Source organism: Cornus florida, unplaced genomic scaffold (genome assembly GCF_030987335.1).
Source record: "Cornus florida cultivar Cherokee Brave unplaced genomic scaffold, ASM3098733v1 CherokeeBrave_3.0.0_Hap2_Chr04, whole genome shotgun sequence".
In the NCBI taxonomy this organism is placed as follows: Eukaryota; Viridiplantae; Streptophyta; class Magnoliopsida; order Cornales; family Cornaceae; genus Cornus; species Cornus florida.
The window spans coordinates 106,850,838-106,995,016 of NW_026775574.1; the positions used below are offsets into that span (position 1 = coordinate 106,850,838).

At 36.5% G+C, this 144,179-nt stretch overlaps 5 protein-coding genes across 9 annotated transcripts; 1 reads left to right on the top strand and 4 right to left on the bottom strand.

The window, feature by feature from the left end:
• Positions 1 to 8,512: 8,512 nt before the first annotated feature.
• On the top strand, positions 8,513 to 53,693 carry LOC132304555 (dynamin-related protein 3A-like). 5 transcript variants are annotated; one of them, XM_059802298.1, is made up of 20 exons: positions 8,514 to 9,151; positions 9,982 to 10,264; positions 10,722 to 10,750; positions 10,880 to 10,981; positions 13,546 to 13,614; positions 13,717 to 13,776; positions 16,635 to 16,748; positions 22,551 to 22,599; positions 32,384 to 32,493; positions 32,783 to 32,875; positions 34,377 to 34,469; positions 34,577 to 34,714; positions 46,649 to 46,735; positions 46,874 to 46,957; positions 49,214 to 49,256; positions 50,894 to 51,039; positions 51,136 to 51,282; positions 51,447 to 51,499; positions 52,866 to 52,965; positions 53,107 to 53,693. In XM_059802298.1, exons 1-20 carry the CDS (start codon positions 8,720 to 8,722, stop codon positions 53,263 to 53,265), a joined length of 2,391 nt encoding a protein of 796 aa, XP_059658281.1. In that variant the 5' UTR covers positions 8,514 to 8,719; the 3' UTR covers positions 53,266 to 53,693. The 5 variants fall into 5 exon arrangements, with proteins under 5 accessions (XP_059658287.1, XP_059658281.1, XP_059658284.1 ...); XM_059802301.1 differs by having other exon boundaries at positions 50,897 to 51,039; XM_059802304.1 differs by lacking the exon at positions 53,107 to 53,693 and having other exon boundaries at positions 8,513 to 9,151; positions 52,866 to 52,974.
• A 3,632-nt stretch (positions 53,694 to 57,325) lies between these two features.
• LOC132304556 (protein TIC 55, chloroplastic) lies at positions 57,326 to 63,129 on the bottom strand. The gene is made up of 3 exons (XM_059802305.1): positions 62,494 to 63,129; positions 58,769 to 58,871; positions 57,326 to 58,652 (listed from the first exon to the last, which is right to left on the bottom strand). The coding sequence occupies exons 1-3, from the start codon at positions 63,003 to 63,005 to the stop codon at positions 57,534 to 57,536; spliced, it is 1,734 nt and encodes a 577-aa protein (XP_059658288.1). The 5' UTR covers positions 63,006 to 63,129; the 3' UTR covers positions 57,326 to 57,533.
• Positions 63,130 to 81,666: 18,537 nt separating this feature from the next.
• LOC132304558 (B3 domain-containing protein REM10-like) lies at positions 81,667 to 83,430 on the bottom strand. Its single transcript, XM_059802307.1, has 5 exons — positions 83,200 to 83,430; positions 82,823 to 83,060; positions 82,620 to 82,717; positions 82,231 to 82,467; positions 81,667 to 81,978 (listed from the first exon to the last, which is right to left on the bottom strand). The coding sequence occupies exons 1-5, from the start codon at positions 83,296 to 83,298 to the stop codon at positions 81,892 to 81,894; spliced, it is 759 nt and encodes a 252-aa protein (XP_059658290.1). The 5' UTR covers positions 83,299 to 83,430; the 3' UTR covers positions 81,667 to 81,891.
• A 24,905-nt stretch (positions 83,431 to 108,335) lies between these two features.
• On the bottom strand, positions 108,336 to 109,590 carry LOC132305530 (B3 domain-containing protein REM10-like). The gene is made up of 4 exons (XM_059803162.1): positions 109,513 to 109,590; positions 109,048 to 109,396; positions 108,785 to 108,912; positions 108,336 to 108,590 (listed from the first exon to the last, which is right to left on the bottom strand). Exons 1-4 carry the CDS (start codon positions 109,588 to 109,590, stop codon positions 108,336 to 108,338), a joined length of 810 nt encoding a protein of 269 aa, XP_059659145.1.
• Positions 109,591 to 110,628: 1,038 nt separating this feature from the next.
• LOC132304557 (ubiquitin carboxyl-terminal hydrolase 18) lies at positions 110,629 to 124,601 on the bottom strand. The gene is made up of 11 exons (XM_059802306.1): positions 123,801 to 124,601; positions 120,363 to 120,546; positions 120,185 to 120,273; positions 119,948 to 120,033; positions 119,686 to 119,848; positions 119,407 to 119,530; positions 118,868 to 119,025; positions 114,516 to 114,600; positions 113,982 to 114,197; positions 113,342 to 113,403; positions 110,629 to 112,304 (listed from the first exon to the last, which is right to left on the bottom strand). Exons 1-11 carry the CDS (start codon positions 124,061 to 124,063, stop codon positions 111,170 to 111,172), a joined length of 2,565 nt encoding a protein of 854 aa, XP_059658289.1. The 5' UTR covers positions 124,064 to 124,601; the 3' UTR covers positions 110,629 to 111,169.
• Positions 124,602 to 144,179: the final 19,578 nt, after the last annotated feature.

A 144,179-nucleotide genomic window follows, 5' to 3' on the forward strand; every position in this document is an offset into this window, starting at 1 on the left:
TGAGTGTCTTTTTATTTGACATTCATATTTTACCTATTAACTTAATCATGCAAAACAACTTCTTTTCTTAGTTTTTTACTCGGTTTCAAAGAGGTAATTTCTATGCAAAATAACAATTTCTTGTTTTTTTCATAATTTCATATATAATTGGCAACAACAATATACAATCAAATCTCTCTTTAAAAAAAAGGGTAAATTACACCGACCTCCCTTATGATTTGCCATAATTACAGGTACCCCCCATGGTTTGGAAAATTACTCGGACCTCCCATAAAAATGAAACTAATATACACGAACCTCCCTTCTGTATGATGGAAAGTCAAATCCACTAATGGGTCTGTCTAATTTACTGAAATGCCATCACGTTGTGAAAGCAAGAGTTATGTTATAAAATAGTAAGGATAAAGGGTATTATGGACATTTTAATTAATTAAATGCATGACATCAGCAAAATCCGTCATTGATTGGACTTTCATCGAAGGGAGGTCCGTGTAAGTTAGTTTCATTTTTAGGGGAGGTCCGCGTAATTGACCCCTAAAAAATTAGTATTGCCATCAGTTTTCATCTCCGTTCCCACAAACGGCGCCAATTGTTGAGGCGAAATTCTGTATGACCCAATCCACATTGGTTCCCGCAAAAGAAAAGGGATGGTGACCGAGACCGGGCATCGGTGGGTGCCGACCGAGTACCCTCTGACGATCAAGTTAGTTTTTGGATATGTATATTAAAGGACATAAATTATGCATTTAATTTCCCCTCCCCTTTTTGATTGGTCAACCTGTTATTTATAACTCGTCCTCTGAGTTGTTAGAATATTTCCAATCGTTGTGTATATATATATATATATATTTTTATAAATCTGACAAAAAATTTGGACTATTTATTTTTAGCTCAAGTGGCTGTTTTATACCTTTTGTGTAAAAATATATCTCTCAATAACAACCAATCAGTGTCACGCCTGAACCCTACATAATTTCTACCTACTTAATATAGGGTTGATTCGTTAAAATAATTTTACACATTGGTAACATGGCTGTGTATTTTAACAGACTGTTGAAAATAAAAATAAAAACTACACATCATAAGTGAAATTGTATATTTTCCACAAAAGAATATTTTAACAGATGACTGGAGATACTGATCCTAGAGAAATTTTCTTGGGAGTCAAAACTTGGTCATCTTCCTTTGAATTTTAATTAACTGATATAATTGCAATCTCGTTATCTTCACCAACTGCTTTATCAATATCCTTATTTGAGTTTCAGTTTATGTGTGAAACATGGAAAGAGAGATTAGGATGGTTGGAAATGTCTATATCTATACTATTATTAAATGTGCAAAGTGTTTCAGTATTTTAGTATTTATTTATTTATATAAAAAAATATTTATTAATTGATGTAAAAATAGTTTCTATAAAACTCTAAAAATTACCTAATAAAATCAATTACATTCTATATAAAACTCTTATTTTTAGTTCAATATAAAAAGAATAGTTATTTTTTATGGATAATTATCCCAATATAACTGGCCCGGCCCAGTTATGATTATGTAATTATCAGAAAATGATACATGTCATCATTCTATTAATCCAAGAAGCCTATAAATAGAGGCATGGAGAAAGGAGGAAGGGGTACAGAAATTGAGAAATCTATAAATTCAGAATTCCAGAGTAAAATAAGAAACTCCGCCAAAGAGTTTCAGTATTTAATTATTTATTTATTTATTTATATAAAAATATATATATTAATTGATATAAAAAGAGTTTTCAAATTAACCTATTTATCTATTTATTATTATGAATTTTTTAATAAAATAAAATCTAATTAGACAAGAATTATTAATATAAAAAATATTTATTAATTGATATATAAAAGAAAATAATTTTTCTAAAGCTCTACTACAAATTAGCTTTTATTATGAGTTTCTTAATAAAATTAAATCTAATTAGACAATGATATATTTAAAGAAAATAAAATAATTTCTATAAAACTACTCTATCACTCTAGACAAAGATATATTTAAAGGTTTCTATAAAACTCCAACACAAATTAACTATTTATCTATTTATTATGAGTTTTTTGATAAAAGAAAATCTAATTAGACAAGTATTATTAATATAAAAAATTATTTATTAATTGATATAAAAAGAGGTTTTAAATGAGTTTCTACAAAACTCTAACACAAATTACCTATTTATCTAAAAAAAATATTTAAAACACTAAAATCTACATAATAAAATTTAAATTAACCTATTTCTTTTTTTATTATTATTAATTTTTTAATAAAATAAAATCTAATTAGACAATAATTATTAATATAAAACATATTTATTAATTGATCTACAAAACAAAATAATTTTTCTAAAATTCTACCATAAATTAGCTTTAAATATGAGTTTCTTAATAAAATTAAATCTAATTAGACAAGGATAGATTTAAAGAAAATAAAATAATTTCTATAAAACTCTATCACAAATTATCTATTTTATTTTCAATAAAACTCTATCACACTAGATAAAGATATATTTAAAGAGTTTTTATAAAACTCTAACACAAATTACCTATTTATCTATTTGTTATGAGTTTTTTTAATAAAAGCAAATCTAATTAGACATGTATTATTAATATAAAAAATTATTTATTAATTTATATAAAAAGAGGTTTTAAAGGAGTTTCTATAAAACTCTAACGCAAATTACCTATTTATCTTTTTTTTTTTTATGAGTTTTTTAATAAAAGTAAATCTAATAAGACAATAATTATGAAAATAAAAAAATATTTATTAATTGAAAGATTACCTAATAAAATCAATCATATTCTATATAAAACTCTTATTTTTAGTTCAATATAAAAAGAATAGTTATTTTTTATGGATAATTATTATAATATAACAGGCCCGGCCCAGTTATGATTATGTCATTATCAGAAAAAAAAAAAAAAAAAAAAACACATGTCATTATCTTATTAATCCAAAAAGCCTATAAATAGAGACAAAAAGGAAGAAGGAAGGGATACAAGAATTGAGAATTCTAAAAATATAAAATTTCAGAGTAAAATACAGAAACTCTACCAAAGAATCGACATAAAATGCGTGTTGAATGTGTAGACCCACGAATCCAACTACCAGTCCCCTGCACTGGTAGACACTAGAAGTTTACCTTTCCTTGTGAAGCCAGCTACACTATTGAATCCTCTAATAGTATCAACATTGAACTGTTTAGTCTAAGACTCGGTGATGCCATACTATTTCATCAACCATATGCAACAAGGAGTGCCTTTAGGATCAGTAAGGTGAATGAGAGCCAGTGATTCCTGACATTCAGCCAAACCCAGCTTGAAAACAAACATGGAGCTCTCTTGAGACAGTTCACTGAATGTTTTCTCCTTTTCCAGTTTTAATAAAGTATTTAAGTATTTATTTATTTATATAAAAAAAATATTTATTAATTAATATGAAAAGAGTATTTATATATAAAAAAAAAAACTTTATAAAACACTAAAATCTACATAATAAAATTTAAATTAACCTATTCATCTATTTATTATTATGAATTTTTAATAAAAGAAAATCAAATTAGACCAGAATTATTAATATATAAAATATTTATTAATTGATACATAAAATAAAATAATTTTTTTAAAATTCTACCACAAATTAGCTTTTATTATGAGTTTCTTATAAAAAAATATTTATCAATTGATATACAAAGAGTTTTATCTGTACTATTATTAGATATGCAAAGAGTTTCAATATTTAAGTATTTATTTATTTATATAAAAAAATATTTAAAACACTAAAATCTACATAATAAAATTTAAATTGACCTATTTATCTATTTATTATTATAAATTTTTTAATAAAATAAAATCTAATTAGACAAGAATTATTAATATAAAAAATATTTATTAATTGATATATAAAACAAAATAATTTTTCTAAAAATCTATCACAAATTAGCTTTTATTATGAGTTTCTTAATAAAATTAAATCTAATTAGACAAATATATATTTAGAGAAAATAAAATAATTTCTATAAAACTCTATCACAAATTACCTATTTTATTTTCAATAAAACTCTATCACACTAGACAACGATATATTAAAAGAGTTTCTAAAAAACTCCAACACAAATTACTTATTTATCTATTTATTATGAGTATTTTAATAAAAAAAATCTAATTAGACAACTATTATTAATATAAAAAATTATTTATTAATTAATAAAAAAAAAGTTTTTAAAATAATTTCTATAAAACTCTAACACAAATTACCTATTTATTTATTTATTATGAGTTTTTTTAATAAAAGTAAATCTAATTGCACAAGAATTATTAAAATAAAAAATATTTATTAATTAAAAATTACATAATAATATCATCACATTCCGTATAAAACTCTTATTTTTAGTTTAATATAAAAAGAATAGGTATTTTTATGAATAATTATCACAATATAACCGGCCCGGCCACGTTATGATTATGTCATTATCCGAACACGACACATGTCATAATCCTATTAATCCAAGAAGCCTATAAATAGAGGCATGAAGGAAGGAGGAAGAGGTACAGAAATTAAGAATTCTAGAAATCCATAATTCCAGAGTAAATTACAGAAGCTCTGAAAGAGTTTCAGTATTTATTTATTTATAAAAAATAAATATTTATTAATTGATATAAAAAGGGTTTTTATCTATACAAATTAAACACTAAATTCTACATAATAAAATTTAAATTAAACTATTTATCTATTTATTATTATGAATTTTTTAATAAAAGAAAATCTAATTGGGTGAAAATTATTAATATAAAAAATATTTATTAATTGATATATAAAATAAAATAATATTTCTAAAATTCTATCATAAATTAGCTTTTATTATGAGTTTCTTAATAAAATTAAATCTAATTATATAAGGATATATTTAAAGAAAATAAAATAATTTCTATAAAAATTTATCACAAATTACCTAATTTATTTCCAATAAAACCCTATCATACTAGACAAAGATATATTCAAAGAGTTTCTATAAAACTCCAACACAAATTACCTATTTATATATTTAATTTGAGTTTTTTAATAAAATGAATTCTAATTAGACAAGTATTATTAATTTTAAAAAATATTTATTAATTGATATTAAAAGAGGTTCAACAAAGTTTATATAAACTCTAACACAAATTACCTATTTATCTATTTATTATGAGTTTTTTTTTTAATAAAAGTAAATCTAATAACACAAGAATTATTATAAAAAAAAATATTTATTAATTGATATAAAAAATTTTTTAAAAGAGTTTATATTAAACTCTAAAAAAAATTACCTATTTATTTATTTATTATAATTTTTTTAATTAAATAAAATCTAATTAGACAAGACTTATTAATATAAAAATATTTTTTAATTGATATAAAAAATAAAATAATTTTTCTAAAACTCTTTCACAAATTACCTTTTATTATGAGTTTTTTAATAAAAGCTAATCTAATTTGACAATAAATATTAAAATAAAAAGAAATTTATTAATTCATATAAAAAGAGTTTTAAAAATATTTTCTATAAAACTCTAACACGTATTACCTATTTATTATGAGTTTTTTTAGTAAAAAAAAATATAATTAAACAATAATATATTTAAAAATAATAATTTTTTTTTAAAAAATCTATCACAAATTAGCTGACTCTAAAATCTACCTATTAAAATTCAAATCAACCTATTTATCTATTTATTATTATGATTTTTTTAATAAAAAAATCTAATAGACAGGAATTATTTATATAAAAAATATTTATTCGTTGATATATAAAATAAATTAATTTTTCTAAAACTCTATCACAAATTAGCTTCTATTACGAGTTTCTTAATAAAATAAAATTAAATTAGACAAGAATATATTTAAAGAAAATAAAACAATTTCTATAATATCTACCACAAATTAGCTTTTATTATGAGTTTTTCATAAAAAAAAATCTAATTAGATAAATATTATAAATATACAAAATTATTTATTAATTAATATAAAAAGAGGTTTTGAAAGAGCTTTTATAAAACTATAACACAAATTACTTATTTATTTTGAGTTTTTTATTAAAAAGAAATCTAATTAGGCTATAATTATTAATAGAAAAAATATTTATTAATTGATATAAAATGAGTTTTTAAAATACTTTATATTCAACTATAACACAAATTACCTATTTATTTATTTATTTTAAAATATTTATAAATTGATATAAAGAGCGAATATAAAATACAAAATATAGAAACTCTGCCAAAGAGTTTCAGAATTTATTTATTTATATAAAAATATTTATTAAATGTGCAAGTAGTCTTAGTATTTCAGTATTTATTTATTTATATAAAAAATATTTATTAATTGATATTAAAAGACTTTTTATAATAAAAAAAATTCTGTAAAACTCTAAAATCTGCCCAATAAAATTAAAATTAACCTATTTATCTATTTATTATTTTGAATTTTTTAATAAAAGAAAATCTAAAGTTTTAATATTTATTTATTTATATAAAAAATATTTATTAAATGTGCAAAGAGTTTCAGTATTTCAGTATTTATTTATTTATTTAAAAAAATATTTATTAATTGATATGAAAAGAGTTTTCATAAAAAAAAAATAATAAAAAAAAACTCTATGAAACTCTAAAATATACCTAATAAAATTCAAATTAACATATTTATCTATTTATTATTATGAATTTTTTAAGAAAAGAAAATCTAATTTTTCAGAGTAAAATACAGAAGTTCTGCCAAAGTATTTTAGTATTTATTTATTTATATTAAAAAATATTTCTTAATTGATATAAATTCTTTTTTTATCTATACTATTATTAAATGTGCAAAGAGTTTCAGTATTTATGTATCTATTTATGTTAAAAAAATATTTATTAATTGATATGAAAAAAGTTTTTATAAAAAATAAATAAATAAACTCTATCAAACTCTAAAAGCTATCTAATAAAATTTAAATTAACCTATTTATCTATTTATTATTATGAATTTTTTAATAAAAGAAAATCTAATTAGACAATAATTATTAATTGATATATAAAATAAAATAATTTTTCTAAAACTCTATCACAAATTAACTTTTATTATGAGTTTCTTAATAAAATTAAATCTAATTGGACAATGATATATTTAATGAAAATAAAATAATTTCTTTAAAACTCTATCACAAATTACATATTTTATTTTTAAGAAAATTGTATTACACTAGACAAAGATATAATATTTAAAGAGTTTCTATAAAATTGTAACACAAATTACCTATTTATATATTTATTAAGAGTTTTTAATAAAAGGAAATCTAATTTGACAAGTATTGTTAATATAAAAAAATTATTTATTAATTGATCTAAAAAGAGGTTTTAAAAGAGTTTCTAGAAAACTGTAACACAAATTACCTATTTATCTACTATTATTATGAGTTTTTTAATAATAAGAAATCTAATTAGACAAGAATTATTAATATAAAAAATATTTATTAAATGATATAAAAAGAGTTTTTAAAAGAGTTTCTATTAAACTCTAACACAAATTATCTATTTATTTATTTATTATAAGTTTTTTAATAAAAAAAATCTAATTAGACTAGAAAAATTTTACCACAAATTACCTATTTTATTTTTAATAAAATTATAATACATTAGAGAAAGATATATTTTAAGATTTTACATAAAAACTCTAACACAAATTACTTATTTATCTATTTATTTTGAGTTTTTTTAATAAAAGGAAATCTAATTAGACAAGTATTGTTAATATAAAAAATTATTTATTAATTTATATAAAAAGAGGTTTTAAAAAAGTTTCTATAAAACTCTAACACAAATTATTTATTTATGAAAATCTAATTTGATAAGAATTATTAATATAAAAAAATATTTATTAATTGATATAAAAAGAGTTTTTATAGTAGTTTCTATAAAATTCTAACACATATTATCTATTTATTATGAGTTTTTTTTAATAAAAAATATAATTAAATAGGAATATATTTAAAGAAAATAAAATAATTTTTATAAAATATTCCACAAATTGGTTGTTTTATTTTCTATAAAACTCTATCGCATTATTTACATAACATTCAACACGTGCATCGCACATGCCTTTTCCTAGTATATATATATATATATAGAGAGAGAGAGAGAGAGAAAAGAAAAGAATTGGAAAAGAAAAGAAAAAAGGAAAGGAAAATAACTTTTCATATAAGGGTTTTATTTTTTCTTTTTCTTTCTAAATCATTCACGAATATGAATTTACAGAGTAAAAGGAAAAAAAGGAAAAAGAAAAACAATTATAAAGAAAAAAATAAAGATTATATATATGTTTGTGACTGTGTGTATATATATATATATATATATATACGCACCTGAGAAAAGAAAGATAAAATAATTTGGTCTTCAAATTTTATGTTTTAAAGTTCTAAAAAAGACACATTAATTATGACTTTCATAATTCATATTTAAACGAATCACACACTGCTGTTCCCTCACTCTATACGCTTCCATGGTACGCATGTCAGAGAAAACGAATAATCATACACGATAGAAACTTCTTCGCTGCCTGTCTTGTCGCCTAATTAATAAAGTTCCTCATCCTCCTCCTATATATATATATCCAATTCCATTCCAGGGTTTTATAACGGTTTTACTCTCTGTGGTTGAAAGAGTGAAAGGTGAAAATCGAAATCAGTTGAAGAATGGGAAAACAGGTGATCTCAATCGATGATGAGGACGCTCGCTTCTCTCCCTCCCTCTCTCTAAATGAAAACCACAACAGTAGTACTGGTACTACTTCAATCGGCTCCTCAGTGATTCCGATCGTCAACAAACTCCAAGACATCTTTGCTCCGTTGGGAGTCGAACTCTATTCAAAGATTAAGAAGCTACCTCAGGTGGCCGTTGTGGGCAGCCAAAGCAGTGGGAAGTCTAGTGTGTTGGAATCCCTCGTCGGCCGCGACTTCCTTCCTCGCGGCTGCGATATATGTACACGTAGGCCCTTGGTTTTGCAGTTGGAGAATAGGCCGTCCTCTTCCTCTTCCTCTTCCGATGATGGCAGTGAATGGGGTGAGTTTCGCCACTTGCCCGGGAAGCGATTCTATGACTTCTCCAAGATTCGACAAGAGATTCAGGTACTTTACTTACTTCTCCAACCTCCAACCGATTCTATAACTTTTTTGGTTTGAGTTTGTTGTACCCTTCACTATCTATTCACACTTCACCTACCTCACACCCTATGAATTAGTCAATCTCGTGAATCTAGGAAAAACAAATTTCTCAAATAAGCCTTCAAAATGTGATTAGCTGCCCCTGCAAAAGCCTCCAGTTCTTAGATCACCAGGGTCAGGGTGCCATTTATTGATTCGTTTGCAGTACATTCTACGTACCCTTCTGAATGAGGGAAGCTTCTTATTTGAAGAGTAACCTCTCTTTTCGTGAGCATAGAATAAATAATAAATTAGATTCCTCAAGGGAATGGCTGTTTGGCAGCATAGAAATTCTATGGTAGGCAGTAGCATTCAGTTATAACAATGAAGATGGTTAATGAATGGACAATTTCATTATTTTCCTTGCTCATAGCCAAACAACTAAATGTGTAACCCTTCCGCTTTCTTGTTGATACTTGCAATACATTTCAATGTCTTGGAGAGTCCTTGTTGAATATTTGGTTTCTAGAATTCCTTTTCATAATTCCAGGAGGAATGAATTGATCACCTTGTTTAGACCCTGAATCCCTGATATATTTCTGTTAACTTTTTCTTTGCGTGTTATGACTTTTCTATTACAAAAGCTAACAAGGTCTAAGCAGTACTGAATGTTTCCTTTGCTACGTCTTCTTGAATTAATCAGTTAATGGAACAGATATTGAGTGACTAAAGTAATAAACCATTTCTTAAATATGAACATTATTTTCCATAAAGGAAAATATTCCTCAACTTGTTTTTATATATTGTTGGTACAGGCTGAAACTGAAAGAGAAGCAGGGTTTAACAAAGGAGTTTCAGATAAACAAATTCGCTTAAAGATTTCTTCTCCAAATGTCCTTGATATAACTCTTGTTGATCTACCTGGCATCACTAAGGTTCCTGTGGGAGATCAACCTAGCGATATAGAAGCAAGGACTAGGAAAATGATTATGGACTACATCAAGCAAGAATCATGTATCATATTGGCAGTTAGTCCTGCAAATTCTGATCTGGCAACCTCTGATGCACTACAGATGGCTAGAGAGGCTGATCCAGCTGGTAGGTCTCTTAATTCATTTCACTTGTTTTAATAACATCACTTGCAATGGGCTCATCTATCTTTCTTAATTTACATCTTGTCAATCTGGCCACTGGATGATATATCTTTATCTTGTTTATAATGCATGCCAAATATCAAGCCAGTTGGATATATCCAATCCATGAATTATTTCTTTGACATAAAGTATTAGCACAGATCTCTAATCTAAAGAGTGACGCTTGTGAGGCAGATTTCAACCTCAGATAAAATTGATTTTTGGCATGCATGACAAAGATGAGAAGGATATTCAATCCAAAAATTGTGTTGTCAAAAGCCAAATTGCAAAAAGAACAGTTACTAGTGGGTGCGATTAAACGTATAAACTTAAGCTGATCTCGCCAACACACACTAACATTATAGTGTGCTAATGATCTTCATATGCCGCACTGATGCATTGTCTTAAAACTTGTTTTACAGGTTCACGGACAATTGGCATAATTACAAAGGTTTGTGTTGCATATTTGAATCAAGAAGCTTTATTTTTCTCCATCTTTCGACTCTTTTTTGTGGTCATAGGTTGTCATCCTGATTATATGCGTAACTGTATTATTGTGGTAATTGTACTCTGGATGTAGCTAGATATAATGGATAGGGGTACAAATGCCCGTAAATTTCTGCTTGGAAAAGTCATTCCTCTTCGCCTGGGTTATGTTGGCGTCGTGAATCGCAGTCAGGAGGTAACTTGTTTAAATGTTTATTTGCATTATTCATCTGTAGTATTTACAAGCTCTCCCGTATATCTGTTTACTTTTGACGCTATAAGAATGTAACTGAAAGACATGAGAGGATGTGATTTGCTATTTTATGGATTTTTTTTTTTTCTGAAGTTTTCTGCTATTTTGTTTAGTTTAGTGGAGATATATTTATAAGTAGCATTGAACAATCTTGATGTAACTGCCTTCTGGCTTATCTTATTCAATTAACCGCGGTTCACTATTTTTAACTTTCTCCAATTGATAATGTAGATACATACTTTCAACTTTCAAGTATCGAAAATGTCTTTTCTTTAAGATAATACTTTGTTAAATAGATCGATTTTTTTTTTTTTTTTTCCATTTGTTTATTATAGAAAGAAATCTCAAATATTTTGTGTCTCTCAAATGTTTTTCGACTTTTTAAAGGAACCTGGATCAATCACATACATTTCAACGGCTTGATGAGTGGCGCAAAAGTATGTTAATACCACAATATAAAAATAAAGGGGACATACAAAGTTGTACTAATTATTGTTGCATTAAATTGATGAGTCATACTTGAAAACTTTGGGGGAAAGTGATTAACAACGACTAAGAAGTAAGAACAAAAATTGAATTTTAGAAAATTTATTTGGTTTCATGCTAGTGAGATATACTACTGGGGCTATTTACTTATTGAGGAGACTAGTAGAAAGATATATAGAGAAGAAGAAAGATCTTCTTATAGTTTTTATTGATTTAAAGAAATCCTATGATGCCATGATGGAGTACCTAGAGATCTAATATGGAGGGTTTTAGAAAAGAAAAAGATTATTAAAGGATCTAATATGAAGCCTATGATGGGATTTAGGCTAAAGGACATGTATGACGGATATTTGACTATATTTAGAATAATTGTGGTAGAAAGAAGTGAATTTTCAACAACTGTAGGCTTACATCAAGGGTCACCATTATGCCCATATCTTTTTGCCCTAGTTATGGATGAACTGACCAGACACATCCAGGATTGTTTTGAACATTGCTCGATTGATGAAACTAGAGAAGGAATAAGTGCTGAATTGAAGTTTTGGATGGAAAAACTAGGATTAAAAAGGTTTAAAATATATAGAGTGTAACTTTAGTAAATCTAGAAGTAGAAATAGGGAGGTAGTGAAGATTGAGGATCAAGAGGTACAAAAAAGTGATCATTTCTGTGACTTAGGCTCAATAATATATAATGAAGGAAAATTTGGAGATGATGTTACAAAATAAAGGCAAGATGGATTAAATGGAAGAGTGCATCTAGTGTATTGTGTGATCGGTGTATCCCATTGAGATTGAAAGGGAAGTTCCATAAAATTGCTATTAGACCAGCTTTTCTTTATGGGATAGAATGTTGTTGGGCAGCTAAGAAACAACATATGCATAAAGTGAGACGGAATATGAATATTGAGATTGATGTGTGGGAAATGAAGAAAGGATTGTATTGGAAATGAGTACATCTGTGTAATGGAAGGGATTGTGTTAGAACTGAATACGCTTGTGCAATGGTTGAAGGAGCACTAATTGGAGATAACATGAGAGGCAATTGATTAAGTTGGTTTAGGCATATACAAAGAAGCCTACTAAATGCACCCGTTGAGAAAAATGACGTGGTCCAAATTGAGGGTAATTCTAGTGAAAGAGGAAGATCAAGGGGCAGAGATAGTAAGGAGGAAATATTGTAAAATGTGAAGTTGTGGCCATTTGGGGATGAAAAATGACAAATGCAGGGAACAAGCCATTATGTACAAGGGTTTGATCCAGTCCACAACTTTGCCTTTGCTCATTATATGTCATCTTTACTGGAAATTGTCTAAGAGCCAGTGGATCTTTGGCATGCTCTATTAACCTCACTTTAGGATTGGGACACACAAATTGGCAGGTTAATTACAGGATGAAGTTTTCACAAAAATAGATTCAATTGAAAAAGATTTTGATACCCGATTGCAGACTTTTCTTCAAAAGGGTTTTCCACCATCTGAAGTGATTGATTTAAATCGTAAGGCTGAATTCATCAATTTGAGTTTTTTTTTTAGGAATTAATCTTCTAAATGGAACCAGTCATGTGGTGGATTATTCTTGAAGTATTGCTGATGTGGAAATCTGTTTCCAATTGGATTGTAGTGGATGGAAATATCACCGAGAGCAGCCAATTTCCCTTTTAGCCTCATGTGTGAAGAGATTTTTCATTGTTCAAAGAAAGGACTTCATAATCGTCATTACTTCTCTTCATATTTTTATAAATATTTTTATTTATCATAGAATATATTTTCTCTATGTTTTTTTTAATTATTATTTTTATATAAGTTTCCCCATATAATACCTCGTTTTAAGCCTGTAAAGTTTTTTTTATCATGGTTTTCAATAAATATTCCTAGATGTGTGTCTGTAATTAGAAAATGTATAAGTTGGAAATTAAATGTTTGTTCTATAGAATTTTTATCGTAACCATAATCATGAATAATCTTTGATGTATCGTCTTTGTAGTGGATATTAGTTGAAATAGTTTTTTCAATCTGTAACAGGACATTAATAAGAACCGTAAGATTGCCGAAGCACTTGCGTATGAGGAACAGTTCTTCCGTGACCGTCATGTACTTTTCACTTTTTCAGATTATTATTCTGGCTGGAATCCTTACACAGTCTTGCATTGGTTATGAAACATCTGACATTATTAAATTTCATGCATGCTGAAGATATATAACGGTCTCTCTGATCAGTGCGGCATCCCCCAGTTAGCAAAGAAATTGAATCAGGTTGGTTTACTACGTTTTAACCCCCTCTATGCATTGAGCATGTAAGTGTCATTATTACTTGTCATGAATGCTTTATTAAATACCTTTTTTTTTGTTTAATTAGTCTTTGTTGTGTCTGAAACCAACAATTTTTTATTTTTATTTCTTTAAATTGAAATATAAAAAAGAACAAAGTTACTATTATTTTGGCTAGTGAAATTCATATATGCAACTCTTTTTGTCTGTGAGGAATTATGTAACAAGTTTTTGCTTCCAATGCAACTATTTATATGCAAAAGAGTGTTGCAATTTTAAGAAAAGTGAAATCATGATTGCTTTCCCAACTAATAACTAAAAATCACCATTTCAGTCACAATGTCTTTAAATATAATATGTTTTTTCTTTTGAAAAACGAAAACGAATTCAATGTTAAGCAATGACTTGCTCCCCATGCTTGTTGAGAACTGAAAACCACTTAAACATAGAATTATTCGGATGGTATCTATCTGCCTTTAACATGGTGCTAGTTTATCCTTAGAAAATATTCAACTTTTAATTTCCAATGTCCAGACTTGTCTACATTCTTGTTCCGTTCGACATTTCTCAATTGAATTTGCTACCTTAGTAGAAATTTTTTGAGACTTCATTGTTCTCCATTTGTTATGAAATTATCGCAAAGGAAGTATAGACCTTTTTCCTTTTTCATAAGTACAAAGGAAGTATGGATCTTTTTTCTATTTCACTATTCAGTGTATTTTATTTTGTTTTCGATGTGGAATGCCTACCTGCTGACATCGTGGTCATATTATGGCTACAGCAAAGGGTCTATGCTGATCTCTGCGTTATTTGATTCTGTGGCCTATGTTTTAATTGACAAAACTAGGTACAGGATATGCCTGAAGTTGGAAGAACTAATAAATGAGTTGAAATGAAAAAGCCTTTTAAGTAGGATTAGGGATATTTTCAATGTAATTTTAGCATTCTGGAGTATAAAATGAAATATTATTGTAGATAATGGTTACGGGAGGATGTCCGGGTTTGACCATTTTAGTAGCATGGGCACTTCTTAAAATGAGCTATGTGTGTTTTACCCACCTTGTTGGCTGTCTGGAAAGTTGTTGCCCACAATGTAAACTTGTTTAAAATTTTCTCTATGGAAAATTAATATCACACTCATGGTTTACAGTTTAAGCAAGCCGAGCATGCAGCAACTCCTTTCAATGTTACAGCAAAAAGAGAATCCTACACGAGAATAGTAATATATAAAATTTGTTCACGTATTTGATGTATATTTCAGCTTTGTCTTCCATTTTATGTGCAATTAATATGGGAAAAAAAAGCTAATTGAAAGTTGTAGGACTGGAACTTGAGGCTCTGATAGAGAATAACGCAAGGCCCGTGATCTAGACCTAGAAGGGGGATGGGTGAATAGGAGTTGTTTGAGTCCACCAACACATTAAGAAATAATTCATCTCGTTTGACCTAATTAATGTGCAGAAGTGCAGGGTTCTTATGTCGTTTTATGATGGAAATTTTTATAGTCTCATTATGTTATATCAATTTTCTCGTGTGTTGTGTAACACTATATGATATGGATAAATTTATATGTCAGGATAGTAAATTTACAAACATGCATATTGGAGTTGTATCCTATGAAAATTCTCTGTGATAATCAAGCTGCAACTCACACTGCCATTAATCCGGTTTTCCACGAGTGTTTACTTTTTGGGGAGTTGCAGTGCGGACAACTGTTTGTCTTAACTGCAGTTTACTTAAAAGTTTCCCCCCCCCCCCCCCCCCAACACACCAACCCACAAATGCTCACTATGGGGCTCAAACCCCTCACCTCCCTTTTGAGGGAGGAGAGGTTATACCAGTTGGGCTAATGTCCCAGTGATTGGCAGAACTTAGATTTTGATCACGCAATTATCCTAGTATATTCATTTTCCCCTTAAGTTGTTGAATTTTCTTAATCATGGAAGGAGTTTGTAATCCAATGGAATGTATTTACATTTAATCAAACAAACAATAAATTGCTATATCTGAATGTTCACATGTTGATCTCCTGAGGAGAAGAAAGCAAATTTCTTGTGGGGAAATACACAGAAAAATTTGTTGAATTTTGCAAGTAAAAGATTTTTCAATATTATTGACTCAGTTCTCTTGCTGTCTCTTCATCTCTCACACGTAAAGGATGTTTACAGAAAATACAATTTAAGAAAGGAAGGAAAATATATAATGACTAATGGGGTTTGTTAAGATTTTCAAATGTCTCTGTACTGAATAAAATAGAGATTGCCTTGACGGAGAACTTATGACTTCCGACTCTCATGACTCAGATTATAACACGATAGGTTAACTAAAAAAGACACGACTATTAAATGACCTAATCACTTAATAAAAGACTAGGACTCTTATGACCATTTATGATAAAAGACTGAAAAAAAAGGAAGCAAAATGGTGATAGAACTATCGTGCAACTAATTTGATTGTTGTGCAGCGTAGTTTTCGTATGCATTTTCTGATGCTCCTGTCTATGATTCCACATCCTTGATTTAATTATGCCTTTTAGGTTTTTCACTGATTATTTTTTCTTTTTTCTCTCTTATTTTCTTTGTCTTATCTATTTATTTATTTTACATCTTGGGCATTTTAATATTTATTAGTGAAAACCATTATTATTTACCATAAAAAAGAACAAAATCATTTTATAATGATCTCAGTATGTGGATGATATCATGAAGTTGTAAAAAGATTAGAGGGAGAAAGAAAGAAAAGATGTTCTGTTTGTGTGTAAAGAGAAGGAAATTATAATGCACTAATGCTCAATCCGTTTTACGTTCTGTTTCTGTGTATTAGACATTTACTTTCTGTTTCAGATTTTGGAGCAGCATATTAGAGCGCTTCTCCCTGGTTTAAAGGATGAGTTAAATTCTCATTTGTTTGCTGTTGTAAAGGAGCTGCGTACATATGGAGAGGTTGTGGAATCAAAAGTAAGTCAGCAATATGAGCTACATAAGTTACTAGAAAATTTTCAGTATTATCTGGCACTGATAACATGGCATAGAACGTCAGGGAAAAATTGTTGTTGATTGGTAAGGACATTGCTTCCCAATTCCCAGCACTCGTCAGCTTAAAAAATAGAAAGAAGTACCCGTGACTTGCATCTGCTTGCACTATATGTTCTGTTACTTCTTGGGACATTAAAAGAATCTCAGTATATGAAGGAAATATTTTGATATTGTTCAGATTCATGAGAGATAGGGAGAGAAAGAGAGAGAGATTGAGAGAAAATGTATGTAATGTATATCATCTCTTCAGCCCTCTAAATAAGGCTTATATAAGAAAAGGGTTAGAGACCCTAATTACATAATTACACAATAACCCTAACTACTATGGGTAATTACATAATGACCCAACACTATAAAGAATATACATTCTAACACTCCCCCTCAAGCTGGAGAATATATATCAAATAATCCCAGCTTGGAATAGATAGTCTTTAACCGATTATGACCCAGTGCTTTGGTAAACATATCAGCTAGTTGATCTTCAGACTTCACAAATGGAGTAGAGATGCTACCACTTAATATTTTTTCCCGAGTAAAATGACAATCAACCTCAATATTCTCTTATGAAATACAGGATTCGATGCTATGTGAACTGCTGCTTGGTTATCACAGAACAATGAAGTAGGAGTTTCAACGGTCAACTCAAGTTCTTTTAGAAGATTTTGTGTCCATGTCAACTCACTAGTGGTATGTGCCATTGCCCTGTACTCAGCTTCAGCACTAGATCGAGCTACCACCGTTTGCTTTTTACTCTTCCATGTAACGAGATTTCCTCTTACAAATGTACAGTAGCCTATAGTAGATCTCCTATTTGAAGGAGAACCAGCCCAGTCAGCATCTGTAAAACCTTCCACCCTGAGATGACCATTTGAATGGTATAGTAACCCAAAACCTGGAGCTCGCTTGAGATATCGGATAATCCGAAGAACAACAATCCAATGTGGCATTCTAGGAGCTCCCATAAACTGACTTGCAACACTAACTGCATATGGAATATCAGGTCGAGTGATAGTGAGGTAAATTAATTTCCCAACAAGGCGACGAAATCTGCCTGGGTCATTAAATAGATCACCCTCATCAGACACAAGTTTTGTATTTGAATCCATAGGAGCATCAACCGGACGATCACCTAACATACCCGTTTCTTCTAGCAAATCCAACACATATTTTCGTTGAGATAAACTTATACCTTCCTTGGATCTAGCAACTTCAATACCCAAGAAGTATCTAAGTTTACCCAAGTCTTTAGTGTGGAACCGATTTTGCAGAAACAACTTCAACTTAGCAATGCCTGCAGAATCATCACCTGTGATCACAATATCATCTACATACACCACAAGAAAGATGAAGCCAGCTTTAGTGCGCAGGTGAAATACCGAATGATCGGTCTGGCATCTATTAAGACCAAATTCTAATGCCGCCTCAGAGAATTTCCCAAACCAAGCCCGCGGAGATTGTTTCAATCCATACAGGGCCTTTTTAAGGCGACAAACAGTGTGACGAGACTCCCCCTGAGCAACAAACCCAGGTGGTTGCTCCATATAAACTTCTTCAACCAAGTCACCATGTAAAAAGGCATTTTTGACATCCAATTGGAACAACGGCCAGTTACAATTGGCAGCAATGGAAATAAGAATCCGAATAGAAGAAATCTTAGCAACAGGAGAAAAAGTCTCATCATAGTCAACACCATAAGTTTGAGTGTACCCCTTTGCCACTAGACGAGCCTTCAACCGCTCAATAGACCCATCTTGAAGGTATTTAACTGTGTAGACCCACTTACAACCAACCGGTTTGGAGCCCGAAGGTAAGGGAACAAGTTCCCATGTTCCATTACGATGAAGGGCATCCATTTCATCTACCATGGCTTGCCGCCAACCCAAATCAGAGAGAGCATCCTGCAATGTCTTTGGAACAAAAGTAGCAGATACTTTGGATAAAAAACAAGATAAAGAGGATGAAATGTGACGATAGGAGACAAAGTTAGAAATGGGATGAGCAGTAACACACGACCGAATACCTTTACGAAGGGCAATAGGCAAATCATCAGGTAAAGGCGTCGGATCCGAAGACTCTGAAGGAGATGGAGGGAGCGAAGTAGGCGGTCGAGGTCGTCGAGTATAAACTTGCAAAGGAACAGCAGACCGAGGAGGTGCGGAAACAGGAAACTGAGAGGGAACCGATGGCAGAGGTGGCTCAGAAGTAATATCGAGAGGACTAGTAGAATCAGAAAAATATGGGATAGACTCAGAAAATGTTACATCAGCACTAGTGAAATAGCGTTGGAAATGAGGACTGTAACACCGATAGCCCTTCTGAGTGCGTGAATGCCCAAGAAAAACACATTTAGTTGCACGAGGGTCGAGTTTATCAAGACCAGGTCCAAGGTTATCGACAAAACACACACAGCCAAAGACCCGCGGAGTCAGATTAAACGATACGGAGTCGGGAAATAGAACAGAGTGAGGAGATTTACCGTGTAGCACTGATGAGGGCATCCTATTAATAAGATGACATGCCGTAAGAACAGCATCACTCCAAAACGTTTGGGAACATGCATATAAAATAAAAGGGCACGACAGACTTCCAGAAGATGGTGATTTTTATGCTCAGCTACTCCGTTTTGTTGCGGAGTATAAGTACAAGAGGATTGATGAATGATGCCTTTGGCATGAAAATACGTCGCAAAAGGGTCCGAGAAATATTCTTTGGCATTGTCAGAACGTAAAACTTTAATGGAACACCTAAATTGAGTTTTGATTTCTTTGCGAAATATTTGAAAAATAGAAAACAACTCAAAACGATTTTTCATTAAAAACAACCAAGTCATCCGAGAATGATCATCCACAAAAGTCACAAAATAACGAAATCCATTAATAGAGATATGTTTTATTGGTCCCCATACATCTGAATGAACTAATTGGAAAGGACTAGCCACACGATTATTAGCTCTTGGCTTAAAAGATACACGACAATGCTTACTAAGCTGACATGTTTCACAAGACAGAGACTTAACATGACTAAGACCGGGAACTTGACGCTGCAGAACTGATAGCGAGGGATGGCCGAGACGACAGTGCCACTGGAAAGAAGACAAAGATGATTGAAGAGCTGTGGGAGATGGTGCAAGATCGAAGTAATACAAGCCACCTACTTCATGTCCCATACCAATCCTCTTCTTCGTCTTGAGATCCTGAAAAAGACAACATGCGGGATAAAATGTTACAGAACAGTTAAGAGATTTAGTAATTTTGTTAATGGACAACAAATTAAAAGGGAATTGAGGAACATATTACACAGAAGAAAGGGATATAGAAGGGGTAAGAAGAACAGTTCCCAAACCCAAGACTTTAGTTGATGATCCATTAGCAAGAGTAACACTTTGAGAGGAAGGAACAGACTGAAAATCAGACAGGAGATGAGAACTACCAGTCATGTGATCGGATGCGCCAGAGTCAAGAATCCAGGGACTCTGACTAGAGGACAAAAGACATGCAGGGGCACTACCTGATTGAGCCAAGGACCCTATGAAAGATGAGGTGGAAGTCCGTTGTTGAGACAGAAATTGAGTATACTCATCACGGGGAATCGTGACCATAGCAGTCTCAACAGCCACATGTGGAGCAGTGGATGTGGCAGAGAGAGAAGAATCCCCATCACTAGTAGTCACTTGATGTGCATAGGAAGAAGATGACGGTTTCCCGTGAAGATCCCAACAGTAATTGACCGTGTGATTGGTAAGACCGCAATGAGTGCAAATTTTGGAGTCTCTGCCTTTGCCTCGACCACGGCCACGGCCGAAATGACCACCACCACCACCTCTACGAGAAGACTGAAAGCCACCCTGGTTCACAACTAAGGCAGAACGTTCACTGTTAGAAGGAGCAGTGACACCACTGGAAGTACTGCCTGAAGAGCCACTAGATAAAGTGGCACGCTGGAGTCTGGATAACATATCAGGTAGAGAGGGAAGTGTAGAGCTACCCAAAATTTGTGCACGAATAGGTTCATACTCTTGTGACAATCCTGTGAGAACCCGAACAACATTAAAATCCTCACGCTGCTGCTGCATGCTTTTCACATCAGAGATGATGGGTTGATACATATTCATTTCTTCACACAGTCCCATTGCTCGTGAGAGGTATTCTTCTAAACTGTGAGTCCCTTGCTGGAGATCAAAAAATTGTCTACTCACCTCATAAACTCTGGTTATATTACCAGCACCAGAATATAACTGTTGGAGTCGGGTCCATATCTCCTCGGCAGTGTCCAGATATAACAGGTTGGAGCTAATATGAGTTTCAATACAATTCAGCATTAAGGAGATGATCTGAGCATCTCTTTGTTCCCATGAACTAAAATTAGCATCACTGCTTTTGGGTTTATCTTGAACCAAATGAACGCCAAAGCCTTTGGCTTTCAGGAAAATGGCCACTGACTTGGCCCATAAAATGTAATTTTTTCCATTAAGCTTGGCTGAAGTCATGGGAGGATTAAAGGATGCAGGAGATAGGAGATCGGAATTGGAAGCCATGGAGAAGATTTTAAAAAAAAAGAACCTGGGAAAAATGCAGAATCGGAACCGGGTCGGATCTGGGTCGGAGCTTGAACCGTGTCGGATCTGGGTCAGAGCCGGAACCGGGTCGGATCTGAAACCAGATCGGACCTGGGTAGCTAGATCGGATCTGGGTAACTGGATTGGATCAAAACAAGTCTCTGCTATCCCGGTTTTAGTAAACCAGGATTGGAATAGTGTAGCTGCGCCACCAAACAGGGTTGTTCTCCTTCACAACCCACTAACAGACTTAGGCAAGCACACAGCGGCGACACCACACAACCTCCGCAACTTCCGACCAAGAAAAAAAAGGCGAATCGATGAAGCTTCACCTCTGCCAACAACGACGGTGGATGTCGGCGAGCTTGCTGACGATCGACGCGGCAACAACACAAGCGGCCAAGGGACTTCAGATCTGACGGCGACGAAGGAGGCTACAGATCTGACGATGACGACGACGGGCTTCAGATTTGACGGTGACTAAGGATGATGTTCTCAACCTACCGGTGACACGAACTTCCGACAAAGACACCGACGATATACTCACGATTCCAGTCGCTCTCATACAAGGGCAACACACTTATTGTTTCCCACACCCATGAATTTATACCGCTCTGATACCATGTTCAGATTCATGAGAGATAGGGAGAGAAAGAGAGAGAGATTGAGAGAAAATGTATGTACTGTATATCATCTCTTCAGCCCTCTAAATAAGGCTTATATAAGAAAAGGGTTAGAGACCCTAATTACATAATTACACAATAACCCTAACTACTATGGGTAATTACATAATGACCTAACACTATAAAGAATATACATTCTAACAGATATCATTACTGTAAAATAGATTTGATGCTGATTGAACATGCTACAGTGGATATATATATAGTCTGCCTATAATTATGCATCTAAGCACAAATGGACTGGGTTTAAGAAATTTGGGTATATTGTTATTTTGTTCTGAAAAATTCACTCCTTAAGATATCCAATTGAATGACATCTAGACTTGAAATAACATTTTCTTCTCCTTTCAGATGGTTACTGCTTGTTCTGCGCATGCATGCTTAACAAAACAAATACGAAAAAGAAAAAAAGAAAAAAGAAAAAAAAAAGTTGTTAGATTATGATTTTTTATGCCTTCATTTACTGACATGCATGCCATTAATTAGGCGGAACAAGGAGCGGTTCTGTTGAACATTCTGACAATATACTGTGAAGGTGAGACTGTTTGTTACATGCAATCATTTTTTTATTTGTGAATGAATTTTCAATTTATCACAGTAGATACCTTATCTTTGCATCTCAATTGTTTATTTGTTCGACTTCCAGTCCATTAAGGCATTTTTTTGGGAAATTGTTGTTAAATATTGTCTTCTAATTGGTTTAGCTTATCAAAAAGAACAAAGCTGTTCTATCATTTGGTTGGTTGCAATCTTTGAGTAGATTTGACTGTGGATATCTTTCTGTTTCGATGAAGCAATATGCTTGCTTGATTGAGAGGAGCTATAAACATTCCACTGATCTTCTTTCACCTTGCTTTGGCTTCACGTTCTCTTCCTGTTATATCATCCTTGAATAAAATCTTCTAGACTTCTGCTCAATTTGGATATAGGTGCTATATACTTTTTATTTATTTATTCAAGTTTATATATCTCAAACTAAGGAAAAAAAAGTTTATATATCTAAAAAAATATAAGAAATCTCTCATTTTAGGGATCGACCGCCCTTAGGAAGCCAATTAATTATATAGATTAACACATGATTTTTTTTTTTCTTCTCTCCTTTAGAGTTAACATTTAGACAACTTGAAACTTACGATGTTTGTGAAATTGGGTGAGAGATGAAGGGTACACAGAGCAGGAGCGAGAAAGCAGCAAAATTTAAAATTTGGTTAGACTGGTAGCGTCTTAGAGCTGTACACTTGTATGCTATTATGTATATATTATTTGCATGTATAAAATATTTTCATTATTTTTACATATTCTAGAGGTCATTACTTGGCGGAGGAATACAAATTTAATTTCATAATCAGTAGGGAATGTGGTTGATCAATGAGTAATCATAACTTCTTCTATGTATGGAAATATATAACATTAGTAATTTGGTATATATTTGAAGGGTGAAATGCTCTGACACCCCCTCAGGTTTTCTTTTATTGCTCGTAGATTAAACTAGTGCAAAAATTGCTCACACTCCCTGTCAAAGTTAACAGACGTTTGTATTTTAACAGAAAATGTACTTTTACTATTATAACCTTTCTTTATTTAATCAATGCATAAATTATTGTTGATGGTATACATAAAAACTGACTTGGCCCAATAAAAAACTGACACTTGTACTAAAAATATTATATATTAATTTTAAAATATAAAAATTTATTTCACCCGTTTTTTTAGCTCCATGATCCAAGAATTAAGAGTCCAATCATTCAAGAGTCCATTGGGGTCTGCATCAGTGGAGGATTGCTTGAAAACCATCAAATGCAATGTTAATGGTGGACCCTGTGTATTCACAATCAAAGAAGAGAATAGACCCAAAACAGAACAGTTACTCTCTTTCTTTCCCTCCTAGTAATCGGAATAACCACGTCGAACAAGACACACGAACAGGCCGTGTCTTAACAACCAAAATTCAAAGATTCACATTAGGGCTGAACACAATCCCAGAATTGATTTTGATTCCCAATATTCAAACCCACAATTCCAAAATTTGAAATCAGGATCTGGATTTTGATTCTGAAAATTCCAAAATTCGAAGTCACAATGGCCACAAACACATACATATACCTGCATATACACAAATAAGAATGCAACAAAATTTTTTTAAAAATATAAAAAGCTAAATTGAAGCGTGCGAGAGAGGAAGGCCTAGATAGAGTTAAATGCGTTTCTGGAACTCGAGGTGAAGGAAGGCAGTGGACTGGAAAAACTGGTGGCGTGCAGTGTTCGGTTAGAAACATGGTAGATGACCTTGTGACTTGAAGTTTTCGGTGGCCTTTTTCAACAGCGATCTCAAAAGCGTGATCGGGAATGTGAAGATTGACCTATCCATAGAGAGAAGTAGTGGAGTGGTGGTGTCGGTGTAGAGAGATAGAGAGGTTAGGCGAAGACGGGGTGGTGGAGGAATGGAAGCTGCAACGTTGGCTGTGTACGGATGGAGATGCTGGTCTGGTATACAGACACTTTGATGAAGAAGTATATTTAATACGGAGTAATTAATATATATATATATATATATATATATATGTGTGTGTGTGTGTGTGTGTGTGTGTGTGTGTGTGTGTGTGTGTATTATGTGTATAAGATAACCAGTTATACTTCATAAGAGTCACTATAAAAAAAGCAGTGGCATCATATGTGTTTTAATCGGATTAATTCATTTAAAGCAGTGGAAATTTTTTTTTCATTAAAAGCAGGATTGATTCATTTTTTAATTGAAGACACGGGAAGGGTAATTTTGGCATTTATGTTTTCAAAATAATTGACTTTTAATATGATTGATGGTCAACTAACCAGGGGGTGTCTCTTTTTTTTATTTTTTATTTTATTTTATTTTATTTTTATTTATTTATTTTCACTAGTTTAATCTGTAATGTATAAAGGCAAACCTGAGTGGGTGTCGGAGCATTTCACCCTTATTTAAAATAGCAAACATTGTGCTATATTTTATTTAAAGAGTCCAAGCCAAAAAATTTATACATTTTTTAGATTTTAAAAGATATATTGTTTAAATTTTTATCAATAAAAAGACTACTTCAAAGAATTCTAAAAGAGTTAGTATCTTAATTAAATAAAGTAAAACTAACAAATGTCTGCATAATCTGTTTGCACATATATATATATATGAAGTATGTACACACACGCACATACTTAATATCTATACTACTATATTATTTTAGGAATTTGTTTGGGTATCTCTTGTAATTATGACATTTATCAAGTAAATACATTTAAAAATATGACTGATGTTTTTTTTTTTTTTTTGATAAGTAAGATTTTATTAAAAACGCTCAAAAGGGGAGCGAAGCCCAGAGAAACAAAAGGAAAACAAAAGGGCCAAAGGGCGCCTTAGACCTTCAAAGAGGCCAATAAAACAATAATTTTCTCCATAGATCTATAATCTCTCCCTGAAACCCAACAAAAAAGAGTAGAAATAACAGAGAATTTAAGCATAGAAACAGGGTTCTTTTTTCCGTCAAAATATCTCCTATTTCTCTCAAGCCAAATACACCACCAGATACAAAGCGGCGTAGCCCTCCAAGCGTCCCTAATGCCAGCCCTAACAGAGACGCCTCTCCAAGCCTCAATCAACCCTCTAGAGGAAAAAGGCATGGCCCAATGGACCCCAAATAAACGAAGCATCAAATCCCAACAATCTCTGGCCATGCTGCAATGTAAAAGGAGGTGATTAACAGATTCCTTATTACATAAACACATGTAACAGTGATTGACCACCACTTGATTCCTCCTCCTCAGATTATCCTAGGTTAAAATCTTACCCAGAACAGAAGTCCAAGCAAAAAAGGCGACCTTGCAGGGAGCCTTGGACCGCCAAATAGACTTCCAAGGGAAAGGATCTCCATGACCAACTGAAAGACATCTGAAAAAGGACCTAACCTCAAAACGGCCATGCGAGTTAGGAATCCAGAACCACCAATCCGATTCCCCAAAAGAAATCACTTGGCTATACAACAGCTCTAGAAAACGAGAAACATCCTCGATCTCCCAATCCTGAAAATGCCTCTTGAACTGAACATCCCAAGACAGTCTCTCATTTTCAAGATGATAACAGTCAACAACCATGGCCTGTCGATGAGAAGCAATCCTGTAGAGCCGTGGGAACGCTAGAGCAAGAGGGAGTTCCCCACACCAGAGATCCTTCCAAAAACTGATCCTCCTTCCATCTTTAATACGAAAACGAACATGCTTGCAGAAGTCATCCCAACCTCTCCGAATGAAATGCCAAACTCCCACCCCCCTGGGACCACGCATCACCAGAGAGCACCACCCATCACGACTTTCCCCATATTTGCTAGCAATAACTTTCCTCCATAACCAATGCCTCTTGATCCCAAACCTCCATAGCCATTTACCAAGGAAAGCCTTATTAAAAGGCAACAACCTCCGAAACCCTAAGCCTCCAAACCGAATTGGACGGCACATTTGATCCCACCGAACTAAGTGAAACTTGAACTCTTCTCCTTTCCCTCCCCAAAGAAAATTGCACTGCAATCTTTCAATTCTCTCAGCCACTGAAGAAGGAATCTAAAACAGAGATAAGAAGTATGTAGGAAGGCTAGAAAGGGTGCTCTTAATCAGGGTAACCCGACCCCCCTTGGACAGGTACTGCTTTTTCCCACCCACCAACCTCCTCTCGACTCTGTCCACAACCGGATCCCAACTCCTCACGCATCTCGAAGAGGCACCCAAAGGCAATCCTAAATAAGAAAATGGGAAAAGAGCCAGTGCAACATCCAAGGATCTGAGCAAACAACTCAATTTCCGGAACATCCCCAACAGGCACAAGAAGACTCTTACCAACATTGACCTTAAGGCCAGACACAACTTGAAACCAAATCAGAATGCATCTCAAAGACCTCAGCTAGGACGCTTCCGCATCACAAAACACAATAGTGCCATCTGCAAACATCAAATGAGAAACCTCCAATTGACTAGCAGCGTCCCTGCCCACCCGAAAGCCTCTCAAAGAACCCAACTCCACAACCCTCTTCAGTAATCTGCTAAGAGCCTCCATCACAAAAAGGAACAGGAAAGGGGAAAGCGGATCCCCTTGTCTTAAGCCCCTCGAGCTAGAGAAGAAACCCGTCGGCACTCCATTCACAAGGACAGAGAAACGAGCGCTAGAGATGCAAAAAAGAATCCATCTCCTCCACCGCCCACCAAAACCCATCCTCTTTAATAGGTATAGAAGGAAACTCTAGCTCACATGATCGTATGCCTTTTCAATATCCAGCTTGCAAAGAACACCCGGAGCACCGCTGCTCAAGTGGGAATCAACACATTCACTAGCAATAAGAACTGAATCCAAGATCTGCCGACCTCCCACAAATGCATTCTGAGAGTCAGAAATGATACCATCCATCACCTTCTTCAACCTAGAGGCCAAGACTTTCGCAATCAGCTTGTAAAAACAACCCACCAAACTAATAGGGCGGAAGTCTCTAACATCCATAGCCTCTCCCTTCTTCGGAATAAGAGCAATAAAAGTTGCATTCAAACTTTTCTCAAAAGAGCCCTGCGCATGGAAGGCATGAAAAGAGCCCATCACCTCCCCGCAGACCACCTCCCAACACTCCAAAAGGAACCTCATAGTAAAACCATCTGGTCCAGGAGCTTTATCCCCATTACAGCTCTTCAGAGCAGAGAGAACTTCCTCTTTTGAAAAAGGCTCTTCCAAAACGGAGCACTCCTCTCCCGAAATAGAATAAAAAAGAATCCCATCAAGCAAGGGACGCCAAACAGCTGACTCAATGAACTGCGACGAAAAGTACTCAGAGAAACTCTTACTAATCTCTTCCTCTTTACTAATCAACACCCCATCCACCCTAATCCTCCCAATGTGGTTGCCTCTTCTGTGAGCATTGGCAAGTCTATGAAAGAATTTAGTGTTATTGTCTCCTTCGTTAAGCCACAAAGCTCTAGATTTTCTGTCTCCACGAAATCTCCTCCATAACAGCAATCTCAGCAAACTCTGCTTGACACTCCACCCTCCTAAGCTTCAAAGGACCCGTCAATAGACCTTGACTCTCCATCTTATCAATGTTAGCAATCTCAGAGAGAACTCGATTCTTTCTCCAGACTAAATTACCAAACACCTCTTTGTTCCAAACTTTGAGATCATTCTTCAAGAAACGCAACTTGCTTGCCAAAAAATGACTCGGAGTGCCAACCACTCCATACCCCGCCCACCAGGATCGAACTCGCTCCAAGAAACCTTCAACACGGAGCCACATATTCTCAAATCTAAATGGGAATCTTCTGTTACGCAGCCCGCCACAGTCCAACAACAACTGAACATGATCAGACAAAGGACGAGCCAAGATGGTCTGAACAACATTAGAAAACTTCTCCTCCCAATCACTCGACACCAAAAATCTATCAATACGAGAAAGAGTAGGAGGAGAACGCCCATTGGACCAAGTGAAAGGCCCGCCCACCAAAGGCAAATCAAGCAAACAGTAAGCATCAATAAACTCTGAAAAAGCCATCATATCAGCTGTCCATCTGCCCCCTGTCGATCTCTCAAAAGGGGAGGGAACGACATTGAAATCCCCCCCGATACACCAAGGCAACGACCATTGCCTACGAATCTCCCCTAACTCCTCCAAGAACAAATGGCACTCACTATCCTCCGTAGGTCCATAAACCCTAGAAAAAATCCATCGAAAGCCATCCTCCACCATATAAAAGAGTACAGGAAACCGAGAAACGCCCAACCTGAGACTACAACAAAGATATCCAACGGACATCCCACATAATCAGGATACCACCCGAAGAACCAATCGCATCCAAGGCACACCACTCCACGAATCTCCCACCCCACAAACTTCGAACAATCACATCCGTCATAGAAGCAATCTTTGTTTCTTGAAGACAAACTAGATGACCACCCGCTTTCCGAATCACCGATTTCACCACTTTCCTTCTAGTCGGGTCGTTAAGACCCCGAACATTCCATGAAAGAATTTGAAGCTTCATAGGGAAACAGTAGTATTGACCGTGTCACCCCTCCTCCCACTGGCCCTCTCCCTCTCCCTGGCCCCCCTCCTCCTCCTCCTTTCATAAGTAACGAGAGTTGAGGGACTCTCTCCTCTCTCACCATTGGAGCACTCCCCCTACAATCCATTCTATCAGCAAACTGAGCATTAAGAACATCAAGGAAAAGATTTGTCGCCTCCTCCATCCGACCATCAAATGACACACCCAAAAGAGAGCCTATCTCAACACCATTTTCTTTCAACCAATCTTTCTCCAAATCAGCCAACCCTGCATCAAAACCCCTTCCTTCTGTAGTATCCTCTTCTGGTCTAACAACTGCCAAAGGAGTAAGCAAATCAGCATCAGACTCACATCCATTCCACAAAACCATGCCCGCCTCCCCATGAACAGAGGAACACGACCCATCCTCCCCATATTCAACAGATGACAAAGATGGAGAGCAGCAAGAAAAAGGAGTTCCAAACACCTCATCAGCCAAACGATCATTCTGGTCAGAAACAGAGCCCTTCGACACAAGATGAGCTCTCAACTTGTTCAATAGCATAGCAGCTGAAACATCATCAATCCTTATCTGCACAACCCGACCCACACACACAGTAAAGCCGTCACTGCTAACATCACCCAACCGAGGAGAACCCATCTCAAAATCATCGTTGTGACCAGGTCTTTTCTCAAGAATAAGCTCCGGCTCCCTTTCAAATACCGGAGACAAGCACTTTGACACAGAAGCCACAACTCCCTTTTTCGGCACCAAGCTCCTTCGAGACACCCCACAAGGATGAGAAGTGGAAGAAGAAGGGAGAACGGGAGAGTGATGAGGCGAATCAAAAGACATACCCGATCCAGAGGCTAACTTCGAAACCGGAATCCGCTTCTGTTTTTCCTTTCTAGACCATTTTTTGCGAACAGGGGGGAAGATCACTTTCTTCTTCATACGGTGTCCCTGCAACAGCCCCTTAGAACTTCGACTTCTTCTAGAGCCTTCAGGAAACGCTGTGGACGGATTAATTTCAATGATATCAACAGCATCACATAAAGGCCCAAACCGGTTACCCAACACTATCCCAGAAGAAACATTAAAAACACCCGGACCTTCCTTCAATGCACAACCCAAGTCAACGGGTCCATGTCCACAACACACAACATCCAAAGATTGGGCCTTACCACCTCCATCTGGACCATCAGATGATAACACATCTTCGTTAATCAGGCCAGGCTTGCCAACCACAGGCCCACAAGAAGAAGAAAATGAGTTGGATCCAGAAGCCTTAACCCTCTGCCCATTATAAGGCCCAGTCACCGACTAAACTCCAAAATTGGCCTTGCTTTTATTCGGAGCCCAAGATTTTGAAATGAAATTGGATGCAGCTGTCAACCACTTTGAACGGCCAAAGCCTCTGCGCCAACCACTTGTCAGGCCGCCAACACTCTCCCTCCCACGCGCTTGATTGACGTGAGAACCACCATGCCGACGCTCCTTTCTCCACATCTGCATGAATGCCGGCCGGCCAAGACTGATGAGACCACCCTCCTTATGCCTTTTCCGGAACCTCTCTTGCCGACGAGAAGCAGTTCCATCCGATTTGACTTCTTTCCTTCTCAGAGTGAATAATCGTCTAAAACATTCCGAGTTACGCTTCCATTAATCGTCCCTCCATTCCTCCCATCTCTGAAACTCAGCCAAGCCTTTCTTCCCCAAAGACTCCCACCTTAACCATTCTGTCTCCTTCAGCAGGTGTGAACCATCGCCTCCTTCCAAATTATCCGTTGTCCGTACAAGCTCAGGAGGCTTCTCTTCCCACACCTTCACTTTGTAGCAGAGACGATCATCGTGGATGAAAACAAAAGGGGGACAAACCTTGCCGTCTGACACTATTATGCGAACCCTTTCAGCGTCAATTGATTCATCGGCGCCCACCTAAATGAAACCACCGCAAAGATCACCGACCATAACAAACAGGGCATGACTCCAAAGATGGAGAGGGAGACCATACAACGTCATAATCTTCAGGCCCTTACCCTTCAACACCTTGGAGCACCCCACCCTAAAACTCTAAGATTCCATTCGTAGTGTGGCCGTCCCCCAAACACGACGACCTTCTTTAAGCACACGAGCCGCTTCCTTCGCAGAAGGAAAACGAAATAGCAACAAAGAATCCGGTAGAGGTGAGATCACAACACCGGCAGAAACCTTCCAAACCCGAGAAGCCCAAGCCGCAATTTGAGCCCAATTACCCACATCCTTGTCGAACTTTCCTACCAAACACGATCGAAGGTCCTCTCTTCTTCTTTCAACCGAATCATTATCCAGGAAAAACGAATGTCCTCGATATGTGTTTGCAGATCTAACAGTTCCGCCTTGAAATAGACGGGGTAACCTCGCAACATCCACGAGTTCCTTGCCTAAAGATATGAATGTTATTGGAACTAAATGGATATTTAAAAATAAATTGATTGAGCTTTGTGTGGGCCCTTTTTTGACCTTTTTATACTTGTGGGTCGTGGAACCAATTTGGTACTCTTTTCTAGCCCGATATATAAGGGCATTAAGGGTTTAGAGTGGGATACTGATGGACACTGAAAATTACAGAAAAGAAGAGTGAGAACGAGAGCTAGAGTTTGGGAATTGAAACTTGTAATCTCTTGTTTTTCACATAATGAAATCTTTCACCGGATCTCCATCGTGGACGTAGACACACCTTGTGTCGAACCATGCTATATCTTTGTGTTCCTTGCTATATCTTTGTTTCATGATTGTTACTTGGTTTGTGGTTGTTTGTCACAACAACTTTTTCATACAAGGGAAGGGCAACATGGCCATTTTATAAAATTTGGTTAACGGTTGGGCATTGAGCATACGCAGCAAACCTCAGGGGAGGTCAATCTATTTATTTATTGACAAGTCAGGGGAGGTCAAAATAAAAAGATTCAAACGCTCTTGCAGTGTGTAATTTGGTAAAACCTCAGGGAAGATCAGTGTAATTTACCCAAATATATATATATATATATATATATATATATATATATATATAATATTTTTTTGACGAGAAAAGAGGAGACACCTTAATCTACTTTGTTTGTCTGGATTGCTGCAATGTTTTACTTTCTTATCTTGGTTCATTTCGGTTCTTGTATCCATCAATTCTGTTTTTGTATGTTTTATATATGCTTTGATTTGAAAACTTCTAAGCTTTCCTTTATCCTTTACAAGAGTTTTCAATGGTCCAAAAGTTTCCTTTTCTTTTCTTTCTCTTGAATTACAGCCTTTTCTGCTATGGTGGATGGAAAAAGTCAAGAGATGTCGACCAAAGAGTTGTCAGGAGGAGCCAGGATCCACTACATTTTTCAGTCCATTTTCGTAAAGTGCTTGGAGGTGACAGTTTAATACTCTCAATTACATTTAAGTTTCACAATTGCTGCTTATCCTACACCTTGCATTTTCTTTGGATGCAATATGTAAACCATAAGCTATGTTTACATGAAATATATTGCTTTTTTCTGCTTGGGACTGTTATCCAAATTGATGCGTCTTTTTTGTTCTTTTCGATTTCTATTAATTTTTTACGTTAAATCAAGTCTCTCCTTCGTTATATGCTAATGTTTGTGTAAGATTATTATATTAACTACTACATCAGCTACTAAGTACCTTAAATTGTATGTAGGAAGTGGACCCTTGCGAAGATCTAACTGATGATGATATTAGAACAGCTATCCGAAATGCAACTGGTCCCAGAAATGCTTTGTTTGTCCCTGAGGTGAGTGTCAGGATTAAACACAGTGGTTCTATTTTTTCATGTGTCTATGGTATAACTTATGTTTCTATAATTCTCAACAAATTTTGATTGGATGATTGAACTGAGAGTTTTACCTTTGCGAAAGTCCGTTGTGAAATCTATCTCAGTTAAATAGACCCAGAGGGGGGTGAATAGGTGTACTTTGTTATTTTGCTTTTGTTTTTTAGTTTAGTCCAATTTTAATGAATTAAAATGCAGTCAAACAATCTAACACACAATCACAAAGCTAAATAAGAGTTAAAAGTACAAGAAAGTTGGAGAGCAGAGACGTGAAACCAGGGATTTTTTATGTGGAAAACCTTAACTAGGAAAAAGCACGGTGACCAGCCGTGTTGAGTAAATCAATCCACTCTGATTGGAGAAAGAGTACAAGATCTGGTGCCTTCAGAAACGTGTCGCTGATTCCATTGACTTTGGAATCACCTGCCGTTTCTTTACCTACGATACTCAGTGTGTCTCCAGTGCCTTCGCAATCACCAGCAATACCGATCCATGCCAACGGAATCAGCTTGCGACAATCCGCTTCACGTATTGACCAATCGCCTTCACCTTCCCCAAATACGTGCAAAGTATTTGATTGAATCTGTTGTTCTGATCGCTCTAGATTAGCTTGGTAAATAAGATAGGATTCACATGATCACTGATGAACACACAAAGCTAACACTTTTGGGTCGAAGTGTGTGCAATGATTGAAAGAAAGAAATCTAAAAAATTCGGAGTTCATTTTTCTCTCCAAGCTCTCATTATTTTAGTCTCTCACTGAATTGCATAAAACACAGCTGAATATCTATTAACAAAAAAAGTCTTTGTTTAATGTTGAGAAAACAGAGGGAGTATTGAATTTTGTTACAAAGAGATAGTATGTTAAAGACGATCAGATTTCAAAGGCCTTGTTGAAGTGGGAAAGGTTCCATTGGTGCAATGAGAACTTCGATGGGACAATAGCTACTGGAGTTGAACAAGTTCAACCAGAAGCATGTTCTACAGGTACAAGCAAAAACCCCAAAACCTAGTTCTACACCAAAATTCAGTTCCAACAGAACCTACTTCTACCAGTACAAGTATTTTTCCTACTTGCAGAGTAGCTCACTGTATTCAATTATGCTTTTCCAGTAGCCTCTACAACCGGGGCATGAAAATATATTAAACCAGTGCAACGTTATACAGTCAAAACACTTGGCTAAATTTACAAGAATCCATTTCAATTAATTTTCATACTTTTAAAGCAAACCTTTAGAAATTCCAAGTGTACCCACCCACCTTACACGACAAACCTGACCTAATTTTGGTGTTCATAACTAGCTCTTCAGGCATGGCTCTTTGAAGATCAATTCACACCTTGACACTTGAAATACCCAGCTCAAGACTAGAATAAAACTACAACTCGATGGAATGGTTTTGAGTTCGAAATATGCCAAAACACAGTTATATTCCTAACATAAACTTGACATTTATCTTACAGGTTCCATTTGAAGTTTTAGTTAGGAGGCAAATTGCTCGATTATTAGACCCTAGTCTTCAGTGTGTACGACTTGTCCATGCAGAACTAGTAAGGGTAAGGAAGCCTCATCTGTGCCTGTTGCTTTTAATTTCTTTCAAAACTGATCATTTACTCCCCTTTCTCTTCCTACAAGATAATCAGACCAATAAATTTCATTGCAGATGAGCCGTGGATTCGAAGCAACTGAGATACAAAGGTTTCCTGTGTTGAGAAGGCATTTGGATGAAGTCATGAAGAAGTTCTTGCACGATGGCAAAGAACCTGCTGAGAGAATGATAGAGAGCATCATTCACATGGAGGTTTATCTCATCTCTCTGTTCATTTCTTCAATAAGTGTTGTTTATTTTAAAATAATTAGTACATATAAATACATGGATACTGGCAGCTGTTAGCTTGAGAGTCATCTCCTGCCACGCCCAAAAGGGGAGTTGAAGGTTCAAGGCTGATTAGGGACGCAGGGGCATGTGTTGTACTTGTTAAGAAAAGAACACACAAAATTACATGGATGCTTAAATTTGTAGAGATGAGAAAAGTACAATTCGCATTGAATTTTTAAATCTCAACTATCTAGCACGTGTCTGGTGTAGTAGAATTAAAATGAGATCCCATATCATACAATTTTGTTCAAAATACTGGAATTTTTTTTATGTCTAATAAAAATTGTCAGACATTGACAGTCAAAATATATACAATTGCTTTGAACCTATTAAAAAGATAAAAAGAACTGTTTTGAAGGTAAAAATTACTATAGCTTCCCTCAATTGTTTCTTTTATATGAAATTCTGTTTGGTGATTGTTCATATTGATTTGAGCTTTTACTTTGTATCTCTCTGTTCAATTTTTTTTTGGCAATGTGTCTTGAGAAATTTATGTGCCATTAAATCACTAACACATTAATAGAAATATATCAGTGCATATGATCTGTTTGGTGAAAATGGTCAATAGACTTTAGTTTCTCCGTTTTCCCTTGTTTTTTAATTAGTCAGCAATCCTTTTCTACTCTGTTGGTTGTTCACCCTGAGTCACCAATATGTACAAAATCAGAATTGTACTTAAATATGAGAGAGAAATTTATAGTCGCTGACTTACTAACCATCTATGTTATTTAGATTTAATCACAAGTGTGTGGGTTAGGTGTTTAGTCCATATAATTTTTTTTTGAATTTTGGGACATAGATCATGGCTAACATGTCAAAGTGTGTAAACAGAACATAGAATGGGCATATCTGAAAGTTTTTTTTTTTTTTGATAGTTGAAACACACACTCTCACTTTGCCCCTATCGTGACTTCAACCTTCAACAAAGTTAATCTCTTAAAAAGGGTAAGTAGGTAAAAAATTGAAAAAAGTGGAAATTTGGAATAAAGCAAATGATGGTTCTTTCGTACATGGGTCATTTGGAAAATGTGGGGATTTGACATGTTTACCAAAGAGAAAAGTACTGAATCTAAGTAATAGAACCTTTTATCATAGGGCAGACTGATGAGTCCAGACTTCCAGTTAAAGTAATACAATTAACCATGAATTGAATGAACATTTTAATTGTTTTTACAGTGTTTCTGCGTCCTTATGTGCTCATTTATTGGTGAGTCCAGACTTCCAGTTAGGGTAATATAACTAACCATTGATTGAATGAGTAGAAATAAAAAGAAGAGAAAGGAGAGAATTGCGTAAAGGCTTGAATGATATGAATTACTCATTCACAGCTCTAGTATTTATAGATAAAATGAGCACATGCTCATAGTACAAGAAAGGAAACTAAATCAAATCACAATTTATTCTAAAGCATATTTTATAGCATAGTCAAATATCTGCTATTATGGTAAGTCATTCCATAAATAGTGGCTATCATATATGCTAACATATGTATAGTCAAATCTTTGCTATTATGGTAAGTCATACCATAAATCGTGGTATCATATATGCTAACACTCCCTCTCAAATTGGTGCGTGGATATCTGAAACGCCCAAATTGGACAATTGATTCTCAAACACAATCTTGCTGATGCACTTTGTAAGAATGTCTGCAAGTTGCTGAGAGCTTGTGATAAATGGAGTGCAAATTTGACCAGAGATGATCTTCTCTTGAATGAAGTGACGGTCCACCTTTATATGCTTAGTCCTGTCATGCTAAACGGGATTTGCTGCTATGCTAATGGCAGACTTGTTGCAGTAGAGTGAGAATGGAAGTGACACTGGAAGGCACAAGTCTGTCATCAAGGTTTTCAACCATAACAACTCACCTACCCCAAGAGCCATAGCCCTATACTCTGCCTCTGCACTAGATCGAAAGACAACATCCTGTTTCTTACTGCGCCAAGTAACCAAGTTACCACCAATAGTGGTACAATAGCCTGAAGTTAACCTCCTATCTGAAATTGATCCTGCATAATCAGCATCTGTCCAAGCCTCAACACGTAAGTGACCATGATTGGCAAACAAAATACCACGGCCTGGACACCCTTTTAAGTAGCGAAGGATCCGAATAGCTACATCAAGGTGAGGGGCACGAGGAGAGTGCATGAATTGACTCACGACACTCACGGCATAAGCAATGTCAGGTCGAGTCATGGATAAATAGATGAGCTTCCCCACAAGTCGTTGATACTGACCAACATCTAACAACAACTCCTCCTCAGAATTAGCCAACCGATGATTCTGTTCACTCGGAGTATCAGCAGGACGAACGCTAAGCTGACCAGAAGTAGAAAGCAAGTCAAGAACATACTTGTGTTGAGAGATGAAAATGCCAGTCTTGGAGCGAGCCACCTCAATGCCCAAGAAGTACCGTAGGGGACCAAGATCCTTAATCTCAAACTGACGGCCAAGATAGCTTTTAACCTCATCAATTCCGGTAGTATCATCGCCGGTAGGAACAATATCATTGACATACACAATGAGAGCAACTGTCTTACCTCCTGAATGACGTAAAAACAAGGTATGATCAGCTGTACTTTGATGGAAACCAAACTTGAGCATAGCAGTGCCAAAGCGATCAGACTAAGCTCGAGGAGACTGCTTGAGGCCATACAAAGAATGACGAAGACGACATACCATACCAGAATGAGCAGGAGAACGAAAGCCCGGAGGAGGCACCATATACACCTCCTCCTGCAAATCACCATTAAGAAAGACATTCTTGATATCTAACTGAAATAGAGGCCAAGATCGAATTGCAGCAACGAAAAATAATACACGAATGGTATTCATCTTGGCAACAAGGGCAAAAGTCTCCTGATAATCTATGCTATAAGTCTGAGCATAACCCTTGGTAACCAATCGGGCCTTGTAACGAGCAACTGACCCATCTGGATTATGCTTAACTGTAAACACCCAACGACAACCCACAACCTTTCATCCAATAGGAAGCGGAACCACGTCCCAAGTCTGATTTTTCTCAAGTGCTTGTAATTCTTCTGTCATAGCATCACTCCTTTGAGGTTGTGCTAGTGCATCTGCAACATTAGAAGGAACAGGAACTGAGGCAACAACAAGAAGAAAACTCCGATAGGAGGGTGAGAGAGCATAATCAGAAACAAAATTAGAAATAGAGTATGTACAAGAACGTTTACCCTTTCAAAGAGCAATGGGGCGATCATCAAGTGAAACAATAGCTTGAGAAGGCGGAGTTGGTGCCGAAGGAACAGGGCAGTCGATCGTGGGAGTAGAAGCTTGTACCTGTTGTCTCCGACTATAAATCTGTGAAAAAGGAACAATTTCCCCTGCTGGAGGGGTATTACGAGGAGGAATCATAGAAGACGAAACAGGTAATGGTAGAGGAGTTAAAGACGGAAGAAGGTGATCATCCATTATATTCAATGGGAACCATTCACTCTGAGAACCAACTGAACCACTATAGTATGGTATATGCTCAAAGAAAGAAACATCCATGAATATAAACCGCTGCCGACTAGGAGGATGGTAACACCTATACTTTTTGAGAATGAGAATAGCCCAAAAACACACACTTTAAAGCCTTGGGGTCAAGCTTTGTACGAGTCTACCCCAACTACTGAACAAAGCACACACACCCGAAGACTCGCGGAGGAATAAAAAAAAGAGATGAATTGGGATGTAAGATTGAGAGTGGGGCTGCAAAGTTAAGAATCCTAGAAGAAGTCCTATTAATGATGTAAACAGTGGGAAGAACTGCATCTCCCTAAAATGACTAGGGAACATTCATGCCAATGCAGATTGCTCTGGCTAAGTCAAGGATGTGGCGATTCTTTCTCTCAGAACGACCATTCTGTTGAGGAGTTTTAACATTAGCCATCTGATGCTCAATCACAAATTCTGTACATAACCGTTGTACCTCCCCATAAGTGTACTTTGTACCCTGGTAAGATCTGAATTTTTTAATGGTACGACCATATTGAGTCCGAACCATTGTCATAAAATTTTTAAAAATGGTGTATACCTCATTTTTGGTTTTCATAACATAAATTCAAGTAACACGACTATGATCATCAATGAACAACACGAAATATCGAAATCCAAGATTAGAAGTAACTGGGCAAGGACCCCACACATCTGAATTAACAAGATCAAAATGTGTTAAAGCAGATTTATTACTACTAGCAGGATAATTAGAATGAACATGTTTAGCCATATGACATGTCTCACAGGATAAATCTAACACTGCCACGTTACAAAATAAGGAAGGAAATAAATGTTTCAAATAACCGAAAGAAATGTCCTAAATGCATGCGCCAAGGCATAAGCTGGGCTTTATTAGATGAAACAATATTAGAAATGAAGCTGAATGTACTTGAGGTGACAAAGGAGCATCCAACAGGTATAAACTGTCCACTTCACGTCCACTACCAATCGTCCGTTTCGACATCAGATCCTGAAAAATACAATGAGAGGGAAAGAACGTTACACTACAATTTAATTGTTTGGTAACGTTACTAACATAAATAAGATTTGTTGTCAACTTTGGAATATGAAGTGTATCTGACAAAGTTAATGAAGGAGTAACTAATATGTGACCTTTCCCAGCAATGGAAGATAGAGAGCCATCCGCAAGGCGGACCTTGCGTTGGCCAGAGCAGATACTATAAGATTGGAAGAGTGAGGACATACCAGTCATGTTGTCTGAAGCACCAGAATCAATGATCCATGGTGTCGAAGATGTAGATACGCTATGTGCAGACGCAATAGTACCTGAGTGGGCATAAGTGGAGGTAAGCTGAGATGATGCCTCCATTTGGTTGAAGAATTGCTTGAACTTGTCCAAATCAGCTTGAGTCAAGGTAATTGTGGCAGAAGATGTAGAGGCAGGGTTGTCAAAAGTTGATAACGAGACTGGTTGTGTAACAGAATGTGCAGAGGATCGAGGCTGTTGTTTCTGTTGCTGTGGGCGTCCATGTAGAGCATAACAATGAGATTTGATGTGACCAATTTTTCCGCAATGGTCACACCGTCCACGTTATCGTCCCAGAGGAGGGCCGGTGTTAGTACTCTGAACTGACTGGGATGGTGAAGTTCCTGAAAGGTTGGGAATCCAAACTGCCATAGCAGAGCGATCAACAGAAGTAACACCTAATGGATGAGTCCAGCGGCTCTCATCTGACAATACATAGGAGTATGCATCCTCAAGAGTAGGGAATGAAGATAAGCTCAATAAATGAACACGAGCATACTCAAACTTGTCGTTCAACCCGGCAAGAAACTGAAACACTCGATTCTTCTCCATAATTCCTGCATATAAAACTGCATCATTTTGATCCTTCCAAGAGTGGAAGGAATCATAATATGACATCTTCTCCCAAATAGCACGAAGCTTGGCGATGTAACTTGAAACTGTCAAGTCATCCTGAGAAATCCTGGTGATATCTCGCCCCAGCTGGACAATTCGTGCATTATTCTGCCTCTGAGAATAAGTGCGTTGAACTGAATCCCAAATCTGCTTAGCAATCTTCATAAACATATAGCCAACAGCTATGTTTGGTTGCATCGAGTTGACTAACCATGACATAACCATAGCGTTATTTGCAAACCACTGTGGATATGCCTTCTCTGACTTAGTTGGTTCTTTTTCAGAACCAGTAATATAGCCAATCTTTCCTTTGTCACCAATGAACATCTTGGCAGACTGTGCCCAAATCAAATAGTTGGAACCATCCAACTTCATTGTGGTGATTGGAAGTCCTGGATTTTCTGATGAGTTGGTGGGAAAAATGGCACCACCACCCACAAAACTTGAGCCAAGAGAATTAATAGTCGAGGACCCTGAATCTGCCATAATCTGTCACACGACAATTAAAAACTCCAAAAACACCACAAATTATGTTAATAAATCAAAGGATCTCCTCAGACCATAAACAATAACAATGTCTCCTCAGATTATTCCCGAAAAATCCAAATACATACCTTTTTTAAGGAGCGCTGCCCGCTTACAAATAGCCAGACTCTTCCTTCTTAATATCCGGAACCTCTTTGTAGACTAGTTTTTTTTTTACCTAAGCCCTTCTAGGTGTTGGAAACCAACTATCCCAATTTACCCAACCCTAGAAGAGTAAAAAAGAAATTGTAAAACTTAAAAATAGTTGTTTTTGATCACAAAACAGTAACACAAAAAAATATGTGTAGGCAACATCACACAATGTCACAAACAGCCTAAGGTAGCTGTTGCATAAGTAGCAAGGCTGCTGAAAGGTGTGGAAAGGTGTTGGCTCTGATATCAAGTAAAAATAAAAAGAAGAGAAATGGGAGAATTGCGTAAAGGCTTGAATGATATGAATTACTTATTCACAGCTCTAGTATTTATAGATAAAATGAGCACATGCTCTTATTACAAGAAAAGAAACTAAATCAAATCTAAATCAAATCACAACTTATTCTAAAGCATAGTCAAATCTTTGCTATTATGGTAAGTCATTCCATAAATAGTGGCTATCATATATGCTAACATATGCATAGTCAAATTTCTGCTATTTTGGTAAGTCATACCATAAATCGTGGTATCATATATGCTAACAGAACATTTTAATTGTTTTTACAGCATTTCTGCATCCTTATGTGCTCGTTTGTACCAAAGCAAGAACTTGCAAAGTCGTACATTGATGACCACAAGCAGATGACAGCAATTAAGTCTGGTGACTGTGGCTGCCACGACATTTTTCATGGACGAGAGAGAGAGAGAGATAAGTATTGGTCGACTCCTTCATAGGCTGCCACGACATTTTGCATGGATGAGAGAGAGAGAGAGAGAGAGAGAGAGAGAGAGAGAGATAAGTATTGTTCGACTCCTTCATAGCACTCTTATCCATAACTATTCCATATTATAGGTTTGACCAATCCGATTCCTTCAGTAGTAAATGTCTGATAGGGAGGGCCTAGCCCTAAGGGTTGTTTGCACAGAAAGGGATGACAAATTTGTATAATATTTAGGGCACTTCTAGTAAAATTGATGTATAGCATAGAACATGGTGGGGTGGGGTGATTGCTTATTTACTCTTGCTGGAAGGTCATCTCACCTTTGGTGCTGGACTACAATTAGTATTTCAGTTCATGCTCTCTAGGGAATCTTTGTCTCTTTGGTGTGGGGAAATCCGGTGGGGATGGCAAAGGAATTATTATTTTTCCCATTCCAGACAAATAGGACAATGAGTTGCTTTTAAAGTAAGGTTGTTGATGTGATGAAAGGGCTAGAGGATACTGTTTCTATTTTTATTTTTTAAATGTATAGTTGCTTTTGGAGTGCTGGGAGGTGGTCCGTGAGGAGGTGATGGGCTCTTTTCACGCCTTCCGTGTTCAGGGTTCTTTTGAGAAGAGCTTGAATGCCACTTTTCTTGCTCTTATTCCGAAGAAGGGTGAAGCGATGGATGTTAGGGATTTTCGCCCTATCAGTTTGGTAGGCTGTTTTTTCAAGGTGATTGCGAAAGTCTTAGCCTCTAGGTTGAGGAAGGTTATGGATGGCGTCATTTCTGATTCTCAGAATGCCTTTGTGGGAGGTCGTCAGATTCTGGATTCAGTTCTTATTGTTAGTGAATGTGTGGACTTCCGTTTGAGTTGTGGGTTTCCGGGTGTTTTATGTAAGCTGGATATTGAGAAGGCGTATGATCATGTTACTTGGAGCTTCCTCCTCTACTTATTTGAGAGGATGTGTTTTGGCGGGCGTTGGAGGAGATGGATTCTTTTCTGTATCTCTAATGCTTGATTCTCTGTCATTGTGAATGGAGCTCCGACATGTTTTTTCTCTTCTTCGAGGGGCTTGAGATAAGAGGATCCGCTTTCTTCATTCTTGCTCTTTTTTGCGATGGAGGCTTTTAGCAGATTGCTAAAGAAGGCTGTGGAGTTGGGTTTTTTGAGAGGCTTTTAGGTGGGCAGGGATGTTGCTAACCAACTGGAGATTTTCCACTAGATGTTTGCGGATGATACTTTAGTGCTTTGTGATGCTAATGCGTCCCAGTTGAGATATTTGAGATGCGTCTTGATTTGGTTCCAAGGTGTCTCTGGTCTTAAGGTGAATGTTGGTAATAGCGTCCTTGTGCCTGTTGGGGATGTCCCTGAGATTGAGATGTTTGCTCAGATTCTTGGATGTCGCACTGGCTCTTTTCCCATTTCTTATTTAGGGTTGCCTTTGGGAACCCCTTCGAGATGTGGAGGGAGTTGGGATCCAGTTGTGGATAGATTTGAGAGGATGCTAGCGGGTTGGAAAAAGCAGTACCTCTCAAAGGGGGGTCGAGTTACTCTGATTAAGAGCATCTTTTCTAGCCTTCCCACTTATTTCTTTTCTCTTTTTCAGATTCCTTCTTCTTCAGTGGCTGAGAGAATTGAAAGATTGCAGCGCAACTTTCTTTTTTTGGGGGGGGGGGGGGGGGAAGGAGAGGAGTTCAAGTATCATCTGGTTCGGTGGGAGCATGTGTGCCGTCCGATTCGGTGTGGAGGTTTAGGGTTAAAGAGGTTGTTACTTTTCAATAAGGCTCTCCTTGGAAAATGATTATGGAGGTTTGGGATTGAGAGGAATTGGCTTTGGAGGAGAGTTATTGCAAGCAAGTTTGGAGAGAGTAGTGGTGGGTGGCGCTCTGCTGAGATTCGTGGTCTTAGGGGGGTGGGGATATCATAGTTGTTAAAGGCGCCGGAGGCGCAAGGCGCCTCCAGATGCCATGTTGTCGCCTCTATGCACTTAAGGCGACTCTCTTAATAAAGACATGCGCCTTTCCGACCAAGGTACCGGGCTACAGGCGTTGGAAAGGCGCGCCTAAGGTAAAAAGTTGTTTTTTACTTTTTTTTTTTTTTATATTTTTTTTATTGTTTGTTTAAAAAGTTCTTTTTGTTTATTATTATTATTATTATTTCTATTCTGATATTTTATTAGTTTATATAATACAAAAGCCTACATAAAAAACATAAAAAAGCAAAGGAAAGAAGAGTAGAAGAGTAGAAGACAGAGGCAGCGAAGGCACCAAAAAGCATCGAATCTCTCGGATATGCGTCGGATCAGGTAAGTTCTTCTCTCTCTTCTTCTTTTTCTCTTCTTCTTCTTTCCTTCTTCTCTTCTTCTTCTCTCCTCCTTCTCTTCTCGGATTTTTTTTTTCCTTCTTTTCTTCTTCTTCTTCTCTCTCTTCTTTTCTTCTTCTCTCGAGTCTCGGCTCTCTTGAGAGTGGAGTCTGGCAGAATTTTTATTTTTATTTTTCTTCTTCTTTTTATTTATTTATTTTATTTTATTGTATTTTTCTCAAGTTTTATTCTTCTTTTTCTTCTTCTTTTTATTTTTTTTATTTATTTGAGTGGAGTTTGGCAGATTGTTTTTTTATTTTTCTTCTTCTTTTTATTTTTTTTATTTATTTGAGTGGAGTCTGGCAGATTGTTTATTTATTTATTTATTTTTTTCTCAAGTTTTTTTCTTCTTTTTATTGTTTTTATTTCTCTGTGTGAGGTACTTTATATTTACCTGCTTGGATTAGATTAGTACAATGTATTGCTCTCACTATTTTTTTATTTATTTGTGTGATCCTGTTTTATTTATTTGTGTGATCAGCGATCCTGTTTTATATGTGTAAATTGTGTGAACAGCTGTAGCCTGCATTTGTTCCATTCTAATATGTTATTGGTTTGAGAAAATGCATTTTTATCTAATTTTGTTAAAATTAAATAATTAGTGAAGTGTACTCTAAATTATAGAAGACAATCTCAAATTGTAAATAGCTCATTTACTGTTAAAATGAAATAATTTTGTTAAAATGAAATAATTATTCATGTAAGATGTACTGTTATATTATTTTCATATAATTAGGTTCTATTATTGAAAGAATGTTTATGTTAATATGTTTGATTATTCACTGTTGAACTCAAGTACTTGATTTACTTGGTTTTGGCATCTTTATGTTGAATATTTAACTTAAGTAATTCATTTAGTTGACTTTTACATTTTTATATACTATTGCATCTTTAATACTTTATTGGGTGGATTTTTATTTTTTTTTATTTTTTTTCAACGTGCGCTTTGCTTCAGTCAGGCGCGCGCCTCGCCTTGCGCCTCAGGCTCCAGGAGACATTTGCGCTTTTGTGCGCCTTGAGCCTTTAACAACTATGGGGGATATGGACTTTCATTCGGAGGGGGTGGGATGATTTTTGCAAGCATGTTCACTTTCGGATCAAGGATGGTAGGAGGATCAGATTTTGGGAGCATCTCTGGTGAGGGGAGCTTCCTCTTGCTCTCGCTTTCCCACAGCTCTGTAGGATCGCTTCTCACATACAGGACATGGTGGTTAACTGTTATCGCCTTGATAACGGGAGACTGACTTGGGATGTTCAGTTTAGGAGGCACTTTCAGGACTGGGAGATTGAGGATGTTACTCGTTTTTTTGGAAGTTCTGTATCGCCAGGTGATCACAGTTAGGGATTCGGATTGTTGGCTTTGGGTTCCTAACTCTCAGGGTCGTTTCGAGGTTAGGTCCTTTTTTAAATGCCTTTCGGTTGATTCTGGAGGCCCTTTCCCTTGGAAGTCTATTTGTCGATCTAAGGCCCCCCTTAGGTAGCCTTTTTCACTTGGACTTCCATCCTGGGCAAGATTTTAACCCAGGATAATTTGAGGAGGAGGAATTAGGTGGTGGTCAATCATTATTATATGTGCTTGTGTGATGAGGAGATAGTTGACCACCTTCTTTTGCATTGCAGCATGGCCAGAGACTGTTGGGATTTGATGCTTGGATTATTTGGGGTCCATTAGGTTATGCCTTGCTCCTCTAGAGGGTTGATTGAGGCTTGGTGAGGTGTCTCTGTTGGGGTTCCCATCCAGGAGGCTTGGAGGGCTATGTCTCTTTGTATTTGGTGGTGCATTTGGCTCGAGCGAAATAGGAGATATTTTGATGGAAAAATGAAATCTATTTCTACGCTTAAGTTCTCTATTATTTGCACTCTTTTTTGTTGGGTTTCAGGGAGAGATTATAGATCTATTGAGGAGATTATTGTATTTTTGGCCTCTTTGAAGGTTTAAGGCGCCTTGCGGCCCTTGTGTTTCCTTGGGTTCCGCTCCCCTTTTGAGCGTTTTTAATAAAATCTTACTTATCAAAAAAAATAAAAAATTATATTGGATAGGCATGGGACGAGATGGTGTTGTTAAGATTTACTTGGTCGCATTATGAATTTATGACAAACGTTTAGAGCAGGGCTACCTCTCTAAGTTTCTCTGAGACTCATCACAAAATGGGGCAGATTTTTTTGGCTTAAAAAGGTGCTCTTCTAATTGCAAGTTTTATGAGGGCATGTTACAAGAGTGCATAGTTGACTGGCTATTTATTTTGAGACATCTTATTTGGTGCAACATGAAATAGCATGAACCTAAAAGAAGTAGTATCTAGGCTGTGGGTGCTTGTTCTGGTACTTGAAGATTTTATTTTTATTTCAGTTGCAGTGCCTCTAGCAATTTGCTACTTGTCACCTATTTCACATTAAAATAAAGGATTGATTCTATAGATTCCTTTATTCTGTCATTCGGCAATATCCCTTAGTTAATGCAGCAAAACCTTATTAATTTTATTTATACTAATTGTTACTATTTTTCTTCTGTACTATTGTACTTGACTGTCCCTAAAGCTACTATGCATTTTATGACTGAGTTGCTTAAAGTTGTTATTTTGTTTAGTTATTGTATAATTTGTATTTGAAATTTTATTCAAGTATTGAGGAACAAATGGTTATGAACTACTCTCTGCTATCAGTAGATAACATTTACTCAGATGTTAATTACTTTTCTGCTTATCAAATGGTTACTTTCTCTTTCAGATGGACTATATTAATTCTTCAAATCCAAATTTTCTTGGTGGAAACAGAGCTGTGGAACTTGCTATGCAGCAAATCAGATCATCACAGGTATTTGCCACCACTTTGGTGGAATTGAATGTAAAGTTTTAAACTGAGATTATATTTTGATTCTGTTCTTTACTCAAGCATCACGGGGCTCAATTTCTTCCTCTTCTTCTTCTTTTCCCTCCCTTTTATATGATTTAGGATGGTAATAATGTTGAAAGGGTACCCATGTTAGAGGTGGGGCAGAGATATCGAGCGGTTGTGGCTAACTCAGTCGTGAACCAGGTATTATATATATATATATATATATATATTTGTTTTTAGAATGACAGAGAATGTTGTCAAATATCTATAATTAACAAAAAACGAAAAGAATTGACCAAATTTACCCGATGTAATCAAGAAAGCTGTATTGAAAAGAATAAGAAACGAAAAAAAAAAAAAAAACCAGCACTACAAGAATACAAACTAATAACATTAAAATTCCTAAAATGCTTCAAGATTAAGGTGCTTCTCTTATTAGGAAGCCATATTTTTAATAAGGTGATATTTAGATCTTGGTGGGGCAGAACCCCCATGCCAAGATACCTAATGTGTCTTGCATTTGGTACAGGTCCCTATATGGGCCTTTGAACTATTCCATGCCTGGTTGAAAAAAGTGGAAGGCGACTCCACAGCCTAATTTACTTTATTAGTGTTTGAGCAGCTGGTTTAACTTGTAAGGTTCATTCATGAGATTGCAGCGTTGTTAAAGGCACGCCTGGGCTCGAGGCTCAGGTCTAGCGCCTGTTGTCATCCCAGGCTCACTGATGTTTACTAGGCGCGCCTTGGTTGCATCTCGTCCGGTCGCTGTTTTTTATAAAAAAAACTATGATTATTCTATTTCTTAAGCCAAAAATGGTACTTTTGGCAACTTAATAAACAAATAAGAAAGCCCAAGCGTTCGAGAGAAGAAACTTTTGTTCAAAAGAATAAACAAATAAGAAAGCCCAAGAGTCAAAGCGTCAACCAAACAGAGAAAGAGTTAGACGTGAGACGAACGACGAAGCCCTAGTTGCAGAGATGAACGACGAAGCCACGTCAGTCTTTCCTCTTCTTCTCCTCTACTTCTCTCTCTCTTCTTCTCCACTCCTCTCTTCTTAGCTTTGTTTACATCTCTATCTTCGTCTAGTTCTCCTCTCTTAGTCTTTTTTTTTTTTTTTTTGGTGGGGCTCGGTTTTTTCTCCTTTTTTTCTTTAACACTGTCTCTCTCTTCTCGTCTACTTCTCTCTCTTCATCTACTTCTTCCGTCTCTGCGTCTTTTTTTTTGGCTCTGTTTTTTCTTTTCTTTTCTTGTTAGCCTTTTTTTTTTTTGACAGATTTATTTCTTTTTGGCTCTGTTTTGCCATTCAAAAAAACAAATTCTGCTTTGCCTTTCAAGAAAACAAATTTGTGCTTTGTTTTATGGTTGTTGGATGCTTGTTTAGTTGATGTATTTACTTTTTTATATTTGATATTAGTTTTTAGAATATTGATATGACTTATGAGATATGAATGTTTAGTTTAAATTTCAATTGTGCGCCTCACTTCACTTAGGCGCGTGCCTCGCCCTGCGTCTCGCGCCTAGGCTCCAAAGGACCTCTAGCGCCTTGCGCCTTGGGCCTTTAATAACACTGCGAGATTGTGAATTGAACTCCGTAGGGATGAGAATAGAGTTTTGTCAACCAGACCCAAGGCTGTAGCTCTTCCTGTAAAATGGCTGAGCTGAGGCTGAAGGATGATCTAGAAATGGGCACAGTTGAGCTCATGATTTCTAATTTGGGCTGAGCATCAACAACTAAGCCTGGTTTAGTTCAGCCCGATTTATGATCTAATAGTCTCAGCCTTTATGGCTTTTTTTGAATTTTTATCCATCTGTTTTTTCCATTTTACGTACCACTTGACATTCAATTTAATTGTTCGTCAACATTGTCGGGATCGTTCTTTTTAAAATTTATCTTATATCTATTATTTGTATTAGTAAGATCAGGTATAACTGGACTGCACTTGAGTAAATCGTTAAACCTTTAACCTACATTTTGCTAACCGTCATTCTCCATTTTTTTTTCCAAATGCTCAGTGCTGCGAACTCTGAACGTATCATGCTATCATTTTCATTGCAAAAAGAAGCTATATACACACTTTTTGTCTTATTGGATTCTGTTATTATATACTATTTCCAGCATTGACTCTTGAGCAGAATATTGAAATGAACACAGGAGTACCTGATTTCTTCTGTGGTTGCCTCAGCATGCATTGCAATAATTTATTGTTTGTAATTGTTTTACCTTGTCTATTTAATACCAAATATGTAGTAAAAATGCCTGATGTTATCTACGTGGCTAAATACAGCCTGAAGACATGCATGACTAAGAGCTGGATAGTATTTAGCTTAGGCTATTTATTGGAAGTGAAGTGAACATGCTTGTGTATTGACATCTTACTATGAATTTGGAATACTTTCATTGATCATTTACCTTTCAAGTGGCTTATTTTATTTATTGCATCCTTTGTCTGTGGCAGGGTACTCGTCCTCAGTCAAATAATGAGAGACCTGTGTCAGCTGGTAAACTCTTGTTTCATGGCAAACTTTTCGTTTATACTTTTTTGTTCACTTTCAAGTAAAAGCATCATGAATTATTATTATTAACTGTTCGGGCACGGAAAAAAACTTGGGGCTGAAGTTTTATGGTAGAAAAAAGTACGGAAAAAAAAGAAAAAAAAAAAAAGAAGAAGATCATAATGAGGCCTTATTAAACTGATATGGATAAATTTTCAATCTGTTGATTGTTGCAACAACATGAGTCTCTATAGTGGCGTTGACTGTTGAGTTGGTGCACATTGTCACATTCTTGTTTAGCATACCACAAAATCTGATTACGTGTAACATTGTACAAAGCTAACATATTTCACAAAGGGCCCAGCATAAATCAGTTTTTTGGGATGGTTTTGTGGCTCTGGGCTGGTTCCTGACGCCTATTTGAGTCCACTTACTTTTGTGGAGTTCTTGTCATGTTCACGGGAACTTGTGTCACTCTTGATTACTTTAAGTAGCTTCAACGCCATATTCACTACTTGTTGGGGCTTGGCGGGGTGAGAGGAGGGTGGTATTTGATGGAGTGTAGTTTCAAATAATACAATGTAACCAAGGGAAAAATGTGACCATTTTCTCATCTTTGGTGAGGAAGAATCTGTCTGACTCTGTATACGAGTTGAGTTGTAAGATTGAGAAATAAAACTATGATATAAGATTCATTTATGTCCTTTTTCTCTCTTTTTCATCTTTATCTTTTTATTTATAGTTTCAACCTGACATAGCATTTTTCTCGTTCTGGCTGCTGCATTACTTTGCATTCTAGGTGTTCATATTCAAACATGATTTACATAAAAACTATTTCTTGATAAGTATTCCTCCCTCAATACCCTAAGACATAAGAATGTGAGGCTACCTAAAATTTTAAGCAAAAAACTGATCTTCTGTGTGTCTGAGCATAACAATATGATAAAAGGCATGGCATCTAAAAGGCGAATTTTGTAGGTGTTAGTCTACGAAGATAGAGATGACTGCAAGTTCCTTCTTTTGTATGATGACAAATTTATGAATATACATGGCTAACTTGTTGTTCTCACTTTTAGGTACACACTAAGCAAACATGTATAAATTGAAAGATTGGTCATTCACACTAATCTCATATAGATTTGGTCACTCTTGGAAGGAAAATAAAAAAAAAAATTTACTCTATCAGTACAACATATAGAATTATTATGATTATATATCCAGAATGATAATATCTAGAAAATGCTTAATTAAAGTATATCAAAAAAATTCAAAACTTTCAAGGGGGAACCCTGATTGCCTAGACAATATGATTAAAAACTACCCTTCCAAAAAGAAAGTAGTGTCTAGATTAATATTTCTTCGAAAGGGCCTTTTTTTTTTTTTTTTTCTTTTTTTCGTGCCCTCTCTCCACTCTCTATGTTTTTTTTTTTGGCAGACATGGATTTCCCCTGTATTTGTAGGAATGATTTTATATTTGGTGTTAGCAATAAAATAAGAGAAAATAAAATATGATTTGGATCTTTGACCCATTGCATCCCCTTTCACACAACTAAAACAAAGCGCGCGCATGCCCTAGAGAGAGAGATTATCACTCCACATAAACCAATATTTTACATGAGCATTCTTTGGTGCTTGACATTTAGCAGGTAATTCATCCACGCGGACATGGGGTATCCCATCTATATTTGGTGCTCGAGCATCATCATCTGGAGAAAGTTCAGCTAACAGATCTCTTTTAGAAACTATTCATGATATTGAGCAGATCCCTTCTATGATCCAATTGAGAGAGGTAATTGTATTATTCTTCATATCTAAGTTATGGTTTGTCTTCTCTATTACTGATTCAAATCTTCCGTTTGTGTGTGTGTTTTGGCGGTTATTTTAGCCTCCTTACACCTTAAGGCCACAAGAAGCAAAAACAGAGCAAGAAGCAGTGGAAATATTGGTAACCAAATTGCTCTTGAGATCTTACTATGACATTGTCAGAAAGAATGTTCAAGACTTGGTTCCAAAGGCTATAATGCACTTTCTGGTATGTTAATTGACTGTTCATTCTCTTCAGTCATTTGAATCTTATATTCAGGAGGTGCACGTCCTAACTAGTCTTAGATTTATTTTTTGTGCTTTTTTCTCCTTCCATTATTTACATGCTGGTTCTGTTCCTCTCAATGATGGGTTACTTTTAATTTACTCCAGGTCAATCATACGAAAAGGGACCTCCTTAGCACCTTTATACAAAAACTGTACAGGTATGTAGCAAATGTATGTAGGCATATAGGTAAAGCTGGAAATTAACTTTTTTTCCCCCCTTTCCAGCAAGAAAAAAAATTAAATAAATTCATTGTAAATATTTCTTGAATTTCCTAAAATTCTATAGTATATTGTTGGGTGTTTTAATTAGTTTATGGAAATCTACTCTATATGGAAACCCTAGAGTTTGATTTTGCTATATTATTGGAATATGTCAATTTGTTTTGTTCCAAGATAGAATGTGATAAATTATGCTTAATGTGTTTGGTTTAACCATAAAGTTGTGTCTTCAATTTTGAGTTAATAATGTACATCTATATAATCAGATAGAGCAAAATGGAAAAATAAGATTCATGTGACCTACCCCAAGTAGTTGGGAAAAGGCTTTGTTGAGATGAGGTGTCTTTCAAACGTGTGGGGTGCGGAAGTTTGCAGAAGACTGAGTTAATATTGTCATTAAGTGATTGCAATATCTAGAAAGTTCAAATGTTGTTACAGCCACCATTTAGACTAGTTTCCAGAGAGAGTTGTAAATGGACCTGGAAGCTTATGCTCAGCCCGCAAGCTTACTTGTCTGTTTCACAAATAAAGCTAGATAGGTGTTGACGTCAAGCAACACTATGCTGGGTTGATGGCTCATGAATGGTGATCATTTTGAATTTTATCACTTGCCAGAAGTAATCTGCTAATGGAAAATTTTATTTTCATGATAAAAGACTGAATGTATGAGGAAGTCGTGAACACTACCCCATCTAACAGTTGTTCATATAATATGCTTAATTTGACTACTAAAAGGACCTTCTCCCTTCATTAGGGAGTCCAATTTGCAGTAGGCCAGAAGTGTTTTAGGTTAAATTCCTTTTTGTCTGAAATATGGTCAAATACCCACATCTGCATGGTGCAAAGGTTACATAGTCGTGATGCTCAATTTATATTTTTTTCCTGGCTGTTCTGACTGAGTGGAGCTCCATCTTCTTAGGACAAAATTTTAACGGACTCAAGTTGAGCCTAGATCAAGCAGGCATAGGTATTCAGCTTGACTTGGTTCATTTGAAGTCTTATTTTCATATCACCTTACTAATCAGAATTACTCAAATTGAACTGGCTGGGATGAGTCTGATGTCCTGAATCGTAGAGTTTTGCTGTGGTATTTATTTGGTTGTTAGGTAAAGATACAGTAATTTTCTGGAACCATATAGTATGGCTGTTTCTATGGAAACTATTCTAAGTAAAGCACAATCCTCCTCCCCCTCCCTCTCCCCACACAACAATAAGTAAAATTGGACTGACAGTAAAGTCCTCTGCGCGCTGCATTAACTTCATGGTTGAACACTTACTAGCATTTGTTCTTCGGTGTTCATGCAGAGAGAACCTTTTCCAAGAGATGTTGAAGGAGCAGGATGAGGTTGCCATGAAAAGGAAACGGACCCATGAAATGTTCCATGTACTGCAACAAGCTGTCCAGGTTAGTTGAAAACTTTTAGGCAGGTCAGAAGCATTCATTCGTTAACATTAGTATGCGTATGGTACCATAGAAACATATGCTCCCTATTTAAAAATATTTTAATTTAATACAGAAATATGAAATCTTTGTTGTTTGTTACAGACACTTGATGGTGTTGAAGCTGATGTTTCTTCTGGAAGTCCAAGCCTGGGTACTGATATTACCACTGGATTGCCGAGGATCCCCGACCCTCTCCACTCAGCATTGAATGGTGAGAACAGGTCACATTCATCATTCACCAATGATAGAGTTATGAGATAATTTTGTTCGAGACATCAGTCATTACTCATGGTTTTTTAGTCAGGTGGTGGGCCTTGATGTTGTGTATTTTCTTAATTATAGAAGAATCCTTGAGATGTATCCCCAATAATATGGTTTTATAGTGCTTTAAATTCCAGAGCACAGCTAGTGTTTGGAAGGTTTTTCCACTGGAATTTGTATTACTCATATGAGCTTGAGGTTTTCTTCTTCTTTAATCTTATGGGCAAAGGTGAAGGGTAGCAAACATGTTGCATTTGACAGGTGCTCGGTTCCGGTGTTATTTTTTACAAGTTTTTTTGTATATATTTTTTCTCTGTATATATAGATAATAAATATGCAAGGACACCCCTCGATTTTTGGCAGCCTTGCAATTGTGCAGATGTGTATGATTTTTCAATGATTTCAGAGCAAGAATTGATTGATTGTCACTACTATGTTCATTAAAGCTTCGTGAGCATAAATTGTCCGTCTGATTGATAATATTCTTGATAATTCGGATTAGCATTGAAACCATGAGATGTTTGCCTGTCTTTTTGTTATTTTTTTATTTTTCCTTCCTTGACAAGACCTTTGGCTCGACTGATCTGAAATGGAGGGGCACTGATCATTCTGGCATTAGATGGCACAGGAAAAATCTGAGAGGGTGGCTGGTCTCCATGGGGATGAGTCAAGGCTCAAGGACAAATTCATGAGATGATCAACTCTTCTTTTAATGTGATTCTCCTAATGTAACGTTTGTTGTTGTGGAATTGAATGTCTCCAACCATTCCTTTATTTGGTATGCAATTTAAAATGAGAATACTCATTGCATTGGAATGAAAATCTATTTCACAACTAAACCTGTGGAATGACCCATTGCATTCCCAAGTATTTGTTTTTTTAAAAAAGCAAGCTCCCAAAACCCCTCGTGCTCCAAGTCTGAAAGCCACCATCAACACCTTCCACCCCAACCACCATTGACTTTCACCATCACCGCCACCGCCACCATTGTTGCCACCTTCAACCAACACACCGCCGCCACCTCCACTGCCTTTAGCCATTGCCACTGCCACCTCCACTGTGGCTACCACCACCGTCGCCTTCCACCGCTACTACTTCCAACGCCTTCCACCACCATCATTGCCACCACTGCCACCATTACCACCACCACTACTGCCTTCACCACCATGCGACCTTCCACCACCACTGCCACCTTCCACCACTTCCACCACCATCATTGCCGCCACCGTACTTGCCTTACACCCCCATCACACCGCCTCCACCTCCACTGCTACCGCAACCAAACTTCCACCACTGACTTCCATCACCACCGCCACCTCCACCTCTACCGCCACCACCACCAACTTCCTTCACCATCGCTGCCACCACCTCCACCGACTTCCATATCACCACCACCGCCGCAGTCGCCGCCATTGCCGCCACCACCGCCACCAGGGAATAGAAAAATTAATGTTGACCCTCCAAAATTTTCATTTGTAGTTACCTATCTATGGTAATTGAAGTTGGTTTGCTACGGATTTACTTGTAATCCTTTCAAAGTCTTTAATATTGCTTTTAAATTTTCAAATCTAATAATAAAAAAAGGTGTTGCAATTCTTTGCTGCAACAAAGAATGGTGGACAATTGACAACTTCATTTATCTCTTTTTATTTTTCTTGTATTATTTATAGAGATGCTCTAAAAAAATGTACATTAAAAATGCACTAAAAAAAATTTGTTACAATTATTTTCTTTTATTTAAAATTTAATTTTATATTACTACTTCGCCCCTAATCGAAAGTTTCTGGCTCCACCCCTGACCGTCATCGCCATCAACTTCTACCACTTTCCGCCACCACTGCTACCGCCACCTCCACCTCTACCGCGACCAACTTCTATCACCACCACTGCCGCCACCACCACTGACTTTCATCACCATTACCACCTTCCACTGCCGCCGCCGCCACCTTCACCTCTACCACTGCCGCCGCCACCTTCACCTCTACCACTACCGCCACCAACTTCCATCACCACCACCACCTTCCACCAACGCTGCTGCCACCTCCACCTCCATCGCTACAGACATCCGCCACCGCCACATCCATTGCCGTCTTCCACCATCGCCACACCCATTGCGGTATTCTACCACCACCACCACCACCACCACCACCACCACCACCACCGTCACCTCCATTACCTTCCACCACCACTGTCACCTCCATTACCTTCCACCACCACCTACATCACTGTCGTCTTCCACCACCACCACACCATTGCCACCGTTACTGCCTTCCACCATCATCACCTACACCATTGATGCCTTCCACCATTACCACCACCGCCACCACCGCTACCACTACTTTTTACCAACACCCTGCTGCCTTTCGCCACCACCACCTTCCAACACCACCACTTAGACCAGTAATGCTTTCTACCTACACCACCATCAACCATCGCCACCATTTCTTTTAAAAAAAAAATTATGGAAGAATGCTATTTTGTCAATTAAAATTATTTGTCACTAACAAGGATATTTTGGAGAATTCAATTTGAAACTCATTATTTTCTAAATTTTACATTAGTCAATTCTTATAGATTTCATATTTGCAATCAAACAATAAAATGAGAACGACCATTCCATTCCATTCCTGATAGCAGAAATGTAAACTGCTTTCCTGTTTTGTTTTTGGGTTAAAAGAATGTTATCTCAACCATAACAAACTCATTGGTTAATTAGCAATACAAATTATATAATATTCTACTCTCATGTTGTGGGTTTCTTGGGTGGCCAAACATCAAAAAATAAAATAAAATAAATAATAATAATAAGAAGAAAAACACAATAACAATAAAAATAAAATTGAAGCATTTGAAGAAACTTCAACAGTAAAATTTAACTCATCTCTGGACTCGAACATCTAATCATGACTTTTTTTTTTTTTTTTTTGAAGATTTAATAGGTTCATTTTTATTATTTTATTACATTTTTTATTTTATTTAAAAAGGATAATATTTAAAACTCTGGGTGCGAGCCTAGGCGGAGTGGCCGTTGGCTAATAGCAAATATATATATATATATATATATATATATATGTTGACATCAAAGATTTCATATAAGGACAATCTAGTTGTTTTGATGATTACAAACCATTAATGGTGTTTAAGGACTAATGTTTTCAAAAAATGACCTCAATTAAGCAATAAAGATCATTCTAAGTATTCCATTATTCAAGATCACATCAAGGAAAGTAATGGATACAAAGAAGACTTGAAGTTGCAGGGAACAAAATGCGTAGTCCATCCAAAGATAGCTTGTACAATAATGAACAAACAAGCAACTCAAAGAAAGGAAGAAAGCAAGAATACCTCAAAGCATATACGATTATGGACAAAGCATGAAAAAATGGGTAGATTGGATGGTGAGTGTTTAGGATTTAATGTCAAAGTATTTATGAATCCATTTGAAGTTAATTTCTATAGGATCATGCATATCATCATTATCATTCACGAGTTCCTATATCCATTAGTAATAGACTGAATTTCATCATATATATTTGACATATGAAGTCATTGCAAAAGCATGAGTTAGTTCAAACTTGCATAAGTTTTGAAAGAACTCAACACTTGAGCTAGAAATGCTAGGACCATGTATATTAATCATATGATCTATTTTCGTCTCTAGAAAGTATAGTCTAAGGCTTAAAACTTAATTACTCATTTATAAAGCCTTTATTACTATGACTTGGTAACGGACTTTAGGACCCTTATATGTGCCTCATAACAAACTGAGTTTTTGGCTCTTGGGTAACAATATATATAGTCCTAATTGGTACTCACACACCCCACCCCTTCTAAGAAATTATTTGTAATTAACAGGAATCCATCATAAGACATGATATTTCATAAGATACTAGGGCTCAAATCTTTCCCAACTAGGCAACCCTTTGGGGTTGATAGTACCAAATATTCAAATGAGAACTTTGAAGGGTGAAGAGAGGAAATGTTCCATGTGAACGATTATTATTCAAATATTCGCAGGACTACTTTCACATGATTTATGAATTGGCAAATGACGCTAGTCTGAAGTGTGTAAAAAATCAGAACCATTAAAATGATTTTCAATAACATGAGCTACATTGGAAAAGCTGAATGATTTAGCATAAACGTATCCATAATTCTACGATTCTTTCTACCTTAAAGTAATAACACAACAAACCATAAAATGTTCTCTTTTTCTAAATTCTCCCCCTCCCCCTTTTTTTTCATACAATTTTCCTTTTCTTTTTGTTTCACAATCTTCTGTGAATCCTTACGAAGTTTGTTGTATTCATTGCAATTGCAGTTGAGCACACATATATTCCTGCCAAGCATAAGGTGGTTGAAACCAAAAGAAGGGCCTTCCACTGCCTTCCAGACACTAGAATTGCCAATGCAGCGGATACAAGAGTGACAGCAGAAAGGGCTGTTTTCCATGCTTGAAAAGCTTTAACAACAGTTCTGCATCCCTTGCAATGGATTACATGCCTGAAATATCTGTTGGCAAGATTTGGTGCATGCATTGTTCCGATTCCTCCCTTGGCCGGCGAAGAAGCTGAAATGTTGGCCACTAAACCAGCCGGTGCATGTTCTAAAACAGCAGCCTCTTTAGGCAGTGAAATGGTGCTGTGCCCGAAATGATAGGGCATCCCATGCCCGACTTTGTCCATCCACTTCCTGTATTCGGCTACCCAAGTATCCGAGGACCTTATATTAAGGTACAACTCCTTTAAGGGAACTTTTTCTTTCAATAAAACTTCGTTTTGGGATGAGAGAAAACCCATATCTTGCTCAAAAACCTTACTTGCATTCTGATGGAAGTACCATTTTGGAAACACTTTCGCTAAGGGGGATCTTTTTGTACCTCCAAACCTCACTATAAGCATGGATTTTCCTTGTCCGGATGGTCTACAAAGGAAGAGGCCTGTAAAGTAGTCTTTCTTCCCATTCTTGTCAACAAGTTCACGGTTATTCTGTAGAACACATGGTGCTTCAAATCGTAAGAAGTTTGGCATGGATTGATCTTTTTCTCTGCCCCACCAACCAGCAAATCCCCGGTCTGTCCTTTCAGTGACTTTAAATAATAGTGGTTGGGCATCTTCCCTTTTTGCAGTCCAATCGGTTCTATCATGCGAGATGGGGATGTGCGCTGGGTCCATAAGATTCTCAAGAAGAATTGAGTGGTCATAAGGAAGTTCATGGGTTGTAGAAACATCTTGGAACCCTGGCCTGGCAAAGTTTTCAAACCAAGGCAGTTTGTTTGGATTTGGGGGGGTCTTGTGCGACATCCATACCCATACAACTCCTTGGGAGTCTCTCACTTCATATGTTTTAACACAAGCTGACCGAGGAATTTTAGCATCCGATGGCAACTGCGGAGAATATAATTGGGAAAGAAATTAATCAATATCATCCTTACTGAAAATATGAATACGTCAACAATTGCAAAAAGAAAAGAATCACAAGAACAAGGTGGTTGAAGACGAACCTGGGGTATCCTTACACACTTTCCCTCACCTTCAAATTGCCAACCATGGTACAGGCATTCCAGCCTTCCATCCACCAACTGGCCTTCAGAGAGTTTTGCTAACCTAAATGGTAAGGGGGTTGAAAATTTCAAAAGCTGCTCCATTTATGTGAACACTACAGCCACACTATCCAATAGTTCATATGCTTGAATTCATAGTCATATAGTTATCTCAGCAGAGAAGTGGTTTCCAGACCATATTGTTTAAGTTGTCTTAAAATTGAATATATGAAGTCTTTAGCATGAAAATTTTCAAGGTTCTTGCAGTTTGAGCAAAATTTTCTGAGTTCAAATCACAGTAGATGGAATAGTTACGAAAAAAATTCATTCCAATTATATTTATGTGCAAATTGTTTATTAATGTGCCAGTTCAAAACTCCAAATGTTGATGAATATGATAATTTAATTGTTTACATAACAAAGTACCCTCCTGACATTCATGGGGAAAAAATTACCCCCACCTACTGTGTTAGGGTTACTATAAACATATATTACAGGAGAAAATTAAGTTTCCTTATGGTAATATAGCATAGCATAAATTGGAGTTTACAAACCAACAACTATCCAATGTGACACCGCTACCTTAATCATGACACTTTCGGTGGTTATAAAAAACAAAGGAACACAAAGAACTCACTATTTAACCATTAGTTCATATAACCATTAGCATACAAACCAATCATTTGTAATTTAACGTACATAACCATTATGTAACAGTCATTCAAATAACTCGACTTACATAGTTCATTAGTTCATATGCAAACCAATGGCTATATTTTACACAACCTTTATATTACCCCAAGCCAATTGTTTTGCACCACTGTATGACCATTAGTTTACAAACCAGTATATATACAGCATGGTTTACGTAATAATATAGCATAAATTGACTTGCATTTTCTAGAGAAGGAAAAGGAAAAAGAATGTGTGAAATGGGATTACAAAACCAATTGTTTTATAGCATAAAGTTCTGCAAGATTTATTGGCATTCTTTGTTTTATTTATCATCGAGATTAATTTAAAGTCTTAAATTAAGTGAATTGAGTAATCATAATACATTGGAAAATTTCAAGGTTTATGAACAGATTCAAGGTGAGAGGCTAAAGCAAATATCAGACTTTTTACTCCAATGAATAGTATGTGCTGTCCGAACAATGTCAGGCTGCATCCTCACATTTTTCCCCCCTAAATGAAGTTGTAGATTTTATACGAAAAAGAAAATAATGTACAAGAGCATGAATCAAGGGCATACCTTGCTGTACATTCAAAGAGAACTAAAAAAGATAGGAGCAGAACCTACCAACAAACAAACAAAAGAAAGGAACATGAAAATGAATCTCAAATGCTATAATCCAGAGAACACTAGGCTTCAGGTATAAGGAAACCCCTGCAAAATCTAACACCTCCCATAAAATGATTATTGCACACCAGACTTCAATGTCAGACTTCATCCTTGCAATTTAGTTTTGTTTGCTTGAAAGGCAAGAAACTAAGAGAAGCAAAAAAAAATCTGTCTTTCCCATGAACCGCTTCTAATTGACATTCACTCACCCTAAACTAACAGACAGGCTGGTTTTGTGGTGAAAGGTGCAACTTACTGAGGACACCTCTGATTGATTAGTCCTTGAATTTAACTGATCTTGATATAATCTAATGAAGCTTCTGTATGGTGAGTTGTCAGCAAAAGTTTCAAGTGTGGTCTCCCATCATTCTTCATCTCCTACTTTTGAACTACAGTCCTTTATTGACCATTACTACCTCTGTCTCTCTTTTTGAAAATGAAGCCACTTCATAAATTTTATTAATTTAGTATACAAGACAAAACTGAGTTGATATGCAAGCTTATGAAAATTTAATATTTCCTCTGAAGACCTAAAAAATTATAGTAAGTCATAGTGGTTTTTTTATTATCTGCAATTTAAGATGGAGATTTGTTGGAATTTGTGTCTCGTCTCAAATTCCTATTCTAATTATATTTCTATTTTAGAGTTGTATTACATTTGGTAATTTCTTGTTTGACAAGTTTTGACCTCTAAGAAATTGTAATCTTTGTCTAACAAGGAATTGGGTTTCGAACTCTATAAATAGGTACATATGTTGTGGGTTGAGAATTATGAGATTTAGAAAAATGTAGTCTCATGAGGGAGTTGATGGGTAGAGGTAGTATGCGGGTTGGTAGAGTAGGAAAATACCGGTGACGGGTGGATTGGTGGTATTGGTACTAATATCTCTATGAATCATATGGAATCTATTCTCATCCATGGACGTAGGATGGTTTTGGTTAAACCATGTATATCTTGTGTTTGTGTGTGATTGCTTTGTTGGCTTTTATTGGATCCTCATTGTTCGCGTGCTTCCGCTGCCCAACAAATTGGTATCCAAGCCAAAGGTGAAGAAGATTCAGAAAACACAATAAGTCTCAACATATGATGTAAAGGGCTTCAGTTGTAGGTGGAGTCAATCGACTTGGTTACATAGCATGGAGTTCGAGTAGTCAAGGTGGAGCCTTGGAAGTTTGACTAATCGAGCAGCGTAGAGTGTGGACAATCGGAATTTTGCAGGAGGATCATCAATATTGAAGCTACAAAAGAATTGTCCTCATCAATGCTGTGGAAGCGATTTGCTGGATGGAATTTGAGCCAAGGTAGAGATTGTTGGAATTTGAGACACAAATTCCTATTCTAATTATGTTTCTATTTTAGAATTGTATTCTGTTTCATAATTTCTTGTTTGACAAGTCTTGGCCTCTAAGAAATTGTAATTCCTGTCTAATAAAGAATTGGGTTTGAAACTCTATAAATAGGTACTTATGAGATTGAGAGAGATGTAGTCTAATGAGAGAGTTGATGGGTAGAGGTAGTATGAGTGAGGAAATAGACTCGTGGATTGGTGGTGTACTAATATCTCTACGAATCATAGTGGAATCTCTTCTCATCCATGGACGTAGGCCGGTTTTGGCCGAACCATTTATATCTTGTGTTTGTGTGTGATTGCTTTGTTGGCTTTTATCGGATCCTCATTGTTCGCGTGTTTCCGCTGCCCCAACAAGATGAATATTAGCAACTGAGTAGGACAGCAATGTAAGGGGAGGAGTTTGTTTGTTTGTTTTTTTATTTATTTTCTTAAACAGTGTCTCACTTCTAGTAATAGTTGTTGGCTTATTCATTATTTTATTATTGTGAAGCCATAAAAGATATAGAGAACCACAGCACAGAAAACCCCCTTCCCCAGTTCCCTCCCCTCTCCCCCAACTAGCGCTGCCAAACAATGCTTTTAGAATTTATAATCAATTTCAAGTTTCCAAATTAAATTATGCCATTAACTTTAAACAAATAATATGAGTACTTCAGATACAATTATTTGTAGTCAGACAATTCCAGTTCTAAATAAACTATATTTCACAAGCTAGGGCACAAGCAGACAGAGCCTAAATTAATTGAATTGAAGCTACTGTGCTTTAGGATTCACAATTAATTAAAACCAATTCTATATTTTCTAGATGGTATGACAGTCAAAACAAAATATGCATCCAATCGGAAGCTAGCCATACACAAAATTCAATTTGGATTTTATATTAAAAAAAAAAAAAAAAAAAAAAAACTCTTACTCAACAATGAAAAAAACACTAATAATTAAAACCAATTAAGATCATCTATGTATGTATGTATCTGGACTCGCTGTGTTACCTATGGGGACAACGATCTTCATAGCAGCGAAACTGGCCGTTGCCGTCACGATACAATACAAGCTGCTTGTGAAAGACAGTGAGGCCCAAAGGAGCATCTTCAGGGACATTGTTGGTGAGATAGAGTGGATACCATTCTTCAGTCCAATCATAGTCCGCCACAACCTTATCTTCACCCCTCACCTCTTCTTCTTCACTAGATGGACCCACAAGAACACTACTACCTTCATCTTCGTCAACTGACAACCCACCACCAATATTCTCTGCAACAGCATGACAATTTTTCATCAATTGTTTCTTTACTTGATGATGATAAGTCCTAATAAAGGGTTGTTGTTGTTGTTGTAGAGACACAAGTAGTGTTCTATTCCTAATTGTTGCTAATGATGATGATGTTGTTGTTGTTGTTGTTTTTGGACTAGTGATGAGGTATGGATGTGAGAAATGGAGGAGGGTCTTAGTCTTAGAATTAGAGAGACAAGCATCAGAGAGAAATGGTTGTAATAATGCCATCTTCAAACTGATGACGGTGGAAATGGAAGTGGAAGGGGAAGGGGAAGGGGAGAGAAATTAATTCATCGGGAGAATAAATAAATTATTCAAGGCATGAGAGAGAGAGAGAGAGAGAGAGAGAGAGAGAGAGAGATTGCTTGTTGGCTTTGTGCACTTATTGTGGCCACAATATTTTGCTTACAAGGAAATATTAGTCAAAATTGCGGAAAAAAACCACATGGTGATGTATGGTTGAGGGGATGACAGAAAAACGATGCATGGAGATTATTTCTTTTACAATTATTATTTTAAAAGAGAGCGTTCTAAGAATATTTACTCCAGTTCTTTCGAATTTTGACTATTTAAAAATATCACTTTAATTTTATTAAGAATCACGTAAATAACTTTTGGTTTTTTAATATATATATTTTTTGACTTTTTCCTTGCCGCTATATTTTTTTTTCTTCTTATACAATGAGCACTCACAAGTAGTGTTCTATTCTTAATTGTTGTTGATGTTGTTTTTGGAATAGTGATGATGTATGCATGTGAGAAATGGAGGAGGGTCTTTGTCTTATAATTAGAGAGGCAAGCATCAGAGAGAAATGGTTGTAATAAGGCCATCTTCAAACTGTTGATGGTGGAAGGGGAAGGGAAGGGGGAGAGAGATTAATTCGAGAGAATAAATAAAGGGGAAATTACATAAAGGACCCTTGAGATTTTTATCTTGTACACTAATATTGAAATAGGCACTATATATCAGGAAGGTCCAAGTTCACTAGTTAACCTTAGAAGATATAAATAAATTTACCCACATGGTGTACAAAACGGCTCCTTTAAAAAAAGAATATGAAAGGAAGTTTGTAAGTGTAAGTTACGTGTTTGCCCCTCCTCTTTATGTCTTTCTTCTCTTATTTTTATATGCATCTATACACACACAAGAACACAATCATACACATATATACATATATTTCTCTTTCTTTCCTCTCTTATTGACAAATTCATGGAGTCCAAACGAATCTTTCCAAAAAAATGTATTTACTGAGGATAAATGACAAAATCATGAAAATCTACTCTACATGGTATTTTGAATCCCAAACTGCCCATTGAAAATTAACTTCTTCTTCCCCAGCAATCCCAGAACAATTCCGGCCAAAAATCATGAAAAAAAAAAAAAAACTTACCTCATCTTCTTCACAGACGTTGTCGGAATGATGTTGACATAGAGAGATTGGTTATATATATATATATATATATATGTATGTCTTTGTAGGACTTAGTGGCAGATCAAGAGTGGAAGAGGAGGTCTGAGAGAGAGAGTCATCAGTGACGGATCAAGAGGAGGAACAACCGAAGTCGAAACATTAATGGGTCTCGTTGTCGGCGGTTGGTGGTCGGTGGTATGGAGAAACAGAGAGAACTCTGGCGATTTAGTAATAAAGATCCGGTGAATCGGTGATGAAACGGAGAGAACTCTGTTTCTCTAGCGACTGAAACAGTAAAACCGCAGAGAAACAGAGATCCAAATACGGTGAATCGGTGATGACAGTGGTGAAACAGAACTTTACCACTAACTCATCAGGGCTTGCATCCTATTCATGTGGCACATCCTTAATGAACCTTTTGCCTTTATTCGTGAAGGGTACTTTTGTCTTGGTGAAGGCGTAATTTAGTTAACATGAATGGACAATTTGGTCTTCTGAAAACAAAAAGGTTAGTTTTGTCCAATTTTTTTTTACCCAAACTGATTTTACGCAGAACTCACAAATGGAGATCATTGTGTAAGGTCAATAAAACAATAGGGGTAATTGACCAATATATCCTATCACCTTCTATTCACATGCACTAGATGAAAACTTGAGGGGTGCTTTGTATAATTTGCCCATAAAAAAATTATTCAAGGCACGAGAGAGAAAGTGATTGCTTGTTGGCTTTGTGCAATTATTGGGCCACAATATTTTGCTAACAAGGAAATTTTAGTCAAAATTGCTAAAAAAAACCACAAAGTGATGTATGGTTGAGGGGATGACAGAAAAACGATGCACGGAGAATATTTATTTTACAATTATTATTTTAAAAGAGGAATGCTAAACCCGATCGCTCTTTTAAGAGAATCCACACCAGCCTCTTTGGATTTTTGTAACGACCCGAACCCGTGGGTCTAAACCGTTAACTGGGTCCTTACCTGAACCCGAGGTCAACTAAGTCATACCTTCCATTTCCTGTGTCCATAACTGTCAGACAAGTCAATCCATTATCCAAAATGCTCTAAGACACAACCTTACAAAGAGGGTCAAATGTGCAAGTCAGTGAGGAAGGGTCGGTCGGTCTGACAGGCATAATCGTTCGGCTGACCTACCTGGTCGGTCGATCTGACAGGCATGGTCAGTCATTCTGACCTGTATGGTTGGTCGTTCTGAAAGTGGGGTTCAGCTGGCCGAAACAAGGCCTCTCACCATGGAACTCTCTAGAATGATCTCCAACTGTGCTCGTTATGAACCAAACCTATGCTGGATCTATTATGTGATCAAATTCTAAATTCATGGCAATAGAACATGACATAATACAGTTGAAAGGTATTTATAATTGGTCGGAATATAACTTCATAACCCATTCATCATGAAATAATTACATAGTCTCATTTTACTTCAAAATATGGCCTTAAGGCCTTACATGAATCCAAATACTTGAGAAGTTTCAATAAATACATGTTCCTTTACATTATAAACATTTTCATCGAAATATCAATTTCTAAAGAATTAAATACAACAATGAAGCCTCCATGACCAAAATTTACATAGCTTTAATATAAATAAAATGAAACGAATTTCTAACTACATCAATGTCCATGGATGCACATCATTTACTAGCTCGTCTCCAAATTCCTGAAAAGTGTTAATGATAATAGGGTGAGCTCAACAGCTCAATAGAAAAAGCCTAAAGTACATTCTTAAAAATCTCGTGAGCCAGAACCAAAGAAGAGGAGATCATGAAAAGAGATCATGGGAATACAAGCCATAACATCGTACATGAATTTCACAAATTCGCAAACCATTTCATCACGCATGAAATGCAAATACCCCCTTCTTCCTTTCTAACCCAAACCTCACCAAAACCTTCACAACCATTAACTCATTTACGCCACATCCTATATTCCATCCAACTTTCCCACATCATATTTTCTATTTCTCAAACCCATCCCCCATGACAAGTATATGAAAAATCATACAATTACTTATCAAAATATCACTCACAAAATGTATATCAAAATCATCACATTATGATATCTAAAACATGAAATTAACCACAAAATTCATGCTTTAACATCTCATCATGTAACAATGTCATGCTTTACACAATTAGCATATATCATCATATTTACATGTAAAGAACACATAGGAAACTTACTAAAACCATAGGAATTCGTAGTTTAGACTTCCCCTACCTCAAGATAGCAACCCAAGCTCCAAGCTCCAAACTCAAATCCCACCAAAAGCTTGCAATATCGGTACCAAAACGTAACCCTTGTAATGATCTATAATTTGCCAACTCCGGCTTAAACCAAATATTCTTCTAGCATGAAGAAATTCTATAGAGAAGGAAGAGAGTAATATAGAAAGAGAAAGAAAATAGAGAGAGAGATCATGTTTGTCGAAAAATGAAGGGGCAGAAAAGAATGGGTCAAAATGAAGCTACCCTCTTGGATTCTAGAATTCTCTAGGTTGGTCCATGAAGTCAAAATGACAAAAATGCCCCTTAAACTTTTTTATAACTTTAACCATGCCCTAAAATATCACCTTCCATTTAATACCACTAATACAACATACATACATGAATATAAACACGCACACACATACACATGTGAAATGCCGATGACACCCCTCCCTTAAGATGAGAAAACCGAGAGAAGTCCCGACTTCTGAAAAATTCTAAAAATGAAATCGTCATTTCTACTTGACTTAAAATGATTAAAAATACACTTCTAAAACCCTCGGCTCAAAAAATGACAAAAATGCCCATCGGGGCCCACATGGCACGCAAAATGAGGTAAGGATTAAAATAATCTAGAAAAATCAAATAAATTCCAGAAAATAAAAAATAGGAAAAATCGGTAACATTTTAATCTTCCCAACTTTAAAAGATTTCGTCCCTGAAATCAACCCACCTTATAAGAGAAAGACGAAATGATACAAAAATGGAGTACGTCTCCGAGTACCCTACGCAACACGTCATACCTCAAAATCTCAACACGAAAAATTCCACGTTCCATGTTACTCGCAACACTACTGAACAGTGACCACAGTCACATGTGACCTTTTTCCCATGACAACCAACTGAACGAAAAAAAAAACATCGCAGTGCCAAACAAAACTCTCTACCGCCACATGCATGCACATGAGGCACAAGCCCCCAACCAACTCCGTGACTCCACTGAGTCCTGACCACTGAGAACCATTAGAATTGCCATCTTTCTAACTATAACATACCACTAGTCGATACTAAATCCACAAATGACGACTTCAGTCAACCCACACGACAACACGTATCACAAAAAGAATCCTTCAATCCAAGTCACCACGACACTCAACCATCTACTTCCGCACGTGAGATCAAGGGAAACACTTAACCCTGGTCAAAATCAACCCAATTAATAAAATTGCACTAACGCTATCCACACGAGACATTCCACCAGAAAGCTGTTGGATTCCATATACAGTAGGTCCAACCAGCAGCGCCTCACACAATCCGTGCAAAACGTCTTAAGGCCCACAAAACAGTGGTCACAAAATCGCTCAACGAGCCAACACGCGAGCTCAACCTGCGATCCCAACGAAACTCTTAAAACCATCTCTGACAACTACTGCCTTCAATAACTGCATCATAGCTGAACACCCACAATTGAAATCAAGAGAACCATCCGACCTATCAAATGTACCATCAGGTACTCGGGAAAACAACCCATCAACATAGGTCAAGGATCAACTGATCCAACAACTGAAACTCCTTAGACACTTAGTCCCATACCGAGTACACCACCATCCACGATAAGTCATCTGAACACATACAAAGACTACCATCAATCCCAAGCGAGACTCATTCTAAAATGGGATTGTACTACTACACGTACGCAATGCATAACACCGTACTCCGACTGTCACTAAACATATTAAAATCGATGATCGTTTACCTTTGATTCGACATTATGTTGAGGAAAGATTGACTCAGAGAAATGGTTGGCCAGGCCATTCCCATCGTCCATCCGACCTCAACACCGACGTCGTTTTTGTCCTCAGGTCTAATCATTAAGCTTACACACACACATCAATCTCTATGTACTCTAGACACACGATCTAACCATCCTCAACACACGAGTCAAATCACAGCTACTAGGTGCCACTGCTAGTTCCAAGATCCTAAGAAAACATACAGATCGGTAAACAAGTCACGTCTCACATCGCATCGGTCATAACCTCTCAGAACAATTCCCACAAAACCAAGGACTTCAGCTCTGACCGTGGAGGTAAGTCGAACGATCCAGAACAAACCTTCACTCGGAATCCTAACAAAAGAGGGAACTCTAAAAAGTTCTTTCGCACGCTGACACACACAACTCTTATGTGGAGATACAAAACTCACAGATGACAAAGTCCTTGTCAAGACCAACACAAGAAGAAGGAAGATCAAGTCATTCTACCACAACAGAATAGAACACGCACTTATCGATACCTTGCATAAGCTATGTTAAGGAAGAGGAACTAAACGGAGATGAAACAACTTGTACATTTAACATCCATGTGCAAAAGAGAACAATGCCTCCTTCCCAAACACTAGGGCTAGACAACGATTCCTAAGACATCGTGTCTTATCCTGCCCAAAGAAGAACCCAATCAAGCGATAATCTACAGCTTCCATTCAGAGAAACAACTACGTAACGCCAACAACCATATTAAAACCTTTAGAGTAGCATGACTAAAAACCTTTTTATCACCGATCTATTAACAAAGCCAATGCATTGGAGCTTAATTGCTCATGAAACACACATCGTTATCCAATAAAACTATCTTTGAATTCACATATAGTCTTACAAATACGTCATTGCTTTAATATATAGTGGTCACAACCGGTACAACTTTACAACTTGAAACCATTACAAAACATCTTAATCTATATCTTGCCCCAAGAGCTCACACGCTAACCATCATCAACATCATCCAGTCCGGAACCACACTACGGGATATGTCCACCATCCTGGCACAGATGAACTCGACACTGCACAAAGTGCATAGGTACAAGCTCAAACTCACGAGTAGCCCCCGTTACCAGAACAACTGTGTGCAGGTGTAATACCCTGATATTTTAAATAATTTATTAATTGAAATTAAAGGAATTATTAATTAAAATTAATTATTTTTATTTTATTTTAAATGATTAATTTAATTTAATTTGAATTAATTGTATTTATTTTAATTTTTAATTGATTTGTTTTATTAAGTGTTTCGATTAATTTTTTTATTTTATTTATATTTCGTGAATTATTGATATGATAATTGTGGTGTGTGTACTTAATTATTGATTGAATTGTTGACATGTTGATTTTGATTGGTATTGTATGACTTAGTTGTAAATTCTTGTTTGTTTATGTACTTTATGTAATTAGTTATTTTAATTTAAATATTTATTTAATTATTTTATTTATTTAAATTAATTGGATTGGGCTTAAGGAAAGTTGGACCAAAAGATATGGTCTTGGGCTTGGATGAAGCCTTGTTGGGTTAATTAATAAAGGCCCATGTTTATTTGATTATTTAAATGGTCATTTTTGTATAATTATAAATATATATATATTTAATTATATATAAATATAATTAATTAATACGTGTTATGGAAGATACATACATATATATATATATATTTATTTATGGATATTTATAGGATATATGATTTAATTAACCAAAGGTTAATTATGGAAGATATATATATATACACACATGTAATATAATATATGTTTATAAATATTATATTATTTAAAGATAATAATAATAATAATAATTATTTTTTAATTTGGTAATCTTACTACGAATAGGATTAGGGTAATTAATGTGTATAAATGTACACATAAGGTTTTATTATTAAAAGTTTACACGTTAGAAAATAAGAGAGACAGAGAGGAAGAAGAAAGACTGACAAGGAGGAGGCTGGATCTGAGAATGAGGAAGCCGGAGTTGGAAGAGATAATCAATGATTAAAGCGTCGATTTCGGTTCGAAATCTTTAGACAAGTTTTTTTCTAACTCTCCTCTTAGAACCTATACGTTTATCACCTTGAATATCAGAATTTTAGACTAAATTTATTAATTAAATCATGGTTAGATCGGAATAATTAAATACATAAATTATTATATTTGATTTGTGGATTATTTGATTTTAATTGATATACTATGTGTTGTTTATATATTTTAAAATTAATCTATAGGTGGATCTATGATCCAAGTGGGTTTATTAGGGTTTTTTATTTTTATTTTCTGGAATGTTTCTGTAATTTTCTGGAATTTTTATGATATTTTTAGGTATTTATTAGAATTTATTTTCCAATTATTTGTTTGGTAAATTATATATATATATATATATATATATATATATATATATATGTATTCTGTATTTATATATACTGGGAGGATGTTTTTCGGCGCATCAGAAGTGGCTTCTGATTCAGTGTAGCGCGGCATAGCATAGGTTGGTGTGCGTGTGAATCAAAGTCATTAACAACAATAGATTGATTCAATGTGGTGCGGCGCATAGCATTTTGGTGCGCCTCAGGTCAGAGACCATTGGATTAGGTTTGATCAACGGAAGGGATCTAGTGTGGCGTGGATCACAGGGATATGGTGCGCGCAAGAATTGAATGGCTGAGATGCATTGATAGGGAGCGGTTGATCCGGTGCAGGTGAGCTCATGCAGCAGAGAGAAGGGTAGCCAACCAGAGTGCGCCACATCAGTAAGAAGGAGAAGTTAGCGCGTGGCAGCGCGTGAAGCCACCTGCCAGTATAGGGAAGCGCGTGGAAGTGCGTGCAGATAAATTGGGTGCGTGTGGAGGCGCGTGAAGGTGCGTGGGGAAGCATGCAGGGTCCTAGAAAGTTCCTGTACAGTCCGGTGAAGTCCCAAAATCAATTTTAAGCTTGTTAGGGTTGAAATTAACCATTAGATGGTGTGTTCTTGGTTGGGAAAGCCTTAGAGTGTTACTAAGATATTTAGTAACGTTTAATTGGCGTAAATATAATTAATTGAATATTTTTGCCATGGAAGGAGGTGTGTATATATATATGTATATATATGATTTTAAATAATCAAATATTATTAAAGAAGATGTTATACACATACATATTAAATAATATATGTGTATATGTATATATTAGGTAAGATGATTAGTATTACCATTCTTATTTTGGTGTATCTTGACAGGCTCGTTATTAAATTAACGATATGCGTATAATATGTATGAGATGGCTATGTATGAATTAGCTTGTTGTTAAGTTGAAAGTTAGTACATGGTTGAATTGTAGGCATAGATGAGTTGCCATAGGCGTAAATCTATTGCCTAAGTATTTGTATAAATAAAATACATACATAGGATGCATGGATAAGTTGCTAGGTTAAATGTATGAATAATTATACTTAAGGAGGCATGGTTGAGTTGCCAATATATAAATAAATATATTATAATGGCATGATTGATTTGTCAATGCATAATTAAATTACTATGTGTTTAGATGATTAAAATTTCATCTAAGGTTATTGTATGTATATGTTAAATTATAATAAGAATAATCTAGTACTAACATGTTAGTGTATTATTTTATATATATTAATAAAATAATATTGGTGGAGACATGGATGATTTGTCAAAGCTTAACTTTTGGATATGTAATTTAAACAATCAAAAGTATTACTGATTTTTGGATTTATTGAATTATTCCCTTAATTGTAATTTGTTGCTTAAATAATTAAGGATGGAATTAAGGTGAGTGGAGTTTACTTTATAAAAAAAAACTTATAAATGGGGGATTGATCTAGGTATGATTAATAATTAATTATTGGTGAATGGTTTTGACAATTTAATGATCCTATTAACAGATAGGATTATTGTACAATGTGTGTGTGTGTGTGTGTATATATATATATATATATATATATATATATATATATATATTTATAGCATCGCATATTAAATTTAAAACTTTGTTATGTTTGGTTTTGATCAGAGATGATCTACTTATTGGTTTTCAGAGGTCTGGTAGAGAGAACTTGCTTGCAGGGTTTAACCCACGATTTATTTTTTAGGTTATTAGAAGTTCCAGTCTCGAAGTTGAGGATCCGCAGCTAGAAGACTGTCATTCATCTATTCAGCTTGTGTACTTTTAAGTAGTATTGGATTATTGAATAATGTTTTAAGGGGTCCTTGAGTTACGGGATTCTCGAGTTGTAATTGTTAGAGAATTATTAATTAATGAAATATTTATTTATTAGTTTTCTTCAACGGTTTATTTATTCTTTATTATTCATCTTTGTATTCTGTGCTTGTTTAAATACTTTAATTGTTTTGATATTCCCTGATTTTGTGCTCGGACTTGATCAACCCGTATTCCGAAATTAGGGGGTATCACAGCAGGTATCTCCTGTCACACCCAAGCTCGCAGGTATCCCCCGCTACAGAACTCGTAGGTATCCCCCGTTACATAGTCACAGGTAGCCCCCGTTACTGCACTAGACTCACAGGTATCCTTCATTATGACACGACACGACACGACTAACAGGTAGCCCCCGTTACAACACGACACGACACACTGACAACAATATGACAAAACGCACATATGATAATGCGACATGACTCCCAAATAACTATGCAACATGACTCACGAACAACCATGAAACATGACTCACAGGTGTCCTCCGTTACAACACGACATGACTCACAGGTAGCCTCCATTACAACACGACACGACTCACAGATAGCCCCCGTTATAACACGACACGACTCACAGGTATCCCCCGTTATAACACAAGCCGGCTCACAGGTGTCCCCCGTTACAACTGACATGACTCATAGGTATCCCCCGTTACAACACAAGTCGGCTCACAGGTGTCCCTTGTTACAACCGACACGACTCACAGGTATCTCCCGTTATAACACAAATTGGCTCACATGTGTCCCTTGTTACAACCGACACGACTTACAGGTATCCCCCGTTATAACACAGTCACAGGTAACTCCCGTTACAAAACTCACAGGTAGCCCCCGTTACATCCAGAACAACTGTGCACAGGCAACTGCCTAGTCTCATAGGTATCCCCCGTTACATAAGAATCAATCGCAGTAATGTCTCATTTCCTCTGTGGACAATCCCTCTTCATGTGGCCCGGTTGACCACACCGAAAACAAACTCCGGAACTAGGTCTATCAAGAGGACACTTCCCCTTGCGGTGTCCTGGCTGTCTACAGTGATAACACACCACACTCGTCCTAGAAGACCCTGAAAAACACTAATAATAGGAGTAGCACCTGCCGTTCGCTACTTCTGAGAAAACAACGAAACACCTCTGTACCTCTTTCTATCCTGGCTTACGGAAAAAGTACCCATACTTGTACCTCGTCCTTGAGAACCCAGAATACCATTCCTTTCTTACCAATCTTTGGCTTCTGCTTCTACCATCAGTGCTCTTGTAACTGCTTCCGAATAATTCTTTAATCTCAAAAGTGTCACCCCCGGCCTAATAGAACGATTTAGGCCGTACACAAATCTCCATGTTTTCTCTTCTTCATTCCCTAATACATTTGTAGCGAAACGTGAAAGAGAAGTGAACTTATTCTCAGATTCTGTCACTGACATGTTACCTTGTTCAAGCCCGTCAAATTGCGTCCTCAATTCCCGTCTCTTGGTCTGCGGGAAATACTTATCAAAGAAAATATTCTTAAATATATCCAAACTCATACTGTCAATATCATGCGCACTAGTCATGGTCTTCCACCACGCTGTTGTATTGCCAATAAACTTATACGTAGCTAAAGTGATCTTCAACCGATCATCGGGCACTGCTATTGCCCTGAAATGCTTTTCAATTTCATTTAACCAATCGTCTATTACCAACGGGTCTGGACCTCCCTCAAATGTTACTTTCAAGAGTTTGTTAAATTGGAGCAGGTACCTTAAGGTTCCGTTCCATCCCTGTCTCCTGTAGCTGAATAGCCGGTTGCGGTACCACTTGAGGAGCTGTGGTACTCACTAAATTCTGAAAGGCTGAGGCTACAGCCTTTGCTAATGGAACATCGTCCTCCGATACTTGTGGATTATTATCCACTTCTCTAACTCGGCCTTGTCCCAGTGAAATCCTATCCGGTTGGGATGGCCCTTCACTTGCTCGTTCCCCAACTTCATTCGAATCCATCACTTCACGTAGTCTTTAAACACGGTTCTACAAAGACAACCAAACGATCAAAATAAGGATATATAAAGTAGCTCAATCCACGAGCTATGGTGCTCACACAAACCGTTCGATAAGAACTAAACTTTCAGAAACATAGAAGTGATCAAGCCCTTCACTTACGTGGGTCAAAACCTTTCGCAACTCAACATACAACACTGTTCCGAACACTCAAACCCGTCAACAACGAAACCAACAAGTCATGCATACATCCACTCCTTAGTGGATGAACGACCATAACATGAACCTAAGCATGCAACTACGTCCTAAAACAGGATCATAACTATCATGCTCAACTACTTGTAATAAGAACTTGTATACCATGCTTTTAAGAATATTAGACACTTAACAATTAAACACGTAGCCAACTAAGCATGCTTTCATCAATGGTAAACAGTTAACAATTAAGTATGCGTTTATATTCACTAAACGATAAACTTAATAAAAGTAAACACATTATCATTTAGCATGCTTTATTTCATTCATTAGTTCATGAATTATAAAAATCAAATTATATGCACGCACATAGCAATTAATCATGCTTTAAAACTAAACAGGCAATAGTCATACAAGTATGCAATACCATTAAACCCAACTCTGACTCAACCTGGGTCAAACTTACCCGTCGTCCTTAGGTTTTCGAACCTAATGCTTTGATACCAATTTTGTAACGACCCGAACCTGTGGGACCCGAGGTCAACTAAGTCATGCTATCCATTTCCTGTGTTCGTAACTGTCAGATGAGTCAATCCATTGTCCAAAATGCTCTAAGACACAACCTTACAAAGAGGGTCAAATATGCAAGTCAGTGAGGAAGGGTCGGTCGATCTGACAGGCATAATCGTTCAGCTGACCAACCTGGTCGGTTGGTCTGACAGGCATGGTCGGTCGTTCTGACTTGCAGGGTCGGTCATTCTGACCTGCATGGTCAGTCGTTTTGACAGTGGGGTTCAGCCGGCCGAAACAAGGCCTTTCACTATGGAACTCTCTAGAATGATCTCCAACTATGCTCGTTATGAACCAAACCTATGCTGGACCTGTTATGTGATCAAATTCCGAATTCACGGCAATAGAACATGATATAATATAGTTGAAAGGTATCTATAATTGGTCGAAATATAGCTTCATTACCCATTCATCATGAAATAATTACATAGTCTCATTTTACTTCAAAATATGGCCTTAAGGCCTTACTCCATACATGAATCCATATATTTGCGAAGTTTCAATAAATACACGTTCCTTTACATTATAAATATTTTCATTGAAATATCAATTTCTAAAGAATTAAATACAAGAATGAGGCCTTCATGACCAAAATTTACATAGCTTTAATATAAATAAAATGAAATGAATTTCTAACTACATCAATGTCCATGGATGCACATCATTGACCAGCTCGTCTCCGAATTCTTGAAAAGTGTTAATGATAATAGGGTGAGCTCAACAGCTCAGTAGAAAAAGCCTAAAGTACATTCCTAAAAATTCTGTGAGCCACAACTAAAGAAGAGGAGATCATGGGAATACAAGCCATAACATCATACATGAATTTCACAAATTTGCAAACCATTTAATCACGCATGAAATGCAAATGCCCCATTCTTCCTTTCTAACCCAAACCTCACCAAAACCTTCACAACCATCAACTCACTTACACAACATCCCACTTTCCTTCCAACTTTCCAACATCATATTTTCCATCTCTCAAACCCATCCCCCATGACAAGTATATGAAAAATCATAGAATTACTCATCAAAATATCACTCACAAAATGTATATCAAAATCATCACATTATGATATCTAAAACATGAAATTAACCACAAAATTCATGCTTTAACATCTCATCATGTAACAATGTCATGCTTTACATAATTAGTATATATCATCATATTTACATGTAAAGAACACATAAGAAACTCACTAAAACCATAGGAATTCGTAGTTTAGACTTCTCCTACCTCAAGATAGTAACCCAAACTCCAAGCTCCAAACTCAAATCCCACCAAAAGCTTGCAATACCGGTACCAAAACATAGCCCTTGCAATGATCTATAATTTGCCAACTTTGGCTTAAACCAAATCTTCTTCTAGTACGAAAAAATTCTAGAGAGAAGGAAGAAAGTAATATAGAGAGAGAAAGGAAATAGAGAGAGAGAGCATGTCTGCCAAAAAATGAAGGGAAAGAAAAGAATGGGTCAAAATGATGAAGCTACCTTCTTGGATTCTAGAATTCTATATGTTGGTCCATGAAGCTAAAATGACAAAAATGACCCTTAAACTTCTTTATAACTTCAACTATACCATAAAATATCACCTTCCATTTAATACCACTAATACAACATACATACATGAATATAAATACACACACACACATGTGAAATGCCGATGACGCCCCTCCCTTAAGATGAGAAAACCGGGAGAAATTCCCGAGTCTAGAAATCATCCCGATTTCTGAAAAATTCTAAAAATGAAACTGTCATTTCAACTTGATTTAAAATGATTAAAAATACACTTCTAAAATCCTCGGCTCAAAAAATGACCAAAATGCCTCTCGGGGCCAGCATGGCACGCAAAACAAGGCAAGGATTAAAATAATCCAGAAAAATTAAATAAATTCCAGAAAATAGAAAATAGGAAAAATCGGTAACATTACAATTTTAGCTATATAAAAATGTCACTTTAGCTTTTTCAAGAGTCACGACAGCAACTTTCGTTCTCCATAAACAAATTTTTTATATTTTTATTTATCTTTTTCATAACCGCTATATTTTTTTATCTTATATAATGAACACTCACTATATGAATTAAAAAATAGGATTAATATTATAACTTTAAACATTACATTATCCATTATATGGATTTAAAAATAAAAATACTAATATCATAGCTTTAAACAATACATTATTCATTATATGGATTAAAAAAGTTAGGATTAATATTACACAACTTTAAATGATACATCATCCATTATATGGATTAAAAGTTAGGATAGATGATATGCTTGCAACTTTCGAACTCAAATTTAGCGCCTGTTTGATTATGAAACACCTCTTTAGCTTTTGTCATCTACAAAAAAAAAAAAAAAAAAAAAAAAAAAAAAAAAAAAAAAAAAAAAAAAAAAGAAGAAGAATAAATTAAAAGCTGAATATTTAAATGTTTATGAGTTATATTTAAAACAATAAATAACTCACCATATCATCAGTGTTGAAGCCACTGGGGCGATTTATTTCGATGTTAGTCATGCACCCAGAAAATTTGCTGATTTGTTTTCGGATGGTGGAACACCAAAATGTTGTACATAATTTTCAAGGATTTGCTCCCATAACTTTTCTTACTTTGATTCGCCTCCGTATTCGCATTGGAGGAAATGGACATCCACGCCCACCATAAAGCCTTGTTTTCGGCTATGGATCAATTTCGATTTCGAATAATCGGTTGTTGTGTGAAAGGTTGGAAGTTACTTGATCGAGGATTCATGTAATCGGATTGACTTTGAAACTAATAGCTAAGATTGAGAAAATAAAGGATGAAATAACTTGAATGATAAAGAATAAAGATGGGTTAGATGTGATGAATGGTGGTAGGAGTTAGGATATTTATAGAAGAGAAGTGAATTTTTTATTTTTATCTTTTGAAAAAAGTAAAAAAAAAAAAAAAAGACAGAAGATTTTTTTAACCTTTTTTTTATAAAAAAATTATAGCCGTTAAGGCACTGATTCTGTTAGCCAAACAGTGCCTTAACGACCAAATGCACTATTTGCGGTAGAAATTTAAAATTAGCAAGAAAAAGTTTTTAAAAATCAATTTTTAAGGGAAAAAATAAAAAAAAAAAGGTTTTTTAATTTATTTTTCAGCCAAATCAATTTTTTTGGGGGACAAACAGTGCCTAAACAGTATATTTTATATTTAATGAATTTTATTTTATTTTTTAATTTTAAAAATGATCTCAAAATAACCTAATTTTTGGTTTTTTTTCAAAAAAATCATACTGCCAAACAGTGCCACTATTCCTGACTGTCGCAGCCTCGAATTTTTTTTTAAAAAAACTTTGCCCAAAATGACGGCGTTTTGGCAAAAGAAAAGACAAAAAAAAATTAAAAATCCCGATCGGGCTCAAGCTTGCACTTTTTCGCGAGTCAGCTCGCTAGTCGTTGTGGGCCCACTCTATTTCCGCTAGGCCGCTGCAGGTGCTCTATTTGGGCATTTTAAAGTTATTAGTTAATTATCTTTTACTTTACAAAACTATCCTGTAATCCTTTCTTTCCTCTTTATCATATGAGAGTGTATGCATGCATAAATATAAATTAATATTCTGTTATCTTCCCTTAACAATTTTACTGTATGAATCCATAATCCACTTTTCATAAGGGTCCATATAGAGTGTGTGTCTGTACACACACACACACACATATTAAAAAGACCTAGTGACCCTTTTTCTTTTTCTTTTTTCTTTTTTTTTTTTAACAATTGAAAAAAAAAAGAAGAAAAAAATAAATCCATTCACATAAAATTAGTTATTTATTATTATTATTATTATTGTTATTATTATTATTATTTTATATCTATATACAAGCACAAAATATGTGAATTGAGGGAGAGGAAAGACAAGGAAGGTCCATTATTTATTACTGTTGAAGTAACCTTAGATTTTTTATTTTAATTGTGTTCGCTCACAAATGTGATTCTGGAAGTGCGCGGGCATGCCAGAGTCTCGGAATACTCAAGAGAGATTGAACAAAAAATTATTTTTTTTATTTGATGAGGCAATTGTGGAAGGGAAGGAATAAAAAATTCCACACGGGGTTCTTTATGCCTTTAATGAAAAGAATTTTAACGTCTTAGATTGCAATGTAAAGTAAATGTGTGGAATGTAAAGGAAACGAAAGTGCAATACTGAAATGTAAGTGCTGAAAGACAAAGAAATTGAAAGAACTGGACTTGTATTGAACCCATGATCTACATGACTTCTTCCAGCTTTGGTGCGGTGACGCCATGTGTCCCATTTCTTCACCCATGTTCTGCTTACATGATCTTTACTTCTCGCTTTGAATCTAAAGATGCCATGTGTCATTTCTTTGATCCATGATCTACCACTTCTTGGCCCACTTCCCTATATTATAAGAACAAACTATTCACCTAGCAGTTCCGTCATTTGCCAGAGGGACTGATATGTGTCCTTTTTATGTGTTAGACAAGTGTCCCATTAATCCATTCAATAGACTATTATATCAACAACTAACTAACCTATAGTTCTGCTATTAGCCATGTGTCCACTATTTGTAACTTTTCTTAACTTCTTACCTTTGATTGCCAAGTGCGTCCATTATTTTTAACTTTCTGTTATAACAAACGCAATAAACTCAAATTGAACCAAAATTCACGACAGAAAAGAAAACACGTCATATAAAGAATACAAAGATTTATACATGATTCGACTATAGTTTACGTTCACGATTGAGATCCGCCGAAAATTTTTATCATGCCTACAAACAAAGATTAACAAATTTTTAACCTTTTACTCAGTCGTACCACAACCAAGCATGAAAGAATACATATCATCAACTAAAATTCTCATTCCAATTTCCATACCAAGCATGAAAGAATACATATCATCAACTAAAATTCTCATTCCAATTTCCATAGCAGGTAAGTATTTATCTTAATCAAATACTACTAAAGTGGGGTAAGAGATATTATCTCTCTATAATTCAAGTACTCTTTTTCGTCTAAACATTACCGCTTTTATATAACAATAGTAAACACGCATTAGAAACCTAAACCGCATAAGATTTGGAGATGAACAGTACACCACATAGATAAATTATGATTGTAAATAAAAATAAAAATATAAACAAATAAACAACCATCATATGTATATCATATGTATAACATATATATATCATCATACAACTCATGCAGATGTAGTAACTAATAATAATAAAACCAAGATATAAGCAATAGTGGCAACAATATAGAGTTGGGCATAAAAAAAAATTTGAATTTGATCTTGAATTACCATCTTATCTTGTAATTACTTTGATTGACGGACAAGCTTCTAATCTTTGCAATGTCATGTGACATATATATGCTTAATTACAAAACAACAGTTAAATTTCTAACTTTTCACATCTCATCAAAATTATGAACAGTTTGTGATGGAGAGACATGCAACTCAACTGAAATTGATAAAAACGTATAAAGGACGGAAAAAAAAAAAAAAAAAATGCCTCACTTTTAATAGTAGTATATAGATAATAGATATATAGAGAGGGATCAAGAAAATAATTGAAATAGAAGGCTGTTATATATATAAATGAGGGAAGGGCAGTTTGGGAACAACAAAGGGTAAATTTAGAATTAAAGAAATTTTTAGGTCACATGACTTGCACATGACCTCACTATTTCATGCCAAAAGCCCTTATTTGAACACTTTATATATGACAGGAGTGAAATTTGAACCATTTTTTTTTCTTTAATTTTTTTTTTGTGACTTTCTAAAACTGCCGTTTCAAGGCATTGTCGAATATATATATTTGGTTGGAGCTAGATCGATGCTTCTATTAATTATCAAGCATAGGCCCTGATTGATTTCTCATGGTTTTGTTACAGGAGTGAAATTTGAATCATTTTTTTTTTCTTTATTTTATTTTATTTTTTGTAACTTTTTTCAAAGTTTTTTATTTTATTTTTTATTTTGCATTTCACCCTTAAAATAAGTTAGGATGGAGTCGATGGACTTTCTAAAACTGCCGTTTCAAGGCATTGTCGAATATATATATTTGGTTGGAGATAGATCGATGCTTGTATTAATTATCAAGCATCCCCAGGCCCTGATTGATTTCTCATGGTTCTGTTACAAGCCGGTGATTCGAGTTCACCGGAGTTGATTACCGATCACAACGGTCCAGTTTTTAAATTTTAATTTTGCTGTAATAGGGGCAGGGGTCACCTATATTGATCAGTTGGTACGTTTGGCTAACTTACGGACTCCAAGTTCTTATGGCGGAGCTATTAGCCTCTGTTTTAGCAAATGCTGCTTTGTCTGTGGCACATTGGCATAAATTAGCCCTTCTGTTCTTAAACACAAGTCTTCTTGGGCCTTCTACAATCACCATTTATCCTTCTATATATATATATATATATCAGCTTAAAAATTGTATATATTATATAGGCAAGACAAATCGGCAGAAGAAATAGGCATTTTCATATTGCAGCATCTCACTACATCATAGTACCAAAGCAAAAACATATATAAATAATACCAGAAACAAGTGTACATAGATGGATCAGAGCTAGCAAAAACAAATATATCCGTCATATGCCTAAGTGAGTGCGTGGTCTACTATATATACACACAAAAGAGCAGTAACTTTTTAGACCAATACTTGATGCAAAAGGCCTGCAGATTTTTTAATTATTGTAGTCTATGCTAGTTTTGATCCGCTAGGCTAGCAGCTAGCTTGTGTGACCGGCCAGCTTTCAGTACATGTACTGCTTTCTCATGATCAGAACTCACCTGCATGCATTTAAACATTTACAGAATTAATTAATTTCAGTTTCATATATGCAAAAATGTCAGTTTCATCTTATATATATATATATATATATATATATATATATATATGCAATTAGCATGCATCTTCAAAACAAAATAATTGATTTCCTAAATGTTTAATTACAAACATGTACTAATTAAGGCAAAAACTCTATGCATATATCATACTAACAAATTAAGGCGGGTCGGGGAAAGAATAATAAACTTAATTACCGGGTAAAAGTTCATGGTAAGCGTATTCCTTCCCTTTATGAGCTGTAACTTGAAAGTATCTCCTTCTTTTAGGTCATTCGACTTGGCAAACTGTCCCCAACATCCTCTAATATAGAGGCACTGCTTCTTATGTTTCAGTGACATCGACCACGGTCTTCCTTTTGGATCTATAATCACTATCTTGCAGCATTTAATGTCAATTAAACCATTCGACATTGCAAATTTCTTAGGAATACACTGCAACCAAACAGCATACATACATATATACATATGGGCATCAGATACATACATGCATAGACGATGGTTCATGCACTCTAGCAGTCCTCATGAACTGATAAGAATAGTCATCATTTAAATTTTAAATAATTTGATCGATTAGTAGGACTCACCAATGTAGACCACTTAAGACTATTTCTGCTAAAAGTGGCAACGAAATACGGTCCAGTACTTGATACCAAATTTGATCTGGGGGATGTACCTTGCAATCCTTCAAAAATAAACATTAATAATAATAATAATACTAATAATAATAATAATAATTAAAAAAAGTAAGCAACTAAGAAATTAATATATCCAACTATGCAAAACTTACTATGGAAGTACATAATAGGCACTTTTCCATTCTTACTCAGCTCAAACCTGAATGTGTCTCCTTCCTTTAGGCCATTTTCAATGCAGAAATCACGCCAACCACGTCTAAGGTAAACGTGAGTACCATCGTTTTTTTTGCTCTGCAGGCTTACCTTCCATGACCTTTGTTGAGATCTGAGTATCATCTCGCAACTTCGATTTATTAGGCCATTCTGCTTTGCAAAGTCCATAGGAATATACTAACAACAGAGAATCATATCAATTGGCATGCAAACTTAAACCATGAATATATGTCCACGAGCTTAATTATCAAACATAGAAGGAATTAATACAATCTTAAGAAGAATTAGATACTTTCAAATTACTTCAGACACTTACTAGCATAGAACATTCAAAGCTATATCGCCTCAGGGTGGACACAAAACTAGGATGATCGCCAAGTGCAAAAGGAGAAGCTTCTGCTTTGGGACGAGCCATGGACGAATCATTAAAAATCTTTTCTGACCCTAAATGACATGTTCATCAAATATGAAAGCAAAATTAATAATAGGACACAATTACATTTTTCTATAATCCTTACTAGCTACTTGAAGCATATCTGACATCAATTTTTTTTTTTTGGGAAGTAGAGCATACCTAATCATCTTGATCTTTGTGAGAGAAATATAATGGGATAATAAGTTGGGGAAACAAATTAAAACTGCACAACACTTTTCCAAATTTCTGTATTCCATTTCAAATTATCAAAACAAAGAGTCAATAATTGTTTAATTGGAAGCTCAATGTATGCCTATTTTCAAATCCATGCATAATGTAACCCTGCACCTGACCATTGCTAGTTTAAACTTAACTATAATTGTATATAATTACCAGGCCTCAAATTCTGAGACATACTTCTTACGCACAAAGCCACAATTCAACCCGACAAACCTTGAATGAATTTGCATCAATATTTATAAATAAAAGCCACAACTGTTTGTGTTAGCATGTTACTTCTTTGCAACTTTTGAAGTCGCTAGTTTCTGTTCTAGCCTTACGTTGTTTTTTTCCCCCCAGTAAATCTAGCCTTACTTTGTTGCTCTGAGATTTGCTTGTTTGATGCTCTTTGCCCAGTTCTCCGAGCTTCTGTTACATTCTCCATTTCTTTCAATAAAGTTACAATTATCAGGAAAAAAAAGAGAGTACAAAAGCCCCTCTCTGTCTTATAAAGAATGTTTTGGGCAGTCACAACCATCCAAAAAAGCTCTATATATACATTTTTACACATCAGAAAATGGCATGCATAACCTAATTACTTGATTGGTTTAATGTCATACCAGTTACTTATTCTACGTTGAGCATTTGCATTATAGATTACTGTCGAATAGTATAAAACAACAATAAGAATTAATGCTTATCCCCCCTCCCAAAAAATAAATAAATAAGAATATCGATCTATTTAATTATGCTACATAGAAAGGTAAATTATATACCAGTGTCAAAAGTGGTTAGGAAGTCAATCTATAAAAAGCATAGGGCAAATAATCTTACCACATGATGCATGCATTAATAAGAAAAAGCATCAAATACTTGATTAATTAGGAACAAGTAACAAGAAGGTATCAAAAAAATGAGATCTCATCTCAAGAAATGAGAACTCTCTCCCTTCCTAAAGCCTCCTTCCAACCTTTTCCCTCAGATTACCCAACCAAGCTCCTCCACCATGATTTCTAATATAAACTGTCCCAATATAAACTGTCCCAACCTCTCGTGGCCAGTTCAAGTTCCCAACCATACTCTTGCAGGCCCCAATATTTTTCTTCCACCTCATGACATGCCACCCTCGCCAAGTTTAGACAATCAAGGTACAAATCTCAACCTTGAAACTATTCCAGAATCCCATGATGATGACAACTGGGAGGCAGCTGAGGTCAAAAGATCTTTAGCTTTGGTAAAGAAAATAGTTGATGAGGCTTCTGCAATGTCTTTGGCAAATGCTAGGATGGAACTGGCTTTAGCTAGAGATAAAATTGCAGAGAACGAGTATGCAGTTAAAATGGCTCCATCTTCTGGTACAATAGAGAGGAATTGCACTGTGGAAACCACTCAAAGGATCTTGATAGTTTCCTTAAACCAGTCAATGTCTGCAATTCTGAAAGGGAGCACAATGCATCTGTTGCCCTTGAAAACCAGCAGCCCCTCAATCATGAAACAACACAAAATCATAACTCCCTTGTTCAAGCCAATGTCATGAAAATGTGGAATTCAATGGGATTGGAAGAGGTGCTAGCTGATGATAATGGTTTCTCCATCTTTAAATTTTCTAATGAGGAAGCCTGTAATAATATCCTCTCTAATGGACCCTGGACAACCATGGGGAGACCCATTATCTGAAAGAAATGGCACAAAAGTATGGAGTTGAATAAAGAATTATGCAACCTCATTCCCCTCTGGATCAATTTTTTTAACATTCCACTGGAATACTTAACAGTTAGGGGGCTTAGTTATATCTCAAGTTCTGTGGGAAGACCTTTTCTTGCTGACAAACTTACTGAAACTAAGAAGAGAACCAGTTTTGCTAGGCTGTGTAGAGGTTGATGCTTCTAAGTTCCTTGTGGAAAGTTTCAAAGTCAAAGTGATCTAGGATAGGTTCATTGTCACACCCTGAATCTAGATGACTCGGTGCATGAGTGAAATGAAGGTGAACCGGACCTGAGTCCACAATGCGGAAGAAAAATCTGACCAGTCAACTTATGTCGTCAACAAGGTCCCCAACCTCACAATGGGTGATAATGTAACGACCCAAACCGGGGGTCCGGATCACTAACCGGGTCCTTAACCAAACCCGAGGACACACCAGGGGTAAAATGGTTATTTTACCTTATGAGTGGGTAATAAGACCTCATACCAGCCTAATGAGGTCTAAAACAATTATTCTAATCATTTCGTGATGCACGGTGAGGTTCTACGGTCATCGGGTAAGAATTCCTAAAAGTACCCTTTCACGGTTCAAGGGAATCCCGACATGGTTCCACTAAAAAACCCACAACTCTCAACATGAGTGGAATTTGGAGATGAATTTGGTACCATTGGAAATATAACTCAAAATTCTTGAAAATGGGCTCAAGAATGACCTCGTTTGGGTTTAGAACAAAGAAGTTATGACTATCCGAAGTTGAGTGATCAAAACTGATAAGCTGCCAAAACAATTTGTGCCTACTGGAGGACTTGAACCGGTTCAAGAATCTTGAACCGGTTCAAGAATCTTGAACCGGTTCAAGATGGACAGTAAGCCCATACGTGAACCAAAATGCTCCCTTGAACGAATTCAAAGATGTTGAACCAGTTCAACATGCCCAGAACCTAAAATTTTTGTCCGGAAGGTCTAAAAACTGTGCACTTGAACATGGGAACCCCCTTTGGTCCCTTGGTGACCGTAATCAAGTCTAAACCTGTCCCAAATCATGCAAAACCATTGAAATACAAATTTTGATCTCCATTTAAGAACGATAGCAACATAATCATACATAGTTCTCCATGGTCTTTTACAAAAGAGCAAAAATTCCATATAATTACAGTCCAAAGTTTGCATTTGTTGTAACAACATTACACCGCAATACTTGATCTTTACAAAAGAGCCTAGATCTTAGTTTTGTAAAAAAGCAACAAAATGGTGGTTCCAATACAGTCTAGAGTTGTGGAGGATTGTTATCTGCCAATTCTTTTTCCGAACCTGAAGAATGTTAAATAAAGGGGTGAGCTAAACGCTCTGTAGGAAGTGTCGAAGACACACTTCTTGTGACCCCGTGAACCCATACCAAGCATAGAAAAAAAAACAAGAGAGAGGGGTCATGCTCATTCGGAAGGGAAAACATAACAATAAATCCAACAACACATCAATATCCTCCTCAAGCCATGCCATGCTATGTAATGTAATGGTATGCAATGTCACTCCCCATTTTGAAACCATTATCCATCATTGTTTCCAACCGTTAATGTAACCCGACCCATAGCGTCTCTATGGCGTCATGAGGGAGGAGTTGGCCCGTAATCCTCGACCACATGGCACCTCTATGGCGTCGTCTAGGCCTAGGTAGCTCAACCACACTAGGGTCTCTCCCTAGCTCCTTCTAGATCACATTAACACTCTGGACCACTAGGCGCCTCCTAGGCGTCCGGGTTTTTCGCAAAATTCTATCAAAACATTTTCCTAAAACAATTTCATTTGCTTTCAAAACATTTTTCCCCTTTTTCTTTCCCAATGATAATGTATGAATTATGCAACTCCTTCAATACGATGACAATATAGAAATCCCATTCAATTCAACCTCACAATATGGCATGCTTAACAAGAAATTTCTAATAAAATAAAACATGCTTACTAACACTCAAACTTTAACAACTAAGCAAATGAAATTGAAAAAAACAACTATTTAAGCATGATTTTCAATTAAATCCAACAACTACAACTCAAGAATCACTTCTACATGAAAAGTACACATGGATACACAAAGTTTATATAAATATTATAGCAATTACTCAAGGAACTACCTAATTTAGCATGTTATACATCAAATTTAAGAAGTTAGGTCACAAAAATCAAAGATTGAGTGGATTAGAACACCCCTACCTCAAAGTGATTAGCCAAACAAAGCCTAGGGCTAAGCCAAATTTTGATCTCTCCCAAACCCTAGCAATATGGGTGCCAAATGGAAGCCCTTCTCAAGCTCCTTAATAATCTCCTCTCAATTTTCCTTAAAGCTCACTCCAAACACCTCAAATCAAAGCTTGAATTTGTATAGGCATAAATATGATACATATATGTGGAATATAGAGAGAGGAAAGTGAAAAGCAAAGAGGAGGAAGGGGATACCCGAAAATGGAAGAGAAGGGGAAAAAAAATTGGTCTTGCACTTGGTCAAATGGTCCTCATGGTGCCACTTGTCAAACAAGAAATGGTTTCAAATTTTGGTGAAATTCCAATCTTACCATTGCTTATTCCATTTAATGCCTCCTCTATCCTCCAAAATATCTTCCCAATTATGTAAATATATCAATATAAACATATGAGTGAAATGTCTATAATGCCCCTCATTTAAAATGAGAAAAACCGGGAAGTTCCCAAACTGGAAAATTGTTCCGTCGAAAAAAATTTTAGAATGACGCCACCACTCTTAAATGACGTAAAATGATATAAAAAAAATCACTAGAACCCTCGGCTCAAGAAAATGACTAAAATGCCCTTCGGCGCCAACGTGACACACAAAACGAGAAAAGATGAAAATGCCCTTTCAAAAACAGAAAAACCCAAAAATAGAAAATGACGAAATTCAGGAACATTACATTCTCCCCAACTTAAAAAGGATTTCGTCCCCGAAATCAAGCCATACCTGGGGAAGAAAACAACTCTGGGTACTTGGAGCGAACCTCTGAATCAAGCTCCCAAGCAGCCTCCTCAGCCCCGTGATGTCTCCAAAGAACTTTCACTAGCGATATCGCCTTATCTCATAACACCTTCTGTCGTGTGTCAAGGATCTGGATTGGTCCTTCCTCGTAGGAAACATCCTCATCAATATCCACATCAACCTAACTCAAAATGTGAAACAAATCTGGTTCATATTTCCATAGCATCGATACATGAAAAGCATTGTAGACTCTGTCCAGCTGCGGTGGCAAAGCAAGTCTGTAAGCCACCTCCCCTATAAGATCCAGAATCTCAAAGGGTCTAATGAGTCGTGGCGATAACTTGCCACTTTTCCCGAACCACATTAAGCCCTTCCGTGGAGAAACCCGTAGAAAAACGTGGTCTCCCACCTCAATGGATAGTGGTCGTCTCTGCCTATCCGCATAGCTCTTTTGTCGACTCTGAGCTGTGAGCAACCTTTGTCTGATCAGCTTAATCTTCTCGGTAGTCTCGAGTACAATGTCGGGTCCTAAGGCAGCTGTCTCGCCTACCTCAGTCCAACAGACAAGAGACCTACAAGGTCTACCATACAACGCTTCAAATGGAGCCATCTCAATGCTTGCCTGATAACTGTTGTTGTAGGCAAACTCAATAAGCGGTAGATGATCCTCCCAACTACTACTCAATTCAAGAACACAGGCTTGAAGCATATCCTCCAAAATCTGGATGGTACGCTCCGACTGGCCGTCTGTCTGTGGATGGAATGCCGCACTAAGGTACAACGATGACCCAAACGCTGCTTGAAGTCCTTCACAGAACTTTAAAGTGAACTTTGCATCCCTATATGAAACAATAGCCACTGGAACTCCGTGCAACCTTACAATTTCTTTCACATACAATACACCATGTGCCTCTTCGTCATTTATTGCCTTAATAGGCAAAAAGTGAGCCATCTTGGTCAATCTATCAATGATGACCCATACGGCTTTGTTTCCCTTCTGTGACCTCGGAAGACCAGTCACAAAATCCATGGCAATCTGCTCCCATTTCCACTACGCTACCGGCAATGGCTGCAATAAACCAGTCGGTCTCTGGTGCTCGGCCTTCACCTGCTAACAGGTAAGGCACTTAGCCACAAACTGTGCAACATCCTTCTTCATTCCACTCCACCAATACTGATGTGTGATACCCCTCGATTCTAGAACCACGGGTAATCAAGTCCGGGCACAGATCCGAAGGATACCAGACAATCAATATATAAACAAGCAGGAATAAAACTGAATTAAGAATAAAATAATGATATGCTGAAAAGAATTCTAATTGTAAAACCTCCAAAAATAAAAGTTTTAATATAAATTAACTTTCCAATCCGTACAACTCGGGAATTTAACTAGTGGACCCCTAATAATCTCAACTGATAAAACTTTACAGAATAAAATCCAAAACTAAAACCAGAAAGAAAAATCCTATTTAGTCGGAAGAGTGAATGACTGTATCTGCATCACCACGAACAAGCTCTAAATCTGTTATAGACGATCACCTGAAAAATAAGGGTGGGTCAGGCCCACATGCAAGTTCCATGCCACTACAATCCATATATAAACCCGATACGCAGATACATCCTAGATAGCTCAACAATAGCTAAGATAGTCCATATAGATATAAGTACACACTATAGGACGTTCACCAGCCCACATAATCCGTCTCAACCCGAGTAGAACAACCAAGGAAACATCATTAGGCCTGGTTATCAATCCTAGGCGATATACGCACCCTAACCATGATCAGGAGACTCAAGCTCGTATCACGGCACTTAAGTATATATTTAAATCTCTTCCTAATACAGAAAAGTAAAGCAACCATCCATTATGTCGTTCAACTGTTTTAGTTGACAGGACATGCATCCATGTAGGAGTTAACTGTTTGAGTTAATCCATTCCATATGTATGAAAGGGGTATGACTTAGCTTTTTTTGATCTAATCCATCCCTAATATGTCACCGTCCCATACCGATACATATAATGCAAATGATCCATCAATGATGCACACATGTTTGAACATCAAATCCATCCGGAAACCAACACAATAGAAATCAGATATTGATAAGATCCTATCATGCATCTAGTATATGTTTATAATCATAGATCCTCCTTTTAAATTGTTAAAATAAGAATAAACAATTTAAACCATCCATTTCCATGTAATTGACAGAACCAAAATTAAGACAGTTCAGCAATTATCCTCCATAACACAATATAATGAATATCAGAATTTTAAACTGCACATTATACTAGAATTCCAAATCAACACATCCATACTAGTTCGTTTTAAATGTTAAAATGATGACTAGCATTTACTTCCTCCCAAATCCTTTACGGCATGCAAATTTATAATTAAATCTCATGGTATCTATGTAATTCCCCATTATAAATTCTGTGTCGGATATAATGACACTCCAAAGTTTAAGTACATCATATGAAACTTCAAAAATATTTTATACCAGTTTCATTTAATTTGCTAACACGAAACTAGCAACTAACCTTCCACTACTCCCGACAATATACAACTTATTAGATACGAGTACATGACGTCATAACCAACATTCCTGGAACTGAACTATGCTAAATATATCATTGATATAAATTCTAACAATAATTACAATGTCAGTCCAAATTAAGTTGTCAAAACAACTTAGCAAAACAAGCATTCCTCCTTCCTTGACAGTAGGCCTATTATAAGCTTATGTTTTATGACATGCATTTAGGTTTAGCACCTTAGCATAAATCAACTATTTCAAGGCTTTAACAAGCTAATTTTAATCATTTAAAACCCCCCATCACTTTCCAGTAATTACCTTTAAGCCCCTGAACTTCAGAAAAATTGCAGAAAACACCCGTAGGGGTTTTTCCCCTGGGAGCCGGCTCCCCTTTATTGGAGCCGGCTCCTAGGCTTCTAGAGCCGGCTCTCCCTCATGGAGAGCCAGCTCTCTCTTCATGGGAGCTGGCTCCCACCATTTAGGAGCCGGTTCTCACCCTTGAGAGCCCCTCTCTGCTTCACTGCTTCGTTTCTGCTTCGTCCGGTTATCGTCTGCTCTTCCGGTGAAGCCCAATGTCCTATCCCAAATCTTTTTAACATTCCTAGGGTTCTATTCAAGTTCCTAAAGTCCTAGAAACCCTACATATTCCAATATGAATTTATTAACAAAGCTTCAACCGAAACAATTTTCTTTTCCTCTGTTTATCTTCTTCGCTTCCGGCGAAGATCACTCCTCTGCTCCAAGTTTCCTTAAAGTTCTTAAGGTTAAATACAAGTCCCAACAATCATAGAAACTTCTCAAATTCTATTATGAACTTGATTAACAAAAGTTTAAATAAAAAACAACACAGTTTGAGAAAAACCCAATTTCAGTTATTTAAACGTAAAACAGGTTACAGTCTAATATAACATGCATCAACTATTAGTTTTAAAGGTTGAATTAATCCCTGGAGACTATATAGAATGCATAGAACACAAGTTTATAGGCTGGAGACAGAATGAAACTTGCCTTTGAGATTTTTGAATTAAAATCCCTACGCCGTCTTCCTAGATTTTCCGGCGATCCCGCACTGTTCTAACTTATTTGCTTCCTCCTTGGTTCCTCATACGAACAACACTCCTATCCTTCCTTGGTTCAACCCACAGTCCATGGCTGAAATCCCATCTGGTGGTTCTATCAGTTTCAAGCGCCCCACTGTTTTTCCCTCAAACACCCATTACATGTCTCTGTATCTCTCTATCTCACAATACGTGAAAAGGGTTTTGTTTTCTAAACCTTAACAGACATATAAGATTATATATATAGGCACTTACTAAGACCTAATTTTAATTCGTAGCTAACTATAAGTCGGCTTATTTATCTCTATAAAAGAAAACCCTAATCCTATATAACCATACAAAAAAAAAAAATATCCTAAATAAGTCCTATTAAAACATACGTCATTTAATCCTACTTTTAAGTAAAAAAAACAATTAAATTAAAGCAAAAATTAAATAGTTAAAGCAACACAACCAGTTAACATAAAACAGATAAATAATTAATTTAACATACATAAACAATTACAATACAACAATTAAATTAAATACACACAAATAATAATAAAACAACTAATTTAACCAAATAACAAATAAGTCCAATAATTTAAATAAAAATGAAAAACAAACCAAAATATTCCCATTTTATCCTTTTGAAAACTAGGGGTATTACATGATGTCTCAAATTGTGATACATCTTAGTACCACCTGGATGAACTGCAAAGCGGGAAGTATGAAACTCCCGTAGAAACGTCCTCGCAACAAACTGTGGGAACGACCAACAAACCTCTAAACCGTAGACCTCCATCTGCATGCAAGGTCCAATCCTTCACTGTCTCACCTCCAGAAATTATAGTGTGAATGGCATCTAAATTCGGATCCTGTCTCTGTGACTCAATCACTCGTTCGACAAGAGTAGGCTGAGCCATAAGACTAAACAAGAACACCGACTTACTGCGAATATTGTCATCAAAGCAGCACAATCCCATTTCTGCCAGATCCTTAAGCATTTTCCATTTTCGAATGGCTAACCCAGCCAAAGTCCCACGAGATTTCTGGCTTAAGGTATTAGCTACCACATTTGCCTTGCCCGGATGATACTGCAAGTTAAAGTTGTAGTCCTCTAAGAACTCAACCCATCACCTTTGTCTATTGTTCAAGTCCTTTTGGGAGAAAAGGTACTTGAGACTTTTGTGATCCGAGAATACTTCGAATCGCTCACCATATAAATAATGCCTCTAACACTTCAAGGCAAATACAACTACCGCCAACTCCAAATCATGAGTAAGGTAGTTGTACTCATGAGTCTTCAACTGTCGAGACCCATAAGCCACTACTTTACCATCCTGCATTAGTACATAACCCAGACCATCCTTTGAAGCGTCACAATAGATCACATAACCCAAGCCACGCTCGAGTATCACCAACACTGGAGCCGTGGTCAACCTTGTCTTCAACTCCTGGAAGGAAGACTCACAGGCTTCATTCCACACAAACTTGATGCCCTTTCGGGTCAATCGAGTCATAGGAGCTGTAAGGCGGGAAAAATCCTTCATAAATCTACGATAATAGCCCGCTAGACCAGGAAAACTCCGAATCTCAAAAACATTCTTGGGTTGCTCCTAATTCAAAACTACTTCAATCTTCGATGGATCAACTGACACTCCATTTTCTGAGACAACGTGTCCCAAAAACTTTACCTCTTGTAACCAAAATTCACATTTCTCATATTTGGCATACAAGTGGTGCTCCCGTAAAATCTGTAACACTGTACTCAAATGGACCTCATGCTCCTCCTGAGTTCGCGAATAGACAAAAATGTCATCCATAAAACTACTACAAACTGGTCCAAGTAATCGTGGAAGATACGGTTCATTAGGTCCATGAATGCCACTGGCGCATTAGTCAAGCCAAAAGGCATAACAAGGAACTCATAATGTCCATATCGAGTACGGAACGTCGTCTTTGGGATATCCTCATCCCTAACCCGCAACTGATAATAACCTGACCTCAAGTTAATCTTCGAAAAACAGCTAGCTCCCTTCAACTGATCAAATAAATCATCTATCCTTGGCAAAGGATACTTGTTCTTGATGGTGGCATGATTTAACTTTCGGTAATCAATGCACAATCTCAAAGAACCATCTTTCTTCTTAGCGAATAAGACCGGTGCACCCCAAGGTGACACACTCGGTCGGATGAAGCCTTTCATCCTCAATTCATCAAGCTGGTTCTTCAATTCTTCTAATTCAATTGGCGTCATACGATACGGTTCCATAAAAATTGGCGAGGTACTAGGCATCAAGTCAATAGCAAACTCCATTTCTCGATATGGAGGTAACTCCGTCAAATTCTCTGGGAACACATCCAGAAAATCTCGCACAACCAATGGATAATTAACCCTACACATCTCAACATCATCGACGGCTAAGAGACTAGCCAAAAAGAATGTCTGCCGATCTCGGCCTTTAACACCATAGAATGAAGGAGTGAGGGGATCACACCGATCTCCCACAAAACAAAAACAATCCCCTTCTGAGGTGCACACTGAAACTCTGCCCCTAAAACAATCAATAACGGCTCTAAAGGATGACAACTAGTCCATCCTAAGAATGACATCAAACCCTGTCATCTCGAGAAGGATGAGATCAAACTCAAGAACACGTCCAATAATCGTGATGGAACAACTCCTACAAACTCTACTAAGAGTAACTGAACCCCTGATAGGCGTGTCAACACAAAGCGGTCTGTCTAACTGACTGACCTCCAACCCCAAAGCCGGTGCAAATGATGAAGCAATAAAAGAGTAAGAAGTACCGGAATCAAACAACACTTGTGATACCCCTCGAATCCGAGACATGGGTTGATCAGGCCCAGGCCCAAACCCGAGGGATATCAACCAATTAATCTGTTACAACGAACACGGAGTACAAAAAAATAAATTTGAGAAGTGAAAATTAAGCTGAAAAAAACAAAATTAAAAATCCTCAAATTAAAATTATAAAAACCCATTAATCCAAACCTCCAATTAATTAACAACTCGAGAATCCATCTAGTGGACTCCTAATAAAAATCCCAACGGTAAAATGAAATAACTGAAATAAGATCCAAAGCTAATAAGTAAGCAGTCCTACGTAGTCGGTGGAATAGAAGTTTGTATCTGCTCTTCACGACCAAGCTCTAACCCTGGAATTGACGAGCACCTGAAAAATAAGAGAGTGGGTCAAGCTTACATGCAAGTCCTGATCTACTACGATCCAAACAAGAATCCAATATGCAGATACATCCTAGATAGACTTAACAATATCTAGAGTAGTCTATATATGTATATAATACACACTATAGGATGCTCACTAGTCCAACAGGTCTGTCTCAGCCTGAGTAGAGATTCCATGCAAATCGCACATTACGTGGTCATGTGTACCTAGACCTACCAGGGAACAGCAACTACTGTCCAGCTATCCATCTTAGGCGATATACGCACCCTAACCATGGTCTTGAGACTCAAGCTCATACCATGGTATCATAACATAAATATATAAAGTCCGTTCCAAGTGTGTCATTCAAAAGGTTTATTGACCTGACACCTAGTTATAAGTAGGACTTAACTTTTGTAGTTAATCCATCTTATTTCAATATAGGTAGGACTTAGTGTTCTCAGTGTTTTGAACTGAGCCGTCCCTAATATGCCACCGTCCCATACCGGTGCATAGACATCCATATAAGTAGGACTTAACTTTTTATAGTTAATCTAAATCATTCGAAAATAGGTAGGATTTAGTGTTTTACTAATCCATCCCTAGTATGCCACCGTCCCATACCGGTCCACACAATCCTCCAAAAAAACATAATTGTAAAGACAAAAATTGTTATCTATCAACCATTATCCAGGATATGCATAAATACAGTTTAATACATATAACATGACATTAGGCATTCATTACAGAACCTAAACATCAAGTTCTAATTATTTAAACTGCTAATATAAACCATAACGTTCAAATCCTCCAAAATAGACGATATATCGATACAATTATGACAATTTATGTATCAATTAAATCCAAACTAAGCACAGTTAAGTATAATTAATTCACCATACTTATAACACTAGAAAAATATATATTTATATATAATTATATTATATATAAAAACCTTGCTGAATTCCAGTAAATAAAATTAACAAAACAGTGTGCAAGCTACCAGTTATCTCTTAGGTTTTTCTTGCTCTAATCTTCCATCTAATTATGAATTTATATTTTTCCACCATAATACCAGCCTTATACAGTCCTACACATCATTTTAAACAATTTAAATCAAGTGCATAAACCCAGAAAACCAAACAGTCCTTAAAAACCCCTGTTACAGTGTTTTTAAAAGAGAGCAGGCTCTTAAAATGGGAGCCTGCTCCATTTTTTCTACCTAGAGCCGGCTCTAGGCTCTTGAAGCCGGCTCCAAGACACCAAGAGTCAGCTCTCCCATTTGGGAGCCGGCTCTAAAAAGGTTGGGAGCCTTCTTTCCCTCCTCTTAGTAGCCTCGTCCATTCTAACTTCGTCTTCTTCAACTCCGGTGATTAACAGAGCCTCTGTATCATGTTTTAATTCTCATTCTAGGTTCAATCTTAGTCCTAGATAAATTTTAAACCACTAACATCCAATTACAACATGTATGGAACACAAGTTTTGAAACAAGATTACAGAAACTCCGTTAGAAATTTTAAGCAACTAACCACAGATTAATTCAGTGAATTTTTATATACTGTTCTAAATATTTGTTCTTGAGTTCAAACTTAATCCTAGATTAGTAACAAGACATCCAATCGCATTACTAATCTCAACTAAAACAAAGCTTAATCGTAAACCACTGAAGAAACAAATAACAGAACATAAAAGGTAATGCAAAGCAGTTATTTCAACGAGTCTAAACAAAATTCATACATGCATAAAAGAATTTTTATAATGTTTATTTAAATCCGTTTTATCCTTGATTTAATCCCTGGAGTCTAACTAGGCATGTACAGAACACGAATTAAAGGGAAAGAGAAGAACAGAGACTTGCCTTGAGTTTCAGTTTTGAAACTCTAATCCACCATCTCTGAGTTTTTCGTCAATGTCCTAGACTACCGTTCCCCTCCTCCAGTGCTCTTGGTTCAACCCAGAACTCCCTCTTGAACCCTTCTCTTAATCTCCTAAGGTTCACTCTCCATTTTATCAAAATCTCTCTCTGTTGCTCTCTGTAGTTTCTCTCTGTTTCTTAGGTACGTGAGAAAAGTTTTGTGTATATCCCCAAAACCCTAAACCCGCATTATGATATATATATACATATAGAACCAAACCTTAAACCTAATTCCAATTCTTTTACAAACAGGAAATAAAGCCCTAAAAATCCATTCACTAACTATGTCGGCGACAACCGTGTAAAATAAAACCCTAATATTACTAACACAGTTAATTCACATAAGTACGTAATTAATTAACATACTTAAAAATACAATTAAGTTAATGAAACAAAATAAAATACAATTTAAATAACCAATTAAAATAAAATAATTAATTCAACAAAAACGAGCAAATAAACACATAAAAACAAATAAACAGGCAATAAAATAATTAACTTAATAAAAATGCAATTAAATAAAATAATTAAATTCCAGGACTGTCCTTTTAAAATTAGGGGTATTATAACACTCGAGCCCAAGAATGGGACACAAGAAACATACCCCTGACAATTGAAGGACTGGATGGTGGCTCGGCTGGAGTGAGTGCAAACACACGGCCCTGAGTCCTCTGCCCCTGAGGACCACTTGTCTGATAACCAAACTGCTGAGTGGGTACACTAGAAGAATCCCCTCTTCCAGGTCAAGACTCTGAGCTGTCATAGCTGGCTGAGATGGCTGAGGTGGTGGTGGAGGTTGAAACCTGACTGAATCATGGTGGACTGTGTCTGCCTCTGCTGTGAACCTCCACCCCTACCCTGCTGTGCACAATCCCTCACCCTATGGCCCTGCTGGCCACACCCAAAACACCCACCTGACGCGGCTTGAATCTGAGTGCACTGAGACGTGTGGTGCCCTGACTGCCCACACTTGAAACCAATCGCCTGAGCCTGAGTACACTGGGACTTGTAATGTCCCGGCTGCCCATATCTGAAACAAGTAACAGTTTGTCTAGAAGGCCCAATGGACACTTAAGTTGCGGGTGCTGATCTGGCTGGCTGCTGTCTCTTGTACCCTGACTGCTCATGCTTCTGCTTCTTACTTGATGTCACTCGAAGAAGGCACTCATACTCCTGTTGTGCTTATAGGACTCCCTGATAGCCTTACTGTCCTTGCTCTCAGCCTCAACCACTAAGGCTTTTCGCACTGCTTTTGCATACTCTGTCGGTTCTGAGGCAGCTACAATTGACCTGATGGTAAGATTGAGGCCATCGCAAAACTTCTCTATTTTCCCTTCCTCATCATTGGCAATCCCCAGTGCAAACCTCAAAAGTGAGGTGAACTTGTTTTCATACTCTATGACAGTTATATGTCCCTGCTTCAACCAATCAAACTTTTTCTTTAGCTCTCTCTGCTTAGGTGCCGGGAAATACTTCTCGTAATACAGCTTCTTGAATGTATCATAGGTCATCGTATCCAAATTATGGGTGTAAGAAACGGTCTTCGACCAGATCTCAGCATCCCCAACAAAATTATAGGTCGCCAATGTAATCTTCAACTTATCTGTCGCCAAATTCATAGCATCGAGATGCTTCTCCACCCTATCCATGAAACTATCCGCAACAAACGGATCTGGACTGCCCTCAAACAAGGTCGGCATCAACTTCGCAAACTTAGCAATGTGATAAAGAGTATCATTTGTTTCACTTGCCTTTGGAGGTAGTGGTAGTGGTAGTGGTGGTGGTGGTGCCAATGGTGGCACGACCTGTGACAATGACCCTCCTGCCGGCCGAAATGTGTTACACAGAGCTACCTGAATGGCCATTTGCAACTATTCTTCATTTATCTGAAAAAGTGGATCAACTGTTTCCCTCGCTTGTTCCCCTCTTAGTGGGACCAAATCACGTAACAAGATATCATCTTCAACGTGCTGCTGATCCCTTTCCGTGGGATTGGAGCTAGAACTCTCTCCGGGATCCTTTTGTGGCAGCATGACGCTATAAAATAAGAGAATAGATTAAAAGAATGACACTAAAATACACACGAGAGCGAAGTCCTCACACGAATGGCTCAACAGGAAATGACAACACTTGAACACTTTCCATACTCTCGTAATACCCAACCAATAATAAGCATGGTCATGCTAGCAATATGTATCAATTTTAAACACTTATCACATAATCACATAAGCATATAAGCAAGTAGACATGCTTTTCAATCACTTAAACACTTTAACACGTAGCACATAATTATGCAATTCAACTTCCCCTTGCAATCCTAAGTAGGCCTCTACCCGTCATCCTAATGGTATTCGAACCATGGCTCTGATACCAAATTTGTAACTACCCAAACCGGGGATTCGGATCACTAACTGCGTCCTAAACCAAACCCAATGACACACCAGGGGTAAAATGATTATTTTACCTTATGAGTGGGTAATAAGACCTCATACCAGCCTAATGAGGTCTAAAACAATTATTCTAATCATTTAATGATGCACGGTGAGGTTCTACGGTCATCGGGTAAGAATTCCTAAAAGTACCCTTTCCCGGTTCAAGGGAATCCCGACATGGTCCCACTAAAAAACCCATAACTATCAACATGAGTGGAATTTGGAGATGAAGTTGGTACCATTGGAAAGCTAACTCAAAATCCTTGAAAATGGGCTCAAGAATGACCTCATTTGGGTTTGGAACGAAGTTATGACCATCCGAAGTTGAGTGATCAAAACTGATAAGCTGCCAAGGCAATTTGTGCCTACTGGAGGACTTGAACCGGTTCAAGAATCTTAAACCAGTTCAAGATGGGCAGTAAGCCCATACGTGAACCAAAATGCTCCCTTGAACCGGTTCCAAGATGTTGAACCAGTTCAACATGCCCAAAACCTAAAATTTTTGTCCGGAAGGTCTAAAAACAGTGCACTTGAACATGGGAACCCCCGTTGGTCCCTTGGTGACCTTAATCAAGTCTAAACCTGTCCCAAATCGTGCAAAACCATTGAAATACAAATTTTGATCTCCATTTAAGAACGGTAGCAACATAATCATACATAGTTCTCCATGGAAAACAAAAGAGCAAAAATTCCATATAATTACAGACCAAAGTTTGCATTTGTTGTAACAACATTACACTACAATACTTGATCTTTACAAAAGAGCCTAGATCTTAGTTTTGTACAAAAGCAACAAACTGGTGGTTCTAATACAGTCTAGAGTTGTGGAGGATTGTCGTCTGCCAATTCGTTTCCTGAACCTGAAAAATATTAAATAAAGGGGTGAGCTAAACGCTCAGTAGGAATTGTCTAAGACACACTTCTTGTGACCCCGTGAAACCATACCAAGCATAGAAAAAAAAAAAAAAAAAAGAAAAAAAAGAAAAAGAGAGGAGTCATGCTTATTCGGAAGGGAAAATATAACAACAAATCTAACAACACATCAATATCTTCCTCAATAAAGGGGTCATGGAAAAAAAATGTTAAATAAAGGGGTGAGCTAAACACTCAATAGGAAGTGTCTAAGACACACTTCTTGTGATCTGTGAACCCATACCAAGTATAGAAAAAAAAAAAAAAAAAAAAAAGAAAAAAGAAAAGAAAAGAGAGGGGTCATGCTCATTAGGAAGGGAAAACATAACAACAAATCCAACAACACATCAATATCCTCCTCAAGCCATGTCATGCTATGTAATGTAATGGTATGCACTGTCACTCCCCGTTTCAAAACCATTATCCATCATTGTTTCCAACCGTTAATGTAACCCGACCCATAGCGCCTCTATGGCGTCAAGAGGGAGGAGTTGGCCCGTAATCCCCAACCACATGGCACCTCCATGGCATCGTCTAGGCCTAGGTAGCTCAATCACACTAGGGTCTCTCTCTAGCTCCCTCTAGATCACATTAACATCCCGGACCATTAGGCGCCTCCTAGGCGTCCGGGTTTTTCGCAAAATTCTATTAAAACATTTTCCTAAAACAATTTCATTTGCTTTCAAAACACTTCTCCCCTTTTTCTTTCCCAATGATAATGTATGAATAATGCAACTCTTTCAATACGATGACAATATAGAAATCCCATTCAATTCAACCTCACAATATGGCATGCTTAACAAGAAAATTTCTAATAGAATAAAACATGTTTACTAACACTCAAACTTTAACAACTAAGCAAATGAAATTGAAAAAAATAACTATTTAAGCATGATTTTCAATTAAATCCAACAACAACAACTCAAGAATCACTTCTACATGAAAAGTACACATGGATACACAAAGTTTATATAAATATTATAGTAATTACTCAAGGAACTACCTAAATTAGCATGTTATACATCAAATTTAAGAAGTTAGGTTACAAAAATCAAAGATTGATTAGATTAGAACACCCCTACCTCAAAGTGATTAGCCAAACAAGGCCTAAGGCTAAGCTAATTTTTGATCTCTCCCAAACCCTAGCAATATGGGTGCCAAATGGAAGCCCTCCTCAAGCTCCTTAATGATCTCCTCTCAATTTTCCTTAAAGCTCACTCCAAACACTTCAAATAAAAGCTTGAGAGAGGAAAGTGAAAAGCAAAAAGGAGGAAGGGGATACTCGAAAATGGAAGAGAAAGGGAAAAAAATTGGTCTTGCACTTGGTCAAATGAACTTCATGGTGCCACTTGTCAAACAAGAAATGGTCTCTAATTTTGGTGAAATTCCAATCTTACCCTTGCTCATTCCATTTAATGCCTCTTCTATCCTCCAAAATATCTTCCTAATTATGTAAATATATGAATATAAACATATGAGTGTAAATATATGAATATAAACATATGAGTGAAATGTCCATAATGCCCTTCACTTAAAATAAGAAAAACCGGGAGAAGTTCCCGAACCGAAAAATCATTCCGATCTCGAATTTTTTTTTTAGAATAATGCCACCACTCTTAAATGACTTAAAATGATATAAAAAAAAAATCACTAGAACCCTCGGCTCAAGAAAATGACTAAAATGCCCTTCGGCGCCAACGTGACACACAAAATGAGAAAAGACAAAAATACCATTTCAAAAATAGAAAAACCTAAAAATGAAAAATGACAAAATTCAGAAACGTTACAGATAAATCCTCAATCCTATTCAAATAATGGTCATGCAAGCCCCTACTATGTGAATGAAATGATGAAGTCACATGAATGCATCACCCTAGGTCCCAAGCTTGTGAAATAACCATACTTGAAGATATTTGAGAAAAAGATGTTTTTAACTTTAAAATATCAAAATAAATCATTTTCATAGATGGTCATACCGTGGAAAAGTTTTATAAACATTTGAGAAAGATTGGATTAAAAGAGAGGAGTTTCGTGGCATAAAATAATATTTTCGGCTAAAACAAATGACAGATTAAAAGAGACGTGAAATGTCATTGATTAGGTTGCCAAACAACCCCCAAGGAATGCCCAAAATAAATAAATGAATAAATAATTTCATGTGAACAGTGCCCTAGTTGACTAACTCTGCTCTTTTCATGGCAAATATAGAAACGGATACCAAATCTTAATGAAGCCTAAATGCCGACAAAATGGCTGAAAAAACGAGCAAGATGAAGACCTAAATGAATATGAGAATGACCATAAGTCCACACACATGGTGAATACGGACATATATAATTGGGTACAACCCCTCTCATTTGAAGTGAAAAATAGAGGCCAACAAGGCCGATACCACCTCAAACATTCTAGTAATCATGAACAACATGAAATGACCATGGAACTTACAATAATCGTACATACCATAACAAGGCTACTTATCCATATACATAAATACATCAAGTTAACTCAAATTACATCATTCATACATATAGTCCAAGTTTAACAAAAATGTTACACATAGCATGTCAAGAGTCCTTCCAAGCTACATCAAAACTATGGATGAGAAGAGTCCTCAATGGCAACACCCTTTTCCTTAAATGAGTTAATCAACGTGGGGTGAACAAATAATGCTCAGTAGGAAATGGTATGAAAATAAACTACGTTCTCGAGTCCCACAAGTATGATGAAGCTACACAATGCCAAGGGATATGTCTTTTAACTTTTAGTCTCGGAGGAACCTATCAAAGGATTATCCTAAACTAGCATATGAACAATTCATATAAATGTACAAGTGAAACAAACACCTCATCATAAGGAATCATATAATGAATAATCCATTATTCCACTATAAGCAAGCATAAGTAAAATAATGAAATGAAATAAGCCACAAGTTACAACTACATATGGACGCCAACTTGAAAATAAAACCTGAAATCAACAAATGGATAACTTAGAACACACCCACACTCCTGGTCATGTAGCTAAGCTATGCATTTAAAATAAAATGGTCATTTCAGAAACTAACCGATTGGCCAATATAAAGTGAAGAAACTCATGTTTTACCCATAAGTGCCGAGCCCTCACATTCTCAAAGTAACAAAATTTTCAAGTATATCCCAAAAATCATCAACCAATTTCCACAAGGTAGCACATACCATGATATATCCATATTGCACCTCACTAGTGCATATAAGCAATGATATCGATACAACTTATGCCCTGGAGTCCGAAATGTTACAATAACATGTTATTCAATGCAATGGCATCAAGTAGGGCAATATATAGTCATTTTAGCTCCTATAAACGTTATATTAACACATAGAGTACAATAATCCAATTAGCCTCACATAATCGTACTTTCAAGAATAAAATTCACAAGTAACTCAAATAATAACCATATATATTCATATATACAATTTAAAGCAACTTTAAATGGTGAAAAACATATATACATAGTCATAATCATCAAAATTATCTCATATATTCATTGAAGTGAATAAATTAAACATTTCATATGTGGATTTCAATTTGAAGCATCATTAAAACATTAATATCATGCAATTACATCATCAAAACTACATTTTAATTCAACCCACATGCACATATGCATGTATGACACACACTAAACCCATAAAACCCCAAAGTGTTCATAATTTACAATTATAATACACCCTACCTTACTTTGGGATGGAAATCCCAAAATCCACCAAAACAGAAATGCTCCAAATGCAAAGTTAAGGTCGTGTAATTGAAGAGGATGATGGGGAGAATGACAAATCCTCTTGTGGCTTCCTCCAAATCCCACCCTAGCTCACACGAAATCTCCAAAGTGCTCCAATCTCAAAATAAAAGTAAGGGTTTTGAAGCCCTTGGTCCCCAACATTTTTCCCTTTTATGGCAGATGAAGAATCTCAAGGGAAAAAAGGGAGATATGGAAGCTTGAAAGCTTGAGGCTAAAAAGAAAAATGGTAGAGAAGAGAGAGAGAGAGAGAGAGAAAAAGGAGGTGTTTGGCAACACATATACCCATCGCCTATACATCCACACACATATATCTCTCACACAACCACCAGTATACAATCTCTTACCAACTAGTCAAAAGTGGTCCTCACTACTTCCTCTAATATTACAATTATGCCATGAATTCAAAATATCAATCTCCACATAGACATATATGTCACATAATAAATATACAATGCTAGACATGACACAAAATATATGAATAGTGTTGGAAACAAATCTCGAGCACTTGAACCGACCTGGGCCCACATGACCCGAACACGAAAATGAACGAAAAAAAAATGGAGAAAAAGGAAAAAAAAAAATAGTCCTTACATTCATCACTAGCATAACTGATTTCCAATGGAAACCCAGGTATGCTCTACCTGCAAGTGCTTTGGTCAAACCAATATTGTCCTTAACCAATGGTGTTTTTTACAAACCTCATGAAACTTTTTCAGGGATGAAGAACCAAAATGAGCAAATAAATGGATCGTGATGTTTCATAAGCACCAGAAAACTAACTATGCCATTCATAATTCCTCTTAATAGAATGGACCATCTCACCTTCATGTCCAAGATAACAATCATATTCAACTTGAGACAACCTAAACCCAACTCATATAAGCTTTAAATGAACCAAACCAAGCTAGTCACCCTTTTCTTGCCAATTCAACCCAACCTGAACTAAACAAAACCTGTAGCCAAACCATCAAATATGTTTCTTCTTATGCGACAATCACTACCCCCAAACCTACACAAATTTTTCCACAGTCTAACCTTGAGAACTGCAAACCTACTGTTGTTAATTCTACCACAATCAACAATACTACAGAAACAATTAATGATACCAACCCCATGCCCATTAACGAGCCAAGGCATGATGAACACTCCTCCTCCTGCAAAAAAATCAACACCACCATATTGATGAGGGCTCTGCCTCTTTCAATGCCAGCTTTGGCAGCCATCTCAATTCCAATAACACTTCCATGTCATCTATTGGTGAGGAGTCTTAGGTGGACAATGTTGATAGCAAGAAAATTCCTAACAAAGGAAAAAAAAAAAAAAAAAGAAGAAGAAAAGGAAACAAGAACCCTAACATGCCTATTTTAGGCTTCCCTAGCCTACTTGTACAAGTCATTTCCCAATGATTGTCACAGCTGCATCGAAAATCAGGGGTCTTAATTCCCCAGTTAAATATAAAGAAATAAGGAAGCTTATTTATGACTCTAAGCTCCCATTGATGGCTATCTTGGGAACCCAAGTCCAGGAAACCAATGTGGATAGTATCATAAAAAATATTGCTCCCTCATGGCAAATTCTTCCTCAAGGTATCTCATATCACTTCCCTATGGTGATCAAGCTTAGAATTCTAAACCCTACGAGAAACTATCTTTTCAAGTTCTTAACTTCCTTGATAATATTATAAGATGTTTATTCTAGCTCTTCATTCTTCCAAAGGTGTTTATTAACCAACTTGATAATATTCTAAGGAGGTTTATATGGTCAGGCGTGGATTTTAAAGCTACTGGTGCCAAGGTTTCTTGGGTTGATGTTTGTAAACCAAAGGATTTTGGTGGCATTGGTTTACCTAATTGGGCAACCCTGTAACCCGAGGGTTCGGATCATTAACCGGGTCCTAACCCGACCCGAGGTCACCCGAGGGTAAAACAGTCATTCTCATGAATGAAACATTTTTCTAAGTCTCATAGTACAGGATAAGGTTATTGGATTGCTGAAGAATAAGAAGAAGGGAGGCAAAACAACACAGGGGAAGGCAACAAGAACCAGGCATCGACTGAAAGGGCTCTACACAGTAGAAATGTACACTATCCAAATAATATGAATTTTCACATACAAAACACACTAGCACCTTCTTCATTTTATTCATCAATTTAGGACATACTCAACATGAAATTAAGACAAGGTAACTCAATGAAAGGCAAAATATAATGCATTAAACAACCCTACCTCAAAAGTGTGCAAGCCAAACAAACCCTTAAGCTATCCCAAATCCGAAATCCCTCTAAATGGGTGCAAGATTGGTGTCAAAACGTAACCCTCAGTCGAGTAGAACAAATTTGTCTTCTTTGTCTTCTTTCAAATCTCACCCTAAAGCTCCCAAAAATGAACTTAAAGCTTAATGTATATAGAGAGAGAGAGAGAGAGAGAGAGGAAATTGGAGAGAGATAGAAACAACTAGCCGAAATGAGAAGAAAAAAAAGGGGGTTGGCTAGACTTCAAAATGAAAATGTGGCCTTCATTTGGCCACTTGTCAAATGGTGGTTCTTTGGTGCCAAAGTTACCCATTTGCCCCATTATATGTCATTGCAAAGACAACCAAGCCCTCAAAATATCTTACCATATATGCATCCACATCTATATATAAAATGCCAAATAAATGATAAGTGCAAATGGAAAACCGGGAAGAATTCCGCGCACACAAGTCGGTCCCGACCCCGAAAATTCTAAAGATGATCCCGTAATTTATAGTATGTTTAAAATAATTAAAATACATTCCCAAAACTCCCGAAGTCATGAAAATGTTCCGAATGACCCTCATGACCCACGTGGCATGCAAAATGAGGCATGAAAAAAATAAATAAAATAAAAAGTTTGGAAAAAAATCCGAGACATTACAAACCCTGAATAGGATTTCTATGCTAAGGCACATTTGGAACCTATTCAAAGAGAAAGCCATCTAATTGGCTTGATTGGGTGCAGGAAAACCTCATAAAAAATAAAAGCTTCTGGATACTTAAGCCCTCTCAGCTAAGCTGTTAGAACTGGAGGATGCTACTCCACCTCCGAGGCCTTTTCTAGACCTTTCATGCATCAAGCACACTGTAGGTGATGGTAAATACATCTCTATTTGAAATGACTTCTGGCTCCCTCTAGGAGCTCTTGATATGAGGATTGACCACAATCTCATTGCAAACTCTCAATGGGATGATTTGGTTAAGGTGTCATTTATCAGACGTAATCAGTGGAGAGTACCTCGCAGCTTCAAAGAAATTGTCACGGTTTATAGGATCTACTGAGCAACTTCATGGCATCGTGATTCATTAACCATATTATAGTAATTTGGATTCTCTCTCTCCTACTGGTGTGTTTAACCTTCGAACCACCTATAGATCTTTTCTCCCTCCATCCCCTTCTACCCTTTGGTCCAGCTCCATTTGGTTTTCCAGTCACATTCCTGCGACAATCATTTATTTCTTGGCTTGCTCTCAGTCTCAGACTTCAAGCTCGAGATAGTAAGAGTCTTGCCAACAAAGATTTCTCCAAATTATTGTTCTCTTTGCCTAGCCAATCTGAGAGCCATTCTCACCTTTTCTTCAACTGCCCATTTCCTCTGAAAGTTGGCAATTTTTCCAACACTACATCGGGGATTTCAATTACCATGCTATAGCCGATTGGATTGTTTCCATGTGGAACCCCAACTCTAAGTCTAGTACTGTTTTCGTGTTCAAGTTATGAGTGTGCGCATAGTCATCTACTTCATATGGAGGGTAAGGAACAGATCGAACAGGCGTACCTTTTCCAATAAACAAACTTCCGCTAGCACCGTGCAGAGACTCGTCTTTAACAGCGTTCAGAATCATCTGCTCGCTTGCAAATTCCTTGACTGTAACAGCTGGAGGAAGGTTGTGGCTGCAGATTGGAGTCTTCCAAGCTCTGTTTTTGTGGATCAGTAGCTCCATCTGTTCGCTTCTTTGATCCTTGCCCCAGCATCTATTTTCAAATTGTTGTTGGCTCAACGGTCGCTGGGTGGTTGCTCTGTAGGACTTTGTTCTTTTCTTTTGTTTTGCCTCCGGGTCAGTTGGGCCTCTTGCCCTGTTTTTGGGCTTTGTCCTTTCTGTACAATTCTCTTCTTTTGGGTATGAATATTTTTATTTACCCAAAAAATAAAAATAAAAATAAAAATAAAAATAAAAATAATAATAATAATAATAAAGAAAAAAAGGTAACAACTAATATTGACAGAAATATACAGGTACATACATATATGCATTAATTGATCTCTCACACGAATACATATATATATATATATATATATATATGGCAATTAAAACAGATTAAACTTACTATGGAAGTCCATGATAGGCACTTTTCCATTGTTGATGAGCTCAATCCTGAAGGTGTCTCCTTCCTTTAGGCCATTTGCAATGCAGAAATCACGCCAACCACGTCTAATATAAACTTGACTACCATCCGACTTTTTCTGCAGGGTTACCTTCCATGATCTTTGTTGACATCTCAGTATCATCTCGCAACTTCTATTTATTAGACCATTCTGCTTTGCGAACTTCACAGGAATATACTACAGCGTACATAAAATAATATAATATTATTAAATGGCATGCAAAATTAAATCATATATATACACACACACACACACACACACGTATATGCAAGGAACTTAATTATGAGACATATATATATATATATAAGGAACACAATCTTAAGAAGATCTAATTAATTAGGTACCATCAAATTACTAATTGAGACACTTACTAGCATAGAAAATTCAATGCCATAACGCCTCAGGGTGGACACAAAACTAGGATGATCGCCAAGTGTGAAAGGTGAAGCTTCTGCTTTGGGACGAGCCATGGACGGATAATTAAAAGTCTTTTCTGACCCTAAAAGACAATATATAGCATTAATTCATGTGTGTGTTATATATGTGGTACGGACTCTAACATGATGAACTGAAAGAAGTTGTTGCATTAGATTCAAGAGAGAATAAAAAAATTCAGATGGCCAGATCGACTGACCACTACTTAAGTAGTCCTTGATAGAATCTGCAGACTCTGAATTACTTTTTTGCAGTAGTTTCCATGAATCAACATGATCAGTAGTACTGATATCCAGTGACGTATATTCTCTCTCACATCCGCTTGGTTTAAACACGGTAACATCAAACACCATGTCTCCTTCATGCCTAAACACCAAGAAATCACCCACACTCAACTCATGGGTTTGCGCAAAATCAGTCCAACCATCTTCCAAACGCCGTCCCTTGACCTTCACTGCCCAGTACTTCCCGAGACCGCGGCTTCTCAGTAGGGCCTGTTCGCACTTCTCTCCATTATTCAAGTACTTGAAGAAAGAGATGGGTATCAACTGCAGACACCAAAATGCATGCATGCATGCATATTAGTAATGTACCAAGTTTTCATATCCATATACATGTGTGTGTGTTTATATATACAGAGAGAGATCATATAATATATACTCACCAGTTCATGGTGGAAACCTGGTAAGAGGGGCTTGAAGAAGTGGGGTTCAGTTGGAGGGATTGTTAATGGAGTTGCCATTGTTGAATAAACGGTGTCTACTCTGTACATATTATCTATCTCTCTCTCTCTCTATATATAATGCTAATTATTCTTTGTACCTTTGTTTGCTGTGGTTTACTTTAACATACATGGGTTGTTGTAATCAATAAATGTGCATTTAATCAAAATTGATTGAGTCTGCCTGTCTGGTACGTACATAATACCAACTACTACTACAATTGGGTTAGAATCTGAAATTAATGAGGTTAATTGCCTTCTTTTTTCCCAATGTCTCGAAGTTTACTCCGCCTTCATGTAGTGAAGTGGTGTTATGAAGGTGGCCCTCAAATAATTAATTAAGATGGAACTGATTGATCTTCACTGAGAAAATTTGAGAAAGTTAGAATTAAATAGTTTGGACATATATATTAAGGACCTAGTGACAAGAAAAGAGATTATTAAAAATGATTTTAAAAAGTTAAATATAGTAATTGAATCAGCATATATATATTAAAAATGAATCTAAAATAGTTTTTAAATTTTTTTTCCTCCTATTTTCGGATTCTTAAGTTCAATTTAGCCCAAAATATAACATAGAGGTATTCGGAGTGGATGAGAAGGCTCGAACTTGGCTACCAACCACCAATGGGGAAGATGCCCACCGGCCACTAGGCTACCAAAGCCTTCGCTAGAGATCTTTCCAATTTGAGTGATGGAAATCCGAGGACCCGTTTCCACTGGGTCTTTGCAAATTTGTATTATGAGAGGGTATCGCACCTGCCCCATTAAAATATGAAATTGAGGTGACCGAGACGTGCTGAACTAACTTTACAGCCACTTCAAGGAAAAATTATTCATTCCAAATCGACCGATTCCCCCGTCTTGTTCTGGAACTCATCAAACGTCAGCGAATAGACCGATTCAAGTGGGTTCTTAATCAACGGGTTCCAGTCCAGTTATCAAGATCACAATTCAAAACCTATTCTGAGTCACGTTTTCAATTATAATAGTTTCTAACTCACATGAAGACTAAATATGAGAATGTAAACTAGAAATCAAGAATGGGACAGACATTCATGAAGAAAGAAGCTGTGTATCTCACAAAAATGTATTTCTATTCCTTCCCTGGACAATACTTATAAATTAGTTCAGCTAACAGTAATACAAGAGCATCCAAGATTTCTGTAAATAGTGGAACCCTGGATGGATGACGATTCCCAACTCAACAACTTCCTGAAATGGGAACATTCAAGAATATACACAATTACCAAGTGAAAAAAATGCACTGCCTTCTATTATTTCTACCTCCCCTATATTCAAATCTCTATAACCCAAGAACATTTCTTAGATTTAGCAAAGCAATGCATTCGGTTAAATAATCTGTTGCTCCCTGCCGCGAGCTTCATTACCATTGGAACAGCACTTATCACCACTGCATTGATTTCTCGTTTAATAAAAACGGGTACCAAGACCGACCGTGTTTTCTTTTGATAATCATCATCTTTTCCATAAGCCTCTGTGATGCAATTTCAAAAATAGTCCCTCCTACAAATTTTGAGTAAACCAATCTTTGTTGGGATTACATTTTTACTCAGTTGAAGGAACTCCCAATCACAGATCAAGGTTCTCCAACCAATGGATGGTTACCTTTAATATTGCAAATGCTCTGGTCTGAAACTTTGATAGCATTAGAATCTCCATTGCTGAGTTTAAAAGATCCACTAGATTCAGTAAGAAAAAGCTCATCCTCATTCAGACATTTCTCAGCTTGTTCCTCAGAAGTACTAGTAGATGAACAATTGCACTCAGAAAAAGGTTTCCCTAAACCTTTTGTCTCAACACCATTTGGATGAGGAAAGCCAGGTTTGGCAAATCCATTACTGCAACTGTTGTGGCCACAAGCAGAAGCCAATTCACCAGCTTCTAAAGGGGCTTTCCCATCTTTCTTGAGGACTTTAGCCTGACCACGCTCCACAAGGAAACCGGGAGGAAACAGAGGCTGCAATTTTGCTCCAGAAGAATTTCTTCCAGACAATTTCCTTGCTGCATCTTCTCTAGTGCTGGAAGATGGCAAACCCTTTCCAGACTTGACATTTTCCGGCTCACCCTCAAAATCAACAAGGTTCTTTTCATCCTTGTCTTCTTCATTTGAGCTTAAACCAGAGACAAAAACACCATGAGATGCTTCATCCTTTTCACAGACACCATTCTGAGAGGAAAGAGAGCTCTCACTTGAAGAACCCATCAATGTAAACTCTTTGGTACAGGTGCTCTCAGCTCCATCTCCAACCTCAGTACCAGAAATAGGGGCTGGGGATTCGCTATTTAGAAAGTGAGCTTCAGGTGTATACATCTCAGTTAAAGAAGAAACAACACCAGAGACCAGTCTGTGAGCACGTTCAACAAGAAAAACTGTTTCTTCTGCTGTATTAAGATGTCCATTGCCATAAAGTTCAACACCCTTTGTAATGGATGAACTTGACCCAGAATCCGTCACATCTAGATCCTCTATTACATTTTCAGAATTAGTTATGGATGGTAACTCTTCTTCACAGCGAGAGAGCTTTGGTTGTGGGCTTCCATCAGATGGCAAGGAAGTAGAAATGCTAATGCTATTACTCGACTCTGCTGTAATGAAGCATTCAGCTGGTTGTTCTACGCAAGGTCCTACATCTTGCACCATTTCCATAATCTGCTGCTTCTCTTTCCTTGTAGGTTCAATGGGCTTTAGACAAGATGGACGGGCACAAACCCTGTAAAGCAACAGGCAAACATGGTTGTTTGACTATCCATCACATTATTAGTTATTCAACCATAAATGTGCAACACAGAAAAAAAAAGACAAAAAAAAAAAAGAAAAAGAAAAAAGGAAGTGTTTGGATGTGCATGCATGTCAACCAAAACACAACTGACTGCATCCCCTTTCAACTAAAATGTACATGCAATTTAATACATAAATACACACACACACATTTGAAGTCAGAACAAGCTCCTCACAAACTGAAGTCAAAACAAGTCCCTCGTGCATTAATACAGAAACCAAAGTGGCCTTAAGGACCTCTGATGACATTCAAAATATGTGCTCACTCACTTGTAACTAAACAAAAAATACAAAAATAAAAATTAAGTCGTTAAAAAGAAAAAGAATGGAGTTTGTATCAACTAGGAATAAAAAAAATAAAAAAAATGAAGTTTAGCTCCATTCAGATTCAGAAATCCTGCAACGAAAACCTTCACTAACTCCAATCCACGTAATCACTGAAATATCAATTTCTTTTCTCTTTTTTCTTCTTTCCTTTTTTCTTATTTTTCTTCATGTTCCTTTTTTCTCCCACTTAAGCCCCTAACAAATATAGGGACCTAAAAAATGAAATGCTTTGGCATAACCATATATCAAAAGATGATGTAATTTCCCGATGATCGAAACTATTTCACGTCTAAATCTTCCATCCATTCTTAGGCCAATAACTGACAACTATTATGAAGACAAAGTTGTTTGGCTTAACTTATAGCACATCTTGCTAAGTGCTAAACTGGGTTGCTCATAACTCCTTGACATTCAACTTTTTACCTACCCAACCACATGAAAAACAATAGCAATACACAAACCTCAGGTATTTTTTAATCAATTTTAGTGGGATCTAGATAGAACTGCTTTAACCATCTAATAGCAGATCTTAGTCTCATGGATCATCCTTGAGGCACAGCAATAAAAATAAATAAATAAATAAATTTGAGAGTAGACATTAATCTGTAAGCTAATAGCATCTGAAAGTAAAAAGACAGCTACCTGCTATATAAGAGCATGTAAGCTCCCTGTACAAGCACATCATCCAATTCAACACTCGTAACCTGAGACAAGTTGTGGATAAATTTAGATGAAAGTCATGAAACAGATAAATCAAGTGCATAAATTAATGGAAATATGTGCACTCATAATCTGAGATAGTTGTGAATGAAGTTCGATGAAACGGAGAAATTGGATAGATAGACTAGCTAAAATTGTGAATGGATTTCACAAGGACAACTTATTACTCGTTTTATGTTTTTCTCAGAAATTTAACAATTAAAAAATCACCAAAACCCATGTTTATATTTTAAAATACAACTGGGAGGTTTACAAATAAAATGTTCACTGATTATGAAGCATAAGTGAAATTTTATGGACTGTATTATGCATGAGAAATAATGTGACATAATGGAAGCATCCACAAGCCATTGTCCTCAAATGGGATTTTATTTTTTAAGGTTAAAGAGTTCCACTCCCACTCAGAGTGCAATCAGATGACTTGGCAAACATAGGGTGTGAACATATGATTAATTCAAAATAAAAGATTACCGAATCTTACAATAGGAGTATCTGGACAAGTACATGTGTTGGGAAGGGAGGTGTGGAGAGAGAGAGAGAGAGAGAGAGAGAGAGATTCTACCTTAGAGTCATCAATCCTGAACCAGTTTCCACAAAGATCCTTGGTATAACAAATGTAATGGCCGAAAAATGATGCGTTCAACATGTCCACATGGACAACAACTGCGTATAGCTTGTATATGTCATCACCATCATCTCTTGCTTCACTCATGTAAGGTCTAAGGTCTAATGTCTCGGGGAAAGTCACCCTCTTGTTAAGTTTCCCAAACCTCCCACTCTGCAGATACGTAGACAAATACTATCAGTAATTAAAAAGAAAAATAATAAAGAGTTGGATACTGATTCAGGCATTTAATCTAAATAATCAATTAGTTAATTTTTTAACTCGTTTAATCATTAATTTGAAGGAAAAAAACACCCCATGCATATAACATTGTGCATATAAAATTATACACCAACTCAAGATATACTTCAAATTTTAAGTAGGAAAAATTAATCACCATGTCTTTTGAAAGAAAATCTGTAAATAAATAAATATATACCAAATTACATGGTACTTATCAAAAAAAAATATACCAAATGACATGGTACAGACCTGAAACCTTTTCAATGCAACTGTAAGAATATTCGGAGCCCGCCAAACAGTAAGACGCTTCCATGCCATAACATAGTCATTGCATCTGCAGGCAGTATTACCATCACCATAATCCAGTAAAAGTGATTGATACACTGGCACATAATGCACATTACTTTGAGGCATAATGAGAAATACTGATATAGTCATTGTATTCCTAAATTAGTGCAACTACCTTACCTTAAACGTGATAGATCACTAAGGCTAAAATAATAATGAGTCAATGTTGAATTAGTGTTAGTTCCGCACCAGTAAAATTTATGAGAGACGTATTAGTAAAAGATTCAGATTCAAGGACAAAGAGATCATCATCTCATGCTTTTTCTATGTACATAATTTAATCTTTTCTTTTTTCTCAACCAACTCCGATACAGGTCTATTTGGCAAATAGCAAGAAGCACAAACTACAATGTCAGTGCAAAAAAGAATAAGAAAACATAATAGTTAAAGAAATGAAATATTCAATTCAAAAAGGTATTTCATATACAATGTTATTTCAACCTCTCACCCAGAGTGACGGGTTCTGTCATCGAGGGTTCTTTATGCAGAGCATGCTACCAAGCAATGGAATAAATTGCTCTGGCACTATTCAATGCAGCAGGTGATAATATCATTATGAAACCATAAACTTTTATAGATACCACATCTTCAAACTGCAAAAGATACAAAGTTGTGACTACAGCAAGGATAAAAACAGAAACTCTCAAATCCTCCGCGCTCTTTTCCTGCATGACAATTAAAGTCTCCTCCTATATAACTAGCATCAATTCATCCATATGTTCCCAAAATTGTGTTTTAATATTGTTATCTAGTCCTACTTGGGGTGCATACACGCTAACAATATTGACTATATTTCCTCCTAATATGTATCACATCTTTCAAATTCTTATCAATGATTATCCCAACTCCATTTCTATTTCTTTCTTTGTGGTATAATATAACTTATATCATTCAAACTCTCTAGCTTTTGCACCTACCCACTTAATTTCTTGTAGACATAAAATTGATAACAGGTTCATTATTGAGCTATAACTTTTTGACTTTGGTTTGATAACTGGTTCATTTTATTGATATTGAGCTGATAAAAAATAACTCCATGACTCAGCAATTTGGAGAGAATTCTCCCAGTTAGAGAGATTTACTGCCACACATATACTTCGAAGTTGATATTGGTTCTTCTTTCAATAACTTTTCTCTGATCCATGGTTGGATGGGGTTTCTATACAGCAAGATATGGTCTCAGAAGGCTTCTTCCTGGTTTTCATTACACAGACACCATTAGTGTTCTATGAAACTCAGGTACATGGACTGTGCCCTCTTCCTGGCCTGCTGAGATTAAAAACTATTTGCATAGATTCACATATCAGGCTGCTGTAGAGAACGAGGTTGTTAAGCAAAAAGGGAGATTTTGTTTTCAATCTGCAGAGCTCATGGACCAAAAATGCCTTGTAATAGACTGGTTTGGAATGGATGCAGACCTAGAGTATCTGTACTAGTTTTTTTTTTGTGTTGCAAAGGGCTAACAAGTCATTTTATAATCTGCAAAGAAGGGGCCTATCACTGCTATATGTCATAACTGTTATAGGGAAGATGACTCAAATGAGCATATCTTCTAGATATATAGGTTGGCAAGACAGGTTCGGATCTGGTTTGTTAATTTGTGTGGTTGGGAGGGTCTTTTGACTATACAATCTTTGGATGCAGCCACTATGCGGTTTGTTCATCACTGTGCTGATTCTTCTCTGAGGAGTAAGGAGTCGAGAAGATTTTATACCTCCATCATTTGGTGTTAATGGAATCACAGAAATCAGATGCTATATGGTGGATCATCATCTTCAGCTGAAAATATAGCTAGAGAAGCTTGTTTTGAAGGTCTAACCTCATCAGGCATCTCTCTAGAAGACTTAAGTGATATTTTCTGATTTTCATCAATGCTGTTTCTTTTATTTCATTGCTTTCTTTCCTAGTCCTGGACAAGGTTTCTGTCTTCCATTTTTACTTCTTGTGGTCTCTTGGTCATAGACCACTATCTTTTTCTTTTCTTTTTTGACAAGTCATAGACCACTATCTTTTTGTACCTTAATGCTTTATTTTATATCAAAAAAACTTCCCAAATTCAGGGAGAAAAAAAAAAAAAAAAACTCTGAATAATTTTTATCTGGATATCATTTTTTTATTCACTGTCATGTCAACCACAAGCCTAAATTACTAATAGCCATTATTATTTATTTATTTTTCTCAACCTTTCTACACAATATCAAATGCTTAGTTGTGTTATGTTTTATTTTATGTTCTTTTATGTGTGGACTTCGTATTTAGTTTTTGTGGTTCATTGCATTTACAGGGTATTTTGATCACTTAATAGTTATCCCTTTGATATTGTAAATTAAATGGAAACGGAGGTAGAAAAAGTTTTTTTTTTTATTTTTTTTTGGAGGGAGAAAAAGTTGAAACGAAAGCAGTATAGGACTCAAGGGAACACGAGATTTTTGTTGATCTTGCAGTAGAACAAGTGAGAGCTGGTAAAGAAATGGAACACACTTGAACAAAGAGAGGAAGAATTTTATTGAGAATTTTAATAATACCACCAAAAAAAATTATGGAAGGATACAACTGAAAAATCATTGGGACAATGTAAGAATAAGAAAAGAATGGCAGCTCAATTAGGCATTAGTAAGAGGAGAGACTTGGGTGGGATCTTGAAACGCAAATTATAGTTGCTTTGGGTGAATGGCGGGAGACATAGTTACAAGTATGTATATGTGTGTGTGTATATTTTCATTTTTTAACAATAATTTTAAGGGTAAATTACACTTACCTCCCTGTAGATTGCCAAAATAACAGGGACCTCCCCTCTTTTTTTAAAAATAACACTGACCTCCCCTGTCAGTTTTGTCAGTTAATGAAAATGGTGAAATGACTATTATATCCATGTACTATTATTGTTATTTAATTGAAAACAATGTCTTCTTTTTTTTTTTTCTTTTTTTTTTTTTTTTATAAGTAATTGAAAATAATGTCTTTTGAGATGTCCTAAGGGCAAAATTGAATTTTAATTTTTTACTTCACATGACATCATCAAAATCCACGGTGATCGTACCGGCAGGGGAGGTCAGTGATACAAAACCATCACTGACAAGGGAGTTCAGTGTTATTTTTAAAAACAGAGGGCAGGTTCCTGTTATTTTGGCAATTGAAAGGGAGGTCAGTGTAATTTACCCTAAATTTAATGATAATTTTTCTTTTCTGACTTTTAAATTAGAAAATGCAGAAGTTTCCAGGTGCGCCAAAACTTCGTGTGAAACGTCTAAAAGCATTCATTTAAGCTAGATGAGTTGTTTCGAGATGTCACAACCAATGGAGCCAGGGCTTGGTCACCTACTTCTGGAACAATGCCTCCTTTGTACAGTCATACCATTAATGATAATGTTGTCGGGGGGAATTAGTGCACATTCTGAACACGAGGAGATAGAATGTAGAAATGATCATTAGAGAGCCTTTAACCCAAATGAAAAAAGTACTCCAGAAGAGAAAGAAGCAACAATCTACATCTGACCGTGGGATATGGAACGTGTGTGATGTGTTTAAAAATGTGTTGTACAAAACATAGGGTAACTACTTTATTTTGCCAAACAGTTAAAAAAAAAAAAAAAAAAAAAAATCCTCCATCTAAGGGAAAAATAGTTATTTCTATATGAAAAAGCTTGAGAAACTTTTCTGACAATAAAAGCTCTTCTACAATACAATTCTCAAACACTAACACATAAGCCTGATACCTTCTGCTTCTCTTTTTCTTCTAAGTAAAAGAATAAGTAATGAGCCCTAAGAAATTGAGTACTTTTTTTTTTTTTTTTCATATTTTGACTTCAATAATTTTCAATTCATATCTAAACCAAAAATATTCATAAGATGGTTAAATACTAATATGATAAAATGCAATTGTTAAACCGGGTTCCGTATGGGTATGACTGTCTAGTTGGACCAAGTTTCCTGGCTATTGAAAAAGAATTCTGCCGCCGTCTTAAAGATCACTTAGAAGAAGCCTGAGTACACTGATTATTCAAAAGACTAAAGCCAAAAGTTTTTCTTGCATGAATGCAATGTTAATAATAAGTACAAGGCATACAACACAACAGCACAAGCCAACAACACAAGTGTTACTTATCAAAAAAAATAAAAATAAAAAATTTAATAATAATAATAATAAACAATACAAAGTGCATAATAACCACATAATGTACTTCTAAAGTTACAAAAGGAAAATTTTCAGGGAAAAAAAAATGTTGGATAAGGATAAAAGAAGCACGACGTACCCATCACATTTATACATATTATCTCCATGGAGCCTCTCTCTGATCGTGAACTGGTCTAAGCATTCCTCTAAAGATGCAGCATCCCCTTGAATTTCAACAGTTAAATCCATCATATTTTCATACTGATTTGAAATATTATTGCATTTTGTACAAATCACCTGAGAGAAACAAACACATTGAGGAAAGACTTGAAGACAAAAAATTATATTAAGATATTGAACTACATGGAGACCACAAGGGTCTTCAACCTTTTGGAAAGCTAAAGCATAATCCAAATGAAAACTGTGGTTCAGGAGCCCAAGGAGGCATATGCAAAACATTCCGCAACCAGAAAAATCCAAATCACATTGCTAATTGTGTTTCATGCAAGCCAAATCATGCTTAATGGAAATAAACAAATCATAAGAATAGATTACTTGTCAGTCAGGTTTCCCATGCAGCCACTCATCAGTATGACCAAAGCACCTCTATGGCTCTATCTTAATGCCAGTTATTCAAGTACACTAAAAAAAGTAAGATAGCTTCAAACAGGAAGGTACCTGAGATTGGAGGTGACCACCAAATATATGCTGAATAAGGGTTGTCTCTTGAGAGCTAGGATGAAGGGCCTTTTCTCCACCAAATTCATCCAGGCACACTAGTTGCATTGTATCGATTGCAAACCTATAATATGATTGTAAGTTTTACCTTATTGAACTATCACTTGTCATAACACATACACATGAAGTCTGTGATGAAATAGTCTTTATAGATGATTCAGTGGGATGACGTCACTAGAGAAACTAAATTAAACCAAGTTGAAAGAAAGCAACAAGAACCTCATGAACTCATGGGCATCCTCCTGTTTTCCATAACCAAGATTGCCACCTATGTTAGGTAACCGTGAGAGAATATTGATTGGTGAAAAGGGATGCCGACTTTCACTGGCTCTTTCAATATGTGTTTGAAGTTCACATAGGAAGCACCAATCATTCCGTCTGCCTGAGAAAAAAGAAACAACAAACAAGAGAACGAAGAATTGTTTGACCATTTGCTCGAAACAAACATTAACCCATGAATAGTTCTGATCTATAAATTTACATTCTCTACGATGGCCTTTTCCCAACAAGTAGGCAACAAGTGGCCGAGTGTATGCAAGACATTGTAGAACAACATTGGCAAAGCAGCTGCACAAAAGCCAGAACAAAATATAAAACGTGATTTAGAACTCCAGTACTTACAACATAAGCATGTGTGATAAATGAATCTGAACCTCCCAAGCCAATTAAAGTATCCAATAATTATTTTATATCAAATCAGCGGAACAGTAAACATAACCTGTTTCCACAATTTAAAAGACCACAAGGAGTAAATCCTGCTTTGTCCCAGTTGAAAAGTTCCACAAAATCCTCGTACGGAAAAAGAATCTGAAAATATGAATGCATATACTAGTATAATTCAAGTCGAAGATTTACCAAAATATAAAAAATGCAATGTCCAAAAGGCAGCCCTTTACCTCTTTCGACAGCTTTAGTGTCTTAGTGGCTCCACTTGCAGGAACTAGTGCAACCGCAGGGGAAGATTTACGTCCGCACTGCATAGATGCAGACTGCACCGTTTTTACCCTGCCAGATAATTGCAAGTCCTTGCACTTTTTGTTATGCCCAGATCTCCAATGAGATGATTGGCATGCTTCTGAGCTGGTAAATAAAGGAAGGCAAAACATTTAAGTTACAATAGAATATATAGATGGTAACCTCCCACCAGACGTGCATGAAACCAGTAATAAGTTAATAAAAGATCAAACTCTAGCACAAAAGAATGAGAACTAAGCAGCAAAAAAGCATAAAACTACTGCTTACCAACAAAACGACTGGAGGTGGATGTCAGTAATAGGAACCACATAAACTCTCAGTTCCCATGAGAAAAATCAACAGTAGAAATAGCTTTTATCATACTTTGAACATCTAAATCTTGGCTACCAATTTTACAGTCATCTTCATCAAAAATATTAACAGTATAGTGACATGAGCAATTTCATTTGTACAGTAACCAGCTATGAAGCATGGACACGGACATGGGGCACGGGTACGATATGACACGGATACGGCGATACGGAAAATTTTAAAAAAATAGGAAACGGACAAGGCAAGGATACGGTAATAAAATAATACTATATATATTTATATATATATATATATAATTGTTTTTATTTTTACTCAATTTCTAATCTATATTCATAAATATAAACTTTAGGCCCACCAAATATCCCATCATATTAAAGAACAATTAAAGGTCCACGAGCTGAAAGAGGGTTGGAGACCAAACCAAAAGCAAAGTCACGGCCCAAAAAGCTTAGAAGCCCAAGCTAAATCACAGCTAGCCATCGACTAATACTAGGGCTTCACTTCAGAGAATAGAATCAGCAACCATGGAAATTCATGGCGGCACCAGGTGCTGATTATTCGGTGGTCTTGGAGGGGAGGATGATGAAGACAAGAGGCCGGTTTGTTCCATGCTTGAGCCATCCGATCTGAAACTTTGAATCTCAATTGGTGTTTTTTTTTTTATAGATCTACTTTGAATCACACACAAACACACATATATATGTATATATCTTTCATCATCTCCTTTTTCTTTTCAAAAAATCCGAAAAGCATGTCCTCCAGCGTGTCCGGCATAATAAATAAATAAAAAGGACACTCCTACCCAGTGTCGGACACGTGTCCAAGGCTGGGACACGGGTGTCCCTGTCGGACACGTGTCCAACACTGGCACGGCAGCCCTTCTTGCTGTGTTGGTACTTCATAGGTAACCAGTGTGAACATGTGAAGTTCGTGGAAACCAAGTTTAAGAAACCATCTAAATTAAATACATATCTATGTCCCATAAAGTCTATACTGAACTGAACTGAAATGTACATATCTGAATTGCTTATGCTTTTAAGTCGACTCATTTTTGAAAAGTTCTATACTAATTAAATAAATAAATAATAAAATACAACATGTTTCACTAGCTCAAAGAGACAGCTCACCAACACACCCAAGTCGAGCTCCAACATAATTTTTTAACTCGTTGTGAACTTGAGCTGAGCCTGAAAAGTCTTGAGCTTAGCTTGCCTTGGTCCACTAGCATTCTATGCCTAACAGGAACTCGAAAAAATGATATTTGGAGCAGCAAGAATTTCTTTGTAACACTGAGTATGAGTTGCAAACTTGCAATATTGTATACAAATGAGCTTTTTAATAGTTATCAAAGGCTGAAAACGTAATAAGGTTCCAAGGCCTCCTAGAGGCTAAGCGCAAGGCACAACATAAGGCGTGAGCCTGATACGAGAAGCATGTATGATGTATGATACAAATTAATTTTAATAGTAGGTTTAGGGAAAAAAAATTAATATATGCAATAAGACTAGTGTGAAGATCAAAATAAAGAAATGTTTCACCCTATTAATTCCATGGATTAGCTAATCAATACACATATATCTATTTAGTTTGCAAATAAATCAATGTACATTTGGAACAATTTAAGATACGCAACATAATTAGTCAAAATATTTTTAAAATGAATGGCATAATAAAATCAATAAATCAATGTGCATAAATCCTTTCAAAATGCATACGCATTAACTAAATTAAATACCATTCAAAATGAGCAACAATAAAAAACAACAATCATGTAAATTTTAAAAACATATTATATTATAATAATAAAAAAAAATCATTTTTATATAAAAAGAAAAAGAAAATAATATGAAGGCACACATTTTTTTGAGCCAGAAATGTACTAAAAAGTACAAGCCCGGGGGCTTTACATGAGCCTGACTGAAAGAGTCTGAAGTGTAATAGGTTGAGCCGCTTCGACTCAGCCTTGACTAGACTAAGGCTTTTTTAGAGCCTAGTCACACCTTCAACAACTATGGTACTTTTTTGCTTTAATTCTTCAGCACTAAATGAGTAGAATGAGATACAATAAAATCAATTATAAATAAATGACACTCATAATCCCACATTCTTCTTCATCGCTCAATGATTCTTTGTTGGGAACTAAATTTTTCACATCTTATTATCTTGGAAGCTTATGTATCAAATGTTTTTGAGGTCCCTTGGCAAAGATTAAATAATTTTGGATTGAATTTTCTCGTTACATGTTTAAAATAAAAAAGATAATTTCTGCTCAACATTTCAATATTCCAATTTGGTTTGATTGGTATTTGGATGGGGTTGTTAATTAGGAACCCCACCGTCAAATATGTTGCCTTTCTAACTAGGCATCAAAATTAGGATTCATTATAACAACGTCAATACCCCCAAATTAATGCCACCTTGGAGAAAATAAACTGTAATGTTTATCAGCAGTGAAAGATAGTCAACATCAACCATGACACACCACCCCTGTATTAAAGCCTTGATAGCTTCAAAAAGAAAAACAAAACAAAACAAAACAAAACAAATTTTCCACTTCCTCACTACTTCCTCCCATATATCCCATATAGCAGCTATTTTGGTGGATCACGATTCCAGAACAAAACAAGTCAACCATTCCACCGCAGAGGAGCATATTCCATTGAATTAGTATTAGTACACTGCTAACCCAATCTATACAATATATGCCAACCAATTTCACCAACTGCCTCCCATCTTCATCTAACTCTACACCCAATAACATTTACACACAATTAAATCATCTCAACATTGAGAAAGGCCCTAGAAAACCATTTGAACAAACATATGAACAAGCATAACAGTAGTACAACAAGAAAAAACACACACGCATTAAGGAACAAGCAAGAACTGAAATTTTTTCATTAATTAATGTTTTATAAATCAATGAGACGATGATAAGTGATGAAAGTAGAAGAAAAGTAAAAGGTAAAAGAGAAAGTCCAAAAAACTTGAAGAAGGAAGATGTGTGCAATCAGATATAGATAGTGAGAAAGTGAAGAGATACGTACCAATATCGGACCCGTTTGCATCCGGAGCAATGCTTCTTTGTGAAATTGCCGCAAACAACGCAGGCGTCACCCATTGCGATAACGCCGGGCAAATTCCGGGCAGCGTCAGGGTCGGAATAAGAAGACTCAAAATTGGCGTCGACCACAAAATACTTGGAAGCCGTGTTCTTCACCAGGTGAAGTACTCCGAGGGCAAAGATAAAAGCTGTGACGATGAACTGAATAAACCAATTCAGATCCAGAGAAAATCCAGAGACATGCATCGACGACTCCGCTAATATCCCAGATTAAGATTAGGGTTTTTCATTGATGTACGCATTAGACTCAACGGCAAGACAAACTCTCCATAAGGAATAATACACAAGTGTTTATGTGTGTGTGTGTGTGTGTGTGTGTGAGGGGGTTTCTTTCTAGCTAGTTCTCCCTCTATCTCTCTGCCTCTCTCTCTCTCTCTCCCTCCCTATGAGTAGAGGGGTTTTTTACACAACAAAACGGGGAAACTTCGTATAAGATCTCTGAGTTTCTTTGCACTTTCCCCTCTCTCTCTCTCTCCCTCTCTCTCTCTCCAGGATCTCTGAGTTTCTTTGCACTTTCCCCTCTCTTTTTTTTTTTTTTCTCTCTCTCTCTCTCTCCAGGATCACTCAAGTCTTTTTACTAGGGTTTTTTTTCATTAAATTGATTAATGGGCTTGCTATGCTCCCTGTCCTCCCTCCTCTGGAATGTTGTTTGCTGTCCAATACGAGATTGCTTGTGCGCTTTTAGGACTTTCTAAGCAACATTGGATTTGTTTGAGCTTTATTAGTATTATAAAGGTTAAAAGACAGTTGGGTTCAAGTAGGTTCGAAAGATTTCCATGTAGCGTTTTGTCAAAAATATTACAAGACAAGATTACTTTCTAAAAACTGGCTTTTTAAAGCAAAATTTCTTTTTCTTTTCTTCTCTTTCATGCTTCTTTTGCGGTCCATATGGATACCTTATTATGACTATGAGTAAAAAATAGGGTAATTTACACCAACTTTCTATCTGGTTTGTCACAATTATACGTATTTCTATTTTGGTTTAAGAATTTATTCGCATTTCCCTTCAATTAAAGTGAAGGACGGAATGTGATGACGTCATGTACAAATTTTATTAAAATTCCCATAATTACTGTTTTAATTTAGGAGAAGAATTTGTTTGTTGCGGGTTGTGATTCAATAATATAAACAAAATTAAACTAATTAAAAGATTGAGACTAGAGAGAGAAGATCTTAAGGATTGACTTCACCACGAATCTCATATTATAGTCAATTGTTCAACCTTGAGATTTCAACACTTATGTATAATTCGGAATTAAACTCAATAACATTCGTTTAATTTAATTTAAACAAAGATGAATCATGAATTTCAGTTAGTAATAACCTATCTTCGGTTGACACGAATTATCTACCTACCTACTTCTAACCAATGTTGTAGTATAATTCGTCTTTCCTAGGAATAAACTATGAAAACATTCATTCACAAAAAACGTTTGAACACCATTGCATGATCTCTATTCTTATTATCCGAGAAGCCCTTAACTGTCAATCTCACACAGTAAGAATACGTTGAATTCGGTTTTAGAAAAATCAAATCTAAGACAAGGTATTAATTTCTCAAAAAGTAATTTATTTCATTAAAATTCCAATTGCTTAGAAGATCTAAGTCAATTGCTCAAAATCATGCAATCAAAATACATAAACAATTAAAATCCCAAAGTATAGAACACTCAAACCATGGTAATCGTATTTGGGTTACATCAATGCCCTAAGAGAGGATTTAGCTACTCATGACGATGGAAGATATCATCTGTGTTGTTGTGAAACGAGAGTGCTTTTTTGTGGCTTTGTGCATCCTTTTATAGAAGCAACTCAATTCTATCAATGGTTGGATGGGCTTTAGATCTTCTGGGGTCATCTGGGCCCATCTGGGACTTATTAGGACTTAATTAGAATTAATCCCACAATTGAGAAGTCTGACTAAAGGGAAAAGGCTCGAGTAGAAAACATTGTGCTCGAGCGTTTTGGCTGGTGCTCGAGCCTTTTAGTAAATGCTCGAGCAAGAATTTTATACTTAGCCATTTTTCTTCACTTTATTTCCGAAGCGTCTTTTTCATCAGCACTTAGAATATTTCTGGACTTCTTCTTTAGGGTGCTCGATCACCTTGGCTAGGGTGCTCGAGCCTTTTACATTATGCTCAAGCTTTTTGGATGATGCTTGAGTATTTTGCATTCTGCTCGAGCTTTGGCAACTTGGAACTTCCGAGGTATCTTTTCATCTTTCGAGGGAGTTTATGCTTAAACCTCTTTCCAAAGGCTCGATTACCTTGGACTTCTGCTCGAGCAAGAAAATCTCTGCTCGAGCCTTTTTGCCTTAGTTGCTTTTCTTGCTTCAATGAACTTTGTGCTAGAGTTAGGAACTTTGTGCTCGAGCTTTAGCACTTGAACTTCTCCAGAAACACCAATTTGACTCCAAGCTTGCTTCAAATGATCGGGGACAACTCTGTAAACCTCGATATCAGTCTTTAAGTCTCCAGAATCTCGATTTTATCCTTTTTTTCTTTAGGAAAGTACCTACAAAAGCAAATAAACTAAAATTAATCTAAAACTGGATAGAAATATCACTTAGGGTCTTAATATACGCACGTTTAAGGGATCAAATATGCAATATTCAGCGCTCATCAGGCCCACGAACAAGTCCTTTCTATTACAACCCAAACGGAGACCTGATATACTAATACGACCTAGTCAACTCGCACAATAACTACGTAGTCCGTATATATACATAGATACATACTAAAGGACTTTCACTGGACTATAGGGCGGACTTAATCAGATAATAGGCAACATGCAAAATGCACACATGGTAGGCATAAGTACCATTATCTACCAGGGCACACAATAATCCACTATATGCAGTTATTCATCCCCAAGGCAATATACGTTTCCTAACCACTAATCATGAGACCTTAAGCTCATATTGTGGCACTTATCCATATATATAAATCCAGATCCTATCCAAAACACAAAATAAACTATCCGCCATAGTCTTTCAATGGCATGTCATCTACATAAGAATCCGTAACCTGACACGAAGAATGAGACTAAACTTATTAGTCCGCCTATCCATAATATGCCTCTATATCCTGACAATGGTGCAGAAGTCCGTAACCATATCCTAACAATGGTTCACAATCCAATAAATGATGCAAGCATATATATATATATATACACACACACACACACACATACATTAGATAATCCAAAAATAAACATGAAAATAATCATACAAATATCATTTGCATTTATTTAAGCACAATAAACAATTCTAAATACCATGCAGTTAACTCACACCAAAAGGAATTAACCTACATCTTAATTAAATTGCACAATCCTTCATATTATAACACATTATTATATTTTATACATTCCGGGAATTAATCATATCCATTTAGATTATAAAAATCAATTTAAACCTTCTACTGTAGCATTAAAATCCAATAATCCAAAACCCTAACCAACTAAGTCAACTTTTCTGACTGCAAATCATCTTCTTCGTTTCAGTCCTCTGTTTTTCGTCCAACCTCCATTGATAAGGGTCCTAAACTTTGATTCTACGTTCAAAAGTGTTCCAATAATAAATTTTAAGCCTTTAAACATGATTAAAATAAATTAAAACAAAATACATGCATCAAATCATCAAATCATACAAGATATATACAAACCCATATATTTATAATCCTACATTGTTCTAGTCCCATTTTAGCATGAAAAGAAGTTCATTAATTTTGTTTAATCATCCTGGAATTGCCTTAGGTATGTATTGAACACGAAGCCAATGGAGAAGAGTAGAACAAGAATTTGCCTTATGGGAAAACTCGGATCTCCTTCTCTCTGTTTTTCGGCGACCTTCGGGTTGCCTTCACTGCCCTCTACTGCTCGAGTCCTATCTCACGAACAACCCTCATATCCTTCATTGGGTTTGGCCTTACTTTCTTGGCCTTCGCTCACAAACTATCTCTGAAACTCTCGGTTTCTCTCTTTAAATCTCTCCATCTGTCTGCCTCTAAATACACGTAAAAACTCCTCAACAATTCTATATATCATATATATAGACTACCTAAATAACCTAATCATGATCCTACTCCAACTAAATCTTCTGACTTAATAGAAAAGAAAAGGAAAATACATATAATAGTCATAGTAATTATATTACTAACTATATTAGTTATACACGTATATATATATATATATATATATATATATATATATATGGATATTAAAGAGTATATATAGTACTATTATTATTATTATTATTATTATTATTATTATTAATAGATATAGTTTCAGTTATATACATATAACTAATGTCTATAGGTCATAATCCTTACCCATCTAGGCTTTCTATCCAAGTAGTTCATGAGACCCATTTGGTTGGTCCATTACTACTATCCAAATTCATCATTTAAAATAAAATAAAAACAAAATAAAGTAAACATTTAAACCTAGCAAATAATGACAAATAATTTCACACAATTAAATACGTAATTTCACATAATTAATTAATTAAATGCACACAGTTAAATCACATAATTCACATAGTCACATAATCAATTAAATTGTAATAAAATAAATAAATAAATCCAATTAAATCCTTTAAAAATTAGTGGTATTACACAATGTATTATATTCAATTTAGCCACAGTCCCTATAATGGAGCATATACATGATAACATACATAGCAATTATCACAATCATGGCATGTCAAGGCTTATAAATTTCATCATATAGTCATGTAAGCACATAAAGGCACATTCAATCATTTAGGCATGCAAATTTACACTTCTTGACTAACTTTGACATGAAATTCATTCTTGAAAGTTATACCACATGCATAGAACATCATTATATGCATATACTTTAGCATGCTCTTACAACAATATACTCACAAAAGACCAAATGATGTGAGACTTAGAAATCCATATCTTAAGGATGTTAGCCAAACAAGCCTTTAGCAACCCTAAATTTTGAAATTCCTCCAAACCCTAGCAATGGTGGTCACAAAAAATAGACCTTGTTAAGCTCTTCCACTTTCCCTTTTATGGTTTCTTCAAATTCACACCCTAGCTTCATCAAATCATAGTTTGAAATATAGGAACATATATGGTGTATATAGATATAAAAAAAGAATGAGAAAGTTAGAGAGAGGAAGGAGGTTGGCCAAAATAGGGAAAAATAAGGGGAGGTGGCTTGGTTTTCCTTTTTACCTTATGATCTAAATGGTGCCACATGTCAACAAATTGTGGATTCTAACTTTAAGCAACTTACTACATTGCCCTCACTCTTCTATTACAATGTCATGCTTATCCCTAAAATATCTCCTCTAATATATAGATACATGTATATGTATATATGAGTAGAATGTCTATAATGCCCTTTAACATAAATGGCAAAATTGGGAGAGGTTCCCGAGCCCGAAAATCGTTTCGACTCCTGAAAAAATTCTAAAAAAGATCCCGTAAATTCTAACATTCTTAGAATAATTAAAAATGTGTTTCTAAAACTCTCGACTTGAGAAAATGACTTAAAAAACCCTCGGGGCCCGCGTGGCATGCAAAAAATCCAGAAAAATCTGGGACATTACAAATGCAGCAGAAGGGTCTTTCATCACTGAATCACCTGAATAAAGGACTGACTTGTCATACCGAGAGAAGGTAGGTCACCACTCTTCACCAGCGCAAACTCAAAGGCCACCTCCTCGTCTACTTCTTTAGTGACCTTCTGCTTGTCTTTTTCGGTGCCTTTGTCCTTAGATTGACCGCGGGGAGGGGGGGGCATTTCTCTCCTTCTTCTTTAGAGGGGCCACATCATTTCCCTCAGCTCCTTCAATGTCTTCAACTACCTCAATAGTCCTCTTTTCAACCACTCTCTTCTTAAATTCCTCAGTTTGCCTATTTTCTTCCTCAGTGTATTCAGTAACTGGAAAAGATGGGATGGAGATGTCCATTGCAGTGACTTCCAAAGCAGTTGAGGCAAGGCTAGCTCCTGAGATTTTTTGATAAAAGAAAGAGCTTAATTTACCGATGGGGGGTTCTTCCACACTTGTTCTCTCAAGAAGGAACGTCTCTCATTAACAATAAAGGCAGAAAATGAAACTGAAACAAAACCAAGAAATTCGTAAATATACCAAAAGAGAAATACACGGCAAGCCACACAATTAAAACAGTTATGATGAAATGAGGGATGTCTTTTGATGCATATCTTGCCAAATTTTGAGGGAATAGGAAATTTGTTAGAAAGAGCTACCTGTCAGTTCCCACTCACAACAATCATTTTTTCATTTTATCCTTTCTCAGACGAAGAAAGGCCAATGCATATCCTTTGACTAGAATTTGAAGGTGAGAAATAGTACCTAGCTCCTTATCTCACCTTGGGGTCTACAAAATTTGTAGCTAATTAAGAGGTCAACAAAGTTAAGGCCGGCTTTCTTTAATTTATTACGGATTAAAAGGGAAGATATAATTAAAAAAAAATTGGGTTCACTTGCAAATGAGATATCCCCAATTTATTCATAACTAGATGGTAGATGGGTGAAGGGGAAATCGTAGGGCGTGCAAATGCCCAACGGATAACAAAAGCTCATTCTCCCCCACTTCCTCCCCTGAGCAAAAATAGAAACCTAAAAGGCACACACTAATTTCAACCCCTTCGGGAATGTTGAATTGATTTCTACTTCTTCATGAGGAATAGACAGAATTGAAGCTCTCTCAGCCTCTGAGAATGATTCAAAAGATCCAGAGGTGGACACCTCGGCCTGGGAAGAAGATCCCCCCCTCTCTCTCCATATGATTATTAGTTAAGAGGATGATAGTTGAGGATTTAGAAAGAGGGACACGGATCAACCTAGGCGATGTTGTAGGGGTTATCTCGGGGTCTACGATATCTACACGGTTTATATTGGCTTCCGTACTCATGGTTAACTAAGAAAAACAAATAAACGAACCCAATAGAAATATGACTTATAAAGGATGTGGATCAAAAGAGAAACACGAAAGAGTTATGAGGATGCCAATGAAAGTAACACAATAAAGAGATAACGAGAAGTGTGATACCCCTCGATTCTAGAGTCACGGGTGATCAAGTCCGAGCACAGAATACAAGGGATATCAAACAATTAATATTTAAATAAGCATTTGAATACAAAAATAATAATAAATAAATAATAAGCTGAAGGAAACTAAATAATAAATCCCTATTTTAAATATCCTCAAATAAATAATAATTAAAAATCCCATTGAAGATGCAAGGAATTCATTTCCATTTTCTCTCTCTAGAATTCTTACACTTCAACAGAATCCTCCCCTTCTCCATCCATTACTTCTCATATTTTTAGATACTTACAAACACTAATGGACTGCTAGATCTGGGCCCGTTCCTCTGTGGGTTTTGGTCATCTTTGATGGGCTATTCGCGTTCGGCCCATATGGCAGTATTTCTCTATCGGCGGGACCCAGCTACTCGGACCGGATGCCATGTTTGCGGGTCATATCTGATAAGCGCCGAATGTTGTATATTCAAGCGCCCTAAATTGCATTAGTTAAGTTCTTTATTTGTGTATTTTATATAGATTATCTCCAATTGTATGTTTTTGCACTTTTTCAGGTTAAATTGCAAAAAGGAAGCAAAAATGATGCTTTGTGGAGTTTTGAACATAGGAAGGTGCAATGCTGAATTCTTGCAGCAGTGAAATCCGGATTTTCTCACCATTTTTGACATACCAAACTCGAGAACTGGACTTCTATCATAACATGAAAGATTTATATCTCTGAATCAGCTTTCCAAATCTTTAAGAGGTTCGTCATTCGGAGTTCGGAGCAGAGAGTTATGATCTTCTTATTAGAGGTGCTCAGAACTGTCTGGCAGCAATGAAAGTCTGCCTTGTTCTTCAATTTAGACCAATCAGACCTGAGAATTGGATCTCTACCAAAACATAAAGTTTTTACAGCTCTGAATTAGCTTTCCAAATCTTCAAACGGTTTGTCATTCGGAGTTTAGAGCACAAAGTTATGGCCGTTTTACCAAAGTAGGTCTGGGCGGAGCAAACCAAACATAGGGCATTCTGCCCAATTTTCGAGTGCTCGAGGCCCTATTTCGAGCACTCGAAATTAGGGCAGAATTCTACACGACTCAGCCCACTTGTGCTCAGATTTTAGCCCTTTTGGATTGCCTCCTTTATGAAGTGGTTGGAGATGTTGGTTGGTAGCTTTTGGGGTGGATAAGTGATCTAGATAAGGGAAGCAAAGCCACTCATTATCTCTTAAGCTTCATTTTACAAGATTAGAGGAGAGAGAAGAGAGCAAAGGGGAGGAGTTCTTGAAGCTTCAAGGAGGAAGCTCGAAAATGGAGGGGAAAGCCTTGCTTCTTCCTTCATCTAGGGCCACCATGGGTAACTAAACCTCTTCTAGGGAGGTGATGAAGCCTCCCCTTTTGTTCATGTTCTAGATTAGGTTCTATTTTGGGGATTATAATGTATAAACTTTGGTCTTTTCATAGTTTAAGAGCTTATTACTTCTTGTAATGAATATTCATGTTTAAATGATTGATGTGAGTTATTTAGCTTGTCTTGATGATTCTTACATTAGTCTTATTGCTTTTATTTTCATAGTGACAATGAAGATATTAACTATGAATGGTTTTCAAGGCATGTTGATTTTGAAACTTGATATTCCATTGCTTAGGTACCTCCTTTGATGGACTATGCTTGATTCTTACCTTCATGTGCTTCATCATTTGATTGAATGCTTGATGGTCTTTTGCTTAAGTTAATGCATTTGATACTACACCCTAGTCTAGGTAGTCCAAATGTGTTGTCTTTTGATAGACCATTCTTGTTTTAATCTCATGAACTTTTTATTGGTTATGAAACAACTATGTGTTGCTACATAATTCTTGATCATTGCTTATATAGTGTTTATCCCCAATTTAGTCTTAATTTAGCATGTATTTAGGGCGTAGGTGGATTCACTTCCCTAGTTTCCCCTTTTATTATCTCTAACTCTCATTTACTAGCACTATTGTTTTATGCACATTTGAATTCCCAGTTTAGTGACAAACAAAACAAACCCTCTATGAACACTCCTTATCACTCTAAAATGACTCTAGACACTTAGGTTGCCATAGATTAGCGCAGTCCCAGTGGTTCAACTTACCCAACCAATAGCCCTATTTTACAATGATTCGTGCTATTGCGAAGGTTGATGTTTAATTGACCAACGGATCAATTTTTGGCGCCGTTGCCGGGGACTTGCATACGGTTTAGCGACCAAGGTTCTAGGGTTAATTTTAGTTTGATTGTTAATATTATGTCTTGTGAATATTCCTTGTGTGTTTTGATCATCTTCGTGTTGTAAGATTCTAGGGACTCGAGGCTCGCCGTGGGATTGCTAGCAAATTGTAAGTCTAGAGGACCCCAGGTAAGTCTCTTGACTTCTAGTTTCGCATTGTGAATATTGTGTATGTGTTTAATTTAGTTGTGAAGCCCTTGTCGAGGCTCTTATCTTGTTTATATTTCGTGTTCAAGCATCGGTCCTTGTCGTGGCCATTTACATTTTTGTCTTGATAATTGAGGAGAAAGGGATCATTGCATGTGGATGTTTTGGTGAAGGGTTGCTGTGTAGTTTAATTGTGTTGTATATATATTGTGTGAATTCACCTTAATGTATCTAATCAAGTGACTGAATTAGTCCTTAATGGGGAGTAATTTTCCTTCAACTCAATTTTACACACCACATGAGTTTTGTGCCTTTTGCTCTAGTCATACACATCATACAAGAGAATGTCTTCCAACGAGACAATTCTCGGACTTTTATCTAGAGCAACCAAATGAGAATTTCTCTGAACCGGGTAGTAATCCATACTTCAATGGTTATGACTCGGGTAGGGGAGATCACCAAAATTTCTTGTGGCATGACATGGAAAATTCAGCCCCACAATCTCATGGGTAACATTTTCAAGCCAATTTTCAACCCAATGATCATTATTTCCAGCCCTCTTCTCCTTTTCCACCGTCTTCATTGGATGAGCTAATTGTTGCTAACAAACAAATGATGGAGTCTATGCACACGCAAATGATGGACTCCAACAATCAACTATTGGCTTCCCTTGCTAGCATGCAATCCACAGTAGAGTCTATCAATCAAGTGGTACCATATCACCAGTCCCAAGTTAGTGCAATGATAGATGACCAAATATCTCAAATTCAACAAAGGATTAATGTTAAAAATCATGAAGAGGAGGAAACATTTTCATTTGAATTTATGGCCAATCCAAAAAAAAATTCTATGAATGATGAGATTACTCCTAGTAACTTTCATCATGAGAATGATCAAGTGGTTATTACATGTGAAAATGATGAAATGGTGGTTGAAGATCAAATTGTTGCCCTACATCAAAATGAAGCAATTGTGGCTCAAAATGGGAAAAATAATGATGTAAAAATTGTATACTCTACTCCAAAACAGCCCCTACATAATCCTTTGCTTGATGCACCTCCTTTAATGGAGGATCCTTTAAAAGCTTGCTTAGCTCATTTCAATTATGAGGATTTTGATGTTGACAATTCTATTTTGGAGGTAAATTCTTTGTTTGATATTCCTCCACTTATTCTCTCTCTTCCTTGGGCAACATCAAATGTATCCCTCTCTTGGGAGCTTGCACTTCTTCTCATTCCTTCTCCTGAGTTATCTCAAGCTATTGAGCCCGAACCGCCGGATAAGTGTGAGGAGGATGTTGAAAGTCTGAAGGATAACTTGTTGAGCATTCTCGTGCTCAATATGACCCTTCATAAGTCGTTGCTTGGTGCACCTTCACCTAATCCATCTTCCCATAATCCAAATAAGCCCCATAATCTAAAGTTCTTCATTGAGGATGAAGAGTGGGTTGAGGTCTTTCCGCTACCTCTTTTCCACTTTTGTCTTCAAGCTCTTCCTCCTTCGCTTTTAAAAGAATTATCCTATTTGGGGAAGCTTGAATCTCTTGAGAGACATGGTATAGGGTAGGGAGGACTAACCTGATCTCGGTGTGTCTAGCTATCGAGATTTTTGAGGATTAGTACCTGCTCTAACTTCGTCTAGCTATTGACATTAAATTTAGCAAAGCAAGGGAATAAATTCTTTCAATGTTCCAAGCTTCTCTACCTTCTTAAATTGCTCGTGCCTTGAAATTTTCTGGGAAATGGTTTCGATAAGCCAAAAATTTGATTTTTCTGAAATGGTCTTCAGTTGTGTTTCGCAATTTTAGACTGGCCTTTTAGACCTTCTCAGCTCTAATTTTCATTCCCGGAAATTTCCATCGCTTTCGAGCAATTTCATAGGATCTTTGGCATGTAACTCATGTGCAATCTCTCATTTTTAATGCATTGTTGAAATGTTCTTAATCTCATCCATGCATTGAAGAGATGTTCCAAAGCTTGGAAATTTTCTCAAAATCATCCATGCATTGTGTGAGGTTGCAAAAGTTGGGAAATCTTCTTGAAATCATCCATGCACTCATTGAAGAAAAAAAAAAATTGCACAGTTTGAAATTTTTTTTAAATTTTCCATGCATTGCAATGAAGTGTAGAGTTTGACAATTTTCCCTCCTTGCATTAGAATGGATTGAAGTTCAAAAGTTTAAAAATTGTCCATGCATTAGAAAGAAGTTGAAAAGTTTTCAAAATTATCCATCCATGCATTGGATTGGAATAATGTGCCAAGTTTCAAATTTTCCATGCATGGCTTGAATTTAGGACTGACATGCAAATTTTAAAAAATTCTCTATGCTTAAAATTTTCATTTTTGAGAATTCCATCCATTTTACATCATGTTGCAATGTTTTAAGCTTGAAATTTTCATTTTTGAGAATTCCATCCGTTTTGCATCATGTTGCAATGTTTTAAGCTTGAAATTTCATTTTTGTGAATTCCATCCATTTTGCATCATGTTGCATTGTTTTAAGCTTGAAAATTTCATTTTTGAGATTTCCATCCATTTTGCATCATGTTGTAAAGTATCAAGATTGGAAAATTTTCCATTGGCATAATGTTGCAATTTTTCAAAAATCCTTCCCAGTGATTTCATCCGGTTTGCATGCCCACTGTCCTAATTTAGAGCACTCTACTACCAAGCTTCAAGTGCTCGCTGATGCCCTTCAATTTCAGCCCTTCATAAGCAGCCACTGCCTCATTTTCGAGCCCTCTCAAGTTCCTTTGGAGTGCTCGCAGCTGCTATCCATTTTCAGCCCAAAATACCGAACTCTCTGTCTTCAACTCGCGCACTCGAAATCCCATTTCGAGTGCTCGAAATTCCTTCCACCAAATCCCCGAGCCTACTGGTCCCAATTTGAGCACTCTACTTCCATGCTTAGAGTGCTCGACCACAGCATTCATCTTCCACCACCATCAACCCTCACACCATGCAACCAATTTCCTCTCTCTACCCAAAGCCACAACCATCCAACCTCACCACTCTAATTTCATCTCTTGGCACCATCCCACAATAGCCGAGCCCTCTGCTTGTTTTTCGAGCACTCGTCACTCCTAGCTCGAGTGCTCGAACCACTCTCTTCAACCTACACAAACCACAACCCACTTCCCTCTCGAAACCAACCAACCTTCCTCAAGCTTCACCAACTCCTCAAACCCACCACCTTCCCAAACCATCATTCCCTCAACCTTAAACCTTCATCTCTCTCTCATCAACCCACTTAAACCAACCACCATCAACCCACCCATCTTTCCACCCTCTCGACCACCAAGCCACACCAACACCTACCAATCATGAACCATGCACGCACACAAACCTCCATGAACCATGCATGCACACAAACCTCCTCCCTCCCAGTAACCTTCTCTCTCTTCCACCATCACCCACCCACCAAGCAACCTTCTCACCACTCTGCCCTCCCTTTCGGCAACACCCCACCACCCTTCACACTCAACTCCTCCACAACACCATGCATGCATGCACTCCATTAACCATTCAACCCTCATCTCTCCCATCTCCATGTATTAACCCAATCCAACCAACCACCCTCATGCTTGCCAATTGAAAACCGAAAAAAAAAAAAAAAAAAAAGCATAATACTATATATATATATATATATATATATCTAATAATAATAATATTATTATTATAACAAAATAAATAAATAAATAAATAAAATAATAATAACAATAATAACTATACAAAAAAAGAAGAAGAGTAAAATGGTACCGTTTTGGCATTAATTTGTTATCTATTTCAAACTTGCGGCTAATGTGTGCAAATTTGTGTTTCGTATGCTTTTTTTTTTTATTTCAATAAAATTCATCTTCGTCTTATTATTTCTGTTTTGATTTTTCTTAAAAGCCTATGCTTTTACTTGTGTATAGTAGTTATGTTTTGACAGGTCTTCCTGTCCAAGTTTGGGGGACGCGTTTGCGCATTCACATCGATGGATATTTTTGCATTCGTCACTCCACTTGGTAATATTGTTCTTTTACCTTCTTTGCTCTTATTTTGTTTCACTTGTCTTCACACATTGAGGACAATGTGACATTCAAGTTTGGGGGTGCAATAGGACATTTTTGGTTTCACATTTTTGCTAAGCAATGATAGTATGATTTGAACTTGTTGGGAATGAAGCATTTGTTTAATACCTTGTGTATAGAAGTTATTGACATTTTTGAAAATAAAGAAAAATTTGAGTTGAAATGATCATGTGGATTCAAATTAGTCTGTATAAATGTCTCAATTAGATTCTTACTGGATTTGACACTCTTTAAAGCTTCACAATGCACATACGCACATTGGAAACTAAACTGTGAGGCATGCAACTTGATCGACCTTGACCTTGGCCTAGTTAATTTGATTTGATGAACCTGATAAATGAATATCTTTGGCATGATTTAAGTTATCTAAAAAAAAAAAAAAAAAAAAAACTGAGAAAGAAAGAAAAAAAATAACCAGTTGACGTTCGTAACCTTTCCAACTCGAGCTATTAAGCCCTAGGAATGTCTCTACACTTAGCACCCTAAAGCCGTCTGGTTTGGGAGTTGTTGGCCTAACGCTTGCTACAAGGGTTGGTTAGAAAGCTTAAAGGACTTAAACATTGCACGGTCATTCAAAAAAAAAATTGTAATAAACATGGTTCGCTAGAGTTCGTAGCCTTTCCAACTTGAGCTATTAAGCCCTTTGGAGTGTCTCTACACTTAACACCCTAAAGCCATCTGGTTTGGGAGTTGTTGGCCTAACGCTTGCTACATAGGTTGGTTAGAAAGCTTAAGGGACTTCAGCATTGCACAACCATTCTATGTTTCGCTAATGAGTTGCAATAAATTATCAACAAGCAACAAAAGTTGTCTTGTAAATAAAATCATGCCTTAGGGACCTCATTTAAAGAGGAATTCAATGATTTGAAAACTTGTGCTTGGAAATTGGAAAAGAAAGTAAAAGCCGCATGTTGAGAATCCAATTCACTTTCACTGAAGTTAGAGTTGATTTCCATTCAAGAGATGATAATTAAGTTATTTATATAGACTTTGATGTTGATGCATGTATGTGGAAATGTATTTAGCCAATTTTTGTATCAACGCTCCATATATGCAAGGTAGTTTTCCCAATGACTTCATCTCCAGTTTTTGTCTGTTTCAAGTTGTATTTGAGCTATGTATCTATTTTATTTTACCATGGTAGATATTTTTGTAGTAGCAGTCCCATGTTTGTCATTCCATTGAGTTTTGCATTTTGGTTTTGCTAAGGGACTAGCAAAATGTAAGTTTGGGGGTGTGATAAGCGCCGAATGTTGTATATTCAAGCGCCCTAAATTGCATTAGTTAAGTTCTTTATTTGTGTATTTTATATAGATTATCTCCAATTGTATGTTTTTGCACTTTTTCAGGTTAAATTGCAAAAAAGAAGCAAAAATGATGCTTTGTGGAGTTTTGAACATAGGAAGGTGCAATGCTGAATTCTGGCAGCAGTGAAATCCGGATTTTCTCACCATTTTTGACATACCAAACTCGAGAACTGGACTTCTATCATAACATGAAAGATTTAGATCTCTGAATCAGCTTTCCAAATCTTCAAGAGGTTCGTCATTCGGAGTTCGGAGCAGAGAGTTATGATCTTCTTATTAGAGGTGCTCAGAACTGCCTGGCAGCAATGAAAGTCTGCCTTGTTCTTCAATTTCGACCAATTAGACCTGAGAATTGGATCTCTACCAAAACATAAAGTTTTTACAGCTCTGAATTAGCTTTCCAAATCTTCAAACGGTTTGTCATTCGGAGTTTAGAGCACAAAGTTATGGCCGTTTTACCAAAGTAGGTCCGGGCGGAGCAAACCAAGCATAGGGCATTCTGCCCAATTTTTGAGTGCTCGAGGCCCTATTTCGAGCACTCGAAATTAGGGCAGAATTCTACACGACTTAGCCCACTTGTGCTCAGATTTTAGCCCTTTTGGATTGCTTCCTTTATGAAGTGGTTGGAGATGTTGGTTGGTAGCTTTTAGGGTGGATAAGTGATCTAGATAAGGGAAGCAAAGCCACTCATTATCTCTTAAGCTTCATTCTACAAGATTAGAGGAGAGAGAAGAGAGCAAAAGGGAGGAGTTCTTGAAGCTTCAAGGAGGAAGCTCGAAAATGGAGGGGAAAGCCTTGCTTCTTCCTTCATCTAGGGCCACCATGGGTAACTAAACCTCTTCTAGGGAGGTGATGAAGCCTCCCCTTTTGTTCATGTTCTAGATTAGGTTCTATTTTGGGGATTATAATGTATAAACTTTGGTCTTTTCATAGTTTAAGAGCTTATTACTTCTTGTAATGAATATTCATGTTTAAATGATTGATGTGAGTTATTTAGCTTGTCTTGATGATTCTTACATTAGTCTTATTGCTTTTATTTTCATAGTGACAATGAAGATATTAACTATAAATGGTTTTCAAGGCATGTTGATTTTGAAACTTGATATTCCATTGCTTAGGTACCTCCTTTGATGGACTATGCTTGATTCTTACCTTCATGTGCTTCATCATTTGATTGAATGCTTGATGGTCTTTTGCTTAAGTTAATGTATTTGATACTACACCCTAGTCTAGGTAGTCCAAATGTGTTATCTTTGATAGACCATTCTTGTTTTAATCTCATGAACTTTTTATTGGTTATGAAGCAACTATGTGTTGCTACATAATTCTTGATCATTGCTTATATAGTGTTTATCCCCAATTTAGTCTTGATTTGGCATGTATTTAGGGCGTAGGTGGATTCACTTCCCTAGTTTCCCCTTTTATTATCTCTAACTCTCATTTACTAGCACTATTGTTTTATGCACATTTGAATTCCTAGTTTAGTGACAAACAAAACAAACTCTCTATGAACACCCCTTATCACTCTAAAATGACTCTAGACACTTAGGTTGTCATAGATTAGCACAGTCCCAGTGGTTCGACTTACCCGACCAATAGCCCTATTTTACAATGATTCGTGCTATTGCGAAGGTTGATGTTTAATTGACCAACCGATCAATATCTGGCCCATGTCACTTCTGGCCTCCTCAACTGCCCCCATAATTACTCCCTATTTAATAAGGAGGTAATTATCAAAGGCGTCTCATCATGACGTTGACGGATCGAGAAACTCTTATGGGGGAATGGGCGGTCGGATCGGGAATCAATGTTCCGGGATTCAATAAACTTCTCGCCTCCCTGACGCTTCGGCCCTCGGGTCCACTTCGTCTTTATAAGGCTCTAGAATGCCACTTCATGCCTTTTTACCGTCTCCATCTCTCTTTATCATCGGTCAAATCTCTCGTTCATCTTTTTAGAACAGTGCTAAATTTCATCTGGTGAAATTTTTCAAGAGTCATTCTTCCAGCAATCTTGCAGTGCTCCTTGCTGCTTTCTACCCCAGAGGTTAGTCTTGTTCTTTTTTACTTTCGATAGACTTCTTTTTACTCTTTTAGATCCTTCATTCGCTTTCACCATGGTTGTAGATCTAGATGTTCTCCGTATGAGACTTAGACTTCCTGACAACATCCAAGTTAGGGTTTGCCCTAGAGATGTTAATATTATGACCGGTGCCGGCCTTCTTCCCGGCGAGGTTTTATTTACTAACCTTCAACTGAATGTCGTTAGGTTCCCTCTGTATCCCTTCTTTAACTATGTTTTCAATAGACTGGGGATTTCCCCTCTACAGGTAAACCCAAATTTCCTTAGAATCATATCCGTTATGTTACTACTGATTCGTGACAGAGGTCTGGATCTTGACCTCATAGATCTTCTTCTTTGCTATAAGGTCAGTAAGATCCGAACTGAAGAGCCATTCTACCACCTTTACCCGTTCGACAAGATGTCCATATGTACGGATACAATCAAATCTGAAAAGGGTTGGAGGGATAACATTGTGGGTGTTAGTGGGGCCTGGTCTTCGCCGGCTGCAGAGGATTACCCAATCCCGAGCGCCTTTGGCGTCTGTTCTGTCTCCTCGTATAAGAAATTCAAATCCCATAAAAACGATTGTCCCTGCGAAACATGTGTTCCTCGCTTTTGTACTTTCTTATGTCGCTCCTTAGGCATACCTTGTGATGACTTGAGCTACAGTGTTTGCAGGGATAGGAGTAATTACTTGAAGAAATACGTTCTGAACGATATTCCTTCTTGCTCAGAACTCCTCACTTCAGACAACCTTCTAGCGCTCTCATCCCTCGGCTATACAATGAGTAGGCTTCAGATTCCTTCCTTTGGTAGGAGGAAAAATCCTCCCCCAGCCACTACTGCTGCTGGAGCAACCTCCTCTCCCGCATCAGCCTCTTCTTCAGCCACCATCTCTGGCACTATCCCGAGTGTGGTGGCTATTGATCCTGTTGTTAGCACCCCTGCTACCAACCCGAGCACATCTCCACAGATCACTACTACCCCTGCTGCTGCTGGGGGTGTTCGGGACAAAGAGCGAGGCAAAAGACCTCATCCTGACGGTAGAGTCAACCTTGAGGAGGAATCTCTTACAAGGAGAACCCGAGTTTTTGGGCCGAGCGCTCTCTTGCATCGCCCAGTCAGAGCTCCTGCCCCCTCCGGGCCTGTTGCAGCTGCTGCCTCTGCTTCTGCTTCAGCTTCTGCCTCTGCTTCTACTCCTGTTTTACCACCATGGGCTCCTCGATACACCCGAACGGACGGGATGTTCGTGAAGCCGAACGAAACCATGTTCAAGGATGGCCAAACCGCCATGGCGTACTATGGGAGCATGTGGACTCCAAAAGACCTTGAGGCAGCGAAGGGTCTGTCATAAAAGGATGTGTTCAGCCGCTTTCCCCAATCTGCCATGGAGGTGACTTTTATTTTTTAACTTATGAATCTTCTCATAATATTTGCTCTTGCCTTCATCCGACCAGGCGATCGGTTTAACCAGTATTCATGCATATCTATGCAGACTTTGTTCGGTATGATGGCTATGCAGAAACAGGTGGAAATGGGAAACGCCAGGGCCCGTAAATTCTCTGATAGCCTGGATATGGCTAATAAGGAAAACGATATTCTTGCCAACCAAAACATCGAGATATTGGCTCGGCTTGAAAAAGCTGAAAAAGAGAGAGATGCTTTGAAGAAGGAAACCGACTCTCTCCAGGATGAAAAAGATGCCCTTCAGCTTGAGAAGAGTGTCTGGCAGATTGAGCGCGATTCAGTCAGAAGTGAAAAGGCAGAGCTCCAACGCCTTCTGGCTGACGAGCAGTCTGCTCGGATGGCATTTGAGAGAAGAGCTCTGGATGAGCGCAACGCTCTGATTGGCACCATTAGCAGAGTGAATGGTGGCATGTTGGCTCTTCATGCTCGGTTTTCAAGAGTTGGAGCTCTTGGATATGCTCAGGGATTCCGAGATGGTTTCTCCGACCGAGTTCCTGCTGAGGGCCAGACCAGTTCAACTCCGGATGAAATTGATAAGGATCTAGGGATTGACCCTCTGGGGGTTTATGTTGACCCAGAATCCACCAAAGCCGAGCACATATTTGATGAGTGTCAGGAGATTGCTTCCTCCAGGATCACTACAGCTCCTTCTACCGTTCAGCCTCTAATCGCTCTTCCCTCGTCAACTGTGGTATCTCCTATAGTCACTGCTGACGTTGGGCCCCAGCAGAACGACTCTGTTATTCATCTCGATTCCCCACCTCGTGAGGGTGAAATGGCTAACGGGAACGAGGAGGTGGGTCAGCACAACCAGGAGGCTGTCGGTACTGAGGCAGCTAGCTAGGGCTCTTCCAGATACCTCGATTTCATACTCTTTTGTAGTTATGTGATTTGAAAACTTCACTTTTTGTAACCTCGAAGCTTATTATCAATGAGATGATAAAACTTTTTCTTTTTTCTTCTTTTTTTTTTTTTGTGCTATGCTCTGTTCAAACCCACTTTCAATATTTTTTCATATTGACTTTGTCGTGTGCGTGAGTGCCTGGTGTTCGGCTTGAATGCCACTTGCCACTTGGCTTTGCTTTAGCAAGTGTCTGGCATTCGGCTTATGGTGCCAGCTGCCACTTATCTTACTTAAGTGCCTGACGCTTGGCTAGAATGCCACTTGCCACTTGGCTTTTCATTTTTTAGCAAGTGTCTGGCGTTCGGCTTATGGTGCCAGCTGCCACTTATCTTGCTTAAGTGCCTAGCGCTAGGCTAGAATGCCACTTGCCACTTGGCTTTTCATTTTTTGGCAAGTGTCTGGCGTTCGGCTTATAGTGCCAGCTGCCACTTATCTTGCTTAAGTGCCTGGCGCTCGGCTAGAATGCCACTTACCACTTGGCTTTTCATTTTTTAGCAAGTGTCTGGCATTCAGCTTATGGTGCCAGCTGCCACTTATCTTGCTTAAATGCCTGGCGCTCGGCTAGAATGCCACTTGCCACTTGGCTTTTCATTTTTTGGCAAGTGTCTGGTGTTCGGCTTATAGTGCCAGCTGCCACTGATCTTACTTAAGTGCCTAGCGCTCGGCTAGAATGCCACTTGCCACTTGGCTTTTAATTTTTTGGCAAGTGTCTGGCGTTCGGCTTATGGTGCCAGCTGTCACTTATCTTGCTTAAGTGCCTGGCACTCGGCTAGAATGCCACTTGCCACTTGGCTTTTCATTTTTTGGCAGGTGTCTGGCATTCGGCTTATAGTGCCAGCTGCCACTTATCTTGCTTAAGTGCCTGGCGCTCGGCTAGAATGCCACTTGCCACTTGGCTTTTCATTTTTTCATCCATCATTTTTTTTTTAACCCCTTGAAAAGGAAAGCTATTTTTATAAATCTCAGGAATTTGCACGTTCATACGTACTTGATTGAAAACAAACAACATCCGATAAAACTGAAACTTAGCTTTTATTGATAGTACCTCTTCAG

Excerpts from the sequence above, each read along its gene's own strand:
- LOC132304555 (XM_059802298.1), top strand. The coding sequence starts at position 8,720 with ATGGGAAAACAGGTGATCTCAATCGATGATGAGGACGCTCGCTTCTCT. Across the intron at positions 13,615-13,716 it reads AGTTCTTCCGTGACCGTCAT|ATATATAACGGTCTCTCTGA; the intron begins GTACTTTTCACT and ends TGCATGCTGAAG. Across the intron at positions 13,777-16,634 it reads TAGCAAAGAAATTGAATCAG|ATTTTGGAGCAGCATATTAG; the intron begins GTTGGTTTACTA and ends TTTCTGTTTCAG.
- LOC132304556 (XM_059802305.1), bottom strand. The coding sequence starts at position 63,005 with ATGGCATTATTACAACCATTTCTCTCTGATGCTTGTCTCTCTAATTCT. Across the intron at positions 58,872-62,493 it reads GAAGATCGTTGTCCCCATAG|GTTAGCAAAACTCTCTGAAG; the intron begins GTAACACAGCGA and ends CTTACCATTTAG. Across the intron at positions 58,653-58,768 it reads AGTGTGTAAGGATACCCCAG|TTGCCATCGGATGCTAAAAT; the intron begins GTTCGTCTTCAA and ends TATTCTCCGCAG.
- LOC132304558 (XM_059802307.1), bottom strand. The coding sequence starts at position 83,298 with ATGGCTCGTCCCAAAGCAGAAGCTTCTCCTTTTGCACTTGGCGATCAT. Across the intron at positions 83,061-83,199 it reads GCTTTGAATGTTCTATGCTA|TATATTCCTATGGACTTTGC; the intron begins GTAAGTGTCTGA and ends CTCTGTTGTTAG. Across the intron at positions 82,468-82,619 it reads GTCTTAAGTGGTCTACATTG|TGTATTCCTAAGAAATTTGC; the intron begins GTGAGTCCTACT and ends GTTTGGTTGCAG.
- LOC132305530 (XM_059803162.1), bottom strand. The coding sequence starts at position 109,590 with ATGGCAACTCCATTAACAATCCCTCCAACTGAACCCCACTTCTTCAAG. Across the intron at positions 108,913-109,047 it reads CAAGGACTACTTAAGTAGTG|GGTCAGAAAAGACTTTTAAT; the intron begins GTCAGTCGATCT and ends ATTGTCTTTTAG. Across the intron at positions 108,591-108,784 it reads GCATTGAATTTTCTATGCTA|TATATTCCTGTGAAGTTCGC; the intron begins GTAAGTGTCTCA and ends TGTACGCTGTAG.
- LOC132304557 (XM_059802306.1), bottom strand. The coding sequence starts at position 124,063 with ATGCATGTCTCTGGATTTTCTCTGGATCTGAATTGGTTTATTCAGTTC. Across the intron at positions 119,849-119,947 it reads AAAAGGCCATCGTAGAGAAT|GCAGACGGAATGATTGGTGC; the intron begins GTAAATTTATAG and ends CTTTTTTCTCAG. Across the intron at positions 119,531-119,685 it reads GATGCCCATGAGTTCATGAG|GTTTGCAATCGATACAATGC; the intron begins GTTCTTGTTGCT and ends ATCATATTATAG.